The sequence below is a fragment of the Chiloscyllium plagiosum genome, unplaced genomic scaffold (assembly GCF_037043375.1).
Source record: "Chiloscyllium plagiosum isolate Xiang-an unplaced genomic scaffold, Cpla_swu_hap1 HiC_scaffold_8, whole genome shotgun sequence".
Taxonomy (NCBI): Eukaryota; Metazoa; Chordata; class Chondrichthyes; order Orectolobiformes; family Hemiscylliidae; genus Chiloscyllium; species Chiloscyllium plagiosum.
Genome location: NW_028270146.1, coordinates 1,023,823 through 1,168,001, shown reverse-complemented (window position 1 = coordinate 1,168,001; position 144,179 = coordinate 1,023,823). Strand labels below are relative to the sequence as shown.

General features: G+C 45.3%; 1 protein-coding gene and 1 pseudogene across 4 annotated transcripts; one reads left to right on the top strand and one right to left on the bottom strand.

Moving 5' to 3' along the window:
* Positions 1-27,214: 27,214 nt before the first annotated feature.
* On the top strand, positions 27,215-142,325 carry LOC122554866 (nesprin-3-like). Of its 4 annotated transcripts, XR_015757808.1 has the most exons (15): positions 27,215-27,361; positions 28,253-28,404; positions 40,230-40,402; positions 44,965-45,274; positions 45,778-45,942; positions 54,807-55,133; positions 61,588-61,724; positions 72,783-72,957; positions 73,159-73,341; positions 82,374-82,523; positions 88,251-88,406; positions 94,422-94,457; positions 116,943-117,080; positions 135,684-135,818; positions 142,174-142,325. XR_015757808.1 is itself a non-coding variant. In XM_087989520.1 (13 exons), exons 2-13 carry the CDS (start codon positions 28,267-28,269, stop codon positions 111,650-111,652), a joined length of 2,145 nt encoding a protein of 714 aa, XP_087845646.1. In that variant the 5' UTR covers positions 27,215-27,361; positions 28,253-28,266; the 3' UTR covers positions 111,653-116,893. The 4 variants fall into 4 exon arrangements, 2 of the variants coding, with proteins under 2 accessions (XP_087845646.1, XP_087845645.1); XR_015757809.1 differs by lacking the exons at positions 135,684-135,818; positions 142,174-142,325 and adding an exon at positions 139,267-139,454; XM_087989520.1 differs by lacking the exons at positions 116,943-117,080; positions 135,684-135,818; positions 142,174-142,325 and adding an exon at positions 111,458-116,893.
* LOC148149330 (small ribosomal subunit protein eS8-like) lies at positions 102,849-110,028 on the bottom strand (annotated as a pseudogene).
* Positions 142,326-144,179: the final 1,854 nt, after the last annotated feature.

Below are 144,179 nucleotides of genomic sequence, written 5' to 3'. Positions count from 1 at the left end.
GTAAGAGAGTGCATCATTACCCCCTGTAGGTAAGTGAGAGCATCATTACCCCCTGTAGGTAAGAGAGTGCATCATTACCCCCTGTAGGTAAGTGAGTGCATCATTACCCCCTGTAGGTAAGAGAGGGCATCATTACCCCCTGTAGGTAAGTGAGGGCATCATTACCCCCTGTAGGTAAGTGAGGGCATCATTACCCCCTGTAGGTAAGAGAGTGCATCATTACCCCCTGTAGGTAAGAGAGTGCATCATTACCCCCTGTAGGTAAGTGAGAGCATCATTACCCCCTGTAGGTAAGAGAGTGCATCATTACCCCCTGTAGGTAAGTGAGAGCATCATTACCCCCTGTAGGTAAGAGAGTGCACCATTACCCCCTGTAGGTAAGTGAGAGCATCATTACCCCCTGTAGGTAAGAGAGTGCATCATTACCCCCTGTAGGTAAGTGAGAGCATCATTACCCCCTGTAGGTAAGAGAGTGCACCATTACCCCCTGTAGGTAAGAGAGTGCATCATTACCCCCTGTAGGTAAGTGAGAGCATCATTACCCCCTGTAGGTAAGAGAGGGCATCATTACCCCCTGTAGGTAAGTGAGGGCATCATTACCCCCTGTAGGTAAGTGAGGGCATCATTACCCCCTGTAGGTAAGAGAGTGCATCATTACCCCCTGTAGGTAAGAGAGTGCATCATTACCCCCTGTAGGTAAGTGAGAGCATCATTACCCCCTGTAGGTAAGAGAGTGCATCATTACCCCCTGTAGGTAAGTGAGAGCATCATTACCCCCTGTAGGTAAGAGAGTGCATCATTACCCCCTGTAGGTAAGAGAGTGCATCATTACCCCCTGTAGGTAAGTGAAGGCATCATTACCCCCTGTAGGTAAGTGAGGGCATCATTACCCCCTGTAGGTAAGAGAGTGCATCATTACCCCCTGTAGGTAAGTGAAGGCATCATTACCCCCTGTAGGTAAGAGAGTGCATCATTACCCCCTGTTGGTAAGAGAGTGCATCATTACCCCCTGTAGGTAAGTGAAGGCATCATTACCCCCTGTAGGTAAGTGAGGGCATCATTACCCCCTGTAGGTAAGAGAGGGCATCATTACCCCCTGTAGGTAAGAGAGTGCATCATTACCCCCTGTAGGTAAGTGAGAGCATCATTACCCCCTGTAGGTAAGTGAGGGCATCATTACCCCCTGTAGGTAAGAGAGGGCATCATTACCCCCTGTAGGTAAGAGAGTGCATCATTACCCCCTGTAGGTAAGTGAGAGCATCATTACCCCCTGTAGGTAAGTGAGGGCATCATTACCCCCTGTAGGTAAGAGAGGGCATCATTACCCCCTGTAGGTAAGAGAGTGCATCATTACCCCCTGTAGGTAAGTGAGAGCATCATTACCCCCTGTAGGTAAGAGAGTGCATCATTACCCCCTGTAGGTAAGAGAGTGCATCATTACCCCCTGTAGGTAAGTGAAGGCATCATTACCCCCTGTAGGTAAGAGAGTGCATCATTACCCCCTGTAGGTAAGAGAGTGCATCATTACCCCCTGTAGGTAAGTGAAGGCATCATTACCCCCTGTAGGTAAGTGAGGGCATCATTACCCCCTGTAGGTAAGAGAGGGCATCATTACCCCCTGTAGGTAAGAGAGTGCATCATTACCCCCTGTAGGTAAGTGAAGGCATCATTACCCCCTGTAGGTAAGTGAGGGCATCATTACCCCCTGTAGGTAAGAGAGGGCATCATTACCCCCTGTAGGTAAGTGAAGGCATCATTACCCCCTGCAGGTAAGTGAGAGCATCATTACCCCCTGCAGGTAAGTGAGAGCATCATTACCCCCTGTAGGTAAGTGAGTGCATCATTACCCCCTGTAGGTAAGTGAGAGCATCATTACCCCGTGTAGGTAAGAGAGTGCATCATTACCCCCTGTAGGTAAGAGAGTGCATCATTACCCCCTGTAGGTAAGAGAGTACATCATTACCCCCTGTAGGTAAGAGAGTACATCATTACCCCCTGTAGGTAAGAGAGTGCATCATTACCCCCTGTAGGTAAGAAAGAGCATCATTACCCCCTGTAGGTAAGTGAGGGCATCATTACCCCCTGTAGGTAAGTGAGGGCATCATTACCCCCTGTAGGTAAGAGAGTGCATCATTACCCCCTGTAGGTAAGAGAGTGCATCATTACCCCCCGTAGGTAAGAGAGTACATCATTACCCCGTGTAGGTAAGAGAGTGCATCATTACCCCCTGTAGGTAAGTGAGGGCATCATTACCCCCTGTAGGTAAGAGAGGGCATCATTACCCCCTGTAGGTAAGTGAGGGCATCATTACCCCCTGTAGGTAAGTGAGGGCATCATTACCCCCTGTAGGTAAGAGAGGGCATCATTACCCCCTGTAGGTAAGAGAGAGCATCATTACCCCCTGTTGGTAAGTGAGGGCATCATTACCCCCTGTAGGTAAGTGAGGGCATCATTACCCCCTGTAGGTAAGAGAGGGCATCATTACCCCGTGTAGGTAAGTGAGGGCATCATTACCCCCTGTAGGTAAGAGAGGGCATCATTACCCCGTGTAGGTAAGTGAGGGCATCATTACCCCCTGTAGGTAAGTGAGGGCATCATTACCCCCTGTAGGTAAGTGAGGGCATCATTACCCCCTGTAGGTAAGAGTGTGCATCATTACCCCCTGTAGGTAAGTGAGAGCATCATTACCCCTGTAGGTAAGAGAGTGCATCATTACCCCGTGTAGGTAAGAGAGGGCATCATTACCCCCTGTAGGTAAGTGAGAGCATCATTACCCCCTGTAGGTAAGAGAGTGCATCATTACCCCCTGTAGGTAAGAGAGGGCATCATTACCCCCTGTAGGTAAGAGAGTGCATCATTACCCCCTGTAGGTAAGAGAGTGCATCATTACCCCCTGTAGGTAAGAGAGTGCATCATTACCCCCTGTAGGTAAGTGAGAGCATCATTACCCCCTGTAGGTAAGAGTGTGCATCATTACCCCCTGTAGGTAAGTGAGAGCATCATTACCCCCTGTAGGTAAGTGAGAGCATCATTACCCCCTGTAGGTAAGAGAGTGCATCATTACCCCCTGTAGGTAAGTGAGAGCATCATTACCCCCTGTAGGTAAGTGAGAGCATCATTACCCCCTGTAGGTAAGAGAGTGCATCATTACCCCCTGTAGGTAAGTGAGGGCATCATTACCCCCTGTAGGTAAGAGAGTGCATCATTACCCCCTGTAGGTAAGTGAGGGCATCATTACCCCCTGTAGGTAAGTGAGAGCATCATTACCCCCTGTAGGTAAGAGAGTGCATCATTACCCCCTGTAGGTAAGTGAGGGCATCATTACCCCCTGTAGGTAAGAGAGTGCATCATTACCCCCTGTAGGTAAGTGAGGGCATCATTACCCCCTGTAGGTAAGTGAGAGCATCATTACCCCCTGTAGGTAAGAGAGTGCATCATTACCCCTGTAGGTAAGTGAGAGCATCATTACCCCCTGTAGGTAAGAGAGGGCATCATTACCCCCTGTAGGTAAGTGAGAGCATCCTTACCCCCTGTAGGTAAGAGAGTGCACCATTACCCCCTGTAGGTAAGAGAGGGCATCATTACCCCCTGTAGGTAAGAGAGTGCATCATTACCCCCTTTAAGTAAGTGAGGGCATCATTACCCCCTGTAGGTAAGAGAGGGCATCATTACCCGCTGTAGGTAAGTGAGAGCATCCTTACCCCATGTAGGTAAGAGAGGGCATCATTACCCCCTGTAGGTAAGAGAGGGCATCATTACCCCGTGTAGGTAAGTGAGGGCATCATTACCCCCTGTAGGTAAGTGAGGGCATCATTACCCCCTGTAGGTAAGTGAGAGCATCATTACCCCCTGTAGGTAAGAGAGAGCATCATTACCCCCTGTAGGTAAGAGAGAGCATCATTACCCCCTGTAGGTAAGAGAGTGCATCATTACCCCCTGTAGGTAAGTGAGAGCATCATTACCCCCTGTAGGTAAGAGAGTGCATCATTACCCCGTGTAGGTAAGTGAGGGCATCATTACCCCCTGTAGGTAAGTGAGGGCATCATTACCCCTTGTAGGTAAGAGAGGGCATCATTACCCCGTGTAGGTAAGTGAGGGCATCATTACCCCCTGTAGGTAAGTGAGAGCATCATTACCCCCTGTAGGTTAGTGAGAGCATCATTACCCCCTGTAGGTAAGTGAGAGCATCATTACCCCCTGTAGGTAAGTGAGGGCATCATTACCCCCTGTAGGTAAGTGAGAGCATCATTACCCCCTTTAGGTAAGAGAGTGCATCATTACCCCCTGTAGGTAAGTGAGAGCATCATTACCCCCTGTAGGTAAGTGAGTGCATCATTACCCCCTGTAGGTAAGTGAGAGCATCATTACCTCTGTAGGTAAGTGAGGGCATCATTACCCCCTGTAGGTAAGTGAGGGCATCATTACCCCCTGTAGGTAAGAGAGTGCATCATTACCCCCTGTAGGTAAGTGAGAGCATCATTACCCCTGTAGGTAAGAGAGTGCATCATTACCCCGTGTAGGTAAGTGAGGGCATCATTACCCCCTGTAGGTAAGAGAGTGCATCATTACCGCCTGTAGGTAAGTGAGAGCATCATTACCCCCTGTAGGTAAGAGAGTGCATCATTACCCCCTGTAGGTAAGTGAGGGCATCATTACCCCCTGTAGGTAAGTGAGAGCATCATTACCCCCTGTAGGTAAGTGAGGGCATCATTACCCCCTGTAGGTAAGTGAGGGCATCATTACCCCCTGTAGGTAAGTGAGAGCATCATTACCCCCTGTAGGTAAGTGAGAGCATCATTACCCCCCGTAGGTAAGTGAGAGCATCATTACCCCCTGTACGTAAGTGAGGGCATCATTACCCCCTGTAGGTAAGTGAGAGCATCATTACCCCCTGTAGGTAAGTGAGAGCATCATTACCCCCTGTAGGTAAGAGAGGGCATCATTACCCCCTGTAGGTAAGTGAGAGCATCATTACCCCCTGTAGGTAAGAGAGTGCATCATTACCCCCTGTAGGTAAGTGAGAGCATCATTACCCCCTGTAGGTAAGAGAGGGCATCATTACCCCCTGTAGGTAAGTGAGGGCATCATTACCCCCTGTAGGTAAGAGAGGGCATCATTACCCCCTGTAGGTAAGAGAGAGCATCATTACCCCCTGTAGGTAAGTGAGGGCATCATTACCCCCTGTAGGTAAGTGAGGGCATCATTACCCCCTGTAGGTAAGAGTGTGCATCATTACCCCCTGTAGGTAAGTGAGTGCATCATTACCCCCTGTAGGTAAGAGAGTGCATCATTACCCCCTGTAGGTTAGTGAGAGCATCATTACCCCCTGTAGGTAAGTGAGAGCATCATTACCCCCTGTAGGTAAGTGAGTGCATCATTACCCTCTGTAGGTAAGTGAGATCATCATTACCCTCTGTAGGTAAGTGAGAGCATCATTACCCGCTGTAGGTAAGAGAGTGCATCATTACCCCCTGTAGGTAAGTGAGAGCATCATTACCCCCTGAAGGTAAGAGAGGGCATCATTACCCCCTGTAGGTAAGTAGAGCATCATTACCCCCTGTAGGTAAGTGAGTGCATCATTACCCCCTGTAGGTAAGTGAGGGCATCATTACCCCCTGTAGGTAAGTGAGGGCATCATTACCCCCTGTAGGTAAGTGAGTGCATCATTACCCCCTGTAGGTAAGTGAGGGCATCATTACCCCCTGTAGGTAAGAGAGTGCATCATTACCCCCTGTAGGTAAGTGAGTGCATCATTACCCCCTGTAGGTAAGTGAGGGCATCATTACCCCCTGTAGGTAAGAGAGTGCATCATTACCCCCTGTAGGTAAGTGAGGGCATCATTACCCCCTGTAGGTAAGAGAGTGCATCATTACCCCCTGTAGGTAAGTGAGGGCATCATTACCCCCTGTAGGTAAGAGAGGGCATCATTACCCGCTGTAGGTAAGTGAGAGCATCCTTACCCCCTGTAGGTAAGAGAGTGCATCATTACCCCCTGTAGGTAAGTGAGGGCATCATTACCCCCTGTAGGTAAGTGAGAGCATCATTACCCCCTGTAGGTAAGTGAGGGCATCATTACCCCCTGTAGGTAAGAGAGGGCATCATTACCCCCTGTAGGTAAGAGAGTGCATCATTACCCCCTGTAGGTAAGAGAGTGCATCATTACCCCCTGTAGGTAAGAGAGTGCATCATTACCCCCTGTAGGTAAGTGAGGGCATCATTACCCCCTGTAGGTAAGAGAGTGCATCATTACCCCCTGTAGGTAAGTGAGAGCATCATTACCCCCTGTAGGTAAGTGAGAGCGTCATTACCCCCTGTAGGTAAGAGAGTGCATCATTACCCCCTGTAGGTAAGTGAGAGCATCATTACCCCCTGTAGGTAAGAGAGGGCATCATTATCCCCTGTAGGTAAGTGAGAGCATCATTACCCCCTGTAGGTAAGAGAGTGCATCATTACCCCCTGTAGGTAAGTGAGAGCATCATTACCCCCTGTAGGTAAGAGAGTGCATCATTACCCCCTGTAGGTAAGTGAGAGCATCATTACCCCCTGTAGGTAAGAGAGTGCATCATTACCCCCTGTAGGTAAGTGAGAGCATCATTACCCCCTGTAGGTAAGAGAGGGCATCATTATCCCCTGTAGGTAAGTGAGAGCATCATTACCCCCTGTAGGTAAGAGAGTGCATCATTACCCCCTGTAGGTAAGTGAGGGTATCATTACCCCCTGTAGGTAAGTGAGGGCATCATTACCCCCTGTAGGTAAGAGAGTGCATCATTACCCCCTGTAGGTAAGTGAGAGCATCATTACCCCCTGTAGGTAAGAGAGGGCATCATTATCCCCTGTAGGTAAGTGAGAGCGTCATTACCCCCTGTAGGTAAGAGAGTGCATCATTACCCCCTGTAGGTAAGAGAGTGCATCATTACCCCCTGTAGGTAAGTGAGAGCATCATTACCCCATGTAGGTAAGAGAGGGCATCATTATCCCCTGTAGGTAAGTGAGAGCGTCATTACCCCCTGTAGGTAAGAGAGTGCATCATTACCCCATGTAGGTAAGAGAGGGCATCATTATCCCCTGTAGGTAAGTGAGAGCGTCATTACCCCCTGTAGGTAAGTGAGAGCATCATTACCCCCTGTAGGTAAGAGAGGGCATCATTACCCCCTGTAGGTAAGTGAGAGCATCATTACCCCCTGTAGGTAAGAGAGTGCATCATTACCCCCTGTAGGTAAGAGAGAGCATCATTACCCCCTGTAGGTAAGTGAGAGCATCATTACCCCCTGTAAGTAAGAGAGTGCAGCATTACCCCCTGTAGGTAACTGAGAGCATCATTATCTCCTGTAGGTAAGTGAGAGCATCATTACCCCCTGTAGGTTAGAGAGGGCATCATTACCCCCTGTAGGTAACTGAGAGCATCATTATCCCCTGTAGGTAAGTGAGGGCATCATTACCCCCTGTAGGTAACTGAGAGCATCATTACCCCCTGTAGGTAACTGAGAGCATCATTATCCCCTGTAGGTAAGTGAGGGCATCATTACCCCCTGTAGGTAAGAGAGGGCATCATTACCCCCTGTAGGTAACTGAGAGCATCATTATCCCCTGTAGGTAAGTGAGAGCATCATTACCCCCTGTAGGTAAGTGAGAGCATCATTACCCCCTGTAGGTAAGAGAGTGCATCATTACCCCCTGTAGGTAAGAGAGGGCATCATTACCCCCTGTAGGTAAGAGAGGGCATCATTACCCCCTGTAGGTAAGTGAGATCATCATTACCCTCTGTTGGTAAGTGAGAGCATCATTACCCCCTGTAGGTAAGTGAGAGCATCATTACCCCCTGTAGGTAAGAGAGGGCATCATTACCCCCTGTAGGTAAGTGAGTGCATCATTATCCCCTGTAGGTAAGAGAGTGCATCATTACCCCCTGTAGGTAAGAGAGTGCATCATTACCCCCTGTAGGTAAGTGAGAGCATCATTACCCGCTGTAGGTAAGTGACAGCATCATTACCCTCTGTAGGTAAGTGAGAGCATCATTACCCCCTGTAGGTAAGAGAGTGCATCATTACCCCCTGTAGGTAAGTGAGAGCATCATTACCCCCTGAAGGTAAGAGAGTGCATCATTACCACCTGTAGGTAAGAGAGGGCATCGTTACCCCCTGTAGGTAAGTGAGAGCATCATTACCCCCTGTAGGTAAGTGAGTGCATCATTACCCCCTGTAGGTAAGAGAGTGCATCATTACCCCCTGTAGATAAGTGAGTGCATCATTACCCCCTGTAGGTAAGTGAGTGCATCATTTCCCCCTGTAGGTAAGAGAGTGCATCATTACCCCCTGTAGGTAAGAGAGTGCATCATTACCCCCAGTAGGTAAGAGAGGGCATCGTTACCCCCTGTAGGTAAGTGAGAGCATCATTACCCCCTGTAGGTAAGTGAGGGCATCATTACCCCCTGTAGGTAAGTGAGGGCATCATTACCCTCTGTAGGTAAGTGAGGGCATCATTACCCCCTGTAGGTAAGTGAGTGCATCATTAACCCCTGTAGGTAAGAGAGTGCATCATTACCCCCTGTAGGTAAGAGAGGGCATCGTTACCCCCTGTAGGTAAGTGAGAGCATCATTACCCCCTGTAGGTAAGTGAGGGCATCATTACCCCCTGTAGGTAAGTGAGTGCATCATTAACCCCTGTAGGTAAGAGAGTGCATCATTACCCCCTGTAGGTAAGAGAGGGCATCGTTACCCCCTGTAGGTAAGTGAGAGCATCATTACCCCCTGTAGGTAAGTGAGTGCATCATTACCCCCTGTAGATAAGTGAGAGCATCATTACCCCCTGTAGGTAAGTGAGTGCATCATTACCCCCTGTAGGAAAGAGAGTGCATCATTACCCTCTGTAGGTAAGTGAGAGCATCATTACCCCCTGTAGGTAAGTGAGAGCATCATTACCCTCTGTAGGTAAGTGAGAGCAACATTGCCCGCTGTAGGTAAGAGAGTGCATCATTACCCCCTGTAGGTAAGTGAGAGCATCATTACCCCCTGAAGGTAAGAGAGGGCATCAGTACCCCCTGTAGGTAAGTGAGATCATCATTACCCTCTGTAGGTAAGTGAGAGCATCATTACCCTCTGAAGGTAAGAGAGGGCATCATTACCCCCTGTAGGTAAGTGAGAGCATCATTACCCTCTGTAGGTAAGTGAGAGCATCATTACCCCCTGTAGGTAAGAGAGTGCATCATTACCCCCTGTAGGTAAGTGAGTGCATCATTACCCGCTGGAGGTAAGTGAGAGCATCATTACCCCCTGAAGGTAAGTGAGTGCATCATTACCCCCTGTAGGTAAGTGAGAGCATCATTACCCCCTGAAGGTAAGAGAGGGCATCATTACCCTCTGTAGGTAAGAGAGTGCATCATTACCCCCTGTAGGTAAGTGAGAGCATCATTACCCCCTGAAGGTAAGTGAGTGCATCATTACCCTCTGTAGGTAAGAGAGGGCATCATTACCCCCTGTAGGTAAGAGAGTGCATCATTACCCCCTGTAGGTAAGAGAGGGCATCATTACCCCCTGTAGGTAAGTGAGTGCATCATTACCCCCTGTAGGTAAGTGAGAGCATCATTACCCCCTGAAGGTAAGAGAGGGCATCATTACCCTCTGTAGGTAAGAGAGTGCATCATTACCCCCTGTAGGTAAGTGAGTGCATCATTACCCCCTGTAGGTAAGTGAGAGCATCATTACCCCCTGTAGGTAAGTGAGGGCATCATTACCCCCTGTAGGTAAGTGAGAGCATCATTACCCCCTGAAGGTAAGTGAGTGCATCATTACCCCCTGTAGGTAAGTGAGAGCATCATTACCCCCTGTAGGTAAGTGAGTGCATCATTACCCCCTGTAGGTAAGAGAGGGCATCATTACCCCCTGTAGGTAAGTGAGAGCATCATTACCCCCTGTAGGTAAGAGAGGGCATCATTACCCCCTGTAGGTAAGAGAGTGCATCATTACCCCCTGTAGGTAAGTGAGAGCATCATTACCCCCTGTAGGTAAGAGAGGGCATCATTACCCCCTGTAGGTAAGAGAGGGCATCATTACCCCCTGTAGGTAAGTGAGTGCATCATTTCCCCCTGTAGATAAGTGAGAGCATCATTACCCCTGTAGGTAAGAGAGGGCATCATTACCCCCTGTAGGTAAGAGAGTGCATCATTACCCCCTGTAGGTAAGAGAGGGCATCATTACCCCCTGTAGGTAAGAGAGGGCATCATTACCCCCTGTAGGTAAGTGAGAGCATCATTACCCCCTGTAGGTAAGAGAGAGCATCATTACCCCCTGTAGGTAAGTGAGAGCATCATTACCCCCTGTAGGTAAGTGAGGGCATCATTACCCCCTGTAGGTAAGAGAGGGCATCATTACCCCCTGTAGGTAAGTGAGAGCATCATTACCCCCTGTAGGTAAGTGAGGGCATCGTTACCCCCTGTAGGTAAGAGAGTGCATCATTACCCCCTGTAGGTAAGTGAGGGCATCATTACCCCCTGTAGGTAAGAGAGTGCATCATTACCCCCTGTAGGTAAGTGAGAGCATCATTACCCCCTGAAGGTAAGTGAGAGCATCATTACCCCCTGTAGGTAAGAGAGGGCATCATTACCCCCTGTAGGTAAGTGAGAGCATCATTACCCTCTGTAGGTAAGTGAGAGCATCATTACCCCCTGTAGGTAAGTGAGTGCATCATTACCCCCTGTAGGTAAGAGAGTGCATCATTACCCCCTGTCGGTAAGTGAGAGCATCATTACCCTCTGTAGGTAAGAGAGGGCATCATTACCCCCTGTAGGTAAGTGAGTGCATCATTACTCCCTGCAGGTAAGTGAGGGCATCATTACCCCCTGTAGGTAAGTGAGGGCATCATTACCCCCTGTAGGTAAGTGAGAGCATCATTACCCCCTGTAGGTAAGAGAGTGCATCATTACCCCCTGTAGGTAAGAGAGGGCATCATTACCCCCTGTAGGTAAGTGAGTGCATCATTACCCCCTGTAGGTAAGTGAGGGCATCATTACCCCCTGTAGGTAAGAGAGTGCATCATTACCCCCTGTAGGTAAGTGAGAGCATCATTACCCCCTGTAGGTAAGAGAGTGCATCATTACCCCCTGTAGGTAAGTGAGAGCAACATTACCCCTGTAGGTAAGTGAGAGCATCATTACCCCCTGTATGTAAGAGAGGGCATCATTACCCCCTGTAGGTAAGAGAGTGCATCATTACCCCCTGTAGGTAAGTGAGAGCATCATTACCCCCTGTAGGTAAGAGAGTGCATCATTACCCCCTGTAGGTAAGTGAGAGCATCATTACCCCCTGTAGGTAAGTGAGGGCATCATTACCCCCTGTAGGTAAGAGAGTGCATCATTACCCCCTGTAGGTAAGTGAGAGCATCATTACCCCCTGTAGGTAAGTGAGGGCATCGTTACCCCCTGTAGGTAAGAGAGTGCATCATTACCCCCTGTAGGTAAGTGAGGGCATCATTACCCCCTGTAGGTAAGAGAGTGCATCATTACCCCCTGTAGGTAAGTGAGAGCATCATTACCCCCTGTAGGTAAGTGAGGGCATCATTACCCACTGTAGGTAAGTGAAGGCATCATTACCCCCTCTAGGTAAGTGAGGGCATCATTACGCACTGTAGGTAAGTGAGTGCATCATTTCCCCCTGTAGATAAGTGAGAGCATCATTACCCCCTGTAGGTAAGAGAGGGCATCATTACCCCCTGTAGGTAAGAGAGTGCATCATTACCCCCTGTAGGTAAGAGAGGGCATCATTACCCCCTGTAGGTAAGAGAGGGCACCATTACCCCCTGTAGGTAAGAGAGGGCATCATTACCCCCTGTAGGTAAGTGAGAGCATCATTACCCCCTGTAGGTAAGAGAGAGCATCATTACCCCCTGTAGGTAAGAGAGGGCATCATTACCCCCTGTAGGTAAGTGAGTGCATCATTTCCCCCTGTAGATAAGTGAGAGCATCATTACCCCCTGTAGGTAAGAGAGGGCATCATTACCCCCTGTAGGTAAGAGAGTGCATCATTACCCCCTGTAGGTAAGTGAGAGCATCATTACCCCCTGTAGGTAAGAGAGAGCATCATTACCCCCTGTAGGTAAGTGAGAGCATCATTACCCTCTGTAGGTAAGTGAGAGCATCATTACCCCCTGTAGGTAAGTGAGAGCATCATTACCCCCTGTAGGTAAGAGAGGGCATCATTACCCCCTGTAGGTAAGTGAGAGCATCATTACCCCCTGTAGGTAAGAGAGAGCATCATTACCCCCTGTAGGTAAGAGAGGGCATCATTACCCCCTGTAGGTAAGTGAGTGCATCATTTCCCCCTGTAGATAAGTGAGAGCATCATTACCCCCTGTAGGTAAGAGAGGGCATCATTACCCCCTGTAGGTAAGAGAGTGCATCATTACCCCCTGTAGGTAAGTGAGAGCATCATTACCCCCTGTAGGTAAGAGAGAGCATCATTACCCCCTGTAGGTAAGTGAGAGCATCATTACCCTCTGTAGGTAAGTGAGAGCATCATTACCCCCTGTAGGTAAGTGAGAGCATCATTACCCCCTGAAGGTAAGTGAGAGCATCATTACCCCCTGTAGGTAAGAGAGGGCATCATTACCCCCTGTAGGTAAGTGAGAGCATCATTACCCTCTGTAGGTAAGTGAGAGCATCATTACCCCCTGTAGGTCAGTGAGGGCATCATTACCCCCTGTAGGTAAGTGAGAGCATCATTATCCCCTGTAGGTAAGTGAGTGCATCATTACCCCCTGTTGGTAAGAGAGTGCATCATTACCCCCTGTAGGTAAGTGAGAGCATCATTACCCTCTGTTGGTAAGAGAGGGCATCATTACCCCCTGTAGGTAAGTGAGTGCATCATTACTCCCTGCAGGTAAGTGAGGGCATCATTACCCCCTGTAGGTAAGTGAGGGCATCATTACCCCCTGTAGGTAAGTGAGAGCATCATTACCCCCTGTAGGTAAGAGAGTGCATCATTACCCCCTGTAGGTAAGAGAGGGCATCATTACCCCCTGTAGGTAAGTGAGTGCATCATTACCCCCTGTAGGTAAGTGAGGGCATCATTACCCCCTGTAGGTAAGAGAGTGCATCATTACCCCCTGTAGGTAAGTGAGAGCATCATTACCCCCTGTAGGTAAGAGAGTGCATCATTACCCCCTGTAGGTAAGAGAGAGCATCATTACCCCCTGTAGGTAAGAGAGTGCATCATTACCCCCTGTAGGTAAGAGAGTGCATCATTACCCCCTGTAGGTAAGTGAGAGCATCATTACCCCCTGTAGGTAAGTGAGGGCATCGTTACCCCCTGTAGGTAAGAGAGTGCATCATTACCCCCTGTAGGTAAGTGAGGGCATCATTACCCCCTGTAGGTAAGTGAGAGCATCATTACCCCCTGTAGGTAAGAGAGTGCATCATTACCCCCTGTAGGTAAGAGAGAGCATCATTACCCCCTGTAGGTAAGTGAGAGCATCATTACCCCCTGTAGGTAAGTGAGGGCATCATTACCCACTGTAGGTAAGTGAGGGCATCATTACCCCCTGTAGGTAAGTGAGGGCATCATTACGCATTGTAGGTAAGTGAGGGCATCATTACCCCCTGTAGGTAAGTGAGGGCATCATTACCCACTGTAGGTAAGTGAGGGCATCATTACCCCCTGTAGGTAAGTGAGGGCATCATTACCCACTGTAGGTAAGTGAGGGCATCATTACCCCCTGTAGGTAAGTGAGGGCATCATTACCCACTGTTGGTAAGTGAGAGCATCCTTACCCCCTGTAGGTAAGTGAGGGCATCCTTACCCCCTGTAGGTAAGAGAGTGCATCATTACCCCCTGTAGGTAAGTGAGGGCATCATTACCCACTGTAGGTAAGTGAGGGCATCATTACCCACTGTAGGTAAGTGAGAGCATCATTACCCCCTGTAGGTAAGAGAGGGCATCATTACCCACTGTAGGTAAGTGAGAGCATCATTACCCACTGTAGGTAAGTGAGGGCATCATTACCCCCTGTAGGTAAGTGAGGGCATCATTACCCACTGTAGGTAAGTGAGGGCATCATTACCCACTGTAGGTAAGTGAGAGCATCATTACCCCCTGTAGGTAAGTGAGGGCATCATTACCCCCTGTTGGTAAGTGAGAGCATCCTTACCCCCTGTAGGTAAGAGAGTGCATCATTACCCCCTGTAGGTAAGAGAGGGCATCATTACCCCCTGTAGGTAAGTGAGAGCATCATTACCCCCTGTAGGTAAGAGAGTGCATCATTACCCCCTGTAGGTAAGAGAGGGCATCATTACCCCCTGTAGGTAAGTGAGAGCATCATTACCCCCTGTAGGTAAGTGAGAGCATCATTACCCCCTGTAGGTAAGAGAGTGCAGCATTACCCTCTGTAGGTAACTGAGAGCATCATTATCCCCTGTAGGTAAGTGAGAGCATCATTACCCCCTGTCGGTAAGAGAGGGCATCATTACCCCCTGTAGGTAACTGAGAGCATCATTATCCCCTGTAGGTAAGTGAGGGCATCATTACCCCCTGTAGGTAACTGAGAGCATCATTACCCCCTGTAGGTAAGTGAGAGCATCATTATCCCCTGTAGGTAAGTGAGGGCATCATTACCCCCTGTAGGTAAGAGAGGGCATCATTACCCCCTGTAGGTAACTGAGAGCATCATTATCCCCTGTAGGTTAGGGAGAGCATCATTACCCCCTGTAGGTAAGTGAGAGCATCATTACCCCCTGTAGGTAAGAGAGTGCATCATTACCCCCTGTAGGTAAGAGAGGGCATCATTACCCCCTGTAGGTAAGAGAGTGCAACATTACCCCCTGTAGGTAAGTGAGATCATCATTACCCCCTGTAGGTAAGTGAGGGCATCATTACCCCCTGTAGGTAAGTGAGAGCATCATTACCCCCTGTAGGTAAGTGAGAGCATCATTACCCCCTGTAGGTAAGAGAGGGCATCATTACCCCCTGTAGGTAAGTGAGTGCATCATTACCCCCTGTAGGTAAGAGAGTGCATCATTACCCCCTGTAGGTAAGTGAGAGCATCATTACCCCCTGTAGGTAAGTGAGAGCATCATTACCCCCTGTAGGTAAGAGAGGGCATCATTACCCCCTGTAGGTAAGTGAGTGCATCATTACCCCCTGTAGGTAAGTGAGAGCATCATTACCCCCTGTAGGTAAGTGAGAGCATCATTACCCCCTGTAGGTAAGAGAGGGCATCATTACCCCCTGTAGGTAAGTGAGTGCATCATTACCCCCTGTAGGTAAGAGAGTGCATCATTACCCCCTGTAGGTAAGTGAGTGCATCATTACCCCCTGTAGGTAAGAGAGTGCATCATTACCCCCTGTAGGTAAGTGAGAGCATCATTACCCCCTGTAGGTAAGTGAGAGCATCATTACCCCCTGTAGGTAAGAGAGTGCATCATTACCCCCTGTAGGTAAGAGAGTGCATCATTACCCCCTGTAGGTAAGTGAGAGCATCATTACCCCCTGTAGGTAAGTGAGGGCATCATTACCCCCTGTAGGTAAGTGAGGGCATCATTACCCCCTGTAGGTAAGAGTGTGCATCATTACCCCCTGTAGGTAAGTTGACGGCATCATTACCCCCTGTAGGTAAGAGAGGACATCGTTACCCCCTGTAGGTAAGTGAGAGCATCATTACCCCCTGTAGGTAAGTGAGAGCATCATTACCCCCTGTAGGTAAGTGAGTGCATCATTACCCCCTGTAGGTAAGAGAGTGCATCATTACCCCCTGTAGGTAAGAGAGGGCATCATTACCCCCTGTAGGTAAGTGAGGGCATCATTACCCCCTGAAGGTAAGTGAGGGCATCATTACCCCCTGTAGGTAAGAGAGTGCATCATTACCCCCTGTAGGTAAGTGAGAGCATCCTTACCCCCTGTAGGTAAGTGAGAGCATCATTACCCCCTGTAGGTAAGAGAGTGCATCATTACCCCCTGTAGGTAAGTGAGAGCATCCTTACCCCCTGTAGGTAAGAGAGTGCATCATTACCCCCTGTAGGTAAGAGAGTGCATCATTACCCCCTGTAGGTAAGTGAGGGCATCATTACCCCCTGTAGGTAAGAGAGTGCACCATTACCCCCTGTAGGTAAGTGAGGGCATCATTACCCCCTGTAGGTAAGAGAGTGCACCATTACCCCCTGTAGGTAAGTGAGAGCATCATTACCCCCTGTAGGTAAGTGAGGGCATCATTACCCCCTGTAGGTAAGTGAGGGCATCATTACCCCCTGTCGGTAAGAGAGTGCACCATTACCCCCTGTAGGTAAGTGAGGGCATCATTACCCCCTGTAGGTAACTGAGAGCATCATTATCCCCTGTAGGTTAGTGAGAGCATCATTACCCCCTGTAGGTAAGTGAGAGCATCATTACCCCCTGTAGGTAAGAGAGTGCATCATTACCCCCTGTAGGTAAGAGAGGGCATCATTACCCCCTGTAGGTAAGAGAGTGCAACATTACCCCCTGTAGGTAAGTGAGATCATCATTACCCCCTGTAGGTAAGTGAGGGCATCATTACCCCCTGTAGGTAAGTGAGAGCATCATTACCCCCTGTAGGTAAGTGAGAGCATCATTACCCCCTGTAGGTAAGAGAGGGCATCATTACCCCCTGTAGGTAAGTGAGTGCATCATTACCCCCTGTAGGTAAGAGAGTGCATCATTACCCCCTGTAGGTAAGTGAGAGCATCATTACCCCCTGTAGGTAAGTGAGAGCATCATTACCCCCTGTAGGTAAGTGAGAGCATCATTACCCCCTGTAGGTAAGAGAGGGCATCATTACCCCCTGTAGGTAAGTGAGTGCATCATTACCCCCTGTAGGTAAGTGAGAGCATCATTACCCCCTGTAGGTAAGTGAGAGCATCATTACCCCCTGTAGGTAAGAGAGGGCATCATTACCCCCTGTAGGTAAGTGAGTGCATCATTACCCCCTGTAGGTAAGTGAGTGCATCATTACCCCCTGTAGGTAAGAGAGGGCATCATTACCCCCTGTAGGTAAGAGAGTGCATCATTACCCCCTGTAGGTAAGAGAGTGCATCATTACCCCCTGTAGGTAAGTGAGGGCATCATTACCCCCTGTAGGTAAGTGAGTGCATCATTACCCCTGTAGATAAGAGAGGGCATCATTACCCCCTGTAGGTAAGAGAGTGCATCATTACCCCCTGTAGGTAAGTGAGAGCATCATTACCCCCTGTAGGTAAGTGAGAGCATCATTACCCCCTGTAGGTAAGAGAGTGCATCATTACCCCCTGTAGGTAAGAGAGTGCATCATTACCCCCTGTAGGTAAGTGAGAGCATCATTACCCCCTGTAGGTAAGTGAGGGCATCATTACCCCCTGTAGGTAAGTGAGGGCATCATTACCCCCTGTAGGTAAGAGAGTGCATCATTACCCCCTGTAGGTAAGAGAGTGCATCATTACCCCCTGTAGGTAAGTGAGAGCATCATTACCCCCTGTAGGTAAGAGAGTGCATCATTACCCCCTGTAGGTAAGAGAGTGCATCATTACCCCCTGTAGGTAAGTGAGAGCATCATTACCCCCTGTAGGTAAGTGAGGGCATCATTACCCCCTGTAGGTAAGTGAGGGCATCATTACCCCCTGTAGGTAAGTGAGTGCATCATTACCCCTGTAGATAAGAGAGGGCATCATTACCCCCTGTAGGTAAGAGAGTGCATCATTACCCCCTGTAGGTAAGAGAGTGCATCATTACCCCCTGTAGGTAAGTTGACGGCATCATTACCCCCTGTAGGTAAGAGAGGGCATCGTTACCCCCTGTAGGTAAGTGAGAGCATCATTACCCCCTGTAGGTAAGTGAGTGCATCATTACCCCCTGTAGGTAAGTGAGTGCATCATTACCCCCTGTAGGTAAGAGAGTGCATCATTACCCCCTGTAGGTAAGAGAGGGCATCATTACCCCCTGTAGGTAAGAGAGTGCATCATTACCCCCTGTAGGTAAGAGAGGGCATCATTACCCCCTGTAGGTAAGTGAGGGCATCATTACCCCCTGAAGGTAAGTGAGTGCATCATTACCCCCTGTAGGTAAGTGAGAGCATCATTACCCCCTGTAGGTAAGTGAGTGCATCATTACCCCCTGTAGGTAAGAGAGTGCATCATTACCCCCTGTAGGTAAGAGAGGGCATCATTACCCCCTGTAGGTAAGTGAGGGCATCATTACCCCCTGAAGGTAAGTGAGGGCATCATTACCCCCTGTAGGTAAGAGAGTGCATCATTACCCCCTGTAGGTAAGTGAGAGCATCCTTACCCCCTGTAGGTAAGTGAGAGCATCATTACCCCCTGTAGGTAAGAGAGTGCATCATTACCCCCTGTAGGTAAGTGAGAGCATCCTTACCCCCTGTAGGTAAGAGAGTGCATCATTACCCCCTGTAGGTAAGTGAGGGCATCATTACCCCCTGTAGGTAAGAGAGTGCACCATTACCCCCTGTAGGTAAGTGAGGGCATCATTACCCCCTGTAGGTAAGAGAGTGCACCATTACCCCCTGTAGGTAAGTGAGAGCATCATTACCCCCTGTAGGTAAGTGAGGGCATCATTACCCCCTGTAGGTAAGTGAGGGCATCATTACCCCCTGTCGGTAAGAGAGTGCACCATTACCCCCTGTAGGTAAGAGAGTGCACCATTACCCCCTGTAGGTAAGTGAGGGCATCATTACCCCCTGTCGGTAAGAGAGTGCACCATTACCTCCTGTAGATAAGTGAGGGCATCATTACCCCCTGTAGGTAAGAGAGTGCATCATTACCCCCTGTAGGTAAGTGAGAGCATCATTACCCCCTGTAGGTAAGTGAGAGCATCATTACCCCCTGTAGGTAAGAGAGAGCATCATTACCCCCTGTAGGTAAGTGAGGGCATCATTACCCCCTGTAGGTAAGTGAGGGCATCATTACCCACTGTAGGTAAGAGAGTGCATCATTACCCCCTGTAGGTAAGTGAGGGCATCATTACCCCCTGTAGGTAAGTGAGGGCATCATTACCCACTGTAGGTAAATGAGGGCATCATTACCCCCTGTAGGTAAGTGAGGGCATCATTACCCACTGTAGGTAAGAGAGTGCATCATTACCCCCTGTAGGTAAGTGAGTGCATCATTACCCCCTGTAGGTAAGTGAGGGCATCATTACCCACTGTAGGTAAGTGAGGGCATCATTACCCCCTGTAGGTAAGTGAGGGCATCATTACCCACTGTAGGTAAGAGAGGGCATCATTACCCACTGTAGGTAAGTGAGGGCATCATTACCCCCTGTAGGTAAGAGAGGGCATCATTACCCACTGTAGGTAAGTGAGGGCATCATTACCCCCTGTAGGTAAGTGAGGGCATCATTACCCACTGTAGGTAAGTGAGTGCATCATTACCCCCTGTAGGTAAGTGAGGGCATCATTACCCACTGTAGGTAAGTGAGAGCATCATTACCCCCTGTAGGTAAGTGAGGGCATCATTACCCCCTGTAGGTAAGTGAGAGCATCATTACCCCCTATAGGTAAGTGAGGGCATCATTACCCCCTATAGGTAAGTGAGGGCATCATTACCCCCTGTAGGTAAGTGAGAGCATCATTACCCCCTGTAGGTAAGTGAGGGCATCATTACCCCCTGTAGGTAAGTGAGAGCATCATTACCCCCTATAGGTAAGAGAGGGCATCATTACCCCCTGTAGGTAAGTGAGAGCATCATTACCCCCTATAGGTAAGTGAGGGCATCATTACCCCCTGTAGGTAAGTGAGAGCATCATTACCCACTGTAGGTAAGTGAGAGCATCATTACCCCCTATAGGTAAGAGAGGGCATCATTACCCCCTGTAGGTAAGTGAGAGCATCATTACCCCCTATAGGTAAGTGAGGGCATCATTACCCCCTGTAGGTAAGTGAGAGCATCATTACCCCCTGTAGGTAAGTGAGGGCATCATTACCCCCTGTAGGTAAGTGAGAGCATCATTACCCCCTGTAGGTAAGAGAGGGCATCATTACCCCCTGTAGGTAAGTGAGAGCATCATTACCCCCTATAGGTAAGTGAGGGCATCATTACCCCCTGTCGGTAAGTGAGAGCATCATTACCCCCTGTAGGTAAGAGAGTGCATCATTACCCCCTGTTGATAAGTGAGGGCATCATTACCCCCTGTAGGTAAGAGAGTGCATCATTACCCCCTGTAGGTAAGAGAGGGCATCGTTACCCCCTGTAGGTAAGAGAGTGCATCATTACCCCCTGTAGGTAAGTGAGGGTATCGTTACCCCCTGTAGGTAAGAGAGTGCATCATTACCCCCTGTAGGTAAGTGAGGGTATCGTTACCCCCTGTAGGTAAGAGAGTGCATCATTACCCCCTGTAGGTAAGTGAGGGCATCGTTACCCCCTGTAGGTAAGAGAGTGCATCATTACCCCCTGTAGGTAAGTGAGGGCATCATTACCCCCTGTAGGTAAGTGAGGGTATCGTTACCCCCTGTAGGTAAGAGAGTGCATCATTACCCCCTGTAGGTAAGAGAGTGCATCATTACCCCCTGTAGGTAAGTGAGAGCATCATTACCCCCTGTAGGTAAGTGAGTGCATCATTACCCCCTGTAGGTAAGTGAGAGCATCATTACCCCCTGTAGGTAAGTGAGTGCATCATTACCCCCTGTAGGTAAGTGAGAGCATCATTACCCCCTGTAGGTAAGTGAGTGCATCATTACCCCCTGTAGGTAAGTGAGGGCATCATTACCCCCTGTAGGTAAGAGAGTGCATCATTACCCCCTGTAGGTAAGTGAGGGCATCATTACCCCCTGTAGGTAAGAGAGTGCACCATTACCCCCTGTAGGTAAGTGAGTGCATCATTACCCCCTGTAGGTAAGTGAGTGCATCATTACCCCCTGTAGGTAAGTGAGTGCATCATTACCCCCTGTAGGTAAGTGAGGGCATCATTACCCCCTGTAGGTAAGAGAGTGCATCATTACCCTCTGTAGGTAAGAGAGTGCATCATTACCCCCTGTAGGTAAGTGAGGGCATCATTACCCCCTGTAGGTAAGTGAGGGCATCATTACCCCCTGTAGGTAAGAGAGTGCAACATTACCCCCTGTAGATAAGTGAGGGCATCATTACCCCCTGTAGGTAAGAGAGGGCATCATTACCCCCTGTAGGTAAGTGAGAGCATCATTACCCCCTGTAGGTAAGTGAGAGCATAATTACCCCCGTAGGTAAGTGAGAGCATCATTACCCCCTGTAGGTAAGAGAGTGCATCATTACCCCCAGTAGGTAAGTGAGAGCATCATTACCCCCTGTAGGTAAGTGAGAGCATCATTACCCCCTGTAGGTAACAGAGTGCATCATTACCCCCAGTAGGTAAGTGAGAGCATCATTACCCCCTGTAGGTAAGTGAGAGCATCATTACCCCCTGTAGGTAACAGAGTGCATCATTACCCCCAGTAGGTAAGTGAGAGCATCATTACCCCCTGTAGGTAAGTGAGAGCATCATTACCCCCTGTAGGTAAGTGAGAGCATCATTACCCCCTGTAGGTAAGAGAGTGCATCATTACCCCCTGTAGGTAAGAGAGGGCATCATTACCCCCTGTAGGTAAGTGAGAGCATCATTACCCCCTGCAGGTAAGAGAGTGCATCATTACCCCCTGTAGGTAAGTGAGGGCATCGTTACCCCCTGTAGGTAAGAGAGTGCATCATTACCCCCTGTAGGTAAGTGAGGGCATCGTTACCCCCTGTAGGTAAGAGAGTGCATCATTACCCCCTGTAGGTAAGAGAGTGCTTCATTACCCCCTGTAGGTAAGTGAGTGCATCATTACCCCCTGTAGGTAAGTGAGAGCATCATTACCCCCTGTAGGTAAGAGAGTGCATCATTACCCCCTGTAGGTAAGTGAGAGCATCATTACCCCCTGTAGGTAAGTGAGTGCATCATTACCCCCTGTAGGTAAGTGAGAGCATCATTACCCCCTGTAGGTAAGTGAGAGCATCATTACCCCCTGTAGGTAAGTGAGTGCATCATTACCCCCTGTAGGTAAGTGAGGGCATCATTACCCCCTGTAGGTAAGAGAGTGCATCATTACCCCCTGTAGGTAAGTGAGTGCATCATTACCCCCTGTAGGTAAGTGAGGGCATCATTACCCCCTGTAGGTAAGAGAGTGCATCATTACCCTTTGTAGGTAAGAGAGTGCAGCATTACCCCCTGTAGGTAAGTGAGAGCATCATTACCCCCTGTAGGTCAGTGAGAGCATCATTACCTCCTGTAGGTAAGAGAGTGCATCATTACCCCCTGTAGGTAAATGAGGGCATCATTACCCCCTGTCGGTAAGAGAGTGCACCATTACCCCCTTTAGGTAAGTGAGGGCATCATTACCCCCTGTAGGTAAGAGAGTGCACCATTACCCCCTGTAGGTAAGAGAGTGCATCATTACCCCTGTAGATAAGTGAGGGCATCATTACCCCCTGTAGGTAAGTGAGGGCATCATTACCCCCTGTAGGTAAGAGAGTGCATCATTACCCCCTGTAGGTAAGTGAGTGCATCATTACCCCCTGTAGGTAAGAGAGTGCACCATTACCCCCTGTAGGTAAGAGAGTGCATCATTACCCCTGTAGATAAGTGAGGGCATCATTACCCCCTGTAGGTAAGTGAGAGCATCATTACCCCCTGTAGGTAAGAGAGTGCATCATTACCCCTGTAGGTAAGTGAGAGCATCATTACCCCCTGTAGGTAAGAGAGTGCATCATTACCCCCTGTAGGTAAGAGAGAGCATCATTACCCCCTGTAGGTAAGTGAGGGCATCATTACCCCCTGTAGGTAAGAGAGTGCATCATTACCCCTGTAGGTAAGTGAGGGCATCATTACCCCCTGTAGGTAAGAGAGTGCATCATTACCCCCTGTAGGTAAGTGAGGGCATCATTACCCCCTGTAGGTAAGAGAGTGCATCATTACCCCCTGTAGGTAAGAGAGTGCATCATTACCCCTGTAGATAAGTGAGGGCATCATTACCCCCTGTAGGTAAGAGAGTGCATCATTACCCCCTGTAGGTAAGTGAGGGCATCATTACCCCCTGTAGGTAAGAGAGTGCATCATTACCCCCTGTAGGTAAGTGAGAGCATCATTACCCCCTGTAGGTAAGTGAGTGCATCATTACCCCCTGTAGGTAAGAGAGTGCACCATTACCCCCTGTAGGTAAGAGAGTGCATCATTACCCCTGTAGATAAGTGAGAGCATCATTACCCCCTGTAGGTAAGTGAGAGCATCATTACCCCCTGTAGGTAAGAGAGTGCATCATTACCCCTGTAGATAAGTGAGAGCATCATTACCCCCTGTAGGTAAGTGAGAGCATCATTACCCCCTGTAGGTAAGAGAGTGCATCATTACCCCCTGTAGGTAAGAGAGTGCATCATTACCCCTGTAGGTAAGTGAGTGCATCATTACCCCCTGTAGGTAAGTGAGAGCATCATTACCCCCTGTAGGTAAGTGAGGGCATCATTACCCCCTGTAGGTAAGAGAGGGCATCATTACTCCCTGTAGGTAAGAGAGGGCATCATTACCCCCTGTAGGTAAGAGAGTGCATCATTACCCCCTGTAGGTAAGAGAGGGCATCATTACCCCCTGTAGGTAAGTGAGAGCATCATTACCCCCTGTAGGTAAGAGAGTGCATCATTACCCCCTGTAGGTAAGAGAGTGCATCATTACCCCCTGTAGGTAAGAGTGTGCATCATTACCCCCTGTAGGTAAGTGAGAGCATCATTACCCCCTGTAGGTAAGTGAGAGCATCACTACCCCCTGTAGGTAAGTGAGAGCATCATTACCCCCTGTAGGTAAGAGTGTGCATCATTACCCCCTGTAGATAAGTGAGGGCATCATTACCCCCTGTAGGTAAGAGTGTGCATCATTACCCCCTGTAGATAAGTGAGGGCATCATTACCCCCTGTAGGTAAGAGAGTGCATCATTACCCCCTGTAGGTAAGAGAGGGCATCATTACCCCCTGTAGGTAAGTGAGAGCATCATTACCCCCTGTAGGTAAGAGAGTGCATCATTACCCCCTGTAGGTAAGAGAGTGCATCATTACCCCCTGTAGGTAAGAGTGTGCATCATTACCCCCTGTAGGTAAGTGAGAGCATCATTACCCCCTGTAGGTAAGTGAGAGCATCATTACCCCCTGTAGGTAAGAGTGTGCATCATTACCCCCTGTAGATAAGTGAGGGCATCATTACCCCCTGTAGGTAAGTGAGAGCATCATTACCCCCTGTAGGTAAGTGAGAGCATCATTACCCCCTGTAGGTAAGAGAGTGCATCATTACCCCTGTAGATAAGTGAGAGCATCATTACCCCCTGTAGGTAAGTGAGAGCATCATTACCCCCTGTAGGTAAGAGAGTGCATCATTACCCCTGTAGATAAGTGAGAGCATCATTACCCCCTGTAGGTAAGTGAGAGCATCATTACCCCCTGTAGGTAAGAGAGTGCATCATTACCCCCTGTAGGTAAGAGAGTGCATCATTACCCCTGTAGGTAAGTGAGTGCATCATTACCCCCTGTAGGTAAGTGAGAGCATCATTACCCCCTGTAGGTAAGTGAGGGCATCATTACCCCCTGTAGGTAAGAGAGGGCATCATTACCCCCTGTAGGTAAGAGAGGGCATCATTACTCCCTGTAGGTAAGAGAGGGCATCATTACCCCCTGTAGGTAAGAGAGTGCATCATTACCCCCTGTAGGTAAGAGAGGGCATCATTACCCCCTGTAGGTAAGTGAGAGCATCATTACCCCCTGTAGGTAAGAGAGTGCATCATTACCCCCTGTAGGTAAGAGAGTGCATCATTACCCCCTGTAGGTAAGAGTGTGCATCATTACCCCCTGTAGGTAAGTGAGAGCATCATTACCCCCTGTAGGTAAGTGAGAGCATCATTACCCCCTGTAGGTAAGTGAGAGCATCATTACCCCCTGTAGGTAAGAGTGTGCATCATTACCCCCTGTAGATAAGTGAGGGCATCATTACCCCCTGTAGGTAAGAGTGTGCATCATTACCCCCTGTAGATAAGTGAGGGCATCATTACCCCCTGTAGGTAAGAGAGTGCATCATTACCCCCTGTAGGTAAGAGAGGGCATCATTACCCCCTGTAGGTAAGTGAGAGCATCATTACCCCCTGTAGGTAAGAGAGTGCATCATTACCCCCTGTAGATAAGTGAGAGCATCATTACCCCCTGTAGGTAAGTGAGAGCATCATTACCCCCTGTAGGTAAGAGAGTGCATCATTACCCCCTGTAGGTAAGAGAGTGCATCATTACCCCCTGTAGGTAAGTGAGAGCATCATTACCCCCTGTAGGTAAGAGTGTGCATCATTACCCCCTGTAGGTAAGTGAGAGCATCATTACCCCCTGTAGGTAAGTGAGAGCATCATTACCCCCTGTAGGTAAGAGAGGGCATCATTACCCCCTGTAGGTAAGTGAGAGCATCATTACCCCCTGTAGGTAAGAGTGTGCATCATTACCCCCTGTAGGTAAGTGAGAGCATCATTACCCCCTGTAGGTAAGAGTGTGCATCATTACCCCCTGTAGGTAAGTGAGAGCATCATTACCCCCTGTAGGTAAGAGTGTGCATCATTACCCCCTGTAGGTAAGTGAGAGCATCATTACCCCCTGTAGGTAAGAGAGGGCATCATTACCCCCTGTAGGTAAGTGAGAGCATCATTACCCCCTGTAGGTAAGTGAGTGCATCATTACCCCCTGTAGGTAAGAGAGTGCATCATTACCCCCTGTAGGTAAGTGAGGGCATCATTACCCCCTTTAGGTAAGAGAGGGCATCATTACCCCCTGTAGGTAAGTGAGAGCATCATTACCCCCTGTAGGTAAGAGTGTGCATCATTACCCCCTGTAGGTAAGTGAGAGCATCATTACCCCCTGTAGGTAAGAGTGTGCATCATTACCCCCTGTAGGTAAGTGAGAGCATCATTACCCCCTGTAGGTAAGTGAGTGCATCATTACCCCCTGTAGGTAAGAGAGGGCATCATTACCCCCTGTAGGTAAGAGAGGGCATCATTACCCCCTGTAGGTAAGAGAGGGCATCATTACCCCCTGTAGGTAAGAGAGGGCATCATTACCCCCTGTAGGTAAGAGAGTGCATCATTACCCCCTGTAGATAAGTGAGGGCATCATTACCCCCTGTAGGTAAGAGAGTGCATCATTACCCCCTGTAGATAAGTGAGGGCATCATTACCCCCTGTAGGTAAGAGAGTGCATCATTACCCCCTGTAGATAAGTGAGGGCATCATTACCCTCGGGCAGACCCGGGCCCAGAAGCAGGACAGGGATGGTGCCTGGCGCGCTCTGCCTCTAACTTGAAAGCCTCATCCGAGCCCCGCCCCTCATCCGAGCCCCGCCCCTCATCCGAGCCCCGCCCCTCATCCGAGCCCCGCCTTTCCCATCAGCACCGCCCCTCACTTCTGCACCGCCACTCACCCGAGCCCCGCCCCTCACATCAGCTCCTCCCCTAGCCCGAGCCCCGCCCCTCCCATCAGCACCGCCCCTCACTTCTGCACCGCCACTCACCCGAGCCCCGCCCCTCACATCAGCTCCTCCCCCAGCCCGAGCCCCGCCCCTCGCCCGATCCCCGCCCCCACCTCCCCAAACCGAGCCCTCCACACGGAGCCTCACCTTCCTCCCCAACACCGCCCACCGACACCCCAAGCCCCGCCCCACCCACCGCAGACCTGCCCACCCCAAGCGTCGCCCCGCCCTCCCTGTGCCTCACACTTCCTAAGCCCCGCCCCCAGTTGCAGTTCCGCCCATCCGCTCTGTCCCGCCCCTCCACCTCCAAGCCCCACCCTTCGATCTGCAGGACCTGCCTTCCCTATGAGGTAAAAACAATGAGTACAGATGCTGGAAACCAGATTCTGGATCAGAGTGGTGCTGGAAGAGCACAGCAGGTCAGGCAGCATCCGAGGAGCAGGAGAACCGATGTTTCAGGCAAAAGCCCTTCTTCAGGATTAAATCTGGTGAAGGGCTTTTGCCCGAAACGTCGATTTCGAAGCTCCTCGGATGGTGCCTGACCTGCTGTGCTCTGCCTTCCCCGCAGCCCCGCCCCCCGCAGCCCCGCCCCTCCCCTCCCGCAGCCCCGCCCCTCCCGCAGCCCCGCCCCTCCCGCAGCCCCGCCCCTCCCGCAGCCCCGCCCCTCCCGCAGACCCGCAGCCCCGCCCCCCGCAGCCCCGCCCCTCCCCCAGCCCCGCCCCTCCCGCAGCCCCGCCCCCCGCAGCCCCGCCCCTCCCCCAGCCCCGCCCCTCCCGCAGCCCCGCCCCCTCGCGGCCCCGCCTCTCGGTCAGTGACGGTTCGGCCTGTGCTCTGGTTCTGGTTCTGGTTCTGGCTGTGGCTCGGGCCCGGGGCCTCCATTCGGCGGGAAGTGGCACTTTGTCGGATTGGGCGGTGAGCACACTCTCGAGTAGCCGACTCCCCAGACCCGGGCCGCGCCTGTCGGCGCTATCGCTGGATTTGTCGGGGATGGTGGTGGGGGCGGGCTTTCACCCGGGCTCCATCCCCCCCCCCCACACACCCCCCCCGCCCCCGGGCTCCATCCCCTCCCCCCACCCCCCCCCCACACGCCCACCCCCACCCCCACGGGCACCATCCCCACCCCCCCCCCCCGGGCCCCACCCCCACGGGCACCATCCCCACCCCCCCCCCCGGGCCCCACCCCCACGGGCTCCATCCCCACCCCCACCCCCACCGGCAACATCCCCCCACCCCCACCCCTACCCCCACGGACTCCATCCCCCCACCCCCACCCCCACCCCCACGGACTCCATCCCCCCACCCCCACCCCCACGGACTCCATCCCCCTCACCCCCACCCCCACGGACTCCATCCCCCTCACCCCCACCCCCACGGACTCCATCCCCCTCACCCCCACGGACTCCATCCCCCCACCCCCACCCCCACGGACTCCATCCCCCTCACCCCCACCCCCACGGACTCCATCCCCCTCACCCCCACCCCCACGGACTCCATCCCCCTCACCCCCACCCCCACGGACTCCATCCCCCTCACCCCCACGGGCTCCATCACCCCCAACCCCACCCCCACGGGCTCCATCCCCACTCCACCCATGGACTCCATTCCCATCTTACAGATGCCACGCCCAATGTGGGTCCCAGCCCCACATGCATCCCCAACCCCAGCCACTGGGCCCACTCCCTCCCATTGGATCCATCACAACCCCCACCCATCTACCCCACCTTGGACCCACTCACCCGCTCCGTCCCCTCAGACTCTGGCTCTGAGTGATGCTGTCTCAGTTCTGCAATATTCTTTTTGTAGGACCAGTTGCTGTGATGAGCCCCGAGGAAGAGTTTGGAAGCTGTCTGGAAAATGCAGAGAGCTGGATGCGAATGATCCAGGAGCGCTTAGAGGCCACTGACAATGTCCAAGGACCAAAAGCTGCTTTAGAAAACAGACTGAGAGAGACAGAGGTGAGGAAGGCGCTGGAGAAAAAGGACTGTGTTTATGTATGCACTACCCTGCCCCATCCGTCATTGTATAATAATATCGTATTTTGAGAATTGATGGCTGAAGTACAATGTTATTTTGTAATGCCATCACACTCTAAGCAAGTGCAGACTTAGGATCAGTATTCTTGTGTGGTTTGTGTCCCAGACTGTACCCAGTGTACTACCTCCACCACCAGATGTATCATGTACAAGCTGCAGTGCAGAAATTCATCAAAGATCCTTAAACAGCACCTTCCAGACCCATAATCGTTCCCATCGAGATCAATAAGGGCAGCAGTTACATGGGAACACCATCCCTGCATTTTCTCTCCAAGCCACTCACCATCCAGGCTTCAGTGTCACTGGGTCAAAATCCTGGAATTTTCTCCCTAAAGGCATTGTGAGTCTACCTACAGCACATGGGCTGCAGTAGTTCAAGAAGGCAACTCGTCTCTACTTGCTCAAGGGCAACGAGGGATAGGCAATAAACACTGAACAGCCAGTTCGGCCCAATGTCCCATGAATGATTTTTTTTTTGAAAAATGGAAAAATAAATGACAGTCAGAAACATTGGACAGGTATTTTTTGTCTCTCTTTGTAAAAGCAGGGTGAAGGTGAAGAGAGGGAAGTCAGTAAAGATGAATTCAGGCCCCGTAGAGACGGAGGCAAGGAATTTATCATGGGGACATTGATAAATGGTAGATTAGTTAAATACATGTTTTAGCCTGACTTCACAAAGGAAGACATAAATAACATCCTAAAAATATGGGTGAACAGAGGACCTAATGGAAAGAAGGAATTGAAAGACATTAATAGAAGTAGGGAACTGTTTGATTCTCTTCACAGATGCTTTACCTGCTTTACTCAGAGTAGTAAGGGTCAGGAATGCTTTGCCTACATCGGTAGTAGATTCGCCAACTTTAAGTGCATTTAAGTCGTCATTGGACAGGCATATGGACGTACATGGAATAGTGTAGGTGGGATGGACTTCAGATTAGTAGGACAGGGTGGCGCAACATCAAGGGCTGAAGAGCCTGTACTGCGCTGTAATGTTCTATGTTCTGTGCTCCAGACTGCTGAGCTTTTCCAGCACATTGTTTAGTTTCTGATTTCCAGCATCTGCAGTTCTTTTGGCTTTATAAGGTATAAAGGGATTTCGGCCAAAGGCTGGTGTATGGAGTTAGACAACAGGTCAGCTATGATTTCATTGAAAGATGGAACAGGCTCAAGAGGCTGAATGGCTCACCTAATTCTTACGTTCCTATGCATGGGATTGGAGGCAGTGAATTTAGAGTATTACAACACAGGGTTTACTGTTCTGCTAATTTGAACCAGACCCACAGAAAAGCTCACCTCAACTTATAGTCTGTTAGAGTATGAGTGACAAATAACTATAAAAATCCCTCTATATAAGAAGAAAATTTAACAATTTATTCTTTCACTCTAAGAAACACAAGAGTATTAAACACCAATTGTCTACACTGTAATCCTCCTTTGTCTGATCAATTTATCTACCTCCCACTCTACAACACTACTGATCCAATAAAATCCCCAGTTAAGTTTAACAAAAAATTCAGATTTCAAAACCAGTCAGTTGTCGCTTTTACCTTGGTATCCTTGTCTGTACTTTCTTGTGTCTTTTCTTCAGTCTTCTGCTTCACAAACTTTGAGAAGGTACCTTTCACAGAGCAATTTTGCAGGCTGACTGTGTTTGTTGGTGCTCTTTGTTGCTCTGGTTAACTGTTCAAAATGCTCAATTTTACATACCCCAAAACATCGGACTGTCTTATTGGTTTGATGTCGTCCAAAATAGTAAAATTCAAATTCAGTTGCCTTTTGGTAATTTGGGCATAATTTAAACTGATTGGCTGAATTCAAAATTGTTGTGTACCATGGCAGTGCAGCTCCGGCTATTGTTTCACAGCCAAATGTTAGCACATTCTGTGCTTTCAGTCAGTCCTTGCTAGCTTCCTCCCTCTCTCAAAGATACAGTACACACCTACACCTTCATAACAAGAGAGATATAAAACTGGTTGGAAGGCAGGAAGTGAGGAGTAGGAATAAACAGATAATTTCCCATGTGCAAGCAGTGATTATTGGGGTTCCGCTGCAACCAGTGATAGGACTCCAGCTCTACACAATCTACGTTAATGATTTAGATGAGAGAACTACTTGTCATATCACATGTTTGCAGATGATGAAAAAGTTGGGTGGCAGGATAAACTGTGAATAAGGTGCAGAGAAGTTTTGTGATATGGTCAGGTTAAGTAAGCAAGCAAATGCAATTTAATGTGGATAAATGTGAGGTTATTGACTTTCGTAGCAAACATGGCAGGTGATTTATTGTCTGAATGGTGATAGATTGGGAAAAGGGGAGGTGCAATGAGATCTGGGTGTCCTTGGACACCAGTCCTTGAGAGTAAGCATGAAGGTGCAGCAGAAGATGAAAAAGGGAAATGTTTTGTTGGTCATCAGAGCAAGAGGATTTGAATACAGGAGCAGGAATGTCTTGCTGCAAATATACTTTGCTTTCCCAAAATGCAGCACCTCACATTTATCTAAATTAAACTCCATCTGCCACTTCTCAGCCCATTGGCCCATCTGGTCAAGATCCTGTTGTAATCTGAGGTAACCCTCTTCGCTGTCCACTACACCTCCAATTTTGGTGTAATCGACAAACTTACTAACTGTACCTCTTATGCTCGCACCCAAATCATTTATATAAATGACAAAAAGTAGAGGACCCAGCCCCGATCCTCGTGGCACTCCACTGGTCACAGGCCTCCAGTCTGAAAAACAACCCTCCACCACCACCCTCTGTCTACTACCTTTGAGCCAGTTCTGTATCCAAATGGCTAGTTCTCCCTGTATTCCGTGAGATCTAATCTTGCTAATCAGTCTCCCATGGGGAACCTTGTCGAATGCCTTACTGAAGTCCACATAGATCACATCTACTGCTCTGCCCTCATCAATCCTCTTTGCTTCTTCAAAAAACTCTATCAAGTTTGTTAAATATGATTTCCCACGCACAAAGCCATGTTGACTATCCCAAATCAGTCCTGGCCTTTCCAAATACATGTACATCCTTCCCTCAGGATTCCCTCCAACAACTGGCCCACCACTGAGGTCAGGCTCACTGTCTATATGCAAAAGTGAGGACTGCAGATGCTGGAAACCAGAGTTTAGATCAGAGTGGTGCTGGAAAAGCACAGCAGGTCAGGCAGCACCTGAGGAGCAGGAAAATCGACGTTTCGGGCAAAAGCCCTTCATCAGGAATGGAGGCAAGAAGCCTCTCGGGTAGAGAGATAAATGGGGGGGGGGGGTAGAGGTGATTGGTCAGAGGGGAAGGTGCAGCGGATAGGTGGGAAGGGAGATTGGCACGTAGGACAGGCCATGGGGACAGTGCTGAGCTGAAAGGTTGGAGATGCCCTCCAACGCATCTCATCCACGTACCGTACCTCCGCCCTCAAACCCCACCCCTCCAACCGTTACAAGGACAGAGCTCCTCTGGTCCTCACTTTCCACCCTACCAACCTTCGCAATAACCATACCATCCGCCAACATTTCCGCCACAGCCAAACGGACCCCACCACCAGGGATATATTTCCCTCCCCACCCCTTACCACCTTCTGCAAAGACCGTTCCCTCTGTGACTACCTGGTCAGGTCCACGCCCCCCTACAACCCACCCTCCCATCCTGGCACCCTCCCCTGCCACCACAGAAATTGCAAAACCTGCGCCCACACCTCCTCCCTCACCTCCATCCAAGGCCCCAAAGGAGCTTTCCACATCCATCAAAGTTTTACTTGCACGTCCACCAATGTCATTTATTGTATCCGTTGCTCATGATGCGGTCTCATCTACATTGGGGAGACTGGACGCCTCCTCGCAGAGTGCTTTAGGGAACATCTCCGGGACATCCACACCAATCAACCACACCGCCCCGTGGCCCAACATTTCAACTCCCCCTCCCACTCTGCCGAGGACATGGAGGTCCAGGGCCTCCTTCACCGCCGCTCCCTCACCACCAGACGCCTGGAGGAAGAACGCCTCATCTTCCGCCTCGGAACATTTCAACCCCAGGGCATCAATGTGGACTTCACCAGTTTCCTCATTTCCCCTTCCCCCACCTCACCCTAGTTCCAACCTTCCAGCTCAGCACTGTCCCCATGACTTGTCCTACCTGCCAATCTCCCTTCCCACCTATCCACTCCACCCTCCTCTCCGACCTATCATCCCTATCCCCACCCCCATTCACCTTTGTACTCTTTGCTGCCTTCACCCCAGGCCCCCCCACCCATTTATCTTTCCACCCTGGAGGCTTCCTGCCTCTATTCCTGATGAAGGGCTTTTGCCCGAAACGTTGATTTTCCTGCTCCTCGGATGCTGCCTGACCTGCTGTGCATGTCCAGCACCACTCTGATCTAAATGTCACCAGTCTACAGTTCCCTGGCTTGTCCTTACCGCCCTTCTTCAAAAGTGGCACCACGTTTGCCAACCTCCAATCTTCTGGCACCTCACCTATGACTATCGATGATACAAATATCTCAGCAAGAGGCCCAGCTATCACTTCACTAGCTTCCCAGAGAGTTCTAGGCCTGATTAGGGCCTGGGGTTTTTTCCACTGTTATGCATTTCAAGACATCCAGCACTTCCTCCTCTGTAATCTGGACATTTTGTAAGATGTCACCATCTATTTCCCTACAGTTTATATCCTTCATATCCTTTTCCACAGTAAATACTGATGCAAAATACTCGTTTAGTGTCTCACCCATTTTCTGCGGATCCACACAAAGGCCATCTTGCTGATCTTTGAGGGGCCCTATTCTCTCCATAGTTACCCTTTTGTCCTTAAATTATTTATAAATCTCCTGCTCTTCAGTTGTTGCCTGACTTGCTGTGCTTTTTCAGCACCACGCTGTCAGCACATTATATCTCTGCTTATATATTCTGTGTTTTGGATTGGTGGTGCTGGAAGAGCACAGCAGTCAAGGTAGCATCCGAGGAGCTGCCTGAACTGCTGTGCTCTTCCAGCACCACCAATCCAAAATCTGGTTTCCAGCATCTGTGGTCATTGTTTTTACCTTATATATTCTGTGCCTGTGCACCTCCCTCCACTTTACCTGATGAAGGAACAGCACTCCAAAAGCTTGTGATTTGGGCTATAACCTGGCATTGTGTGACTTCTGACTAATGTTTCAGAAGCAGTATAGAGAAATGTGCTGAACTCATTCCTTGGATGAAGAGTTAGATTGAAGAAAGGTTGGATTTATACCCATTTGTGTTTGGAGGAACGAAATTTGTTAGTATTGAAACATAACGGTACTTGATGAGATGGATACCAGGTAGGTATTTCTTGTGGGGGAAACCAGAACTCGGGACCCAGTTTAGAAGCAAGATGAGGAGATGAGGTTGTTTGACTGTTGAATTCGTTCCCTAAAAAAGCAAGACATGTTTGGTCATTTAATTTATTCAGGGCTATCAGAGTACCTCGATAGACAGGAGACTTGAGGGTGTTTAGGGGTATACAGGAAATGGAGTTGAGACCACAGCTGAATCAGTCATGATCCTATATGAATGGTGAAGTAGGCTTGAAGGTCTGAATGGCCCAAGAACATTGGCAATTGAGGCAGGCAAGCCATTGAGTCCACTGGGTCTGCACTGCTATTCATTCAGGTCATGACGGATTATCTACCTCTGTACCATTTTTCCCCACTGCCTCCACATTTAAACTAGTAAGGTGGTGGGGGGGGGTGGGACCCAAGGAGATGGTAAGGAAAGAGATCGATCTGAGATAGGTACAGCTGAGAACAGAAGTGAGTCAAACAGTCAGGGCAGGCAGGGACAAGGTCGGACTAATAAATTAAACTGCATTTATTTCAATGCAAGGGGCCTAACAGGGAAGGCAGACGAACTCAGGGCATGGTTAGGAACATGGGACTGGGATATCATAGCAATTACAGAAACGTGACTCAGGGATGGGCAGGACTGGCAGCTTAATGTTCCAGGATACAAATACTACAGGAAGGATAGAAAGGGAGGCAAGAGAGGAGGGGGAGTGACATTTTTGACAAGGGATAGTATTACAGCTGTACTGAGGGAGGATATTCCCAGAAATACATCCAGGGAACTGAGAAATGAGAAAGGGATGATCACCTTATTGGGATTGTATTATAGACCCCCCCAATAGTCAGAGGGAAGTTGAGAAACAAACTTGTAAGGAGATCCCAGCTATCTGTAAGAATAATAGGGTTTTTGCAAGGTTTGTGAAGGTTTGTAGCTCAGGTTGAGGTTTAGGGTGTAGGTTTGCTCGCTGAGCTGTAGGTTTGATATCCAGACGTTTCATTACCTGGCTGGGTAACATCATCAGTGGCGACCTCCAAGTGAAGCGAAGCTGTTGTCTCCTGCTTTCGATTTATATCTTTCACCTGGATGGAGTTCCTGGGGTTTGTGGTGATGTCATTTCCTGTTCGTTTTCGGAGGGGTTTATAGATGTTATCTAGATCTATGTGTTTGTTTATGGCGTTGTGGTTGGAGTGCCAGGCTTCTAGGAAATCTCTGGCATGTCTTTGCTTAGCCTCTCCCAGGACACGTGTTGTCCCAGTCGAAATGGTGTTTTGTTTCATCCGTGTGTAGGGCTACGAGGGAGAGAGAGTTGTCTTTTTGTGGCTAGCTGGTGTTCGTGTATCCTGGTGGCTAACTTTCTTCCTGTTTGTCCTATGCAGTGTTTCTGGCAGTCCTTGCATGGAATTTTATAGATGACGTTGGTTTTGTCCATGGGTTGTGCTGGGTCTTTTAAGTTTGTTAGTTTTTGTTTGAGAATGTTGGTGGGTTTGTGTGCTACTAGGATTCCGAAGGGTCTTAGTAGTCTGGCTGTCATTTCTGAGACTTCTTTGATGTATGGTAAGGTGGTTAGGGTTTCTGGCTGTGTTTGGTCTGCTTGTTGTGGTTTGTTCTTGAGGAATCTGCGCACTGTATTTTTTGAGTATCCGTTCTTCATGAATACATAGTATAGGTGGTTCTCCTCTGTTTTCCAAAGATCGTCTGTGCTGCAGTGTGTGGTGGCTCATTGGAATAGTGTTCTGATACAGCTTTGTTTGTGTGTTGGGCTGGTTGCTGGTGTAGTTAAGTATTTGGTCAGTGTTTGTCGGTTTTCTGTATACGCAGGTTTGTAGTTCTCCGTTGTCCGTTCTTTCGACTGTGACATCCAGGAATGCGAGTTTGTTGTCAGTTTCTTCCCCCTCGGTGAACTTTATGCCTGTGAGGGTGTTGTTGATGATGTTAAATGTCTCTTCTATCTTGTTTCGTTTTGTGATGACAAAGGTGTCATCTACGTAGCGGACCCAGATTTTTGGTCTTGATGGTTGGTCGGGCTGTTTGTTCTAGTCTTTGCATTACCGCTTCTGCTATGAATCCTGACAGCGGAGATCCCATGGGTGTGCCGTTGGTTTGTTTGTAGATTATGTTGTTGAAGGTGAAGTGGGTGGTGAGGCACAGGTCCACTAGCTTCATGATGTTTTCGTTGTTAATGTGATTGATGGTGGTTGGGTTGTGTGTGATGGTCTCTTGTAAAAGTCTGGTAAGTGTTTCCTTTGCCAGGTCAATGTTGATGGAGGTGAACAGTGCTGTTACATCGAATGAGATCATTGTTTCGTCTTCCTCTATTTTGGTGTTTTTGATGATTTTTAAGAATTCCAGAAATGACAGCCAGACTACTGAGACCCCTGGGAATCCTAGTAGCACACAAACCCACCAACACTCTCAAACAAAAACTAACAAACTTAAAAGACCCAGTACAACCCATGGACAAAACCAACGTCATCTACAAAATTCCATGCAAGAACTGCCACAAACACTATGTAGGACAAACAGGAAGAAAGTTAGCCACCAGGATACATGAACACCAGCTAGCCACAAAAAGATACGACCCTCTCCCCCTCGTACCCCTACACACGGAGGAAAACCACCATTTCGACTGGGACAACACATCCATCCTGGGACAGGCTAAGCAAAGACTTGCCAGAGAATTCCTAGAGGCCTGGCATTCCAACCACAACGCCATAAACAAACACACAGATCTAGATACCATCTATCAACCCTTCCGAAAATGAACAGGAAATGACATCACCACAAACCCCAGGAACCCAATCCAGGACAAGCATATAAATAGAAAGCAGGAGACAACAGCTTCGCTTCACTTGAGGGGCCCTATTCTCTCCTTAGTTACCCTTTTGTCCTTAATATATTTGTTAAAAACCCTTTGGATTCTCCTTAATTCTATTTGCCAAAGCTACCTCATGTCCCCTTTTTGCCACTGATGATGTTACCTAGCCAGTTTATGAAACGTCTGGATATCAAACCTACAGCTCAGCGAGCAAACCTACACCCTAATTAATAGGTTAGTTATGGTCGGGGATTTTAGCTTTCCTAACATTGACTGGGACTGCCATAGTGCTAAAGGTTTAGATGGAGTGGAATTTCTTAAGTGTGTACAAGACAATTTTCTGATTCAGTATGTGGATGTACCTACTAGAGAAGGTGCAAAACGTGACCTACTCTGGGAAATAAGGCAGGGCAGGTGACTGAGGTGTCAGTGGGGGAGCACTTTGGGGCCAGCGACCATAATTCTATTCGTTTTAAAATAGTGATGGAAAAGGATAGCCCAGATCTAAAAGTTGAAGTTCTAAATTGGAGAAAGGCCAATTTTGAGGGTATTAGGCAAGAACTTTCGAAAGCTGATTGGTGGCAGATGTTCGAAGGTAAAGGGACGGCTGGAAAATGGGAAGCCTTCAGAAATGAGATAACAAGAATCCAGAGAAAGTATATTCCTGTCAGGGTGAAAGGGAAGGCTGGTAGGTATAGGGAATGCTGGATGACTAAAGAAATTGAGGGCTGAAAATGTGTTGCTGAAAAAGCGCAGCAGGTCAGGCAGCATCCAGGGAACAGGAGAATCGACGTTTCGGGCATAAGCCCTTCTTCAGGGACAGGATGTACATGTATTTGGAAAGGCATTTCTGAAGAAGGGCTTATGTCCGAAACGTCGATTCTCCTGTTCCCTGGATGCATCTACGTCGCGGACCCAGATTTTTGGTCTTGATGGTTGGTCAGGCTGTTTGTTCTAGTCTTTGCATTACCGCTTCTGCTATGAATCCTGATAGCGGAGATCCCATGGGTGTGCCGTTGGTTTGTTTGTAGATTGTGTTGTTGAAGGTGAAGTGGGTGGTGAGGCACAGGTCCACTAGCTTCATGATGTTTTCGTTGTTAATGTGATTGATGGTGGTTGGGTTGTGTGTGATGGTCTCTTGTAAAAGTCTGGTAAGTGTTTCCTTTGCCAGGTCAATGTTGATGGAGGTGAACAGTGCTGTTACATCGAATGAGATCATTGTTTCGTCTTCCTCTATTTTGGTGTTTTTGATGATTTTTAAGAAGTCTCAGAAATGACTGCCGACTACTAAGACCCCTCGGAATCCTAGTAGCACACAAACCCACCAACACTCTCAAACAAAAACTAACAAACTTAAAAGACCCAGTACAACCCATGGACAAAACCAACGTCATCTACAAAATTCCATGCAAGAACTGCCACAAACACTATGTAGGACAAACAGGAAGAAAGTTAGCCACCAGGATACATGAACACCAGCTAGCCCTGGATGCTGCCTGACCTGCTGCGCTTTTCCAGCAACACATTTTCAGCTCTGATCTCCAGCATCTGCAGACCTCACTTTCTCCTTAAAGAAATTGAGGGTTTGGTTAAGAAAAAGAAGGAAACATATGTCAGGTATAGACAGGATAGATTGAGTGAATCCTTAGAAGAGTATAAAGAAAGTAGGAGTATACTTAAGAGGGAAATCAGGAGGACAAAACGAGGACATGAGATAGCTTTGGCAAATAGGATTAAGGAGAATCCAAAGGGTTTTTAACAAATATATTAAGGACAAAAGGGTAACTAAGGAGAGAATAGGGCCCCTCAAAGATCACCGTGGCCTTTGTGTGGAGCCACGGAAAATGGGGGAGATACTAAATGAATATTTACTGTGGAAAAGGATATGGAAGATATAGACTGTAGGGAAATAGATGGTGACATCTTGCAAAATGTCCAGATTACAGAGGAGGAAGTACTGGATGTCTTGGAATGGTTAAAAGTGGATAAATCCCCAGGACCTGAGGGAAGTTAGAGAAGTGACTGCTGGGCCTCTTGCTGAGATATTTGTATCATCGATAGTCACGGGTGAGGTGCCGGAAGACTGGAGGTTGGCAAACGTGGTGCCACTGTTTAAGAAGGGCGGTAAAGACAAGCTAGGGAACTATAGTCCGGTGAGCCTGACCTCAGTAGTGGGCAAGTTGTTGGAGTGAATCCTGAGGGACAGGGTGTACATGTATTTGGAAAGGCAAGGACTGATTAGGGATAGTCAACATGGCTTTGTGCGTGGGAAATCATGTCTCACAAACTTGATTGAGCTTTTTGAAGAAGCAACAAAGAAGATTGATGAGGGCAGAGCAGTGGATGTGATCTATATGGACTCCAGTAAGGCGTTTGACAAGGTTCCCCATGGGAGACTGATTAGCAAGGTTAGATTTCACGGAATACAGGGAGAACTAGCCATTTGGCTACAGAACTGGCTCAAAGGTAGTAGACAGAGGGTGGTAGTGGAGGGTTGTTTTTCAGACTGGAGGCCTGTGACCAGTGGAGTGCCACAAGGATCAGTGCTGGGCCTCTACTTTTTGTCATTTATATAAATGATTTGGATGTGAGCATAAGAGTACAGTTAGTAAGTTTGCAAATGACACCAAAATTGGAGGTGTAGTGGACAGTGAAGAGGGTTACCTCAGATTCCAACAGGACCTGGAGGATGGAGTTTAATTCAGATAAATGCGAGGTGCTGCATTTTGGGAAAGCAAATCTTAGCAGGACTTATACACTTAATGGTAAGGTCCGAGGGAGTGTTGCTGAACAAAGAGACCTTGAACTGCAGGTTCATAACTCCTTGAAAGTGGAGTCGCAGGTAGATAGGATAGTGAAGAAGGCGTTTGGTATGCTTTCCTTTATTGGTCAGAGTATTGAGTACAGGAGTTGGGAGGTCGTGTTGCGGCTGTACAGGATTTTGGTTAGGCTACTATTGGAATATTGCATGCAATTCTGGCCTCCTTCCTATCGGAAAGATGTTGTGAAACTTGAAAGGGTTCAGAAATGATTTACAAGGATGTTGCCAAGGTTGGAGGATTTGAGCTATAGGGAGAGGCTGAACAGGCTGGGGCTGTTTTCCCTGGAGCATCGGAGGCTGAGGGGTGACGTTATAGAGGTTTATAAAATTATGAGGGGCATGGATAGGATAAATAGACAGTCTTTTCCCTGGGGTCGGGGAGTCCAGAACTAGAGGGCATAGGTTTAGGCTGAGAGGGGAAAGATATAAAAGAGACCTCAGGGGCAACTGTTTCACGCAGTGGGTGGTACGTGTATGGAATGAGCTGCCAGAGGAAGTGGTGGAGGCTGGTAAAATTGCAACATTTAAGAGACATTTGGATGGGTGTATGAGTAGGAAGGGTTTGGAGGAATATGGGCCGGGTGCTGGCAGGTGGGACTAGATTTGGTTGGGATATCTGGTCAACATGGACGGGTAGGACCGAAGGGTTTGTTTCCATGCTGTACATCTCTATGACTCTATGCCTTGATGAAAGGTTTACTTTATGAACAGGTTTAATCTTCAACCATTGGAGTTTAAAAAAGTGATTTTTATTAAAGTATATACACCTGATCAGTCTTTTATTCAGTTGAGCAATGTGTTTAATCATTGGTTCTTGGACAGGTTATCTTAGCAGAGGAGCCTGAAGGGCATCTCCGACTGGACAGGGTGCTGGTGAAGGCAGAATCTCTTCTACGAGACAAAAATGACGATGAGAAACATGAAATTCATGCAGCAGTGAAACATATTAAAACCCTGTGGGAGGATACACAAATCAATATGGTCCATTGTCACAGGTAGTATCTCCTTCAAATCTAAAGGAAATAGTATAAGATTGTATAATTGTCATGTTACTGAACGAGACCATTTGGCTGTTTGTACCTACACCAGCTTTGTGAACATTTGTGCCATACTCCCCTAATTTCAGATGGTGATTGCAGATTTGTTCCTCTACACTCTTCCAATGAGTTGGTGGTCATAGAGTCCCACAGCATGGTGACAGGCCTTTTGGCCGAAACTGGACCATGCCGACCAAAATTCCATCCACGCTAAGCCCATGTCCCTGTACTTGACCCAAATCCTTCTGTTGTTGTGTTGTCGTAGTCTTCTCAGACCATAGGAGTTGCCCTCATCAGAGAGAAGTGACTGGTGATGATTTAACGTGTGGGCCACCAGACCTCAGGAGAGGGAAGAGGTTGAGAGGTTGACTACCCTGGCTGACCTATCGTCTCAGCCTGCTCCTGCCCCCACCAAACTCATCTCCACCTACATCGATACTGTCCTATCACCCTGGTCCAGAAACTCCCCACATACGTTCAGGACAACATCCACACCCTCCACCTCCTCCAAGACTTTCATTTCCCCGGCCTCCGACACCTCATCTTCACCATGGACATCCAGTCCCTGTACACCTCCATCCGCCATGACCAGGACCTCCAAGCTCTCTGTTTCTTCCTCTCCCAACGTCCTCACCAGTACCCTTCCTCTGACACTCTTGTTCGTTTGGCTGAACTGGTCCTCACTCTCAACAATTTCCCCTTCCAATCCTCCCACTTCCTCCAGACGAAAGGGGTAGCAATGGGCACCCTTTGGGCCCCAGCTATGCCTGTCGCTTTGTCAGCTACGTAGAACAGTCCATCTTCCGGAGTTACACCGACACCACTCCCACCTCTTCCTCTGCTACATTGATGACTGCATCGGCGCTACCTCGTGCTCCCGCGAGGAGGTCGAATGGTTCATCAACTTCACCAACACATTCCACCCTGACCTTAAATTTACCTGGACCATCTCTGACACCTCCCTCCCCTCCCTGGACCTCTCCATCTCCATCAATGACGACCGACTTGACACTGACATTTTTTACAAACTCACCGACTCCCACAGCTACCTGGTTATACCTCTTCCCACCCTATCTCCTGCAAAAATGCCATCCCGTATTCCCAGTTCCTCCGCCTCCACCGCGTCTGCTCCCAGGAGGACCAGCTCCACCCCAGAACACACCAGATGGCCTCCTTCCTTAAAGATGAAATTTCCCCTCCCAGGTGGTTGAAGATGCCCTCCAACGTGTTTCATCCACGTCCAGCCCCTCCGCCCTCGAATCCCACCCCTCCAACCGCAACAAGGACAGAACGCCCCAGTCCTCACCTTCCACCCCACCAACCTCCGCATAAATCGCATCATCCACCGACATTTCCGCCACCTACAAACGGACCCCACCACCAGGGATATATTTCTCTCCCCACCTATTTCCGCCTTCCGCAAAGAACGTTCCCTCAGTGACCACCTGGTCAGGTCCACGGCCCTCAACATCCCAACCTCCTGTCCTGGCACCTTCCCCTGCCACCGCAGGAATTGCAAATCCTGTGCCCAACCCCCCCCCAATCTCCATTTAAGGCCCCAAAGGAGGCTTCCACATCCATCAATGTTTCACCTGCACTTCCACACATGTCATTTATTGTTTCAGTTGCTCCCGATGCGGTCTCCTCTACATTGGGGAAACCGCACGCCTTCTTGCAGAGCACTTTTGGGAACATCTCCGGGACATCCGCATCAATCAACCCCACTGCCCCGTGGCCGAACATTTCAACTCCCCCTCCCACTCTGCCTTCATCGCCACTCCCTCAGCATCCGACGCCTGGAGAAAGAATGCTCATCTTTCGCCTCGGGACCCTTCAATCCCAGGGCACCAATGTGGACTTGGCCAGTTTCCTCATTTCCCTCCTCTCCCCCCCCCACCTTACCCCAGTTCCAACCTTCCAGCTCAGCACCTCCCTCATAACCTGTCCCACCTGTCAATCTTTGTTCCCACCTATCCGCTCCACTCCATTGCACTCTCAACTACCTTCCCCCCCAGCCCGAGCCCCACCTCCCTCCCAATTATCCCTCTACCCCCAGGCTGCCAGCCTAATTTCTGATGAAGAGTCAGGCCCGAATCATCGATTTTCCTTCACTTCCTGCTGTGCTTTTTCAGCAACACACTCAACTCTGGTCTCCAGCTTCTGCAGACTTCACTGACTCAGGTTGAGAAGGAAAATCCTTCATGGTCACCTCAAACTGGTGATGGGAATTGAACCCACAGTGTTGGCATCACACTGCTCTATAAATCAACAATCCAGCCAACCAGCTTCTAAACCTTTCCTTTCAGTGTATTTGTCCAAATGCCTTTTAAATGTTGTTAATGTATCCTCCTCAACCACTGCTGGGGCTGGCAGCTCATTCTATATATGTACCACCTTCTATGTTGGGAAACAAAAAGTTTCCTCTCCAGTTCCCTTTTATTCTTTCCCCCCTAACCTTAAACTGATGCCCTCTAGTTCTTGATTCTCCAGCTCTGGGAAAAAGACTGAGTGCATTCACCCTATCAATGTCTTTCACGATCTTGTACACTTCTATAAGATTTCCCCTTAGTCTCCTACGCTCTAAAGAAAAAAGCTTGTCCAACCTCTCCCTGTAACCTAGACCATTGAGTCCTGGCAACATCTGTAAATTTCTTGTGCATTCTTTCCAGTTTAATAATATCCTTCCTACAGCAAGCTGACCAGAACACAATACTCCCAAATACAGCCCTACCAACGTCCTGTAGAACTGCAACATAACGTCCCAACTTCGAAACACAATGCCCTGACTGATGAAGGCCAGTGTGCCATAAGCCTTCTTCACTGCCCTGTCTACCTGGGACTCCACTTTCAGAGAACCATGCACCTGAACTCAAACACCCCTGTCTTCCAGGAGATTTATCCACCATCATACAGTGTAATACATCCAACACCACCTCTACTGGGAAATCTGAAGGTGAATCAATTACATGAACTATCCCCCAGGATTCAAAAGGGGGTAACGGAGAAGATTGCAAAGGCATTGGTAGTGATCTTTAAGCATCACTGGACTGAGGGTTGGTTCCAGAAAACTGAAAAATTGCTAATGTAATCCCTATGTGTAAGAAGGGAAGGAAATTACAGGCTGATTACCTTGACCTCAGTCGTTAGTAAGACTTCAGAGTTCATGATTAAAGATGACATTGTCTTACAGATTCGACCATGCAATTTAATGATATAGCCAAATTGATTTTGTCCTTGGACCCTCTGAAATATCCTCTTTCTCTAGTATTCCCCTTTACCAAAAATACCACTTCTCCTCCTCTTGCTTTCCTAGAATTTCTGAACGCCTTGTAACCAGTAATATTTAACACCCAAATCTGCCGGTTCTTGAGGCAGATCTCTGTTATTGTCACAATGTTGTAATCCCACATACCAATCTGTGCTTTTATTTCCCCAATCTTATTGAATTTACTCCAAGCATTCACATACGTAACTTCAGTTAAGCGTAACTTCAGTTAAACTTTATTATTTTTCTGCCTTACTCCAAAGTTGTATATTTGCCATGCAGAATTGTCCATAGTGTCCAGGGATATGCAGGTGAGGTGGGCTAGGAGTGGGAAATGCAGGGTTACAGGCAGAGTGTGGGGGTCTGAGTAGGATGCTCTTTGGAGGGTTGGTTTAGGTGCAGTGGGATGAATGGCCTGTTTTCACACTGTTAGGATCCTGTGATTCTTTGATTCTTTGGTATTTATTAACAATCCTCCATTGCACTACTATCTACTCCTCCTAGTATTCTTTCTCTCCTGGTTCCCACACTGCTGCTGAGTTAGTTTGAAGCCTTCCCAATAGAACTAGCAAAACACCCAGAGGGAATAGAGTCTTGGCTGTATTCAGATGCAACCTGGTACCACCTTGGCTGGAAGCAGTTCCAATGTCCCAGGAATGAAGGCCTCTGTCGTGAACCATCATTTCAGCCACACTTTCATCTGAGTTACTGTCCTATTTCTACACTCATTTACACATGGCACTTGGAGTAATCCAATGGTTACTATTTTTGAGGTCCTGCTTGCTAATGTTTTTTTACTTTGCTCTCTATTTTGAATTGCAGGTTTGCGTCCTTCTTCATTAATCTCAATGTGAACTATGACCTCTGGCTGTTCACCCTCTCTTGGTAAAATTCCTGCACAAGTTCTGTGATATCCTTGCACTGTACAGCTGACTGAGGTGTCACAGGCTTGGCTCTTACTGCATTCGTCCAAAGAACCATCATTGTCGCCAATCTCCAAAATGGGAAATTGAGAGGGTTACCTCGGGGGACTCCTGCACTACCTCCCTCTTGGCTTGGTTTGCCTAGCAGTCATTACTATTGCCTCTTGCTCAGGTTCAGAATGTTAAGGTTGTGTTTAGGGTCTCCCTGCTCTCATTGCATAATCGTTTCTTCATTGACAAGTTAGTCATACATTAGTCAAATAGGGTGTTTTTTATGCAAACAGGAATAATGTGAGAGATGGGGATTAATGTGATTTTCTTGTTTTTTACAGTCGGATTGAATGGATTCTGCTGCATTGGTCTGAATATTTGAAGGCGAGGGAAGATTATTTTCTTTGGTTGATGACTATGAAACAAAGGCTGGAGTCAGATCTTGAATTGCAGCTTGGTCTTAAGGAGAAGAAATTGCAATTAAGCCATCACACAATCCTACTCAGTAACATTTTGAACCAGGCTGCCCTGCTTGAGCGACTCATACAGGAATCTGGGTCCTTATTTGCAAAGACTGAAGATGAGACAGTCAATGAGGCAGCGCAGCAGATATTAAAAGCTAATCATGAAGCACTTGAGATCAAAGCAAAGGTTGAACATGCTACTTTTATGTAGTTATCTCTCTCTCTTTCTCTCGCCACGTGTTTGCATCTCTCCAGGTTACGTTGGATGTTCTGACTGATACTTTGCATAAGTGTGTATGAAAAGATTAGCCTAGGAGACTCAAAATTATTAACGTCAATTAGACCCCAATTGGAATATTATGTTTAGTTTGAGCAGAATTGGATGTTGGATGGTTGCCTTTGAGAAACAATCAGTGTTGGCTGGGCACATGATGCCACATTTCATTAGCATTCCATGAGCACTGTGGCAAAAGGTCAGTAACCAGAATATAGATTAAAGGAAATTTGCGAAAGCATAAGAGGCCTTGTGTGATTTTTTTTTTTGTCCGGAGTTGTGAAAAGTCTGGCAGAGGGTAGGAAAGTATTTGCCTCTCTGGAATTGGTGGGGTTGCTTGCATAACCAAGAGGAAATGGATAAAGAATAAACTGATGGCGAGAACAATGACTTGAATACTGATTTTCCTGTTTTAGGAAAAGGTGAAGATCTTGGAAGCAATTGTACAAGAGCATCAAGAATATGCAGACAGGCGGGAGGAATTCCAGAACTGGCTGCATTGCATGAAGGAAAAAATTAATAAATGCAACACATGCACAGACAAAAAGAATCCGATGGAGAGATCATTTAGAGAGCTGAAGGTAAATGATCTGAGAATGTACAATTAGACACACTTCATAATTAAGGTGCCATGGGAATTCTGATTATAACATGATGGGTTTCCTCCGGGTGCTCTGGTTTCTTCCCACAGTCCAAAGATGTGCAGGTCAGGTGAATTGGCCATGCTAAATTGCCCGTAGTGTTAGGTAAGGGGCAAATGTAGGGGTATGGGTGTGTTGCGCTTCAGCGGGGCGGTGTGGACTTGTTGGGCCGAAGGGCCTGTTTCCACACTGTAAGTAATCTAATCTAATCTAATGATGGAATTTTGGATTTACTTTGAGGGAGAAAATTTACTTCATTTTTATTCATGGGGGAATTGAGTATCACTGGCTGGATCACCATTTATTGCCCATTCCTAATTGCCCAAAGGGTAATTAAGAGTCAACCACATGGTGGGATGGGCACTGAATGCTGGCCTATGCTGCATTGTCAATGAATTTACAAAGAAAACATTGCTGTTGATCTGGAGTCACATTTGGCCACATGGCAGATTTCATTCTCTAAAGGGCATTAGAACCAGATGGGATTTTCCTGACAATTGGCAATGGTTTCATGGTTGTCATTAAACTCTTAATTCCAGTATATTACTATTCAAATTCCACCATCTGTCTTGGTGGCATTCAGTGTCAGATCCCCATAACATGACTTGGGTATCTGGATTAATCGTCTAGCAAGAATACCATTGGCCATCATCCACTCCTTGTGTTTCACATTCAAATAAGAGCAATTATAAAGGAGTGCTGGCTAAAGTGAGCTGGGAAGCTCGGTGAAGGGATAGATCGATTATAGATACCATTAGTGATATTTTAATGAGATACTTCACAATACTCCGAGGGAAGGGGGATGCTGAAAAAAAAACACTTTGATTGCAAGTTTATATTTGGCACAACTTTGCCAGTTTTGTGGTCAGTAAGAACACTTCAGGAGATGTCACAATCTCGCAATTAAAATGTTTTTTCCCAGCATTCCTGTTCCCTCTGAGTATTGTGAAGTATCTCATTAAAATGTCAGTGATGATATAGATATTGCCAATTCTGTGGTCAGCAAAAACACTTCAGCAGGACATGTCATACAGATGCCAACTTGTGTTCAGGATTTGGAGTAGGGCTTAAAACCACAACCTTGTAATTTGGAGGTGAGAGTGCAACCCATTTGCAGAGTTCATCTTGTATGTCATGAATGCAGGAAGCTCAGAGGAGCAGAGAGATCTTGGGGTGCTTGTCCACAGATTCCTGAAGGTGGCAGCAGAGGTTAATAGGATGTTTAAAAAGGCATACAGTATACTTGCCTTTATCAGCTGTGGCATTGAGTGTAAGAGCAGGGAGGTTAAGTGCAACTGTGTCGAACTTCGGTCAGGCCACAGCTGGAGTACTGTGTGTCGACCTGGTCACCACACCATAGGACTTGCACAGGCAGGGGCGCAAAAGAGATTCACCAGGACGTTGCCTGTGATGAAGCATTTCTGAGCTGGAAATGTGTTGCTGGAAAAGCGCAGCAGGTCAGGCAGCATCCAGGGAACAGGAGAATCGACGTTTCGGGCATAAGCCCTTCTTCAGGAAGGCTTATGCCCGAAACGTCGATTCTCCTGTTCCCTGGATGCTGCCTGACCTGCTGCGCTTTTCCAGTAACACATTTCCAGCTCTGATCTCCAGCATCTGCAGACCTCACTTTCTCCATGAAGCATTTCTGCTATGAAGCCAAGTTTGATAAACTCTGCTTTAAAAAAATTGAATAGAGTAGAATCCCTACAATGTGCAAGTAGGCCATTTGGCCCATAGAGTCCACACCGACCCTCTGAAGAGCATTCCAGATAACCCCCCCCCCCCAATCTATTCCTGTAACCCTGCATTTCTCATGGCTAATTCACTTCACCTGCGCAACCGTGGAAAGTATGGACAATTAAACATAGCCAATCCAGCTAACTGCACATCTTTGGATTGTGGGAGGAAATCTGAGCACCTGTAGGAAACCCACACAGACACAGGAAAAATGTGCAAACTCCACACAGACAATCGCCCAAGTGTGGAATGAGTTTTTTTTTCTTGCAGCAGAGAAGATTGAGAGGGGACTTAATAAAGGTATACAAGATTATGAAGGATGTGGACATGGGGTGAATGAAAGAAGCTGTTCCCTTCAGTTGAAGAGTCGGTAACAAGGGGGCATAATTTTCAAGGTGAAAGGTGGTGGTCTTGAGGGGATTTGAAGAAAAATCATTTTACCCAAAGGATGGTAGGAATCTGGAAAGCACTGCCTGGGAGGTGGTTGAGGTGGAAAATCTTGCTAACCTTTAAACAGTGTTTGATTGAGCATATGAAATGTCATAACATTCAAGGCTATGGGCCTAGTGCAGGAAAATGGGACTAGTATAGGTAGTGGTATTGTCTGGTGGTGTCGACTGGATTGGCCAAAACAGAAAACGAGAGCAGGAGTAGACATTCCACCCTTTGAGTTTGTTCTGCCATTGATTGCGTTCATAGCTGATCATGCATCCAGAAGGGAGGGAGGGATTCCGGTATTTGGATAACTGGGGTTCTTTCTGGGGAAGGTGGGACCTCTATAAACAGGATGGTCTACACCTGAACCTGAGGGGCACCAGTATCCTTGGTGGGAGGTTTGCTAGTGCTCTTGGGGGGGGGGGGGTTTAAACTAACTGCAGGGGCATGGGAACCCAGACTGTAGCTTTAGGGTGCAGGACCTGGAGTGTAGGGAGGTTAGGAACATGGCATCAATTTCAAAGGAGGGTGCCTGTAAACAGGAAAGTGGTTTGAAGTGTGTATACTTCAATGCAAGAAGTATACGAAATAAGGTAGGTGAACTTGCAGCGTGGGTTGGTACCTGGGACTTCGATGTTGTGGCTATTACGGAGACATGGGTAGAACAGGGACAGGATTGGCTGTTGCAGGTTCCAGGGTTTAAATGTTTTAGTAGGGTCAGAGGTGGGGGTAAAAGAGGGGGAGGTGTGGCATTGCTTGTCAAAGATAGTATTACAGCTGTGGAAAGGACGATGGATGAAGACTCGCCATCTGAGGTGGTTTGGGCTGAGGTTAGGAATAGGAAAGGTGAGCTCACCCTGTTAGGAGTTTTTTACAGGCCTCCTAATAGTCCTAGAAACGTAGAAGAAAGGATTGCAAGGATGATTCAAGAGAAGAGTGAAAGTAATAGGGTGGTTGTTATGGGGGACTTTAACTTTCCTGATATTAATTGGGAAAGCTATAGCTCAAGTTCGTTAGATGGGTCAGTGTTTGTTCAATGTGTGCAGGAGGGTTTCCTGACACAATATGTAGATAGGCCAACAAGAGGTGAGGCCATACTGGATTTGGTTCTGGGTAATGAACCAGGCCAGGTGTTAGAATTAGAGGTAGGTGAGCACTTTGGGGACAGTGACCACAATTCGGTGACCTTTACTCTCGTGATGGAGAGGGATAAGTGTGCACGACAGGGCAAGAGTTATAGATGGGGGCAGGGAAATTATGATGCTGTGAGGCATGACCTAGGATGTGTGGCCTGGAAAAGTAAGCTTCAAGGCAAGGGTGTAATTGATATGTGGAGCTTGTTCAAGGAGCAACTATTGAGTGTCCTTGATAAGTATGTGCCCGTCAGGCAGGGAGGAAAGGGTCGTGTGAGGGAGCCGTGGTTTAATAAGGAATTGGAATCCCTTGTTAAATGGAAGAGGGCGGCCTATGTAAAGATGAGGCGTGAAGGTTCAATTGGGGCGATTGAGAGTTATAAGGTAGCCAGGAAGGACCTGAAGAGAGAGCTAAGAGCAGCAAGGAGGGGACATGAAAGGTCCTTAGTTGGTAGGATTAGGGAAAACCCTAAGGCTTTCTATAGGTATGTCAGGAATAAAAGAATGACTAGGGTAGGAATAGGTCCAGTCAAGGATAGTAGTGGGAAGTTGCGTGTGGAGGCTGAAGAGATTGGGGAGACACTGAATGAATACTTTTCGTCAGTATTCAATCAGGAACAGGACATTGTTGTCAATGTGAGTACTGAGTCACAATTAAGTAGAATGGATAGCTTTGAGGTATGTAGAGAAGAGGTGTTGGAAATTCTGGAAAGGGTGAAAATAGATACGTCCCCTGGGCCTGATGGCATTTATCCTAGGATTCTCTGGGAAGCAAGGGAAGAGATTGCAGAGCCATTGGCCTTGATTTTTATGTCCTCGTTGTCTACAGGAGTAGTGCCAGAAGATTGGAGGCTAGCAAATGTGGTTCCCTTGTTCAAAAAGGGGAGTAGGGATAACCCTAGTAACTATAGGCCGGTGAGTCTCACTTCTGTTGTGGGTAAAATCTTAGAGAGAATTGTAAGGGATAGGATTTATGCACATCTGGATAGGAATAATGTGATCAAGGATAGTCAGCATGGTTTTGTGAAGGGCAGGTTGTGCCTCACAAACCTTATTGAATTCTTTGAGAAGGTGACTAAGGAGGTGGACGAGGGGAAAGCAGTAGATGTGGTGTATATGGATTTTAGTAAGGCGTTTGATAAGGTTCCCCATGGTAGACTACTGCAAAAAATATGGAGGTATGGCATTGAGGGTGAGTTGGAGGTTTGGATTAGGAGTTGGCTGGCTGGAAGAAGACAGAGGGTAGTAGTTGATGGCAAATGTTCATCTTGGAGTGCCGTCACTAGCGGTGTTCCGCAAGGATCTGTTTTGGGACCATTGCTGTTTGTCATTTTTATAAATGACCTGGAAGAGGGGTTAGAAGGTTGGGTGAGTAAGTTTGCGGATGATACGAAAGTCGGAGAAGTTGTAGACAGTGAGGAAGGATGTGGCAGGTTACAGCGGGATATAGATAAGCTGCAGAGCTGGGCAGAAAGGTGGCAAATGGAGTTCAATGTAGCTAAGTGTGAGGTGATTCACTTTGGTAAGAGTAATAAAAAGATGGGGTACTGGGCTAACGGTCGGATACTTGGTAGTGTGGATGAGCAGAGGGATCTTGGTGTCCATGTACACAAATCTTTGAAAGTTGCCACCCAGGTAAATAGTGCGGTGAAGAAGGCATATGGCGTACTGGCTTTTATTGGTAGAGGAATTGAGTTCCGGAGTACTGAGGTCATGTTGCAGTTGTATAAGACTCTGGTGCGGCCACATCTGGAATATTGTGTGCAGTTTTGGTCGCCATACTATAGGAAGGATGTGGAGGCACTGGAACGGGTGCAGAGGAGGTTTACCAGGATGTTGCCTGGTATGGTAGAAAGATCGTATGAGGAAAGGCTGAGGCACTTGGGGTTGTTTTCATTGGAGAAAAGAAGGTTTAGGGGTGACTTGATAGAGGTGTATAAGATGATTAGGGGTTTAGATAGGGTCGACAGTGAGAATCTTTTTCCACGTATGGAGTCACCAATACAAGGGGGCATAGCTTTAAATTAAGGGGGGGTAGGTATAGGACAGATGTTAGGGGTAGGTTCTTTAATCAGCGAGTCGTGAGTTCATGGAATGCCCTGCCAGTAGCAGTGGTGGAATCTCCCTCATTATGGGCATTTAAGCGGGCATTGGATAGGCATATGGAGGATAGTGGGCTAGTGTAGGTTAGGTGGGCTTGGATCGGCGCAACATCGAGGGCCGAAGGGCCTGTACTGCGCTGTATTCTTCTATGTTCTATGTTCTAACACTGTTCCTGCTTTCTCCCTGTACCCTTCATCCTATTAGCGTGAAGAGCTACATCTACCTCCACTTTGTCAACATTCAATGCTTTGGCTTCAGCCACTTCCTGTGGGTTAAAATTCCTCAGGCTCAGCACTGTTTGTGTGAAGATATTTTTCTATATCCTTAGACTGTCATACGTTCTCGAGTCCTACAGCAGAGAGACAGGCCCAAACTGGTCCTTGCCATTCATGCCAATTGTGGACTCCCTGCTCATTGAGAACGTCCTTCCTGTATCTGTTGAGTCCTTTTGAATTTAATAGTTTTGGTGAAATTTCCCTCATTCTTCGAGTGAATATACTCTATTATCTCTTTATTCATAGAATCGTACAGTACAGAAACAGACCCTTCGGTCAAACTCATCCATGCTAACCAGGTATCCCAAATTAATCTAGTCCCGTTTGCCAGCATTTGGCCCATATCTCTGTAAACCCTCCCAATTCATAATCCCATCCAGATGCCTGTTAAATGTTGTAATTTACCAGTCTTTACCACCACATGTGGCAGCTCATTCCATAAGGGCACCACTCTCTGGATGAAAATGTTGCCCCTTATGTCCCTTTCCAATCTTTCACATCTCACTTTAAACCTATGCCCTCTAGTTTTGGACTACTCTACCCAGGGGAGAAAACCTTGGCTATTCGCCCTTTCAATGTCCCTCGTGATTTTGTAAACTTCTGTAAGGTCATCCCTCAGCCCCTGATGCTCCAGGTAAAATAGCTCCAGCCTATTCCCTCCAACTCAACAACATCTTTCCAAGATCATCGAGACCAGAATTGAGTGCAGTATTATAAAAGTGTCCTGTACAGCTGCAACATGACCTCCCTACTCCGATACTCAGTGCACTGACCAATAAAGGCAAGCGTACCAAATGCCGTCTTCATTCTTCTGTCTGCAACATAGAACATAGAAAAATACAGCACAGTACAGGCCCTTCGGCCCACTATGTTGTGCTGAGGATTAATCCTTAGCTAAAATATAATAACCTAACCTACGCACCCCTCAATTCCCTGCTATCCATGTGCATGTCCAGCAGTCATTTAAATGTCCCTAATGACTCTGCTTCCACCACCACAGCTGGCCATGCATTCCATGCGCTCACAACTCTCTGCATGAAGAACCTACTTCTGACATCTCCTCTATACCTTCCTCCAAACACCTTAAACCTATGACTCCTCATGGCAGTCAGTCCTGCCCTGGGGAAAAGTCTCTGGTTATCGACTCTATCCATGCCTCTCATTATCAGGTCACCTCTCTTCCTCCTTCTGTCCAGGCTCAGGCTATTTTCACTGGAGCATTGGAGGCTGTGGAGTAACGTTATAGAGGTTTATAAAATCATGAGGGGCTGGGATAGGGTGAACAGACAAGGTCCTTTTCCCCTTAGGGGAATTCAAAATTAGTGGACATAGGTTTATGGTGAGAGGGGAAAGAATTGAAAGGGACCTCAGGGGCAGCTTGTTCACACACACAATGTTGCGTTTATGGAATGAGCTGCCAGAGCAAGTGGTGGAGGACTGGAATAATTCCAACATTTAAAAGACATCTGGATGGATATATGAATGGGAAGGGTTTAGAGGGACATGGGTCAAATGCTGGCAAATGGGACTAGATTATTTTAGGATATTTGGTCAGCATGGATGAGTTGGACTGCAGGATCTATTTCCATGCTGTACATCTGTGTGACTCTTGCTTAATACTGTCAAAATTGGCCTTACTCCAATTTAGAACTTTAATTTTTTTGGTCAATTCTGTCCTTTTCCATTAACTACTTTAAATATATATATATATATATTTTAATATATCTATGATCACTGGCTCCAAAGTGCTCCTCCAGTGACACTTCAGGCACTTGCCCTGCCTTATCTCCCAAGAGAAGGTTGAGTTTTGCTCTTCTCTGGCAGTTATATCCACCGACTGAATAAGAAAGCTTTTTTGTTTCCACTTATCGAGTCATAGACATCTAATGTGACAGTTCCAGTATATGTTTGGAGTGCCATCCCACTGATAAGTCTGGTAAACCTTTGCTACACTCCCTCCGCAGCTTGAACAATTCTCCTTCAGATAAGGAGACCAAAACTGCACTAATACTTCAGGTGTGATCTCACCAATCTCTTTTCCAATTAACACAAGAATTCCGTCTTCCTGTACTTGAATCCTCTCGCTATGAAGGCAAACATACCACTTGCCGCCTTCACCAACTGCTGCACCTTCAGTTGATGTACAAGGACACCCAGGTCTCATTTCACTTCCTCCTTTCTCAATCTGTGTCCATTCAGACAATCTGCCTGTCTGTTTTGCAGCCAAAGTGGATAACCTCTCCTTCATCCACATGGTACTCCCCATGTAAAGGTGCCTCTCATACTCCATAGAATTGAATTAGTTAGGAAATTGGCTTAGTGATGGGAGCAATAATGAGCTAACTAGTGTACTGGACAAGGTTGAGATTTGTGGTATTCGGAAAGGTGAAAATGCTGTTTTCTTTATATCTGAATGACTTCATCTATTCAACATCCTGGTCGTATCACCCCTGGAGTTCTACTTGCATTTCTGGGAACCACATCTCTGGAATGATATTTTAACCTCAAATGGAGTGAAGCATACATTCTCCAGAATAAGACCTGAACATCATATATACTTAATGTACAAAGAATTTTTTTAACAAATGTGTACCTGTGTTAACTAAAATGAATACTGTAGATCAAATTCTGAAGATGGGTCACCAGACCTGAAATATTAATTCTGCTTTTTCTCCACAAATGGAGCCAGACCTATGGAGTTTTATCCAGCAATTTATGTTTTTGTTTCTGTAGATAAAGACTATTTCTGTTGGTTGGCTACTTTGGGACAGTGGATATGTAGTCACAGATTGGAACTAGGTTTACAACAGTGACATGAAAAAGTGCTTGTACATAAAAAGTGCAGTAGAAGTTTATATAGCCTTTTCTGAAAAATGAAGTTAACGCAAGATTCGTTATTACTCTGAACTTTCAGATGATAGACTGTTGTTTTCCAAAGAGATTAAAGGATATGTACCAGAAGTATATGCAGTTAAATTGCAATCAGAAGTTAATTGGATGGTAGAACATGGTCTAAGAGCTGGTTGACATCCTTCTGTGGGAATGCAGCCTCCATATTCTGAGACTTGGTGCTTTAGATGCTTTGATTAACCTGGATTTAATTCCATTGCTCCATTCACAGGAACTGAGTGATGAGGTCAGCAGGAAAAAGGGAGAGCTGGACAATCTGCAGGTTCAGGCCACGACTGTAATCCTCAGTACATCTCCTCTAGGTGCTGAGCACATCACCAAAGACCTGGAGACGCTGAGAGCAAACTGGAATAATCTGAGGCTGAGCTGCCAGCAAGATCAGGTGCCACTGGAGATTGGATTTCATTCTATGCTGGAATCCAAGTCAAGGGCTGAGCAGCTGGAGAGAGAAGTTGCCGAGTTAGTGGACTGGCTGCAGAGCTTAGATTTGCAGCCTCCAGATGATGACGCGATGGAAACTGTGTGGTGCAAATGTCTTGTAAGTTAGAAATTAAATTGTAGAAAGTATAAAATATGACCAGGAGGAAGCCATTCAGTTTACAGCTAAGCTAATCTAACTCACATACTCTCCCATAAAGTAATTTTATCTTCTCTTCAGGTATTTATCCAATTCATTTTGAAAGCCATATTTGAGTTTGCTTCCACCGTAGTGAATTCCAGACCTTAAGTATGTGCTGTGCCTCCTCATTGCCTTTCTCCTGAAATAGGATCTTTACCTCCAGACTCCTGCATTTGAAATATGAGTTCAGTCTCTCTCGTCACCATTGCTGCCAGAGCTGTTCATATTTTGGATGTTAAAGATTTGCAGTACTTGGTTCTGTATTAATTTCCAAGATCTTTTCTCCAATGCTGTTTTCATTGGAGAAAAGAAGGTTTCGGGGTGACTTGATAGAGGTGTACAAGATGATTAGGGGTTTAGATAGGGTTGACCATGAGAACCTTTTTCCACGTATGGAGTCAGCTATTACGAGGGGGCATAGCTTTAAATTAAGGGGTGGTAGGTATAGGACAGATGTTAGGGGTAGATTCTTTACTCAGCGAGTCGTGAGTTCATGGAATGCCCTGCCAGTAGCAGTGGTGGACTCTCCCTCATTATGGGCATTTAAGCGGGCATTGGATAGGCATATGGAGGATAGTGGGCTAGTGTAGGTTAGGTGGGCTTGGATCGGCGCAACATCGAGGGCCAAAGGGCCTGTACAGCGCTGTATTTTTTTATGTTCTATGTTCTATCTTGCTCCAGCTAGTGCACTAGTTTGAAATAGGATCACTTGCTAACTCCTTATGTTGCACCTGAAGCTTAAACAAAAAATTACATGTATCTGTACATGTAAGGTACACAGCACAAAAACTAAATGTCTTATTTACAAAGAACAAAGAAAATGTACAGCCCAGGAACAGGCCCTTCGGCCCTCCAAGCCTGAGCTGTTCCAAATGTACTGTCTAAACCTGTCGCCCAATTCCTAAGCATTTGGAGTTGGTGCTTTTAAAAAAAAAGGTGCTGACAACTCAGCACTGCAGGGTATAAATGGATAGGAATGCATGAAGAGTGGGTGGGATTGCTGTACCAATTAATATAGAAACATAGAAAATAGCTGCAGGAATAGGCCATTCGGCCCTTCGAGCCTGCACCACCATTCAATATGATCATGGCTGATCATGCAATCTCAATATTCCATTCCTGCCCCCTATCCATACCCCTTGATCCCTTTAGCTGCAAGGGCCATGTTCAGCTCCCTCTTAATATATTTAATGAACTGGCTCCAACAGCTACCAGCGGAAGGGAATTCCACAGGTTCGCAACTCTGAGTGAAGAAATTCTTCCTCGTCTCGGTCCTGAATGGCTTATTCCTTATTCTTAGACTGTGACCCCTTGTTCTTAGACATCCCCAACATCGGGAACATGCTCCCTGCATCTAGCCTGTCCAATCTAATCAGGTTTTTATATGTTTCTATAACCCCCCCCCCCCATTCTTCTAAATGCCAGTGAGTACAAGTCCAGCCCAGTCAATCCAGTCTTTCCCCATCTGTCAGTCCTGCCATCCCGGGAATCAGTCTGGTGAACCTTCGCTGGACTCCTTCAGTAGCAAGGATGTCCTTCCTCAGACTCGGAGACCGAACCTACACACAATCCTCAAGGTGTGGCCTCACCAAGGCCCTGTATAACTGCAGCAAGACATCCTTACTCCGATACTCTCATCCTCTTGCTGTGAAGGAGAACATGCCATTAGCTGTCCTCACTGCCTGCAGCACCTTCGGGCCGTCCTTCATCAACTGTTCCACCATGACACCCAGGTCTCACTGCAACTCACCTTTTCCTAAACTGCCATCATTCATATAATAATCTGCCCTCCTGTTTTTGTGATCAAAGTGGATAATCATACATATGCCAGTCTGTGTCAGTCATCCTGCAGCCTCTTAGCATTCTCTTAATAGCATGGCACAGCAAGAACAAAATGAAAATTAGGGTCAAAACAGAGTGAATGTAGATTGAGGCAGAAGGTAAGGGGATAAAACATGAATCTGTGGACAGCCTGAAGTGGAAGAAAAGTGTAGCAAGAAAGAAGCAGCCAGCTATATACAATGAATGAAGACTAGATATAGAATAATGATCATGGGAGCTATCAGCTGCTGACAAACATGCAGAAAGAGTAAGTGAACATTTTCCTGAACTTGCTTAACCGGCTTCTTATTCAATTCATAAGAAGCCAAGAAGGGAAAAAACACTCTTGGATCAAAGAATGGAAAATGGTCAGGGAAGTGAAAAAGCAGACAGCTTTGAGGAGTATCCATTCAGGAATGATTATATCATACAGTTTTAAGATAATGGGTGGCAGCAAAATGGTGATGTTAATCAACTAGAAATCCCAGAGCCTGGTCAAATGCTCCCATGCAATGATCCCACTTCAATAATTGTTTGTGTAAATTAATAGATTTGGAATGAAATGTTCACTCTGATGAATAATGATGAAATCAGATTATGATAAATTTCCATGTGATTCATTAATGTCCTATAGAATTTCCATATTTGTGTTCACGGAGTGTGGTGTCCGAGCTAGACAAGCATTTATTTTCCAATCATAATTCCCCTGTGAAGGAGTGGGCAATTGGCTACTACAGCAGTCAATGAGTGTATGGATACCCATAGTGCTGTTCAGGAGACAATTTCAGGATTTTGACCAAGTGTAGGAATGGTGATATAGTTCCAAACGGGATGGTTTGTGGTGTAGAGGTCAACTTACAGGGGATGCTGTTCCCATGCAGTTGCTGCCCTTGTTCTTGGAGGTGTTAGAAGTTGTAGGTTTAGAAGGTGCTGTTGAAAGAACCTGGCTAAGTTACTTGCATGCATCTAGTAGATGGTGCACATCACTGTGTTGTTATGAAGGGAATGAATGTTCAAGGTTAACATGGCCGATGGGATACTAGTCAAGCAGGCGTTTTTGTCCTGGATGATATCATGACTTTTGAGTCACTCAGGTAATTGCAAAGTGTTCTATCACGCTCCTGACTTGTACATTGTAGATGGTGGACAGGTTTTGGGAAGTCAGGATGTGAGTAATGTGCTGCAGCATTCCCAACCTCTGATCTGCTCTTGTAACCACCGTATTTATGTGGCTGGTCCAGTTCAGTTTTTATTTAGTGTTAAGTGCTAGTATAGTGGGGGACTCGGCGATGGCAATGCCATTGAATATAAAGGAAGGATGATTGGATTCTTTCTTGTTAGAAATGATTGTAGCCTGGAATTTGTGTGGTGTGCATGTTACTTGCTACTTGGACATTGTTCAGGTCTTGCTGCATTTCAGCGTCGACTGCTTCAGGATCTGTTGAATTACAAATGGTGCTGAACATTGTGCAGTCATCAGAAAAGATCTGTCAGATTTTGGACCGTGAGACATAAGTGCAGAAGTAGACTGTTCAGCGCATTAAATCATCTCTGCCTTCAATGACATTGTAGCTGATCTGAGAAACCTCAACTCCACTTTGCTACCTTCTGATATTATGGCTTCTGGTCCCAGACTCTCCCACAAGGAGAAAGAACCTTTTGTATTTACCCTCTCAAATCACCTATGAATCTTGTCAATAAGGTCACCTCATTATTCTAAGTTCCACCAGTTCAGTCAACTTTACCTCTACTGGTAAAGACAGTCTCTCCATCTCTGGGATCAGCCTAATGACTCTCTTGGACTGCTTCCAAAGTCAATATGTCATTTCATAAATAAGGGTTCTAAGTTTTTGAGCTACAAATCTTCTCACAAGTGGCATAGATAAGGGACCCCAAATCTGTTCACACTATTTCAGCTGTGGTCTGACTAGTGCCTTGTACAGTTTTAGCAAAACTTCCCTACTCCATTCTCTTTGAAATAAGGTCAACATTCCATTTGCCTTCTCTATTAACTGTTAAACTTGGATGGTAGCATTTTGTAATTTGTGGGTGAAAGCTTCCATATCTCTGTGTTCTATCTTTCTGCAGTCTTTCTCCATGTAACTTAGATTCAATTGCTCTATTCAACAAGCCAAAATGTATAACCTCTCATTGTCTCACCTTATAGTCCATCTGCCAAGTTTTTTTTGCCAACTTTTGATCTTAACCTATCCATATTCCTCTGCAGACTCTTTGTGTCACCCTCATCACTTGCCTTTCCATCTATTTTGGTTGCATCTGCAAACTGAGCAAAATACACTCTTTTTCCTCATTCATGTCATTAATAGATATTGTCAATAATGGTGGCCCCAGCACTGATGCCTGTGGCACAATATTAGTTACAGGTTGCCATCCTGAAAATACCCCCCCCTCGCTTTACGCTCACACACGCACGCACCACCTTCCCAACTTTGCCTTCCATTTGTTAGCTAATCTCTATCCATGCAAATGCTATCTTTAACAGCTTGGGCTCATATCACAATCGATATCCTTGACCAGCTAAATAGATACAGTGGCTACAAGATTAGGTCAGAGACTAGGAATTTTAGGGCAAGTAATTAGAATCCTGACTCCCCAAAGCCTGTCCTCCATCTACAAAGCACAAGCCAGGAGTGTGATGGAATAGTCCAAACCTGTCCAGATGAATGCAGCTCTCACATTACTCACGAAGCTTGGCACCATCCACGATAAAGCAGCCCACTTGATTTGTACCATATCCATCACTTTCAACATTCACTCCCTTCACCACCCCCACACAGTAGCTACAATGTGGTACCATTTACAAGCTGCACTATAGTACCTCACCGAGGCTTCTTAGTCAGCACCTTCCAAATTCACAAACTCTACCACCTAGAAAGAGAAAGGCATCAAATGCCATGGTTATACCATAACCTGCAAGATGTCCCAAGTCTCACACCATCTTGATTTTAAACTGTATCACCATTCCATCACTGCCACTGGGCCAGTTCCTAGAGCTCCCTTCCGAATGGTATTGTAAGTGTACTCAAAGGACTGCAAGTCCTCACCACCACCTCCAGGAGAAGTAGCAATATGTAATAACCGTGATGACAACCCTGGCTACACTTTTGAACAAATTTTAAGCACTGCCTTGATGTAGCAGAATCCTCCAGAAGGCCATGTTGAGACAAATGCTTTCTTGGTTTTCTTATAAAAATAGTCTAAATGACTTGAACTTGGGTGGAGAGCACAATTTAGCCACTTATAGTTGAGACAAACCTTTTTCAACTTAAAGGTTTTCTCAGTTAAAAATTATTGCAGCCAAGGACTGAATTGAGACCAGCTTTACAATCAATCTTTTCAAACAAAATGCAAGAAAGGGCAGAAAGATGAGAGTAAAATACTGTACTGATCATCAGATTAGAGTCTTGACACTATTAAGGTTTAAGGTGTAATTGTTATTGGAATTTGCAGCCAAGTGAAATAATGATTTGAACAGCACCAATCTTCAAAAGGCAAAAGAACTAGAGGAGAATGATATCGCCTGAAGGAATTTGTTCTTAAGATTCAGAACAATTTGCTAGAGACCATCAGAACTTTTTAAAGACAATTGAACATGAAGGCTAATTTGCAGGATTATGGGCCAAAAGCTTAAACATGCTGCACCCTCCTGAAGTCTGCTTGCCAAACCTTCATCTCTCACTGATTTTGCAGATTTGTTTCCTGTTAGTGAGTTTTGAGAAACTTTGTAGCTCAGGTTGAGGCTCTGGATGTAAGTTTGCTTGCTGAGCGGGAAGGTTCATTTTCAGATGTTTCATCAGCACACTAGATAACATCAGTGAACCTCCAGTGAAGCACAGGTGTTAGTGACCTGCTTTCTATTTATGTGTTTATGTTTCCTTGTGTTGGTGACATCATTTCCTGTGGTGATGTCATTTCCTGTTCTTTCTCTCAGACCGTAGTAAATGGGGTCTAAGTTGATGTATTTGTTGATAGAGTTCCAGTTGGAATGCCATGCTTTTAAGAATTCTTGTGCATGTCTCTGTTTGGTTTGTCCTAGGATGGATGTGTTGTCCCAGTCGAAGTGGTGTCCTTCCTCATCCGTATGTAGGGATATTAGTGAGAGAGAGTCATGTCTTTTTGTGGCTAGTTGATGTTCATTTATCCTGGTGGCTATGGAAGACATGTTGGAACTCTACCAACAAACACATCGACTTTGACCCCCATTTACCACCCTCTGAGAAAAAGAACAAGAAATGATATCACCACAGCGACTGACATTACCAACACAAGGAAACCTAAACACATAAATAGAAAGTCGGTCATGAACATCAGTGCTTCACCGGAGGCTCACTGAAGATGTTACCTAGTGTGGTGATGAAACGCTGTAAACGAATCTTCCAGCTCAGTGAGCAAACCTACATCCAGATTTGTTCCCTGTGCTGAAGTCCACATCAGTAAAATGTCACTGAAGCTTGGTCTGCACCATCTCATATTTTGTGCAATCTCAGCAAGATTTTCTTTCACCTTGCTCTTTGTTTTCTTTATGTCCCAGCTCACCAGGTCTTCAATTTTAGCAGAAGAGCCAAGAATGGAAGAGCTTCAGCTTAAATTGAAAGAATTTTGCAGATCCTCTCAGAGTGAAGAAGAACTTTCTAACAAAGTCCTGAGTGTAATTCGAGAGTATAAAAGGTAACAGCACATTTTTATTCCAAATGAAAGGTTGATGTGCAGAACATTTGGAAGCACTGGCAGGATCAGACAAAGTCAGCATGGATTTACAAATTTACTGGAATTTTTCAAGGATGTAATGAGTAGAGTTGATGGGGCAAGCCAGTGGATGTGGTTTACTTGGACTTCCACAAGGCTTCCAGTAGAGTCATAGAGATGTACAGCATGAAAACAGACCCTTCGGTCCAACCCGTCCATGCCGTCCAGATATCCTAACCAAATCTAGTCCCACCTGCCAGCATCCGGCTCATATCCCTCCAAATCCTTCCTATTCATATACCCATCCAAATGCCTCTTAAATGTTGCAATTGTACCAGCCTTCACCACATCCTTCGGCTGCTCATTCCATACATGTACCACCCTCTGCCCATTAGGTCTCTTTAATATCTTTCCCCTCTCACCCTAAACCTATGCCCTCTAGTTCTTTACTCCACAGGGAAAAGACTTTGTCTATTTATCCTATCCATGCCCCTCATAATTTTATAAACTTCTATGAGGTCACCCCTTAGCCTCCGGCGCTCCAGGGAAAACAGCCCCAGCCTGTTCAGCCTCTCCCTCTAGCTCAAATCGTCCAACCTTGGCAACATCCTTGTAAATCATTTCTGAACCCTTTCACAACATCTTTCCGATAGGAAGGAGACCAGAATTTCACGCGATATTCTAACAGTGGCCTAACCAATGTCCTGTACAGCCGCAACATGACCTCCCAACTCCTGTACTCAATACTCTGACCAATAAAGGAAAGCATACCAAACGCCTTCTTCACTATCCTATCTACCTGCGACTCCACTTTCAAGTAAGGTCCCACATAAGTGATTGTGTAAAATTAAAGTGCATGAGATTGGGGGTGGTGGATAGAGAACTGGTTGGCATGCAGGAAAAGAAAGAAAAGGATTAAGTGAGCTTTTTTAACCAAGTGGCAGACAGTAACTAGTTGGGTATAGCAGGGATCAGTGCTTGGACCCCAGCTATTTACAAGATGAACTGGGTAGGAGGGCAAGCTGTGCGGAGGATACAGAGATGTTTCAGTGTGATTTGGACAGGCTGACTGAGGGACCAAATGCATGGATAAATATGAGATTATTTACTTGGGGAGCAAAAATAGGAAGACAGATTATTATCTGAAATGTATTAGAATCATTGAATCCCTAAGTTCAGAAACAGGCCATTTGGCCTTTCGAGTCTGCACCAACCCTCCGAAGCGCCTTTGACTCTATTCCTGTAACCCTGCGTTTTCAGTGGCTAACCCAACTAGCCTGCACAGCCCTCAACACTATGGGCAATTTAGCATGGCCAGTTCATCAAACCTGCATATTTTTGGAGTGTGGGAGGAACTGGAGCACCTGGAGGAAACCTGCGCAGATATTTGGCGAAAGTGCAAACTCCACATAGACAGTTGCCTGAGGCAATTGGCACTGCCTCAAACCCTAGTGCTTGGCACTGTGAGGCAGCAATGCTAACCACTGAGTAACTCTGCCACCTTGGAGAAGGGGAAGGTACAAAGAGACCTGAGTGTCCATGTCCACCGGTCGTGAAGGTGATGGTGAGATCAAATGGTATATCAGCCTTAATAGTGAGAGGATTCCAGTACAGGAGCAGGGATGACTTGCTTCAATTGTTCAGAAGAGCATGAAAGATAAGGTAATATTAAGGGATCCAATTGTTAAAGGATGCAGGAGCAGAGGAACCTATGTACAAAGGTGCACAGGCCATTGAAGATGGTGAGACAGATGAATCGAGCAGTTTATAAGCATACAGTATTGTGTACTATATTATTAGGGTCATAGATTACAAGTGTAGATGCAAAAAGATTTGTTCCCCCAAGTGAGAGTGTACCAGACCAGAGGGTATGGATATCATAGGTTTAAGATAGAGGTGAGCAGGAAATATTTCTATGGGGGCAGTGAATCTGTAGAATTTGTTACCATAGAGGTTAGGTCATGGAGGACATTCAAAACGGAGACAGATATTTTTAATGCTGTATGGCGCTCTCTCAGTCTCTCTTCTCTGACTGTAATCAGGAGAGGAATCAATGGTTATGGGGAAAAGTAGAGTTGAGGATGATCAGATCAGCTGTGATACATTGGTGGTACAGACTTGATGGGCTGAATGGCTACCTGCTCCAATGTCTTATGGTCGTCTTTTTCAATAAAGGATGTTGATAAAGGATTAAGGGAAGCGGGCAAGAAAACAGAATTTAAGGCCATGATGAGGTCAGCCATGATTGCGTTAAATGGCAGAGCAGACTTGGACTGAATCCTCTGTAGAAGAAAAAAAGATTACATGCCAGAGGTATGCTGGTAGAAGGTGGCATTATTGGAACAGATACAGTGATGGGCACAAAGAAACTGGGGCAATGGATTAAATCCTTGCAGATGTGAGGAAGTGCAGTCAAGATGGGAGTTGGTGGGTTTGAAATGGGTAATGGTCGACAACCTATCCTCAGAAATGGAAACAATGAAGTTGAGGAAGAGTTAGAGATGGACCAGGTGAAATTAAGGATGGAAAGTGGAGACAAAACTGATCATTTTTTCCAATTCCGGACAAGAGCAGGCAGTGGCATCTAAGACTTTGGAAAAAGTGTTATTTGCATACCCATAGCCATACCTTTGACTTGATAAAGTGAAATAAGTTAATGGAACATAGAAACAGGAGTAAATATGTAGAAATGTTTCCTAACAACTCTCCCGAGTGGTCTGGCCTAAATTTAAACAATGTACCCAGTTTAGAATCCTCAACCAGTGGAAGTAATTTATCTTTATTAATCATGTTTTTTTCTATTATCTTGAACACTTCAACCAACGTAGCCCTTAATCTCCTAAATTCTAGTGAAAAACAGGGATAACCTAACCTAACCTAACTCCTGAAGTCTGGGTATCATTCTTGTACACCGACCTTGCATTCCATCCAAGGCCAATTTCTCTTGCCTAAGGTGTTATCCTGATCTATTCACAGTACTCCCAAGTGAGTTCTAACCAGGATTTTATATAATTGTAGCCTAACTTCTGTGCCCTTACGCCCAAATTGTTCAAAGTAGTAATGAGTTCAGCCAAGGACAGGAGAACAGTGGTGGGTAGGGACTAATCAGGCCTCTTTTCAAGGAAGAAGCAGAGAGTCTTCTGACCATCTTGATGGAGGATAGTGGTATGGAGGGGTGACATATCTATGGTGAAGAGGTGGTGACTACTCCCAGAAAATTGGAAATAGTGGAACCAATAGAAGGCATCAGATGATACTTGATAGTTTTCAACTTGCGACACAGGACAGTCAACTGAATTCACAACTAATAGTATGTCACTGAAGTTCCTTGACATTACTACAGTTCCTTAAGCCTCCCAATCTTGTGTGACACTTAAGGTGTCACTTAAAGAATCCTACTGTTTCATTTCATGTTCATTATCAGATTTTGAATCACGTCTGAGGAATCTTTTAGCTATCCCTCGGACATTTTTTGGAAATCTTTCATCTACAGTTGCTGTCCAATCTTGTTTTCTGTGACATATAGATCTATTAAAAGCACATTCATCCTCACCCTTGCTTTCTGTAACTCTTCTACTGTATTAGAGCCTGTATCCAGTATCTGGCTGGTCACAGAGTTATACAGCACGGAAACAGACCCTTCGGTCCAACTTGTCAATGCCAACCAGATATCCTAAACTAGTCTAGTCCCATTTGCCAGCATTTGGCCTAAAACCCTCTAAACTTTTCCTAATCTTGTATCCATCTAGGTGCCTTTTAAATGTACCAGGCTCCATCACTTCCCAGGTAACTCATTCCTCTGCATGAAAAAGTTGACCCTTGGGTCCTTGTTAAATCTTTTCCCCTCTCACCTTAAACCTATGCTCTCTAGTTTTCGACTCCCCTAACCTGGGGCAAAAGGCCTTTTTTATATACCTTACCCATGCCCCTCATGATTTTATAAATCTCTATAAGGTCATCCCTCAGCCTCCGAAACTCCAGGGGAAAGTAGCCCCAGCCTATTCAAACTCTCCTTTTAGCCCAAGTCCAGATAACATCCTCATAAATCTTTTCTGAACCCTCTCCACTTTAATAATATCCCTCCTCTAATAGGGAGACCAGAACTGTGCAGAGTATTCCAGATGTGACCTTACCAAAGTCGTAGAGCCATAGAGATGTACGGCATGGAATCTTCATGCCGACCAGATATCCTAAATTAATCTAGTCCCATTTTTTTAGCACTTGGCCCATATCCCTCTAAACTCTTCCTATTCATACACCCATCCAGGTGTGTTTTAAATATTGTAATTGTACCAGCCTCCTCCACTTCCTCTGGCAACTCATTCCATGCACGCATCACTCTTGTGTGAAACAGTTACCCCCTTAAGTCCCTTTTCGATCTTTTCCCCTCACCTTAAACCCATGCTCTCTAGTTCTGAACTCCTCCACCCCAAGGAAAAAATCTTGGCCATTTACTTTATCTGTGCTCCTCATGATTTTATAAACTTCTATAAGGTTACCCCTCAGTATCCAATACCCCAGGGAAAACAGCCTCAACCTATTCGGCCTCTCCCTTTAGCTCAAATCCTCCCTCCCCGGCAATATCCTTGCAAAGCTTTTCTGAACCCTTTGAAGTTTCACAATATCCTTCCTATAGGAGGAAGACCAGAATTGCACACACTGTCCTGTACTGTAGCAATATCACATCTCAGGACCTACGCTCAAAGGTATGATCAATGAAGGCAAGTGCTCCAAACGCCATCGTAACCACCCTGTCTACCTGTGGTGCAATTTTCAAAGAACTATGTACCTAAACCCCGAGGTGTCTCTGTTTGTCAGTACGACCCAGGACCCTGCCGTTAACTGTACAATTTCTGCCCTTATTTGTTTTACCAACATGTAATATCTCATTCATCCAAATTAAACTCCGTCTGCCACTCCTTGGCCCATTGATCCAATTGCTCAAACTCCCTTTGTAATAAAGAGCAATGCAGCACAGGAACAGGCCCTTCGGCCCTCCAAGCTTGTGCAATCTTAGAACATAGAACAATACAGCACAGAACAGGTCCTTCGGTCCTCGATGTTGTGCTGACCTGTGAACTAATCTAAGTCCGTCACCGTACACTATCCCATCATTATCCATATGCTTATCCAAGGACTGTTTATATGCCCCTAATGTGGCTGCATTAACTACCACTCTGAGTAAAGAACCTGCTTTTGACATCTGTCTTAAATCTATCACTTCTCAATTTGCAGCTATGACTTTCATATAAGCAGACATGATCATCCAAGGAAAAAGACTCTCTCAGTCCTCCCTATCTAATCCTCTGATCATCTTGTATGTCTATCAAGTATTCTGTTATTCTTCCCAAAGTGAATCACCTCACATTTATCTGCAATGAACTCAATTTGCCACATTTCAGCCCAATTCTGCAGTTTAACAAGTCTCCCTGCAACATTCTCCTCTGCAATATTTTCCTTTTCCTGAGTGAAAACAGATGAGAGATATTCATTTAGCACCCTTCCGATCTCCACAGGGTCCACACACAACTTCCCAATTCTGTTTTTGACAGGCCCTATTCCTACACGAGTCATCTTTTTATTCCTCAAGTACCTAATGAAAGCTTTAGACTTCTCCTTTATTCTACCTGCGAAAGACTGCTCATGTCCGCTCCTTGCTCTTCTTAACTCTCTCTTTAAATCCTTCCTAGCTACTCTGTAACTCCATCACCGCATCTGAACCAACTTGCCTCAACGTCACATAAGTCTCCCTCTTTCCCTTAACAAGAGGTGCAATTTTTTTAGTAAACCACAGTTTCCCTACCATATCATTTCCTCCCTGCCTGACAGAGACATACCTATGAAGGACACACAATATCTGTTCCTTAAACCAGCTCCACATTTCGATTGTCCCCATCCCCTGCATTTTGCTGCCCCATTCTATGCTTTCTAAGTCTTGCATTGCATTATAATTGCTCTGTGGCCTGTACCTATTCCTTTCCATCGCTAAACTAAATGTAGCTGAATTATGGTCACTCTCTCCAAGGTGCTCACCTATCACTAAATCAAACACCTGGTCTGGTTTGTTACCAAGCACGAGATCCAGTGCAACCTCCCCTCTTGTCAGCCCTTCAACATACTGTGTCAAACCCTCCTGCACACATTGGACAAAAACTGATCAATTCGACGTACTAGAGTTAGTGTTTCCAGTCAATGTTGGGGAAGTTAAAGTCTCCCATAATCACTACCCTGTTCCTTTCACCCTGCCCAGAAGCGACTTGCTAATCCTCTCCTCCATATCCCTGGAACTTTGCGGAGGACTATAAAAACTCTCAGCATTGTGACCTCCTATCCTATTTCTAACCTCAGCCCACACTGCCTCAGTAGACGAGTCCTCGTCAAAAGTTCTTTCCTCCATTGTTATACTGTCCTTGACTAACAAGGCCACACCTCCCCCTCTTTTACCGCCTTCCCTGTTCTTAATGAAAGATCTAAACCCTGTAACCTGCAGCATCCATTCCTCACCTTGCTCTATCCATGTCTCCGAAATGGCCACAACATGGAAGTCCTAGGTACCTATCCATGCTGCAAGCTCACCTACCTTACTTTGGATACTTCTGGCGTTGAAGTAGACGCACTTCAAGCCAGCTTGCTGTCTGCCAGCACATTCCTGTGACCCTGAAATCCTGTCCCTGTCCTCACCACCCTCATCCTCCTGTGGACTGGAACTACAACATAGGTTTCCATCCTCCGCTGAGCTCGTTTAAACCCACCGAATAGCACCAACAAATTTCCCACCCAGGATATCAGTACCCATCTAGTTCAAGTGAAGACAGCCCTGTTTGTAGAGGTCCTACCTTCCCCAGAATGAGCCCCAATTATCCAAGAACCTGAAACCCACCATCCTTGCAGCCACGTGTTCAGCTGATATCTTTCCCTGTTCTTTGCCTCGCTATTACATGACACAGGTAACAATCCAGAGATAACAACTCTGTTTGTTCTTCCTCTCAGCTTCCACCCTAACTCCCTGAAATCCTGCCTTCCATCCCTATCCCTCTTTCTACCTATGTCATTGGTATATGGGTGGACCACGACTTGGGGCTGGTCACCCTCTCCCTTCAGGACCCCAATGACACAATCTGAGACTTCACGGACCCTGGCACCTGGGAGGCAACACACCAACCGTGAGTCTCTTTCGTTCCCTGCAAACCTTCTATCTAAGCCTCTAACTATTGAGTCCCCAATGATTAATACTCCTCCTTTCTCCCTTCCCTTCTGTAGCCTAAGGTAGCCTTCTTCACTGATGACTCTACCATTAATTTTAGTGTCATCTTCAAATTCGTAACTATGCTTCCTAAATTCCCATTCAAATCATTTCTCTAAATAACAAATGACAAATAAAGCAGCTTACCTGTGGAACGGCTTTGGTCACAGGCCTCCAGTCTGGAAAACAAAGCCTCCACCATTATCCCCTGTTGCCTACTTCAAGCCAATGTTATATCCAGTTGACAAGCAATCCCTGATTCCCATGTGATCTAACATTATTCACCAGACTACTGTGCAAAGTCTACAATGCCAGTCTACTTGACAGAGGCTTTACTAGAGTCCATGTTGACAAAGTCTGCTGCTCTTCCCTCATTACCTTCTTGTTCGCGACTTCAAAAAAATAATTCAATCACATTTGTGAGACACTATTTCCTGTGCACAAAGCCATGATCAATCCTTGCCTCTCCAAATAAATGTAAATCCTATCTCTCAAAATCCCTTAAAAAAAACTTGCCCTCTACTGATGTCAGACTCACTAGAGCCTGTTGTTCCCAAGCTTCTTGCAGCCTTTATTAAATAAAGGCAGAACATTAGGCAGACTCCAGTCCTCTGGCACCTCACCTGTGGCTGCAGATGATAGAACTATCTCTGCTTTGGCAACCATATGTTCCCATAATGTCTTGGAATCATAGAATCCCCAAAGTGTGGAAGCAGGCCATTTGGCCCATTGAATCCACAACGAACATTCCCACCCTGTAACTCTGCGTTTTCAGTGGCTAATCTATCTAGCCTGCACATCCCTGGACACTATGGGCAATTTTGCATGGCCAACCCACCCTCACCTGCACATCTTTGGACTGTGACAGAAATACGGAGCACCCGGAGGAAATCCACGCAGACACGGGCAGGATGTGCAAACTCCACACAGTTGCTCAAAGGAGGAATTGAACCCAGGTCCCTGGCACTGTGAAGCAGTAGAGCTAACCACTGAGCCCTGTGCTGTCCTAGGATACACCTGATCCAGTCCCGGAGATTTATCTACCTTTAAGCATTTAAGACTGCCAGTACCTCATCTCCTATACCATGGATTATTTTCAAGATATCACTGATCGTTTCCCTGAGTTCCCTACCCTCCATAATTTTTTTCCACAGTGAATATTGACGTAACCCTATCATATCTCTCCCATCTCCTGTGGTTCCACATATAGATGACCTCATTGATCTTTAAGGAGCCCTGTTCTCGCCCTAGTTGTTTTGAATGCTTGCAGAATCTCTTGAGACTATCTTTGGCCTTGGAAGGTAAGATTATCTCATATCTCCTTTTTGCTCTCCTAATTTCCTTCTTAAGAATGCCCCTACACCCCTTAGATTCTTCAAGGGATTCACTTGATCCCACTGTATATACCTGACACCTGCCTCCTCCTTATTCTTGCTCAGAGCCTCAATATCTTTACTCATTCATTGTTCCTCAACTCTACTGGCCTTACCCATCACTAACAAGAACATACTGCCTCTGAACTCTCGTTATCTCACTTTTGGAAGCCTTGGTGCAATTGAATTCAATAAATCTGATACAAAGACAGAATTCTGGAGAAACTCAGATCTGGTAGCGTCTGTGGAGAGAGAAAGTTAATATTTCGAGTCTGAAATATTCAGAATCTGATCTGCTCCATTGCAACAATGTTGAGGTAGCCGTGGCCTCCATATACACATAAAGTGTCTTTATAGAACACAGTTGGTCCATATGACCCTCTGGATTGATTTCCAACTCCTTGCTTGCATTGTCTACCAATGTGAGATTCTTGTTAACTAGCTTCACTGATTGTGTTAGCCGTGTTCTGAGGAAAGGGGAGAAGTGACATTAGTCTCTCAAGTTTGCCTGTTGTCGATGCATTTTTGCAGAGGCTGTTCTGTTGTCGGGAAGAAAAAGGAAGTAGAACTGACCACTGCACTGCACTTTGAAATTGCTACCTTGTTTCTGAGCACACTTTCCAAAATGTTATACATTACCACAGCTGCGCTAAGTGGCATTGCTCAAGAACAGAATTTAATGATGTCTTCACAGCTGATTGCAGCCACTGGATGGTGCTATGTGGCAAGTCTAACACAAGCCAACATAATCCACTCATAGAACATAGAACAATACAGCACAGAACAGGCCCTTCGGCCCACGATGCTGTGCCGACCATTTGTCCGAGCTTAAGCACCCATCAATGTACCTATCCAATTGTCGCTTAAATGTCACCAATGATTCTGACTCTACCACTCCCACAGGCAGCGCATTCCATGCCCCCACCACTCTCTGGGTAAAGAACCCATCCCTGACATCTCCCCTATACCTTCCACCCTTCACCTTAAATTTATGTCCTCTTGTAACACTCTGTTGTACCCGGGGAAAAGGTTTCTGACTGTCTACTCTATCTATTCCTCTGATCATCTTATAAACCTCTATCAAGTCACCCCTCATCCTTCGCCGTTCCAATGAGAAAAGGCCTAGCACTCTCAACCTATCCTCGTACGACCTATTCTCCATTCCAGGCAACATCCTGGTAAATCTTCTCTGCACCCTCTCCAAAGCTTCCACATCTTTCCTAAAGTGAGGCGACCAGAACTGCACACAGTACTCCAAATGTGGCCTAACCAAAGTCCTGTAACATCACTTCACGACTCTTGAATTCAATCCCTCTGCTAATGAACGCTAATACACCATAGGCCTTCTTACAAGCTCTATCCACCTGAGTGGCAACTTTCAAAGAGCTATGAACATAGACCCCAAGATCCCTCTGTTCCTCCACCTCACTAAGAACCCTACCGTTAACCCTGTATTCCGCATTCTTATTTGTCTTTCCAAAATGGACAACCTCACACTTGGCAGGGTTGAACTCCATCTGCCACTCCTCAGCCCAGCTCTGCATCATATCCAAGTCCCTTTGCAGCCGACAAGAGCCCTCCTCACTATCCACAACTCCACCAATCTTCGTATCATCTGCAAATTTACTGACCCACCCTTCGACTCCCTCATCCAAGTCATTAATAAAAATTATGAACAGCAGAGGACCCAGAACTGATCCCTGTGGAACTCCACTTGTAACTGGGCTCCAGGCTGAATATTTACCATCTACCACCACTCTCTGACTTTGATCGGTTAGCCAGTTTTCTATCCAATTGGCCAAATTTCCCTCTATCCTCAGAGGCTGCCAGTGACTAAGATTCTCGTTGGTCATTTCCATCAGGATTGGAAGGAATGAATCACCAAATGTTGCAGTGCCTGATAAGGTGGTGTATGTGGGGTTGACAGAATGTTGAGAAATTTAGCCCAGGCAAGGATGCATTTGTGTTAATATTAAATGCATTGGATTCTTCTCACTACATTGAGAATTGTTAACTATCCAGGGTTCGATTAATGTGTCTGACAGTTGTAATATCTTGTCAATGTACACTCACTGGTTCAGCTAAGCACTTTCTACCCAACATCCGATCAGCATTTTATTGTATTGCATGGTCAATGACCTGTGACAGTGCAACTGAACGATCACATTCCCTAAAATAAAAGTAAAAAAACGGGATGCTGGAAATCTGAAACCAAAACAAAATGCTGGAGAAATTCAACCAGCCTTGGCTGCATCTGTAGGAGAAAAACAGAGTTACGTGTCCAGTCACCCTTTGTCAGAACTGATATTCCCTGGTCAGATAGTTGCATTTCTACATAGTGGCTATCATTTAAAAACAAACATTCCTACAGTTTAATTCCACCAGTTTGTAATGGTGCTCAGTACGTGAGTTTCTGTGTTTTAGGGTAAAAGGGCAGATTGTGAAGAGATGCAGCCAGCTCGGAGCGAGACTGCGATGTGACTTTCAGGAATTCCTGCGAGAGTTTCAGCAATGGAGGAACGGTATTATCAACCTGCTACATTTGCCTCTGGACACTGAGGATGGGGCTTTGACCAGGACTTATCTGCAGAACATTGAGGTGAGTGGTGCTGATTAAGGAGTGAAAGAGTTAGATGTTCTAAACTGAACTGATGTAGGGACTGGAGTAGGCTGGTTTATAAACGAGGCCTCCTCCCTTGAGCTCTTGATTTTGTGTGTGTGTTAAATAGGCTGAAGATAATTACAGCGTTTCACTTTGTGTAATTTGATACGATTGTTAAACTTTGATTAATTCTCTCAGGATCATCTGGCTCATAGCAACCAATTGAAAATCCAACTTGACAGATTTCAGGGACTGGAGGGAATGTTGGGCAGTGTCTACAGTGAAGAGCAGACTGCAATGTTTGAGTCTGAACTCCAAGAGGCAGTACAGCAACGAATATTCCTTACTGATGGCCTTTTACAGAGAAGGAGAGAATTGCAGGTATTTACACAATTGATGTCATTATTGATTGAGAAGGAATTTTCTGTAAATAGCTGGAAATTTTAAAAATAGACTTTCAGAAAGTTCTCAGCAACTTCCAGTTAAGAAACGCCAAAGGGAAGTAAAATTTAAGGCAAACTATATTATAGTTTAAAAACATGAAGGAACTGTGGTTGCTGTAAATCAGAAACAAAAACAGAAATTGCTGGAAAAGCTCAGCAGGTCTGGCCGCATCTGTGGAGAGAAATCAGACTTTGCTTTGGGTCAGTTGACCCTCTTTAAAATCTCAGACCTGAAAAGTTAACTCTGATTTCTGGATCGTCATCTTTCTTTTTACTGCGAGTATGTTTCATATGTAATGGTATCTTTTTTAGAGAGTGTTTCCTAATTTCTTGGATCTATCTCGATGGCAGTTGCTCTTTGATCAATTTTCAAAATGCCCTAATTTTTATACCCGTCAACGTCAAATTGTCTCATTGGTTCAATGTTGGCAAAACAATAAATTCAAACTTTATTGGGTTTTACTATCCTGGGACATTATTTATACTGGTTAAATTCAAATTGTTGTCAAAACAGCAACCAAAACTCAGGTATATATTTCACAGCCAAATGTTACATATTTTCCATTTTCCACTCTGGGACTCCCATCTAGTCATATACACAGGTACTTGTAATCTCTCAGTTCAGAACAGTATTCACTCTTTCTTAAAGGTATAGTACACGTCTTCAACTTCATAACACCAGGGATGTGCAGGCAAGGTGGGTTAGCTATGGGAAATGCAGGGTTGCAGGGATAGGGGGGTGGGTTTGGGTGGTATGCTCTTCAGAGGGTTAGTGTGGACTTGATGGGCCGAATGATCTGCATCCACACGTCAGGATTCTATGATTTGTAATACATTCTCATAAGTGAGGGTGTTCAGACAGAGGTCATGATCTACATTGACAGTACTGAAATAGGTATAAATGGGGATCCTGAAAAGCAGATTTTGGGATAAAGATATTAAAAAGTGATTTTAGCATAAAAAGGTGAAAAAGTGGGACCTCAAAAAGTGATTTTAGCATAAAAAGATTAAAAAGCAGGACCTCAAAATTGCAATCAGAGCATTACTGTCAGGGCTGTGAGAGTGAGCATTGGAATAGGAAGATTGATCGATGCAACATGTGACTGGTGAGGGCAATGGAATCATTTCTGGAACAGGAGATCTATACAACATGAAACAACTGCAATGGAGAGGAAATGACCTAGTGGTATTATTTCTATATTGTTAGTCAAAAAAGCTCATCTGATGTTCTGGGGATGGGGGTTCGAATCCCACCACAACAGGTGGTGAAATTTGAATTCCGTAAAAAAAAAAAATCTGGACAAGGTTTGTGTAAAGGTTTGTCGCTCGGGTGTTGGTTGTTATGCTTGTGGGTATGTTCGCTGAGCTGGGAAGTTGATTTGCAGATCTTTTGCCCCCTGTCGAGGTGACATCTTCAGTGTTCTGGAGCCTCCTGTGAAGTGTTGCTGTACTGTGTTTTCTGGAAGTTATTTGGTTCCGGTCCTGCTGCTTCCAGTTGCTGGTTCCAGTAGTTTGTTGTAGTGGCCATTATATTGGGCCGAGGTCTGTCTGTTTGTTGGTGGAGTCCGTGAATGAGTGCCGTGCTTCTAAAAGTTCTCTGGCTGTCCTGTGTTTAGCTTGTCCTAGGATAATTGTGTTGTCCCAGTCAAACTTGTTGTCCTTGTCATCTGTGTGTATGGCTACTGGGGCCAGCTGATCGTGGCATTTACTGTCTCGCAGGTGTTGATGGATGTGGATTGGTAGTCGTCTGCCTGTTTGTCCTACAGAGTGTTTTGTGCAGTCTTTGCGTGGAATCCTGTAAATTATGTTAGTCTTGTGTGGTGGGTATAGGGTCTTTTGTTCTGGTGAGTTGTCTGAGCGTGGCTGTCGGTCTATGGGTGGTCACGAATCCGTATGGTCAGAGAAGTCTGGTTGTCAATTGTGAGACTTTTTTAATGTAGAGTGGCGAGTGTATTGTGTCGTGGCATGTCCTTGTCGCGTTGTTTGTGTGACAGGTATCTGCAGCTGAAGTTGCAGCGGTATCGTTTTTGGTGAAGACACTGTGGAAGTGTTGTTCTTCTAACCCTAACCCTCAGAGCAGAAGAACACCTCTACAGAGTCTTCACCAAAAACAGATATCCCCACAACGTCATCTGCAGATGCCTCACAGACAAACAATGTGACATTTCACCAAATAAATTGAATTGAATTGAATTTATTGTCACGTGTACCCAAGGCACAGTGAAAAGCTTGTCTTGTGAGCAATACAGGCAGGTCACAGAGTTAAGTAGCATAGATAGTAAATAATAGGTAAACAGCGGAAAAAACAAAATCAAAGGTACTGGCGAATGTTAAGAGTTTGAGAGTCCATTTGGTATTCCAACAATAGTAGCGTAGAGACTGTTATGAAACCAGCTGGTGTGTGTGTTCAGGCTTCTGTACCTCCTCCCTGATGATAGAGATTGTAGAAAAACATTGCCTGGGTGGGATGGATCTTTGAGAATGTTGGCGGCCTTGCCTTGACAGCGGGCTGAAAATTTTCTAATTTTAAAGCCAAATGTGAAATGGATATTCCAGGTATGATGCAGCTGGTCAAACCACTTTAATTTATTTAAACACTACAGTTGAAACACTAACAAAAAAAGTGGAATTTAGAATAATTTAACTATTGGTAAACTTAACCAACCCGATACAGTGACTATTACTAAATAACTGTTCCAATGTTGCATTAAAGAGCACCAGCTAAATTGGAATCACTGGGTATTACGGAGCAAACTCTCCTCTGGTTGGAATCATACCTGGCACACAGAAGACTGCTTGCATTTGATTTATTGTTATTAGATGTACCAAGATACAGTGAAGAGTGTTGTTCTGGGTGCTCTACATGCAGATCATAGCACACAAAGTGCATTGGGGAGCAGAACATGGTGTAGAACAAAGTGTTGCAACCACAGAAGATGCAGAGAGATCAAAATTAATATTTGAGACATCCTTTCAAGAGTCTGAATACAGCAGGGACGAAGGTGTTCTTGAATCTAATTGTACATGTATTCAAACTTGTATATCTTCTGCCTGATAGAAGAGGGGAGAAGACAGTATACCCAAAATGGGATGGGTCTATGGTGTGGTAATTGGAGGTCAGTCATCTCAGTTCCAGGACATCTCTGCAAGAGTTCCTCATGATAGTGTCCTTGGCCCAACCATCTTCAGTTGCTTCATCAAAACCTTCCTCCATCATAAGGTCAGAAGTGGGGATGTTCGCCAATGATAGCACAATATTTAGCACTATTTCTGACGACTCAGATATTGAAGCAATCAGTGTTCGAATGCAACAAGATCTGGGCAATATCAGGCTTAGGGCTGACAAGTGGCAAATAACATTTGCAGCACACAAATGCTAGGCTATGATGATCTTCTGTAAGAGATAATCTAAGCAGCACCCTTTAACATTCAATGGTATTACCATCACTGAATCCCCCACTCTCAACATCATGGGGATTACCATTGAGCTGAAACTCAGCTGGACTCCACCATATAAATACAGTGGCTACAAAAGCAGAGTAGACATTAGGAATGCCGAGCAAGTAACTCACCACCTGACTTCCCAAAGCCTGTCCACCATCTTCGAGGCACAAGCCAGGAGTGTGATGGAATACACCCCACTTACCTGACACCATCCAGGGCAACGCAGCCCTGTTGACTGCCTCTACATCCCACAAGCATCCATTCCCTCCACCATCAGTAGCAGTAATGCATACTCTCGACAAGTTGCATCTTGTAGAAAGAAATCCATTGAAGATCCTTAGCTCCTTACAAACCCATGACAATTTCCATCTCGAAGGACAAGGTCAGCAGATACATGGTATTATGGACCAGGCATGACCACCTCAAAATATTTTAAGAAGGTAAACTAGACTTTAACGTTTTCTAATTTTAAAGCCAAATATGAAGTAGATATTCCAGGTGTGATGGAGCTGGCCAAACCACTTTCAGCAGAACAGAATTTGCTTAAACACTGCAGTTGAAACACTGACAAAAGAAAGCAGAATTTAGATTAACTTAACTAATGGTAAACTTAACTAACCCAATGCAGTGGCTATTACTAAATAACTGTTCCAATACAGTAACACCCCAGAAACACTCCTCTTAGCAAAAAGGTAAATTCAAACACTGGTTCTTACAGGCAGGAGGGAACAGCTTCCATAGAGAGATTTCAGAAGAAAGTCAGAGGAGTTCTTCACTGAAGCTTGAAGCTCCCTTAGGCTCCTCACATTTGTGACTGCTGCAGCTAAAACAAACTATAAAAACTGAACTGGGAGAATTGGCCACTCCCTTGCCAGTGTTAAACTAGCCTTTTCCTTGACTCCAGATTTTGGTACCTCTGCCTTTAGGACTGCTCTTGAAGATAACCTCTTTAAGTGACAGCATTGTCACAATAGGAACGCCACCACCTGCAAATTCCCCACCAGGCAACTTGTCATCCAGATTTGGAAATGTATCGCCATTACAGAGGAACCTCGATTATCTGGCATTCGATTGTCCAAATATTGGATTATCCGGCAAGATTGCTAGGTCCCGATGCTTGGCTAAACAATGTTATCCAGCACTCAATTATCCAAAATTCGATTAACTGAACGAAATACGCCTGCCTGTGTCCTTCGGATAATCGAGGTTCCTCTGTATTTCACTGTTACATAGAACATTACAGCACAGTACAGGGCCTTGACGTTGCACTGACCTGTGAAGTTAATCTGATGCCCATCTAAACTAAACCATTCCATTGCTATCCATACATGTGTCCAATACCCATTTTTTAAATGCTCTTCTAATTGAACAGCCTTTTGCTTCTATGCAGTTTATATCCCTCTATTCCCTGCCTCTTCATGTCTTTGTCAAGATACCTCTTAAATGTTGCTATTACATCTGCTTCTACCTCAGGCTGCAGATTCGTGACTTATCACCCTCTGTGTAAAATAAAAAGATCTGCCTCTCACATCTCCTGTAATCTTTCCCTCTATCATTTTAAGCCTATGTCCCTGAGTAATTGACATTTCTAGCCTTGGAGAAAGACTCTGACTAGCCATTTTATCTTTGCCTCTCATGATTTTGTAAACTTCTATCAGGTCACCCTCAGTTTCTGACATTCAAGTGAAAACAAACCAAGTTTGTCCAATCTCTCATTGCTAATATCCTCCAAACCAGGCAACATCTGGTGAACCTTTCCTGTACCCTATCCAAAGCCTCCACATCCTTCATATATCACAAACAACAGAGGTCTCAGTATGGATCCCTGTGGCACACCACTAGTCACTGACCTCCAGCCTGACAAACACCCTTCCACCACTAGACTCTGCCTTCTATGGGCAAGCCCCACCTGAATCCATGTGTCCAAATCAATGTGGGTCTCATATATCTAAGATTTCTGGATGGGCTTAACATGAGGGTCTTTTTCAAAGCCTTACTAAAACTGATGTAAATGACGTCCACTGCTCTACCCTCACCAATCACCTCTGTCACCATCTTGAAAAGGTAATCAAGTTAGTAATACACAATCTGCCCTGCACAAAGCCTTGCTGACTGTCCCTAATTTTCCAAATGCATATAAATCCTATCCCCAAGAATTCTCTCCAATAGCTTCCCAAACACCGACATGAGACTCATCAGTCTAGTTTCCTGGATTGTCCCTATTTCCCTTCTTGAACAGAGGAGCAACATGAGTTCCTTGCCAGTTCTCCAGGCATCTCCAGTGGCTAATGAGGACACACAGATCTTGGTCAAGGCTCCAGAAATCTCTTCTCCTGCCCCTCTCAAGAACCTGGGATAGATATCATCGGGCCCAGGGGACTTATCCACCTTAATGCTCTTGAAGAGACCCAACACCACTTTCTTGATCTCAGAATGTCCACACAAATATCACTATCCTCCATATCCTTCCCCGGGTGAATACTAACATAAAGTACTCACTTAGGATCTTGCCCATCCTCTCTGCCTCCAAGCACAAGCTTCCTCCTTTATCCTTAAGTGGTCCTAGCTTCTCCATAGTTATCCTCTTGTTTTAATGTATGTATAGAATACTTTGTGATTGTCTTTAACCCGACTTGCCAGGGTCATTTCATGGCCTGTTGTTGCATTCCTAATTCCATGCTTGAGTTCCTTCCTCTTCTCCTTATATTCCACATGGGCCCTGTCGGATTTTACCTTCCCAAGCCTTACATATGTTTCTTTTTTCCTTTTACTAAATTCACAAACGTCCCTCCTAATCCAAGGGTCGCTTACCATACCGTCCTTGTCCTCCCCCTTCACTGGAACATGCCGGTCCTGAACTCCAGCAGACCCTTAAAAAATTCCCACATGTCAAATGTGGACTTGCTTGATACCGCTGCTCCCAATTAACATTCCCACAAGGTCCTGACTTATCCTTATTTATAGTTATCTTCAAACTTCAGGAGTTGTGATCACTGTTTGCAAAATGCTGTCCCACTGAAAGGTCAATCACCTTGCCAGGCTCATTAGCCAATACAAGGTCCAGTATTGCCCCTCCTCTAGTTGGATCATCCACATACTGTTTCAAGAAACTCTAATGGATGCATTTCACAAATTCTTCCTTGTCTTAATCCTGTTGCTGTAAGGGAGTCTCAGTCAATATTGGGGAAGTTAAAGTTATCCACTATGGCAACCCTTTTTATTGCATGTTTCCATAATCTTCCTATTTATTTGTTCCTCAAGGACTCTGCGGTTGTTGGGGGTCTGTAGTATAATGCTATCAATGTTATTATAGCCATCTTATTGTTAACCTTGTCTCATTTTCCAGCATTTGGCTCATATCCCTGTAAACCTTTCCTATTCATACAGCCATCCAGATGCCTTTTAAATGTCGTAATTACCTGCTCTTGATTAATCATTGTCTGTCTCAGGTGCTTGAGGTACATTTCATTCTGCCCTAGAGATTTATCTACTCGACATCACTGCCAAATGTGGCTGACTCCTTACTGCCCTCTGGTCTTTGAGGAACGTTCAGGTTCCATGTGCAGCAAATAGGATGCAATGCAGTGTGAAAAAGGTGCAGCACTTTCGTCAAGGTAGATGATCTTAAGACACAAATAGAGATAAATGAATATGGTTTAGTGCCATTCTAATGGTTTGATTACAGGGTGATCAAGACTGAAAACTGAATATTCAAGGATATTCATTACTTGGTTTGTGTAGACAAAAAGATGATGGTGGAGTGCGCTTAATAAGGGATGGAATCAATACGTTAATGAGAGAAAATCTAAGGTGGAAGGATGAAGATGTAGAATCAGTTTGGTTGGAGCTAACAAACAGCAAGAAGCAGTCGCCATTCATGAGAGTTGTTTATAATCCATTAAATAGCCATGTTAATATTGAGTATGGAATAAGTCAATGAATTTAAGAAGCAAATTATATTGTTGATGCAGCACTAATGAGCAACTTTAATTTTTATACAGCCTGGATAACTCAACTAGGAGCCAGCTATTTTAGATTTAGTATGATTTATTGAGAAAGGGCTGATCAGTAACCTTACTGTGAAAGTAACTTTTGAAAATAGTTTTACAGCACAGAAAGAGGCCCTTCAGCCCATCATGTTTACACCAGCGACCGTGACATGGTGTAATTTTAAATTAAGTTTGAAAATTACGTCATTCATTCGGAAACTGGGGTCATAAATCTGATTAAAATAAATGATGAAAATGAGGGATAAATTGGAAACATATGACTAGATTTAATGGTAAACCGACAATGGCTAGTATTTAAAGATGTATTACAGCGATTTGCATTAATATACATTCCTCTAAAACACAGCACCAAAAGGAGAGGGAACTGAAACATGGGTCACGGTTTAAAAATGACCTTACATCAATGGACATAGCTCATAAGGATATCAGAAAAATTAGTACCTGACGCCTGGGAGCAATTTAGAACCCAGCAAAAGATGACCAAGAACTAATAATGGAAAGGAGAATTTGAATGCAAGTTAGTGAGAAACGTAGAGTGTAAAAGCTCCTTTAGGCATATGGAAAGGAAAGGTTTAGCTAAGACAAATGTGGCCCCATTAAATGCAGAGACAGAAGAATGTATAATGGAGGATAAGGAAATAAAAAAAACCATAGACATAGAACATAGGAGCAGGAGTAGGCCATTCAGCCATTCCGTTTGACCATGGCTGATCAACCAGCTTGGTCCCTGTTCCCACTTTGTCTCCATACATTTGACCCGTTCAGCCCAAGGAATTGTATCATCACCACCTTGAAAACCTTTAGTGTTTTGCCTCAACCACTTTGTGTAGTAGAGAATTCCACGGGTTCAGTGCTCTCAGTGAAGACATTTTTCCTCATTAATGTAGAAAAACTGAATAATTACAAAAACGGGAATTGTTGAAGAAACTCAATGTCTGGCAGTATCTGTGAAGAAGAGTGAATGCTATGAGTCCAAGGTCCTTCTTGGGTAGACTGGACTCAAAACGTTAATTTTATTTCAGTTTTCACAGATGCTGCCAGACCTGAATTTCTCCAGCACTTTATCTGAAGGGAATTGGGTACGTATCACAGGTACTTGACTATATTCCATTAATAAATACGTAAACAGCATACTTGGTGCAGAATGCAGAAAAGTATGCCAGTATATTCAGATCAAAACCCATACATGCATGTCACAATGGAATGAATTTGCCATTTACTTCTCTTGAGTAATCTCACTGTTTAGTTTCAACAGATTAAAACAATGTCAGCATTGCACAATTCATAGTCCAATCAAAACCAAGAATGTTGGAAATCTTCAGCATGGAGGAAGAAGAATTAATGTTTCAGTTTGATGATCTTTCATCTGAACTGAGCAATGTTTGGAATGTTATAACGTGATACCTATTACTGATTATTTACAGTAATTTATCATTTCAGATTTTCACCATTTTCAGTAGTTTGCTTTTGTCCGATACAAATCATACTTGTTAAAGTCCATTTGACTGTTTAACAGATGAATGGTCGAGATCCCAGTGCTTGCAAGCTGTTATTGAAGAAGTTTGAAGAGTGGCTCAAAACTGAAGATCGGAGATTGTTGAGCATTCTAGCTGCCAAACGTCCTAGGAGTAGCAGAGAGAGAAAAAACAGAAAACAAGGCCTGAAGGTCAGCGAGATTAGAGATCATTAAGATTCAATGTAATAAGAATATGGGAGCAGCTGGAGGCCATTCAGTTCTTCAAACCTGCTGCACAATTCAGTAACATCATGTATTTATGGTCAGAATTCTAGTTTTCTGTCTGTTCCACCTCTGCCTCATTATGTTTGACTTATTTGTCCATCAAAAATTAATCTAACTTAGACTTGAATAAATACAAAGACCCAGCCCTCACCGGAAGATATAGGAGCAGAAATTAGGCCATTCAGCCCATTGAGTCTGCTCCGCTATTCATTCATGGCTGATAAGTTTCCCAACCCCCTTCTCCTGCTTTCTCCCCATAACCATTGATCCCCTTGACAATGAAGAAACCATCTATTTCTGTCTTAAATATACTCAATGACCTGACCTCCCCAGCCTTCTGTGGCAATGAATTCTATAGATTCACCACTGTCTGGCTGAAGAAGTCTCTCTTCATCTCTGTTCTAAAGGGTCTTCCCTTTACTGCAAGGCTGTGCCCTCTGGTCCTGATCTCTCCCTCTAATGGAAACATCTTCCCAATGTCCACTCTTTCCAGGCTGTTCAGTATTCCAGGTAGTAATAGCCCCAGAGAAGATATTCCTTGTCCTTTAGTAAAACAAATCTGTGGATGCCAGCAAGCTGAAATCAAAACACAAGAGGCCCTTCAACCCATCAATCCGCACTGACAAAAACTGCTCTAAATCTACACTAGTCCTACTTTCCAGCACTTGCTCTATGGCCTTCAATGTTTTCGGTGCTCATCTGAGTACTCTTTAAAGGTGCCCTCAACTACCCTCAAGGTGAAACTGTATTCCCTCCTATCCCCTCTAAACCTCCTACCTTTCACCTTAAAGGTGCACCCACTCATTATTGACCTTTCAACAAAGGAGAGCTGCTGCATTTTGTCCACCCTGTACATATGCCTCATAGTCTTACCCATATTAATCAGGGCCACTGTCAGCCTTCCCTGCTTCAAATTTTTCCTGAAGGAGGGCTTATGCCTGAAATGTCGATTCTCCTGCTCCTTGGATGCTGCCTGATCTGCTGCGCTTCTCTGCTTCAAAGAAAACCTGCGCTAATCCAGTCTCTCTTTGTAGCGAAAGTGCTCCATCCCAGGCAACATTCTGGTGAAGTGGCTCTGCACCCATTCCAGTGCAGTCACATCCTCAATCACGATGACCAGGATTGCAAATAATACTCCAGCCGTGGCTCATCCTAAGTTTTATTTTGCTCCAACACGACCTCCCTTCTCTTATAATCTATGCCACAACTGTTAGGCAAGTCCCATATGCTGCCTTAACAACCCTACAAACCTGTCCTGCTGCTTGCAGGGATCTTTGGACCATTACCCCAGAGTTGTGTTGTGTTCCTCTGAGCTTCCTAGTGTTTTGCCCTTCATGAAGTGTTGCCTTGTCTTGTTTCTTCTTCCGAAGTGCATCACCTAACACTTATCAGGGTTAAAATCCTTCTGCCACTGAACTGCCCATCTGTAAAATCCTCCTGTAACCTAAGACCACCTTCCTCCCTGTTAGCCAATCTGTGTCCTATGTAAACTCATTTATCATAACCCCATGTTTTCTTGTATATCCTTTGGAGCTATCATTTAGAGCTATCATGAATAATAAGTGACCCAGCACTGTCCATGCAACTTGATGCTGGCCTCCAGTCACATAAACAGCTTTGACAAAGGGTCAGTTAGACTCGAACTGTCGGCTCTTTTCTCTCCTTATAGATGCTGCCAGACCTGAGATTTTCCAGCATTTTTTCTTTTGGTTACATAAGCAGCTTTCTCCCACCACTTCTGTCCTCTCCCATTGAGACAATTTTGAATTCAGCTCACCAAGGTATTCTGTTGCCTTTATCAGTCTTCCATGCAGGATGTTGTTAAAGGCTTTGTTACAATCCAGAAAAAAACTATATCAATTACAGTGACTATATCAATCACACTTGATCACTACCTCAAATAATTTTGAGAGTTTGTTAGGTATGACCCCCCTCTGATAAAGCCAGGTTGACTATCCCTGAACAAACCTTGCCTTCCAAGTGGAGATTAATTGTCTCCTTCTAAATTTTCTCCAATAATTTCCTGACCACTGATGTGAGACTTAATGTCTGCAATTCCTTGGTTTATCCCCACCACCTTTCTTAAAATGTGGAACTGAAATGGCTGTCATCTGGAATCACCTCTGTGGTCAGAGAGGAAATAACAATGTGAGTCAAAGCCCTTGTATTTTCCTGCCTTAGCTTCTTTTGCAGCCAGAGATACAACTCTGCAGCCAGACTGGGGAATTTGTCCACTTTTAAGCCTGCTAACACCTCTAATACCACCTCATTCCCTATGTTAAGACCCGTCAGTCTCCCCAGATTATGTACCTACGTCCTCCTCCAAAGTGAGGATAGATGTGTAGTACTTATTTAACAGCTGGCTCCATGCACAGATTGCCCCACTGGTCACTAATGGACCCTAGTCATTCCCTGATTATCCTTTTACACTTGATATGTTTACATCATGGATTCTCCCTAATCCTATCTGTCAGTGTTTTTTCGTTCCCCCATTTGCTCTCCTAATGGTTTTTTAAGTTCCCCCTCATTTTCTGCATTCCACTACAGCCTCTGTTGATTTGCCTCATTTGCACATGTTAAATAGCCATTCTTCTTCCCTAGTCCTAAATGTACCTCAACATTCAGAGTTTTCTGTCTTATTGCTCGAATATTTCACTTTGCATTGCAAATCAATTGTCCAGCAGGCTGAGCTAACTGACACCAAAGGTTGCTATAGTCCCGGAGGACATAGGGCTGCTCTCTTAGGAGAATGATGACTGATAGAGTTTAATCTGTCACCACCTCTGGACCAGGGAGAGTTTGTGAAGGAGGCATCTTCATGGTAACCTCAGTTGGTGTAGACAATGAACCCATACTCTTGACATCCCTGTGCATTTAAAACCAGCCATCCAACCAACTGAGCTAACTGATCACCTCCTCAACCACACCACAGATTTGGTCAAAATTTAGTTAACATGCTGAACCCCCAAGGTAAGAGTGACCTTGACATCCCTTTGCAAAAGTAGAGTTGCTGGAAATTAGGGGAATATTCTCTCCTGGTTAGAGTGATGCCTTTCGAAAAGGAAGATGGTTGTGGTTGAAGGAGGTTTTCAATCTTGGTCCTAGGTCATCTCTACTGGAGATCCTCAGGGCAATGTCCTAAGCCTGATCATCTTCAACTGCTTCATTTGTAGTGATAAAGTGCCAGACAATGACTGCCTCTAACAAGAGAGAATCCAGCCATTAAATTTCAATGTTCAATGACATTACCACCATTAGCATCCTGGGGCTGTCATTAAAGGTGATGGTGGGTACAGCTCGAAGAGCATGCATGAAGCTTGACCCTATTCAAGGCAAACTCAAACCTCTTTAGATTGGCACCCCATCCACTATTTTCAACATGTACTCCCTTCAGCACTCTGGTACAGTGGAAATAGTGTGTACCATCTCCAAGACATTTTTCTATATGTCTTTAGAAAGCACTTGCCAAACCTGCAAACACCACTACCAAGGGGCACAGGGCAACAGATTCATGGGAACACCATTACTTCCACACCACACCCTGACTTGGAACTGTGTTGCATTTTCTTCACCATTGCTGAAATCTTGGAACTATCTTCTTGATAACACTGTAGATGACTCTATGCCATGTGAATTGCAGCAGTTCAAGAAGGCAGGTCATCAGCACCACCACCTCAAAGACAATTAGCAATGGATTTTAAATACTGGTCAAACCAGCAATGTACATCGTCCTTATGATTGAATAATAAAAGCAGGGCCAGGGATAAGCAGGGATATTTCTGCCAAGATTCTTTTTGTCCAATATGTCTTGGTTCTTGAAAGCAAAATAGATAAGCATAGAGATGTTCAGATGGCTGACATTCATGTGCATAAAGCTGGATGTCACCAAACACAATCAGTCTTTGCCAACACAGGTTACTCAAGCAAAATTTTGAATTTCTTCTAGGTGCTCTTCAGAGGGCAGTCCGGGTTCAGATTGGACCAGGGCTCTGGTTTTCCAGAGACAGGAAAGCTGAGCTGGGAAGCTCTTTTCCTTCTCCAACTGTAAAGTTCAAACACAATCCAGAAGTTGTAAACAAACAATCATAAACACATGCAGAGTCTCTGCAATAAACACACAACTTTAAAGAAATGCCTTGTGAAAAACATGTTGCGCTTTTATGCTGCCTCTTTTGTTTTTTAAAGGGTACCTGGTTATCCACAACTATCTTACTCCAATCCCGGAAAATAGTAAAACATGAAGCCCCTGAAATGGGACAAGAATATAAATTCTTAACATTTCCCACTGGACAGATTTATTTGTGGTTGTGCTTTTTAATTTATCCCTAAATCCCATGTCATTATTGCCAACATGGACTCTTAGAACTAGGTCCAACCCCTCCCACTCCAAATTCCTCTCCAGCCCAGAATAGATGTTCTGAACCTTGACACTGGGTAGGAAACACAGATTTTGGGACACTCTGCTTTTGCTGCAGAGAACACAATCTATTCCCTGAAGTATCTATGACAACCCTCATGATTATTACATTTCTCTTTCTTTCCCTCACTTGAATTGCACTCTGGACTATTATACTGTGCTCAGTACATTCATCCTGCATGCAGTCTGTGCCCACGTCCATACTGGGAGCAAGAACCCTGTACTTATTGGATAAGGGCACTGGCTGCGGATCCTCCAAAGTTGTATTCGAGAATCCAGTACCTGTCTTGCTTGCAGATGTAAACCTCTTGCCCCTGACCATGTACCAAATTTGATGTAATTAATCTAAGGGAAGTTACTGTTGTCTATAACTGTGTCCAAATATCTCTCCCTCTCTGATATCACAGTCTCTGCAACTTGAACTCCAGCTCATCAACTTTGAGTTGATGTTTCTCAAGCAGCCAACACTTGCTGCAGATGTGGCCATGGTGGATTAGTGTGGTGCTGGAAAAGCACAGCAGGTCAGGCAGCATCTGAGGAGTAGGAGAGTCAGTATTTCAGGCATAACCCCTTCATCACATTTTCCTGATGAAGGGCTAATGCCCGAAATGTCAACTGTCTTGTTCCTCGGATGCTGCCTGACCTGCTGTGCTTTTTCAGCACCACACATTTCGACTCAGATCTCCAGCATTTGCAGTTCTCACTTTCTCCTAGTCACAGTGGATCATCCTGACCTCTACCAACTCTCACATCCTACAGCTGCTACACAGTGCCTACCCAGCCATATCTCCAATTAGTTAATTTTAATACTCAACATTTTTGAAGTGAACTTCTTAACTGCATTAGCATCTTCTGATTTAAACCACTTTGCCGATCAAAAGAAATACCCGCTGACTGCTGCCATTGCTCTTCCCACAAAAGTTCAATCCTCTCTTTATGAAGCTGCTGTCTTTGCTATTTCTTGGAATTCCACATTGCTACCCTGCTGATCTAGTCACTACACAGTTGCCGTCCCATATCAAGTTGCTATTTAAAACTACCTCAACTGCATTTGATATGAAGTTTGAGAATTTGATGGACATGAAATCAAACATGACATCTTGACATGGTGTACTGATTAGTGCAAGATGAAAAGCTTCTACTTCTTGTCATTTTATAAACAACGTTCTCCAGTTATGTGCACACAGCAGCAATGTTTTTAGCTTTTCTAAAAAGATTAACTAATGATTTTTCAGGTGCTGCAATCTCGTGTCCCTCAGGGCCAGAAAATTTTTGAAGAGCTCTTCAGTGCTGAGTTTCCTGGTGCGAATGAAGAAGAGAAACAGCTGGAAGATTTGCGATACCGATGGATGTTGTATAAATCAAAATTGAAGGAGGCTCAAGAACTTTCGGTATGTTTTGTGATCTGGGTTTACAGAAGCTATGAAATCCAATTTCTGTTGTGCTAGCTTTTCATTTTGCAGCAGCCTTCAGTAAATAATAAGATTCATTTTGCAAAAGATCACAGAGATCTTGAGTGCTATTTAATCCAAGTGCTTTATTCAAAGGTGAAAGTCTCAGCCTGCAGGTCCCAGGAGAAGAGGTGGTATGAATCAGCTGTGAATAATCTGTTATGATTTATTCCAGAGGATCCAGATGCAGATATATGCTGACAACTGCACTGTATATCTCTCTCCCTCAAAAGGGGGGGGATAGAAAACAGGGGAGATGTTTGTCCTGATGTGAGTCACTTAGAACATGTTCTTATTCACAATCAAGGAAAGTTTAGCTTAAAGAATCCTAATGTAATCAGGCAGAGTCAGTAAGTTTTATAAAAAAGAAATTGTTTGCCAAATTTTTTTTTAATTGATGGAACAGCTGCCTTTGATAACAAAGAGCCAATAAATGTTAACACAAGTGGACTTTCAAAAGGTGGAGTGATAGGAAGCAGAGTAATAAGTCTCAGTTACCATAATGGTTAATGGATGGCTTTTGGGTGGCGGAAGGTACGTAGTGGAGTTCTCCAGGAATCAGTGCAGGGACCCCTGCTTTTTTTGATCTATATAAACGATTTGGACATTGGTGTTGTGGGCAAAAAATCTCTAAATTTGCAGATGATGCTAAGCTGGGGAGAGTAGTGACTTGTGAGGAATTCAGAGGGGCATTGATAAGTTGGCCAAATGGGCAGACACCTGGCAGATGAATTCCAATGCAAAGAAATGTGAGGTTATGCATTTTCATAGAAGAAGCATGTGCAGACATTACAGGCTCAATGATACAAGTTTGATGGATGGAAGTGAGCAGAGGGAACTCTCAGTTCAAGTGAATATATATTTGAAAGTGATGTATTTATAGTGTACAGAGATAAATCTGGAGAATGGGCAGCACTTGGCCCATAGCCTTGAATGTTAAGATGTGCTAAGTGCTCATCCAGGTACTTGTTAAAGGATTTAAAGCACTTACCTCTGGAGTCGGGCCTGCATTTTGACAGGGCGGCGAGGAGTGAAGCGAGGGCTGCCGGGAAGGCAAGGGCTTAATTTATATTTGGGCAGGGAGCGGATGAGCGCAAAAAACCGGTGGCCTGAAATGTATCTAATGCAAGGAGTATAGTGTGTAAGGCAGATGAACTTAGGGCTTGGATTGGTTATTGCAATCAATGACGTTATTGCAATCACACAGACTTGGTTGAAGGAAGGGCATGATGGAACGTAGAACATAGAAAAGTACAGCACAGAACAAGCCCTTTGGCCCACGATGTTGTGCCGAGATTTCATCCTAATGTAAAATATAGTAACTTAACCTACGCACCCCTCAACTCACTGCTATCCATGTGCATGTCCAGCAGGGACTTAAATGTCCCCAATGACACCACCACCGCTGGCAACGCATTCCATGCATTCGCAACTCTCTGTGTAAAGAACCTACCTCTGACGTCTCCTTTATACTTTTCCTCTAATATCTTAAAACTATGACTTCTCAGACCAGTCAATCCTGCCCTGGGGAAAAGTCTCTGGCTATTAACTCTATCTATTCCTCTCATTATTTTGTACACCTCGATCAGGTCTCCTCTCTTCCTCCTCTACAGAGAGAAAAGTCTGGGCTTATTCAAACTTTGTTCGTAAGGCAAGCCCTCCAGTCCAGGCAGCATCCTGGTAAACCTTCTTTGCACCCTCTCCAAAGTCTCTGTATTTTTTCTATAGTAGGGCGACCAGAACTGGACACAATATTCCAAATGTGGTCGCTTGGCAACTAAATGTTCCAGGATATAGACGCTTCAGACAGGACAGGGAGGGAAGTAAAAGGGGGGGGGGAGTTGTATTGCTGGTCAGGGACGATATCACGGCTGTGCTAAAGGAGGACACTATGGAGGTCTTGGGTAGTGAGGCATTATGGGTGGAGCTGAGAAATAAGAAGGGTGCAGTTACATTGTTGGGGCTGTATTACAGGCCTCCCAACAGTGAGCATGAGGTGGAAGAACAAATAGGTAAACAGATTATGGAACGATGTAGAGGCAATAGGGTAGTGGTGATGGGAGATTTTAATTTTCCCAACATTGACTGGGATACACTGAGCGTCAGAAGCATCCAGGAGAGTTTTCTAGAGCAGTATGTCAATAGTCCGACGAGGGAAGGGGCCATATTGGACCTGGTACTGGGGAACAAGCCAGGACAGATGGTAGAAGTTGCGGTGGGGGATTTCCTTGGGAACAGTGACCACAATTCTGTAAGTTTTAGTATACTCGTACATAAAGAGGAGAGTGTTCCTCAGGGAAGAGTACTAAACGGGGCCAAGGCCAATTTTATCAAAATTAGGCAGGAGCTGGGAAATGTGGATTGGACACAACTATTTGAAGGGAAGTCGACACTTGAGATGTGGGAGACTTTCAAAGATAGGTTAAAGATGGTGCAGGATAGGCATGTCCTGTTGAAGGTAAAGGATAGGAAGGGCAAGATTAGTGAACCGTGGATGACAGGAGAAATTGTATGACCAAGAGGAAAAGGGAAGTGTGCATAAGGTCCAGGCAGCTAAGAACAAAACAGGCCCTGGAGGAATATCGGAAAAGTAGGACATGTCTTAAACAAGGAATCAAGCGGGCTAAAAGGGGTCATGAACTAGCTTTAGCAAGCAGAATTAAGGAGAATCCCAAAGCATTTTATTCTTATATAAAAAGCAAGCGGGTAACTAGAGAAAGGATTGGTCCACTAAAAGATAACGAAGGAAGGCTATGTGTCGAATCTGAGAGAATGGGTGAGATTCTGAATGATTACTTTGCATCAGTGTTCACTGAGGAGAGGGACATGATGAATGTTGAGATTAGAGATAGAAGTTTGATTAGTCTGGATCACGTTGGCATAAGTAGGGAAGATGTGTTGGGTAGGCTAGAGGTTATTAAGGTGGACAAAGCCCCAGGACTGGATGGGATCGAGCCCAGGTTGCTGAGGGAGGCGAGAGGGGAAATAGCTGGGGCCCTGACAGATATCTTTGTGGCGTCCTTAAACACAGGTGAGGTGTTGGAGGACTGGAGGGTTGCTCATGTTGTCCCCCTGTACAAGAAGGGTAGTAGGGATATTCCGGGTAACTACAGACCAGTGAGCCTGACGTCGGTGGTGGGAAAGTTGCTGGAGAGGTTACTAAGAGAAAGGATCTATTTATATTTGGAAAAGAATGAGCTTCTCAGTGATAGGCAACATGGTTTTGTGCGGGGGAGATTGTGCCTTACCAACTTAATAGAGTTCTTTGAGAAAGTGACTGAGTTGATTGATGAAGGAAGGACTGTTGATGTCATATACATGGAGTTTGGTAAGGCATTTGATAAGGTTCCCAATGGTAAACTAATAGAGAAAGTGAAGTCACATGGTGTGCAGGGTGTTCTAGCTAGGTGGATAAAGAACTGGTTGAGCAACAGGAGACAGAGAGTAGTAGTTGAAGGGAGTATCTAGAAATGGAGAAAATGAACAGTGGTGTTCCACAGGGGTCAGTGTTGGGGCCACTGTTGTTTGTGATATACATAAATGATCTGGAAGAGGGCACTGTTGGTATGAACAGCAAGTTTGCAGATGACACGAAGATTGGTGGAGTAGCAGAAATCATAAGGGACTGTCAGAGAATACAGGAGAATATAGATAGACTGGAGAGTTGGACGGCGAAGTGGCAGATGCAGTTCAATCCAGGCAAATGTGAGGAGAAGCATTTTGGCAAGTCTAATTCAACAGCCAACTATATTGCAAATGGAAGAGCCTTGGGAAAAGTTGATGAGCAGAGAGATCTGGGAGTTCAGGTCCATTGTACCCTGAAAGTGGCTGTACAGATGGATAGAGTGGTCAGGAAGGCATATGGTATGCTTGCCTTCATTGGACGTGGTATTGAATATAACAGCTGGCAAATCATGTTAAAATTGTACAAGACTTTGGTTCGGCCGCATTTGGAATACTGTGTACAGTTCTGGTCGCCACATTACCAAAAGGATGTGGACACTTTGGAGAGGGCGCAGAGGAGGTTTACGAGGGTGTTGCCTGGTATGGAAGGTGCTAGCTGTGAAGAGAGGTTGATTGTTTTCATTAGAAAAAATGAGATTGAAGAAGGACTGATTGAGGTCTACAAAATCATGAAGGGTATAGACAGGGTAGATAGAGATAAGCTTTTCCCAGGGTGAAGGATTCAATAATGAAAGGTCACGCTTTCAAGGTGAGAGATGGAAAATTTAAGGGGGACACACGCAGCAATTATTTTATACAGAGGGTGGTGGGTGTTTGGAACACGTAGCCAGCAGAGGTAGTAGAGGCAGTCATGGTAGATTCATTTAAGATGCGTCTGGACAGATACATGGATAGGTGGGGAGCAGGGGGGTAGGGATGCTTTGGATTTGAGCGACAGGTTTAGACAGTGGATTTGGATCAGCTCAGGCTTGGAGGGCCGAAGGGCCTGTTCCTGGGCTGGAAAATTTCTTTGTTCTCTTTGTTCTATATGAGGCAACTTGCCCTCTCACCTTTATCCACCTAGCTAGAACACCCTGCATACCATGTGACTTCACTTTCTCCATTAGTCTACCATGGGGAACCTTATCAAACACCTTACTAAAGTACATGTATATGACATCTACAGCCCTTCCTTCATCTATCAACTTGGTCACTTCCTAAAAGAACTCTATTAAGTTTGTTAGGTACAATCTCCACCGCACAAAACCATGGTGCCCATCACTGGTAAGCCCGTTTTTCCCCAAATATAATTAGATTTTATCCCTCCGTACTTTCTCCAGCAACTTTCCCACCACTGACGTCAGACTCGCTGGTCTGGAGTTACCCGGAATATCCCTACAACCCTTCTTGTACAGGGCGACAACATGAGCAAACCTCCAGTCCTCCGGCACCTCACCAGTGTTTAAGGATGCTATAAAGATATCTGTCAGGACTCCAGCTATTTCCTCTCTCGTCTCCCTCAGCAACCCGGAATAAATCCCATCCGGTCCTGGGGATTTGTCCACCTTAATAACCTCTAGCCTACCCAACATATCTTCCCTACTTATGCCAACATGATCCAGACTAATCAAACTTCTATCTCTAATCTCAACATTCATCATGTGCCTTTCCTCAGTGAACACTGATGCAAAGTAATTATTCAGAATCTCATCCATTCTCTCAGGTTTGACACACAGCCTTCCTTCCTTATCCTTTAGTGCACTAATTCTTTCTCTGCGTACCCACTTGCTTCTTATATAAGAATAAAAGGCTTTGGGATTCTCCTTAATTCTGCTCGCTAAAGCTAGTTCATGCTTTAGCCCGCTTGATTCCTCATTTAATACTGGTCCTACTCTCCTGATATTCCTCCAGGGCCTGTTCTGTTCTTAGCTGCCTGGACCTTATGTATGCTACAGATGTATTACACCTGTTTTCTATGTTTCCATGTCTCTACAAAATACTTACTTCAGCCAAACATTTAATTGTATCCCTTAGTAACGCCTTCTGTAATGCATTGTAGCATACAAAAGCTATCCTGGAAACGTGATGGTGTTTTATCACTTTGAACGATGTTTCTTTAAGTGCTGAGTTATGCAAATGAGCCAAGTACCTGGATGTTATAATGTGGCATCACCTCTTTATATTGTAGAGCTCCATGCACAAGCTGTGTCTGGAGATTACACATATATATTAATTTAACTAAAATAAATTTACCAGAGAGCTTCATATAAATGGAATTCATCTGTCTTTCATGTGTTGTATTTAGAGACCAAATATTTTTGCAATCCTTGACCATAATGCCCAGTGTCTATATAGTAGTGGCTGGTACCTCTCCATCAACCTAGTCGTTTGTTGTTTTCTCATAAGAGGAGCAGTGCAGCTCAGGAACAGGCCCTTCAGCCCACATTGACTGTGCTGACATATGATGCCTTTTGAAACTAAAAGTTGTACTTTATTTAATGTTTGTTTCAGGTTCAAGGCTCAGATGAGGTTGTTGAATTCAGAAAGGTAATTACATTTACTCAAATCTTTTGGATGTGCTTTATTTGGCTTGTTCTCGTCCTGAAAATGTGTTGCTGGAAAAGCGCAGCAGGTCAGTCAGCATCCAAGGAGCATGAGCCCTTCTTCAGGGTGTTCTCGTCCTACCAATTTTGCCATCACTTGTTACTGATCTCTCACTGAGAAGCAATGTGAAGGGCAGTCTTTCTGCTCTGTGCTGCTGCCATGTAGTAATTGGTGAGCATTTGAACAGTACCTCCAAGATTTATAAGACTCATTTTGGGAATTCTTTGCAGACCCCATATCCAATTGCCTCTGAGTCCAGTTTCACAGATGTGAATTATTTGTACTTTGATGGTAACATGGAAAAGAGTTCCCAAAAGCATCATTAAAAATCTTGGAACACTCTACTTAACAAACAAAATTTATCATGTGTTCAGTATGTAACCTCTCTGGGAGAATATCAATTCTTCCTCCAGTAAAAGGGATTGTGTTATTTGTTAGTATTGTTAGATGTTTAGCTACTTTACCTGAAGAGGAGTCACTTTCCCTTTCGCTAAAAATCCAGCTTACCTCTCATCTACCTTACATGTTTCTTTGCAAACAACAGAATTCACCTCTGGCCTGTTTCGTTCTGGCCAGAATTTCAGCCTACTCCTGGATATTATCTTTTTGTATTTCCTCTCAGACTAATCTTTATGAGCTCCAATGGGTCCCATGGGTTTACCTCACAACCTCCAATGATCAGAGCAATTATGAACTTATGATAGAAACATTTAAATAGTTTGCGAAGATTTGTAGTTCAGGTTGGTGATAAGTATGTAAGTTAACTCGCTGAGCTTGAAGGTTTGTTTTCAGATGTTTCATCACCACACTATAACATCAGTGAGTCTCTGGTGAAGGGCTGGTGGTATGTCCTGTCTCTCTATTGAAAGGTCTTAGTTTCTTAAGGTGGGTGATGTCACTTCCAGTTTTCCTTAAGGGAAGGTAGATAGGATCTAAATTGATATGTTTATTGATGGAGTTCTGGCTAGAATGCCATGCCTCTAAGAATTCTCGTACGTATCTTTGTTTCGCCTGTCCTAGGATCTATTTTAAAAAGGCAAATGCTCTACATGCAGATACCAACACCAGCAGGTGGTTATAGACCCGACCCCACAGTTATTAAACAGAATCTCATCCTTTTTAACAGCACTTGTAAAATCGGGAGAATTGAACAGGACAGATTTCCAAAACATGAAACCAGATGAATCCAACACTTCACACTTGTATGGATTACTAAAAATACACAAACCAAGGGGGCTCCCTCTGATCCATAGTCTCCCTACCTGGTACACCAACATACAGACTAGCCAAAGAACTTCACCAAAAATGAAAACACCTAATTGAAGATTCACGTCGCTCCAATCCTTCCACCCAAGAATTCCTGAACACCATCAAAGACACCAAGATCGAAGAGGACGAAATAATGGTCTCCATTGACGTTACAGCAAAGCCGACATCCTCAAGCTAGTGGACCTGTGCCTCATCACCCACTTCACATTCAGTAACCAAACCTACAAACAAGTCAACAGAACACCTATGGGATCATCAATATCAGGGCTCACAATGGAAACAGTAATGCAGAGACTTGAACAAGCTGCCTTCCCATCTATCCAGCCCAAACTCTGGGTCCACTGTGTGGATGACAGCTTTGTCATCACAAAACAGAACAAATGAGAGGAAACGTACAACACCATCAACAATATCCTGACAGGCATCAAATTCACAAGAGGAGGAGAACGACAACAGACTCCCATTCCTAGACGTGACAGTTGAACGTACAGTAAACGGAGAGCTTCAAACCAGCGACTGCAGAAAAACAACACACACAGACCACTGCTTACCTTCAGAAGCAATCATCGGAAGTGACATCAAGACACTATTTCAACGAGCTACGTCACACTGCAGCATCCAAGAACTACAAACAGCAGAAGAAAAATATCTATACAACATTTAAGAAAAATGGGTACTCAATAAATACAATCTGCCGATTCCTCAGAAACAAACCCAAACAAGCAGACACAACGCAATCAAAAACTATAGCCACATTACCTTACATCAAAGACAGATCAGAAATGACTTCCAAACCACTCAGACCCCTTGGCATCATGGTAACCTAGAAAACCATCAACACACTTAAACAGCAACAAATGAATCTAAAGTATCCATTAGATACCACCAGCAAAACTAACTTGTCATTTACAAGATACCATGCAAGGACTGTAAAACAAAATCACTACATCGTACAAAGTAGCAGGAAACTTGCCACCAGGATACAATGAACACTAACTGGCCACTAAAAGAGACCACCCACTATCACTGGTTTCTATACATGCAGAGAAGGACACCACTTTGACTGGGGCAACATACACATCCTAGGACAGGTGAAACAAAGACACTCACGAGAATGCTTAGATGGCATAGCAGTCTAACTAGAACTCCATCACTAAACACATCGATTTCGATCCCAACTGCTTTCCCTTGACAAAAACAGAACCAGAAATGACATCGCCCACCTTAAAAAACCAAGGCCTTTCAACAGAGAGGCAGGACATACCATCAGCGCTTTGTCAGAGACTCACTGATGATGTTGCCTAGTATGGTGACGAAGCAAATCTTGAAGCTCCTCTGAAAACAAACCTCCAAGCTCAGTGAGTTAACTTTACAGACTTGGAAACATTTAAACTTTTGCACTTCACCTCCACTCAGCAACTTTCTTCTTATTCTGAGGATTTCTTGTGGCATTCCCTTCTGTCCATTCTCTACCCTGCCTAATTGCCTTCCTTCCTGATGAAGGGCTTTTGCCCGAAACGTTGGATTTTCCTGCTCCTCGGATGCTGCCTGAATTGCTGTGCTTTTCCAGCACCACTCTAATCCAGAATCTGGTTTGCAGCATCTGCTGTCGTTTTTACCTTCCTTTCACTATCCCACCTTTTATTCCTCTCAAACTTCTGAGGTGACAGAAAAATGTTTATGGATCAGTACATAATTGTCAGCCATGATAGATGCCTGTCTTGCAGTTGCTACCATTTGATTTTTTTACATGAGTTCTGATTATAGAAAGTAAGGAAGTTTTAAATGTTTTGAAAGGAATGATTTCTGTAAAAGCATTGTAAATATTATCAGTCTTTAAAATCTCTTATCCTCCTCAAAATTATTCTGTTTGACTGTCAAACTCTGTATAAGTTTGTTTCCTTAAGTTCCAAAATCTCCGCCTCTACTCTTCTGAGACCAATGCATACATGCTTAGAATAGCCCTGGTATTGGAGATAACACTGGTTAACCCTAACACTGGCAATGTTATTGCGTTATTAGACCATGATGGATATAAACTTATTCATTCTTCTGATGCTATGCTAAATGACTGCTCTATACAGTGGACAAGGACAGAGGGACCTGGGAGTTCATGTACTTAGATTACTGCAAGCAGCAAAGCTGGTTTTGAGAGGGTAGTTTGCAAAGCATGTGTGATATTTGACTTCATAAAAAGGTATTGAGTACAAAGCAGTGAATTTATTCTGTAGCTTTAGAAGTTTCCGGCTCCGGCTAGACCATGAACTTAAGCATTGGACCCAGTTTTGGTCACTACATTTTAGGAAGGATGTGAGGAAATTTCAGGGGTTGCTTCCTGGAATGGTTCCAATCCCGAGGGACTTCAGGTTTGATAAGTGAATTCAAATCTAATGGCCACATTTGAATGTGATTTGCTCAGAAGCAAGGTTATCACCCATGTGTGCAAGGAGATAAATATGAGGTAATGCATTTCGGTAGATGAAACACAGAGGGACAATATTGGCTTAATGGTACAACTTTGAAGGGATTACAGAAGCAAAGGGACCTTGGTGTTGATGTACATGATTCTGTGAAGGTGACCAGGCAAATTGGAGCAGTTGTTAAGAAGACTTATAGGGTCCTTGAACATATAAACCTCTGCAAGTAATTGGTCAGACCAATTTGGAATATAGCGTTCAGTCTGGGCAACTTACTTAAGAAAGGATTTTAAAGCCCTGAACCAGAAGATATAGACACAGAATTAAGACATTCAGCCCATTGAGGCTGTTCTGCCATTTAATTATGGCTGACATGTTTTTCAGCCCCATTCTCCTGCCTTCTCCCCATAAACCTTTGATCCCCTTACTAATCCAGAACCTAACTCTGTCTTAGATACACTCAATGACTTGACCTCTACAGCCTTCTGTAGCAATGAGTTCCACAGATTAAGCATTTTATGTCAGAAGAAAAGCCTCCTCAACTCAGTTCTAAAGGGTCATGACTTCGCTCTAAGACTGTGACCTCTCTCCTACAAGTGGAAACAGATTACCCAAGTCTGGTCCATCCAGGCCCTTCAGTATTCTATAAGTTTGAATCAGATTCCCCCTCTTCTCCCCCTGCGCCCACTTTCCTTCTAAACTCCATCCAGTACAGACCCAGGGACCTCAACCACTCCATATGATGGTCCCTTCATCTTCAGAATCATTCTTGTACACCTCCTTTCAACTCCCACCACATCGTTCTTTAGATGTGGGTCTCAAAGCCACTCTCAATTTTCAAAATATTGTCTGACCAGAGCCTTGTACAACCTCAGCAGTACATCTCTACGCTCGTGTTCTAGCATTAATGAAATGAATGCTAATATTGCATTTACCTCCCTAACTACCAATAAAGCTTGCTTGTTAACCTTAAGAGAATCCTGAACTAGGCCTCACTTGGCCCTTTGTGCTTCAGATTTCCAAAGCCTTTTCCCATTTAGAAAGTGCTCTGTCCCTGGATGTAGGTTTTCTTGCTGAGCTGGAAGGTTTGTTTTCTGACGTTTCGTCACCATATTAGGTAAATCTTCAGTGAGCCTCTAGATGAAGCACTGGTGTCATCCGCTTTCTAATTTTGTGTTTGGAGTTCCTTATGTTAGTGATGTCATTTCCTGTTATTTTTCTCAGGGGGTGGTAAATGGGATCCAAGTCAATCTGTTTGTTGATAGAGTTCCGGTTGAAATGCCATGCTTCTAGGAATTCTCGTGCGTGTGTTTGTTTGGCTTGTCCTAGGATGGATGTGTTGTCCCAGTCGAAGTGGTGTCCTTCCACACCTCTGGAGCTATTCGGAGGCCTATAGAAAAGTCCCAACAGGGTGACCTCTCCTTTCCTGTTTCTAACTTCAGCCCATACTACCTCAGCTGACGAGTCCCCAACTGTAATACTGTCCTTGACCAACAATGCCACACCCCCTCCTCTTATAATTTTATAAACCTCTATAAGGTCACCCCTCAGCCTCCGACGCTCCAGGGAAAACAGCCCCAGCCTATTCAGCCTCTCCCTATAGCCCAAACCATCCAAGGATGCTAGTGAGAATGGGTCATCCGTGAAGCATGGCATTCCCACTGGAACTCTATCAACAAACACATTGACTTGGATCCCATTTATTACCCCTGAGAAAAAAACACAGGAAATGATGTCGCCACAGGAAATGACATCACAGGAAACGCAAAGACAGAAATAGAAAGCAGTCTACACGACCAGTGGTTCATCTGGAGGCTCACTGAAGATGTTATTTAGTACGGTGACGAAACATCTGAAAATGAACCTTTCAGGTCAGCGACCAAACTTACATCTGGAATGTCAGCCTGAGTTACAAATCTTCTGAACATTCGGTGCTCTAAACCTTTATTCTTCCTACCTAAGTGCATAACCTTACACCTTCCAGCATTGAATGTTTTCAAGAAGTTAGATATAGTTCATAGGGCTAAAAGGATCAAAGGGTATGAGGAGAAAGCAAGTACAGACTACTGGGTTGGATGAGCAACCATGATCATATTGAATGGTATAGCAAGCTCAACAGGCTTCCTGCTTTGTGTTTCTATGTAATGTCATTCATGCATATGCAGTATTACAGATTTGCTGATTGTTGTGGTTCCGTTCGCCGAGCTGGGAATTTGTGTTGCAGACATTTTGTCCCCTGTCTAGGTGACATCCTCAGTGCTTGGGAGCCTCCTGTGAAGCGCTTCTGTGATCTTTCCTCCGGCATTTATAGTGGTTTGTTTCTGCCGCTTCCGGTTGTCAGTTCCAGCTGTCCGCTGCAGTGGCCGGTATATTGGGTCCAGGTCGATGTGCTTATTGATTGAATCTGAGAAATGATCCAGGTGATGATTACAGACGCACACAACAGACTACACAAATACAGACAAGAAATTGCGCGCCAAAAATCGTTAATTTCAAAAACCACCAATCAGGAATGGACCATAGAACAGGCCATCACCATAGGACAGAACAGGACCACACACTGCAAAAAAAAGGCACTAAAAGAAAAAAATGGCCAAACTAACACACAACAGAGAGGACACCACAACACAAAACTGGGTTAGAAACTTCTCCCACAGACAGCTCACAGACACGGAAAGAACAATACTGGCCAAGGGACTCAACTATAACCACAGGGACGCCAAGACAGCAGACTTCCTAGCAGCACTAGAATGCACACTCAGGAACAATGGACTGACAGAAGAGACACAACAAACAGTGAGACAAAGTATCGTACCTCTGATAACAAGGAAAAGACAAAACACACAACCTCAACACCAAGGAGAGGGAAGCACTAAAAGCACTAAGAAACGATAAGAACATAATCATACTACCAGCAGACAAAGGCAGAATGACGGTCATCCTGGACAAAGCAGAGTACACCCAAAAAGCACAACAACTACTTGCAGATACCAACACCTACCAAAAGAGGGAGTTTTACCCCATCCCACAGCTCACCAATAGGATAAACAACACACTGAGGAACCTACAAAAAAATGGACAGATAACCAGGTCGGACCTACAAAGAATGAAACCGGAAAGCAACAACACCCCCAGATTCTATGGACTACCTAAAGTACACAAACCAGACATCCCACTCAGACCCATAGTATCACTACCAGGGACACCATCACACAAACTGGCTAAAGAACTACAGAAACTGAAACACCTGATCAGCGGATCCAGACACTCTATACAGTCAACACAGGAATACTTGGACATCATCAGAAATATACACATAGACAAGGAAGAAACTATGGTTTCATTCGATGTAACAGCACTGTTCACCTCTATTGACAAAGCCCTAGCCAGAGAAACAATAGCCAACCTGCTGGACATACAGAACAGACAACAAGACCAGGAACCTATCAACAAAGACGGCATACTCAAACTACTGGACCTGTGCTTCACAACACACTTCACAATTCAACCTCCGAATATATGAACAAATCAATGGCACACCCATGGGCTCACCCATCTCTGGACTCATAGCAGAAGCAGTAATGCGAAGGTTAGAACAAACAGTCTTACCGCAAATCCAACCCAAACCCTCGGTCAGATATGTAGATGACACCTTTGTAATCATTAAAAACACAGAAATAGAAAACACACACCGGATCATCAACGCCACACTCACAGGAATCCGATTCCCTAGAGAGGAAGAAAAGGACAACCAACTCCCATTCCTGGACGTGAGGGTACAGAGAACACCAAACGGAGAATTAACCACAAAGGTATACAGAAAAGCCACACACACAGACCAAGTCCTGAACTATGAAAGCAACCACCCCAACACACACAAACGAAGTTGCATCAAGACACTGTTCAAAAGGCCACAACACACTGCAGCACACCAGAACTGCAAAAAGAGGAAGAAGACCTATACAATGTATTCGCCAAAAACGGATATCCTGCAATTTCATCAACAGATGCCTAAAGGAAAAACAACCGAATAAGGACATGCCACAACCCAAAGGACTAGCCACACTACCATACATCAAAAACATTTCTGAACTGACAGCCAGACTACTGTGACCACTAGGACTCATAACAGCACACAAACCAACAGCCACTCTCAGACAACAACTCACCAGGACGAAGGACCCAATACCCAGCATGAGCAAAACTAATGTAGTATACATAATCCCATGCAAGGACTGCACAAAACACTATATAGGACAAACAGGAAGACAGCTAACGATCCGCATCCATGAACACCAACTAGCCACGAAACAACACGACCAGCTGTCCTTAGTAGCCACACACGCAGATGACAAGCAATATGAATTCGACTGGGACAACACTATTATTATAGGACAAGCCAAACAGAGAACAGCCAGGGAATTCCTAGAGGCATGGCACTCATCCACAGATTCAATCAATGAGCACATCGACCTGGACCCAATATACCGACCACTGCAGCGGACAGCTGGAACTGATAACCGGAAGCGGCAGATATAAATCACTATAAATGCCGGAGGAAACATCACAGAAGCGCTTCACAGGAGGCTCCCAAGCACTGAGGATGTCACCTAGACAGGGGACGAAACGTCTGCAACACAAATTCCCAGCTCGGCGAACAGAACCACAACAACGAGCACCCGAGCTACAAATCTTCTCACAAACTTTGAGATTTGCTCATCCCAGAGTTGTTGCTTTGCTCTTAAATGTTCAAAGGCAATCAATTACATCATCTCTTGTTCACACATAACCAGATCATTTCTTTTTTGGTAAAAGTAGTTTGTTAATCACATTTTCCTAAGCGTGTGTTTAATTGCCCTTCTTAGCAGTGATCTTCCTCAGGTAGAATTCCAACTCCTTTCCTTCAAGGATGTAGTCATCAGCTCTGCCGCACTGGCCAGGTTGTGAAGTTATACAGTGGAGCAGTTTTCTTTGCTGGAACTGTTCTTCAAGTAGTGGGCTGATTTTTGTATTCTTTCTGCGAACAGCATATTTAGTTTGAATTTTCTTGTACAGAATTTTTTGGAATATTGAGTTCAATTCTGGTCTCCCTGCTGTAGGAAAGCTGTTGTGAAACTTGAAAGAGTTCAGTAAAGATTTGCAAGGATGTTGCCAGGGTTGGATGGTTTGAGCTATAGGGAGAGGCTGAATAGGCTGGGGCTGTTTTCCCTAGAGCATCGGAGGCTGAGGGGTGACCTTATAGAGGTTTATAAAAGGGGGGGAGGTGTGGCATTGTTGGTCAAGGACAGTATTACAGTTGCAGAAAGGATGTTTGGGGACTCGTCAGCTGAGGTAGTATGGGCTGAAGTTAGAAACAGGAAAGGAGAGGTCACCCTGTAGGGAGTTTTCTATAGGCCTCTGAATAGTTCCAGAGATGTAGAGGAAAGGATAGTAAAGATGATTTTCGATAGGAGTGAGAGAGGCTGGGTAGTTGTCACGGGGGATTTCAACTTTCCAAATATTGACTGGGATCACTACAGTACGAGTACTATAGATGGGTCAGTTTTTGTCCAGTGTGTGCAGGAGGGCTTCCTGACACAGTATGTAGACAGGCCAACAAGGGGCGAAGCCACATTAGATTTGGTACAGGGTAAAGAGCCCGTCCAGGTGTTAGACTTGGAAGTAGGTGAGCACTTTGGTGGTAGCAATCACAATTCTGTTATGTTTACTTTAGTGATAGAAAGGGATAGGTGTATACCACTGGGCAAGAGTTACAGCTGGGGGAAAGGCAATTACGATGTGATTAGGCAAGATTTAGGAAGCACAGGATGGGGAAGGAAACTGCAGGGGATGGGCACATTAGAAATGTGGAGCTTATTCAAGGAAAAGCTCCTGTGTGTCCTAGATAAGTATGTACCTGTCAGGCAGGGAGGAAGCTGTAGAGTGCGGGAGCCGTGGTTTATGAAGGAAGTGGAATCTCTGGTCAAGAGGAAGAAGAAAGCTTATGTTAGGATGAGATGTGAAGGCTCAGCTAAGGCGCTTGAGGGTTACAAGGTAGCCAGGAAAGACCGAAAGAGAGAGCTCAGAAGAGCCAGGAGGAGACATGAGAAGTTGTTGGCGGATAGAATCAGGGCAAACCCTAAGGCTTTCTATGGATATTTAAGGAATAAAAGAATGACGAGAGTAAGATTCGGGCCAATCAAGGATAGTAGTGGGAAGTTGTGTGTGGAGTCAGAGGAGATAGAGAAAGCACTAAATGAATATTTTTCGACAGTATTCACTCTAGAAAACGACAATGTTGTCGAAGAGAATACTGAGATAAAGGCTACTAGACTAGGTGGGATTGAGGAAGAGGTATTAGAAATCTTGCAGAGTGTGAAAATAGATAAGTCCCCTGGGCTGGATGGGATTTATCCTAGGATGCTCTGGGAAGCCAGGGAGGAGATTGCCAAGCCTTTGGCATTGATCTTTAAATTATCAATGTCTACAGGAATAGTGCCAGAAGACTGGAGGATAGCAAATGTGGTTCCCCTGTTCAAGAAGGGGAGTAGAGATAACCCTGGTAATTATAGACCAGTGAGCCTTACTTCAGTTGTTGGTAAAGTGTTGGAAAAGGTTATAAGAGATAGGATTTATAATCATCTAGAAAAGAATAATTTGATTTGGGATAGTCAGCACAGTTTTGTGAAGGGTAGGTCGTGCCTCACAAACCTTACTGAGTTCTTTGAGAAGGTGACCAAACAGGTAGATGAGAGTAAACCGGTTGATGTGGTGTATATGGATTTCAGCAAGGTGTTCGATAAGGTTCCCCACAGTAGGCTATTGCACAAAATGCGGAAGAATGGAATTATGGGAGATATAGCAGTTTGGATCAGTAATTGGCTTGCTGAAAGAAGACAGAGGGTGGTGGTTCATAGGAAATGTTCATCCTGGAGTCCAGTTACCAATGGTGTACCGCAAGGGTCGGTGTTGGGTCCACTGCAGTTTGTCATTTTTATAAACACCTGGATGAGGGCGTAGAAGGGTGAGTTAGTAAATTTGCACATGACACTAAGGTCGGTGGAGTTGTGGATAGGGACGAAGGATGTTATTACAGGATAGTATTACAGTGGTGGAAAGGACGATGGATGAGGACTTGCCATCTGAGGTAGTTTGGGCTGAGGTTAGGAATAGGAAAGGTGAGGTCACCCTGTTAGGAGTCTTTTACAGGCCTCCTAATAGTCCTAGAATCATTGAAGAAAGGATAGGGAAGGTGATTCAGGAGATGAGTGACAGTAATAGGGTGGTTGTTATGGGGGACTTTAACTTTCCTGATATTGATTGGGAAAGCTATAGCTCAAGTTCGTTAGATGGGTCAGTGTTTGTTCAATGTGTGCAGGAGAGTTTCCTGACACAATATGTAGACAGGCCAACAAGAGGTGAGGCCATACTGGATTTGGTTCTGGGTAACGAACCAGGCCAGGTGTTAGAATTAGAGGTAGGTGAGCACTTTGGGGATAGTGACCATAATTCGGTGATTTTTACTCTCGTGATGGAGAGGGATAAGTGTGTACAACAGGGCAAGAGTTATAGCTGGGGTCAGGGAAATTATGATGCGGTGAGGCATGACTTAGGATGTGTGGCTTGGAAAAGTAGACTCCAAGGCAAGAGTGTAAATGATATGTGGAGCTTGTTCAAGGAGCAACTATTGAGTGTCCTTGATAATTATGTACCTGTCAGGCAGGGAGGAAAGGGTCGTGCGAGGGAGCCGTGGTTTAATAAGGAATTGGAATCCCTTGTTAAATGGAAGAGGGCGGCCTATCTCAAGATGAGACGTGAAGGTTCAATTGGGGCGATTGAGAGTTATAGGGTAGCCAGGAAGGACCTGAAGAGAGAGCTAAGAGCAGCAAGGAGGGGACATGAAAGGTCCTTAGTTGGTAGGATTAGGGAAAACCCTAAGGCTTTCTATAGGTATGTTAGGAATAAAAGAATGACTAGGGTAGGAGTAGGTCCAGTCAAGGATAGTAGTGGGAAGTTGCGTGTGGAGGCGGAAGAGATTGGGGAGACACTGAATGAATACTTTTCTTCAGTATTTACTCAGGAACAGGGCATTGTCGTCGATGTGAATACTGAGTCACAAATAAGTAGAATGGATGGCTTTGAGGTATGTAGAGAAGAGGTGTTGGAAATCCTGGAAAAGGTGAAAATAGATAAGTCCCCTGGGCCTGATGGCATTTATCCTAGGATTCTCTGGGAAGCAAGGGAGGAGATTGCAGAGCCATTGGCCTTGATTTTTATGTCCTCTTTGTCTACAGGAGTAGTGCCAGAAGACTGGAGGATAGCAAATGTGGTTCCCTTGTTCAAAAAGGAGAGTAGGGATAACCCTAGTAACTATAGGCCGGTGAGTCTCACTTCTGTTGTGGGCAAAGTCTTAGAGAGAATTGTAAGGGATAGGATTTATGCACATCTGGATAGGAATAATGTGATCAAGGATAGTCAGCATGGTTTTGTGAAGGGCAGGTCGTGCCTCACAAACCTTATTGAATTCTTTGAAAAGGTGACGAAGGAGGTTGATGAGGGGAAAGCGGTAGATGTGGTATACATGGATTTTAGTAAGGCGTTTGATAAGGTTCCCCATGGTAGGCTACTGCAGAAAATACGGAGATATGGCATTGAGGGTGAGTTGGAGGTTTGGATTAGGAATTGGCTGGATGGAAGAAGACAGAGGGTAGTAGTTGATGGCAAAGTTTCTTCATGGAGTGCCGTCACTAGCGGTGTTCCGCAAGGATCTGTTTTGGGACCATTGCTGTTTGTCATTTTTATAAATGACCTGGAAGAGGGGTTAGAAGGTTGGGTGAGCAAGTTTGCGGATGATACGAAAGTCGGAGGAGTTGTTGACAGTGAGGAAGGATGTGGCAGGTTACAGCGGGATATAGAGAAGCTGCAGAGCTGGGCAGAAAGGTGGCAAATGGAATTCAATGTAGCTAAGTGTGAGGTGATTCACTTTGGGAAGAATAACAAAAAGATGGGGTACTGGGCTAATGGTCGGATACTTGGTAGTGTGGATGAGCAGAGGGATCTTGGTGTCCATGTACACAGATCTCTGAAAGTTGCCACCCAGGTAAATAGTGCGGTGAGGAAGGCATATGGCGTACTGGCTTTTATTGGTAGAGGAATTGAGTTCCGGAGTCCTGAGGTCATGATGCAGTTGTATAAGACTCTGGTGCGGCCGCATCTGGAATATTGTGTGCAGTTTTGGTCGCCATACTATAGGAAGGATGTGGAGGCACTGGAAAGGGTGCAGAGGAGGTTTACCATGATGTTGCCTGGTATGGAAGGAAGATCGTATGAGGAAAGACTGAGACACTTGGGGCTGTTTTCATTAGAGAAAAGAAGGTTTAGGGGTGACTTGATTGAGGTGTACAAGATGATTAGGGGGTTAGATAGGGTAGACAGTATGAACCTTTTCCCGCGTATGGAGTCGGGTATTACAAGGGGGCATAGCTTTAAATTAAGGGGGGGTAGATATAGGACTGAAGTTTGGGGTAGGTTCTTCACTCAGCGAGTCGTAAGTTCATGGAATGCCCTGCTAGTAGCAGTGGTGGACTCTCCCTCTTTATGGGCATTTAAGCGGGCATTGGATAGGTATATGGAGGATAGTGGGTTAGTATAGGTTAGGTGGGCTTGGATCGGCGCAACATCGAGGGCCAAAGGGCCTGTACTGCGCTGTATTCTTCTATGTCTATGTCTATGTCTATGTCTATGATGTTATAGGTTACAGAGGACATAGATAAGCTGCAGAGCTGGGCTGAGAGGTGGCAAATGGAGTTTAATGTGGACAAGTGTGAGGTGATTCACTTTGGATGGAGTAACCGGAATGCAAAGTACTGGGCTAATGGTAAGATTCTTGGTAGTGTAGAGGAGCAGAGAGATCTCGGTGTCCATGTACACAGATCCTTGAAAGTTGCCACCTAGGTTGACAGGGTTGTTAAGAAGGTGTGCAGTGTTTTAGCTTTTATTAATGGAGGGATTGAGTTCCGGAACTATGAGGTTATGCTGCAGCTGTATGAAACTCTGGTGCAGCCGCACATGGAGTATTATGTACAGTTCTGGTCACCGCATTATTAAGGATGTGGAAGCTTTGGAAAGGGTGCAGAGGAGATTTACTAGGATGTTGTCTGATATGGAAGGAATGTCTTAGGAGGAAAGGCTGAGGGACTTGAGGTTGTTTCGTTGGAGAGAAGAAGGTTGAGAAGTGACTTTAAATATAGACATATAAGATAATCAGAGGGTTAGATAGGGTGGACAGGGAGAGCCTTTTTCCAAGTATGGTGACGGTGAGCATGAGGGGACACAACTTTAAAAAGTGATGGGAGATAGGTATAAGACAGATGTCAGAGGTAGTTTCTTTACTCAGAGAGTAGTAAGGGTATGGAATGCTTTGCCTGCAATGGTAGTAGATTCGCCAACTTTAAGTACATTTAAGTCGTCATTGGACAAGCATATGGACGTACATGGAATAGTGTAGGTTAGATGGGCTTCAGATCGGTATGACAGGTCGGCGCAACATCGAGGGCCGAAGGGCCTGTACTGTGCTGTAATGTTCTATGTTGTAAGAGACATGGATAGGGTGAATAGCCAAGCTATTTTTCCCAGGGTAAAGGAGTCCAGAACTAGGGGGCATAGGTTTAGGGTGAGAGGAGAAAGATTTAAACGGGATCAAAAAGGCAACATTTTCACGTAGAGGGTGGTGCATGTGTGGAACCAGCTGCCAGAGGAACTGGTGGAGGCTGATACAGTTACAGCATTTAAAAGGCATCTGGCTGAGTATATGAATAAGAAGGGTTTAGAGGGATATGGGCCAAGTGCTGGCAAATGGAACTAGAATAATTTAGGATATCTGGTCGGCATGAACTTGTTGGTCCGAAGGGTGGGTTTCCATGCTGTGCAACTCTGTGTCTATGACTTAAATATTTAGGGGTCAGCTTGACACCTTCCAGCTGAGGGGGAATTGCAAGTTGACTCATACTCCTGAAGGGAGTACTGTCGATGAGAACTATACAGTTTTTAACTCTTGTTCTTGTCCCAACCAATTTGTTGTTAGAGGCATTGTACACCAGATCAATGATCCTTGTTTTCTGTGTACAACGTTCAGAACCCCGGGAAAGTTTTGAGCATTCAAAATTAGTGTCTGGTGTTTTTTATTACTGCCATGGGCCCTGACTGTGTGAATATGGCAGGGGCCAATCTTGGTATTTCCAGAGAGGTGAGCAAGTTCACACTAAGTTCATACTTCCCTTTCCTATGATATGGCACCCTTTTGCCTCCAGTCTTGTAACGCATATGCCAGTTGCTCTGGGAAATGCCCATTTCCAGGCTCTGAGAGGAAATTATCAACAGGTTTGGAGATCATAGGCTTGTTCTCTTTGAAACAAAGTAGATCAAGGGAAGGTTTGGTAGAGGTAACCAAGACAAATTATATAGATATTAAGTAAAGCTGTGATGGTACAAAGATGAGGGGGGGGGCAGAATTAAGGCTTTGGGCAAGTAATTCAGGAAGGATATGAGGAAGTTCTTGTTTTAAAATTTTGTGAAAGGAAATGATCTGAAACTTGCCTGAGTGTGTGGTGGAAGCAGAGGTGATGAATGTTTTCAGTAGAAAATTGGGTGAACCTTCCAAGATTAGCGAGCTTTGAGAAGATTTGTTGCTCAGGTTGACATTCTGGATGTGGGTTTGCTCACTGAGCTGGAAGGTTCACTGAAGATGTTACCTAGTCGGGTGACAAAACGTCTAAAAATGAACCTTCCAGCTCAGCGAGCAAACCTACATCTAAAACGCTATAGGATATTTTTGTTTTCCAAAATTGGGTATTTGTATTTATTTTGTTTCTATTTGAGGCAGACAAGCTTGCAGTCGAAAATGGGGCTGTTTGGATTGCTCAACAGAGCGCTAGCATGAACTTGATGGGCAGAACTGCCTCTTCCTTTCCTGTTAGTATTCAGTAATGAGCTTAAATCAATTCTGTTTAATTTACAACACATTAGCCACATATCCACCAAGCCAGGACATCCCTCGAAACTATATGCAATTTAGCATGGCCAATCCATCTCACCTGCACTGTGTGAGGAAACCAGAATACCCAGAGGATATCCTTGCAGACACTGGGAGAACATGCAAACTCCACACAGGCTGGAATTGAACCCAGGGCCCTGGTGCAGTGATGCAGCAGTGCTAACCACCAAGTTACTGGAATGTCATTTCTCTTTTCCTGTGTAATAATCTCATGATTCTCCTTGCCCAGGTTGCATTTGAAACATTGGGATTTTAATATATTTGAAAGCATTAGCCTCTGTCCGCTGGATTTTTTTTTCAGAATTTGTTTTGGACATTATCTTCATGTGCCTTTCCTCATCTCAAAAAAAGTTCCTTTTTTATTGCATGTTTTTGTCCCACTCAAGCACCATTGGAACTGCTTCCCATCCCTTTCTTAACATTTTAAGTGTAACCAGAAAACAATCCCAACATAGCAGTGAATTTGAGGAAGGGTGAATCATTTTTAAATTTTTTAAAGATGTGCTGAACTTTTCCAGAAAGACTTGCATTTATGTGGCATCCAAAACAGTGTCAGGATATTTCAAAGCACTTTACTCTCTTTTTAAAAAATTCATTCAGAGGATATGGGAACTTCTGGCTAAGTGAGCATTTATTGCCCATCCCTAATTGTCCAGAGGGCAGTTTAAGAGTCAATCACATTGCTGTGGTGTGAAAAATGTGACAGTTAAATCTTAAACGGCTCAGTAGTGTAGATGCAGGAAGGATATTTCTCTTGTTTGTGGAGCCTTGAACCAGGTGACGCAGTCTCAAATAAAAGGCAAGCCATTCAAGACTGAGATAAAGAGGAATTTCTTCCCTCAGAGGGTGGTGACATATTGGAATTTTTTATCCCAGAAGACTGTGGAAGCTCAGTCATTCACAGGTTCAGGACAGAGATTGGTAGGTTTTGAGCTATGAGTGATGTCAAAGGATGCTACTGCAGTAGATAGTCTGCCATGATCTCGCATAGCAGATTGGCTGAATGATCAGTAGGCTTCTAAGTGCACAGCAAGTTCCCATAAACATGAATTAAATTATTAAGCTGGCAAATCTTATTTCACTGGAAAAGTAATTTCTTTAATGGTTTATGCTGCATTACAATATTAAAATATAGTTAATGATAAATTCCAGTGTTTTTGTGCTTGACATTACCTCTGAGCTCTAGCCCAGTACCTTCTAACTAGTTTCACTTTGTTTTTCAGCAGACATCAGGAGGGATCTGCCACTACCTGTCCCGTGCCTGTTGTGCAGCACTCCCTCTCCAGCTGCTCCTGCTCCTCTTGCTGCTCCTCGCCTTTTTACTGCCACTGATTGAGGAGCAGGACAGCTGCAGTGTGGTGAACAACTTTGCCCGCTCTTTCTACCTGGCACTGAGATATCAGGGACCCCCTCCGACATAACCCCTGAGCTTACTTTGCATACAGTTTTCTTTTAAGCTGTGATGCAGGACAGCACAGTTCATTTCCTTGTCCTATTATCTGTAATGACGACAGTATTTACACTCTCTTAGTTTGCTTTTGACAGACTCTGGCAAAAGTTGCTTGATTATTTTACAAGTATTGGTCTGGAAGCTGATTGCTTTTGACTCTGTAATGCTATCAGAATCCTGCTTAAGGGGAAGACTGCATAAAGAGTGTTTTGTCAGTATTTCCCTGGGAAATATTAAGCCATTTCAAAAAGAACTTATTTTATCTACAATATAAAAATAATTTATTTCAAAGGAGCTTTTAACAATTTCCAGTTCAATTCTGTCTGAAGTCCAAGGTTCCAGCCCTCACCTTACATGTCTGGACTGATCACTTTTAAATCTAATTCTTGGTTGGTGGAATTACGAGGGGTGTAACTTTTGTGAATGGCCAAGATGTGATTTGCTTTATATTTTTCACCATAAATTTATCTTATGGCTGACAGAAATTACCAGGAATTCATCAGTCTAAACTGTGCATGATGTAGTGTATAAATCTGTAATTCAGTCTTTTTAAAATATCGTTGATGTTATACAACAGGAGTTCCATCAGAAATCTCAGTCCAAATTACCACATTGAAGTTTGATCTTGAAAATTACCTGGGACTCTGGTTGAATCATGTCATAGAGGGGTGTGGTGGCATTCAAAACATTTTGCCTGTGGCATATTTGAAAGAATTCCACAGGTTGTTCTAGCGTTGCTCTTTCCTTCAAATTAGTATTGTCCCTTCTCAAATATTTATCCAATTCACTCCTTACTGTTACAGCTCCTTCCACTATTTTTTCAGGCAGTGCATTCTAAATCATCGTAACTTAAAATATAAAACGATCATCTATCCATAGCAACACCCTACCATTCTTCTGACAGCTGTCTTAAATCTGTGTCCTTTAATTATTAATACTTCAACCCCAAAGATGTTTCTTGATTAACATGACCAGAACCACTTTATGATTTTGAGCATCTCCATTAAATCTTCCCTTTTGCCTTCTGTGCACTAAGGAGAACATTCCTAGCTTCTTCAATCCCTCCTCATGATCAAAGTTCCTCAGTGCTGGGTGCTGTTCCAAGAAATGTCTTTGTCCCCTCCAAGGTTTTCATATTCGCTTTGAAGCCCAGAATTGGACTCCTGCTCAGACCGAAGCAGTAATTTGTAAAGGTTGAATGTAGCTTGTGTGCTTTTGACTTTATTTTTCTAAGAATAAACCCAAGGATTGAATCTTTTCCTGAGTTTCTCCAGCAATTTCTTATTTTAGATCTCCAGCATCTGCACTTCTTGTTTGATTTTAGTGTTTGACTTGACCTAATCCTGTTTACCAATTGCTCCTGTGCTCGTTGAACTGAATGGACTCCCAGTCTACTCACTCCTTGTCTTCAATATTCTTATCCTGGTTTTCAGATTGCAAAGGTGTTACTCCTCCTGAGCTCAAGTCTCCTGCAGTCCTACCCTGCATTAGACTCTCGGTAACCTTCCACTTTCAGTTTCCTGCATATACCTAATTTTCATCACTTCCCCACTGGCGGTCATTCAGTTATTTTTAAACTGATTCATTTTGTGGGATGTCGGTGTTGCTGGCTGGGCCCAGCATTTATTGCCTGTCCCTCATAACCCTTGAGAAGGTGGGGGTGAGCTGCCTTCTTTAATCTCACAGTCCACCTGCTGTGGATTGACGCACAATGCCATTAGGGAGGGAACTGTCTGGGTGCAGAGCTGTGCAATTCCCTCCCTAAATGTCCTTGCCTTTGTACTTCTCCCACTTCCTTTAAGACAGTCCATAGAATTCAGTTAAACCTTGAATTTTTGCCTCTCCAGTAAAACTGTATTTGCAGCACTTTTGTGTTTTACTACATTAAATGAAAATACAAGTTCTTATCATGCTTATGATTTGTGTATATGTATCCAGTCTCTAGAATTGTACCATTCCATTTGTGTTACATCTCCTCATTTTCCTTTCATAATGCTTCACTGAATGCTTCCTTGCATTTTAAACTGTATCTGCCATGCGACTGCCCACTTTCACCAATCTATCCCCTTTTGGAATCTGTTACTGTCTTTGATGTTGCATAATACATTTCCCAGTTTTGTCATTTGCATTGAAATTCTCCCCCACATACCCAGTTCCATGTTATTAATATACTGCAAAAAGGCCATTCATATCTATGGCAACGCTGCCCTTTTAGCACAGGAGTTTAACAGTCTGATTCCGGGACCAACACAGCACAAATGCAGATTTTATTTTGAGACTTCATCTGAAATTCCTTGCTGGCTTCAGGCCTTGAAGACTAACCGTACTTTGCAAGCTTCTGATGAGTTTGGTTTGAAGCCTCTCATCTCAAAAAGAAAAAGAAATGGCAAATTTGATTCTGCATTTTTATTTTCAAGTAATAACAAATAATATTTGATTATCTAGCTATTAGTAATATAAAGTGTTCTTACAAAGTTTAAATCAAGCAATCTTAAAGAAACCTCTTACACCGTACTGTAATATAAACAGTGTGTATAAACATGTATTTATCTCTTGCTTAAAACCTCTGTTTGGTGTTTGAATTAACATTTTAAGCCTGAAAATCCATGTAACAATAGTTAGAATGGAAATCCACACAAATTTCTAATGAAATATATAAGTCAACATTTCTGATGAAAACTCACATGAATATTTACAATGAGAAGGGAAGGCAATGGTGGCACAGTGGTTAGCACTGCTGCCTCTCAGCACCAGAGACCCCGGTTCAATTCCCGCTCCAGGCGACTCTCTGTGTAGAGTTTGCACATTCTTCCCGTGTCTGCGTGGGTTTCCTCCAGGTGCTCCGGTTTCCTCCCACAGTCCAAAAATGTGCAGGTCAGGTGAATTGGCCATGCTAAGTTGCTCATAGTGTTGGGGGAATGGGTCTGGGTGGGTTGCAGGTCGGTGTGGACTTGTTGGGCTGAAGGGCCTGTTTCCACACTGTAAGTAATCTAATCTAATCTAATTACCTATCACGTTACCAGACTAATAATTCAGAGGCCCAGGCGGATGTGGAAATGTGGGCATTGATTCAAATCTCACTATGATGGAAGGTAAAAGGAATTCTGCTGTCCTCTCCAGGCCAATATATAATTCCAGACCCACAACAATGTGAGATTGACTTTTAATCACTCTCTGAAATTCCTGAGAAAGCTACACATAGAACATTACAGCGCAGTACAGGCCCTTCGGCCCTCGATGTTGTGCCACCCTGTCATACTAATCTGAAGCCCATCCCACCTACACTATTCCATGTACGTCCATATGCCTGTCCAATGACGAATTAAATGTACTTAAACTTGGCGAATCTACTACCGTTGCAGGCAAAGCATTCCATACCTTTACTACTGAGTAAAAAAACTACCTCTGACATCTGTCTTATACCTATCTCCCCTCACTTTAAAGTTGTGTCCCCTCGTGTTTGCCGTCCCCATACTTGGAAAAAGGCTCTCCCTGTTCACATTATCTAACCCTCTGATTATCTTGTATGTCTCTATTAAATCATCTCTCGACCTTCTTCTTTCTAACAAGAACAGCCTCAAGGCCCTCAGCCTTTCCTCCTAAGACATTCCTTCCATACTAGGCAACATCCTAGTAAATATTCTCTGTACCCTTTCCAAAGCTTCCACATCCTTCTTATAATATGGTGACCAGAACTGTACACGATACTCCAAGTGTGGCCATACCAGAGCTTTGTACAGCTGCAGCATAACCACCTGGTTCCAGAAATCAATCCCTCTATTAATAAAGGCCAAAACACTGTATGCCTTCTTAACAACCCTGTCAACCTAGGTGGCAACTTTCAGGCATCTGTGCACATGGATAACGAGATCTCTCTGCTCATCTGCACTCCCAAGAATCTTACCATTAGCCCAGTACTTTGCATTCCGATTACTCCGTCCAAAGTGCATCACCTCACACTTGTCTACATTAAACTCCATTTGCCGCCTCTCAGCCCAGCTCTGCACCATATCTATGTCTCTCTGCAACCTACTACATCCTTCGTCACTATCCACAACTCCACTGACCTTAGTGTCGTCCGCAAATTTACTAACCCACCCTTCTAAGCCCTCATCCAGGTCATTTATGAAAATGACGAACAGGAGTGGACCCAACACCGACCCTTGCGGTACGCGGCTAGTAACTGGACACCAAGATGAACATGTTCCATCATCTACAACCCTCTGTTTTCTTTCAGCAAGCCAATTACTGATCCAAACTGCTATGTATCCTACAATCCCATTCCTCCACATTTTGTATTATAATAGCCTACTGTGGGGAACCTTATCAAACGCTTTGCTGAAATCCATATACACCACATCAACCGGTTTAGTCTCATCTACCTGTTTGGTCACTTTGTCAAAAAACTCAATATGATTTGTTAGGCACGACCTATCCTTCACAAAACCGTGCTGACTGTCCCTGATCAGATTATTCTTTTCTAGATGGTTGTAAATGCTGTCTCCTATAACCTTTTCCAATACTTTACCAACAATTGAAGTGAGACTCACTGGTCTGCAGTTACCAGGGTTGTCTCTACTACCCTTTTTGAACAAGGGAACCACATTTGCTATCCTCCAGTCCTCAGGCACTATTCCTGTAGACAATGATGATTTGAAGATCAATGCCAAAGGCTCGGCAATCTCTTCCCTTGCTTCCCAGAGGATCCTAGGATCGATCCCATCTGGCCCAGGGGACTTGTCTATTTTCACACTCTGCAGTATTTCTAATACCTCTTCCTTGTGAACCTCAATCTCTTCTAGTCTAGATGCAAGAATCTCTGTATCTTCCTCGCCAACATTTTCATTTTCTATAGTGAACACTGTCGAAAAATATTTAGTGCTTCCCCTATCTCCTCTGACTCCATACACAACTATGCAGTTCAACGGTAATTAGGGATGGGCACCAAATGCAAGTCTTGCCAGCAACACCCACATCCCACGAAATAATGAAAAGGATCCATATGTGATATTTGCTTTGGTTTGTTGAGTACCAAATAATTCACTCATAATGATTTTTAAAGGAGTTGCTGTTTGTTCTGTTTTGAAAATCCAAAATAAAGTATTAATGAATTTTATTAAGTTAATTATTAGACTTTATATTAACCTGTTTCAATGTATTATTGCACTTTCTTGTGTTTTAATCTTTTAATAAAGTTATTACTTGAAGGGTTTGTCCTTTCCAAAAGTCTTGACTTAATGTTATCAATGAATTGGTAACAGAACAGAAAGACATATTACCAAGGTTGCTGGCAGTGGGAATTGAAGTGACACAGTTAATCGTGCTCATGGCAACGGACAGTTCCAAAATGACTGAGTGAGTCAGCAAAATGAGCAGGTGGTGTTTGCTGTTGGAAAGTGGTAAGTTGTCTTTTTTTTAGACCCTATAAACCATTATTAAGTTAAAATAAATGATCACTTTTTAAATAATGAAAAGGTAGGGATTGTACAGAAGCAGAGGGATTTAGGAGACCAATTGTCAAAATCACAAAATGGTGAACTTGTGTGAAAGGTATTTTAAAAGTTTAATATGTTTGTCTTTATTTCACAAAAATTGGAAGTTATGAGACAATTGTATATCTGGAGAATTCCATCTGGAGTAACTGCATTGAGCTGTGGCTTCTGCACCTCAGGAATGGTTGTGGAGGGGTTAAAGTGCTTATTCACCAAAATGGTACGAGAGTTAAAAGGGTTAAGCTACACTCCCATTTCCTTGCATATTGAAGATGAAGAGATAATCTGAGTTGTTTGTCCTATAAGATTTGACAGGGTAGTGAGTTGGGAACAATCCATAACCTTGAAATTAAAGTAAGGAACTCAGGAGTAATATGGGGCACTTCTTCTCACAGTAGCAGGAATCTGGAATTCTCTCACTCCTCGAGAGCTAGTGGGTCAAGTGAAAATGCCAAAACAGATTTGTTTCGTAAAAGGTTATAAATAAATGAAAATAATTAGGTGAGAAAATGAAATTCAGATACGCATCAGTTATAAACTAATTGACTAGCAAGAAAGAATTAAGAGACTATTCCTGAGCATTTGACCTGGAACAAGAGTTGTCAGATGTGGGAGTTTAGGGAGAGTTTGTGTGACTGAGGATTATAACTGCAATACATGCTGTCTTATGTCAGGTACAGACAGGATAGATTGAGTGAATCCTTAGAAGAGTATAAAAGCAGTCTGAGTATACTTATGAGAGAAATGAGGAGGGCAAAAAGGGGACATGAAATAGCTTTGGCAAATAGAGCTAAGGAGAATCCAAAGGGTTTTTACAAATACATTCAGAATAAAGGGGTAACGAGGGAGAGAATAGGGCCCCTCAAAGATCAGCAAGGTGGCCTTTGTGTGGAGACGCAGGAGATGGGGGAGATACTAAACGAGTTTTTTGCATTAGTATACATTGTGGAAAAGGACATGGAAGATATAGAATGTAGGGAAATAGATGGCGACATCTTGAAAAATGTCCATGTACAGAGGAGGAAGTGCTGGATGTTTTGAAACGCTTAAAGGTGGATAAATCCCCAAAACCTGATCAGGTGTACCCTAGAACTCAGTGGGAAGCTAGGGAAGTGATTGCTAGGCCTCGTTGTGAAATTGTGAAATAGTTGTATCATCAATAGTCACAGGTGAGATGCCAGAAGACTGGCAAATGTGGTGCCACTATTTAAGAAAGGTGGTAAGGACAAGCCAGGGAACTGTAGACCAGTGAGCCTGATGTCAGTGGTGGGCAAGTTTTAGATTTTTAGATTAGATTAGATTCCCTACAGTGTTGAAACAGGCCCTTCAGCCCAACAAGTCCACACCAACCCTCCGAAGAGTAACCCACCCAGACCCATTTCCCTCTGACTAATGCACCTAACACTAACTTGACCTGCACAACATTGGATTGTGGGAGGAAACCGGAGTACCTGGAGGAAACCCACGCAGACACGGGGAGAATGTGCAAACTCCACACAGCCAGTCGCCCGAGGCTGGAATCGAACCTGGGACCCTGGTGCTGTGAGGCAGCATTACTAACCACTGTGCCGCCCCATTTGTTGGAGGGAGTCCCGAGGGACAGGATTTACATGTATTTGGAAAGGAAAGGACTGATTATGGTTAGTCAAAATGGCTTTGTGCGTGGGAAATCATGTCTCACAAACTTGATTGAGTTTTTTGAAGAAGTAACAAAGAGGATTGATGAGGGCAGAGCGGTAAATGTGATCTATATAGACTTCAGTAAGGCATTCGACAAGGTTCCCCATGGGAGACTGATTAGCAAGGTTAGATCTCATGGAATATAGGGAGAACTAGCCATTTGGATACAAAACTGGCTCAAAAGTAGAAGACAGAGGGTGGTGGTGGAGAGTTGTTTTTTAGACCTATAACCAGTGGAGTGCCACAAGGATCAGTGCTGGGTCCACTACTTTTCATCATTTATGTAAATGATTTGGATGTGAGCATAAAAGTTAGTAAGTTGCAAAATTGGAGGTGTACTGGACAGTGAAGAAGGTTACCTCAGATTACAACAGGATCTTGATCAGATGGGCCTATGGGCTGAGGAGTGGCAGATGGAGTTTAATTTAGATAAATGTGAGGTGTTGCATTTTGGGAAAACAAATCTTAGCAGGACTTCTACACTTAATGGTAAGGTCCTAGGGAGTGTCGCTGAACAAAGAGACCTTGGGAGTGCAGATTCTCAGCTCCTTGAAAGTTCAAAGTTTGTGAGAAGATTTGTAGCTCGGGTGCTCGTTGTTGTGGTTCTGTTCGCCGAGCTGGGAATTTGTGTTGCAGATGTTTCGCCCCCTGTCTAGGTGACACCCTCAGTGCTTGGGAGCCTCCTGTGAAGCGCTTCTATGATGTTACCGCCGGTACTTATAGTGATTTGTACCTGCCGCTTCCGGTTGTCAGTTCCAGGTGTCCGCTGCAGTGGCCGGTATATTGGGTCCAGGTCGATGTGCTTATTGATTGAATCTGTGGATGAGTGCCATGCCTCTAGGAATTCCCTGGCTGTTCTCTGTTTGGCTTGTCCTATAATAATAGTGTTGTCACAGTCGAACTCATGTTGCTTGTCATCTGCGTGTGTGGCTACTAAGGATAGCTGGTCGTGTCATTTCGTGGCTAGTTGGTGTTCATGGATGCGGATCGTTAGCTGTCTTCCTGTTTGTCCTATGTAGTGTTTTGTGCAGTCCTTGCATGGGATTTTGTACACTACGTTGGTTTTGCTCATGAATATTGAACCAAGAGAAACCTGAAAGTGAGCCTGGGGATTCTGATCCTGACCAGAAATGCAGAGGAGCTGAAGTTGAGAATTGGATGGGGGGAGTTGATGGAATGAACGGAAGAATTGCATGATTGCAATTCAACCCCTTGAGTCTGCTCTGACATTTGATGCAAACATCGCTGATCTTCGCTTTCCTGCCTGCTCTCCATAACCATTCAATGTATAGACTAATTATGAATTAATAGTAATCTCCTTAAATTTACCAAATAGACCAGCAACCACCGCACTCTGGATAGTGAATTCCACATTGACAACCCTTTGCAACAGATCATTTCTCTGTTTTAGACCTGCTACCCCATATCCTCAGACCTCGATCTAGAGTGTCCCACATGAGGAAACATCCTGTCTCGGTATACGTTGTCAGTCCCCTTTAGCATCTTATATATCTGATTTAGATCTCTCATTCTTCTAAACTCCAGAGTGCATTGGCCTAAACTGCTCAATCTCAATCTGCTTCATGAATCAAGCCCCTCATCTCTGGAATCAATCTCGTGAACCTTCTCAGCTCAAGTAAGGGACCAAGATTGTACACAATAGTTTAGATGCAGTCTCACTCATGTATGGTTGCAGCAACACATCCCTCCTTTAATATCCTATCCCTTCTGCAATAACTGCCAAAACTCTATTTGCCTTCCTTATTATCTGCTTGTTTCCATTGTGTAGGCAGTGTTTCAGGAGAGAAAAAACTTCTCATCAAGCTTTTTTACAGCAGGAGTCAGTCCAATGAGCTACTGCCTTGGAGCCCGCCTCTGGCGCTGGGTAACCCACCCAGCATGGCATGAAGGAATCTGGGCAGTAGCGGAGACCATGGGAATTGGGAAAACTTTCTGCTGATTGGAGTCATACTGGTCACAGAGGTAGTTGGTTGTTGGAGGTCAGTCATCCCAGCTGCAGTACATCTCTGCAGGGGTTTCTCAGGGTCGTGTCATAGAGACCTACGGCACAGAGACAGACCCTTCGGCCAAAACTGGTCATTACCGATCAAAATGTCCATCCGCAGTCACCCCGTTTCCCTGCACTTGGCCCATATCCTTCTAATCCTTTCCCATCCATGTATTTGTCCAGATGCCTTTTAAATGTTGTTAATGTACCTGTCGCAACCACTTCCGCTGGCAGCTCATTCCATATGTGTACCACCCTCTGGGTAAAAAATGAGAGTTGCCCCTTGGGTTCCCATTTATTCTTTTTCCCTCTAACCTTAAACTGATGCCCTCTAGTCCTTGATTCCCCAACCTTGGGAAAGGACTGAGTGCATTCACCCTATCCATGCCTCTCATGATCATATACACTCCTATAAGATCCTCCCCCTCAGTCTCTTACACTCTATAAAGAAAAATGTCCAAGCTTGTCCAACCTCTCTCTCTAACGGCATGATGGCGCAGTGGTTAGCACTGCTGCCTCACAATGCCAGAGACCCAGGTTCAATTCCCGCCATGCTAAATTGTCCGTAGTGTTAGGTGAAGGGGTAAATATAGGGAAATGGGTCTGGGTGGGTTGCTCTTCAGAGGGTTGGTGTGGACTTGTTGGGCCGAAGGCCTGTTTCCACACTGTACGTAATTTAATCTAAAAAAAAACTCAAGACTGTTGAGCCCTGGCAACATCCTTGTAAATTTCTTCTGCACTCTTTCCAGTTTAATAACATTTTTCCTATAACAAGGTGACCAAAACTAAACACAATACTGCAAGTGCAGTCTCACCAGCGTCCTGCAACATAATTTCCCAACTTCTATAAGCAATGCCGTGACTGATTAAAGGCTAGTGTGCCAAAAGCTTTCTTCACTCCCCTGTCTACCTGACTCCACTTTCAGAAAACTGTGGTATCTGAACCCCAAGAGCCTTCTGTTCCACTTCACTCTTTAAGGCCCTTTCACTTTTCCGTACCGTTCACTATGAAACTCCTTCCTTGATTTGACTTTGCAAAATGCAACACTGCACATTTATCTATATTAAACTCCATTTGCCATTTCTTGGCCCACTTCCCCAGCTGATAATTTCTGATAACCATACGACCTTAAGACATCGGAGCAGAAGTTAGACCATTTGGCCCAACGAGTCTGCTCTGCCATTCAATCATGGGAGACTGGTAGGTTTTACAACATTTTTCAGCTTTCTCCCTGTAATCTTTGATTCCTTTGGCCATCAATAACTTATATACTTCTGTTTTAAATATAATCAGTGACTTGCCCTCCTCAGCCTTCTGTGGCAATGAATTCCACAGATTCACCACTGTCTGGCCTTCTCTTTACTCTAAGGCTGTCCCCTCAGGCCCTCGTCTCTCAGGTAGAAGATTTGTTGGGAACGAACGCGACTAGCAGTTGGTGTGTTGCCTCCCAGGTGCCTGGGTCCGTGATGTCTCGGATCGTATCTTTGGGGTCCTGAAGGGAGAGGGTGACCAGCCTCAAGTCATTGTCCACATAGGTACAAACGACATAGGTAGAAAGAGGATAGGGATGTAAGGCAGGATTTCAGGGAGCTAGGGTGGAAGCTGAGAGCAAGAACAGAGTTGTTATCTCTGGTTTGTTACCCGTGCCATGTGATAGTGAGGCAAGGAATAGGGAGAGACATCAGCTGAACATGTGGCTGCAAGGATAGTGCCGGAGGGAGGGTTTCAGGTTCTTGGATAATTGGGGCTCATTCTGGGGAAGGTGGGACCTCTACAAACAGGACGGTCTTCACTTGAACCAGAGGGGTATCCTGGGTGGGGAATTTGCTGGTGCTATTCGAGTGGGTTTAAACTAGCTCAGCAGGGGGATGGGAACCGGAGGTGTAGTTGCAGTGCACAGGAGGATGAGAGTAGGAAGGACAGGGACAGGATTTCAGGGTCACAGGAATGTGATAGCAGACGACGAAGTGGTTTGAAGTGTGTATACTTCAAGGCCAGAAGTATCCGAAATAAGGTAGATGAGCTTACAGCAAGGATAGGTACCTGGGACTTCGATGTTGTGGCCATTTCGGAGACATGGATAAGGTAGGGTGAGGAATGGATGTTGCAGTTTCCAGGGTTTAGATATTTCATTACGAACTGGCAAAGCGGTAAAAGAGGGGGAGGTGTGGCCCTGTTAGTCAAGGATAGTATAACGGTGGCTGAAAGAACTTTTGATGAGGATTCGTCTACTGAGGTAAAGTGGGCTGAGGGTGGAAACAGGAGAGGAGAGGCCACACTGCTTGGAGTTTTTTACAGGCCTCCGCAGAGTTCCAGGGAGGTGGAAGAGAGGATTAGCAGAATTATTCTGGGTTGGAGTGAAAGGAACAGGATGGTCATTATGGAGGACTTTATCTTCCCCAACATTGACTGGAAATGCTATATCTCCAATACGTCGGATGGATCTGTTTTTGTCCAATGTGTACAGGAGGGTTTCCTGACACAGTATGTCAAAGGGCCAACAAGTGGAGAGGTCACATTGGATCTGGTGCTTGGTAATGAACCAGGCCACGTGTTTGATTTAGTTGTAGGTGAGCACTTTGGAGACAGTAACTATAATTCTGTTACGTTTAGTTTCACGATGGAAAGGGATAGGTACATGCCACAGGTCAAGAGTTATCGATGGGGCAAGGGCAATTATAATGCGAATAGGCAAGAATTAGGATGCATAGAATGGGGTAGCAAAATGCAGGGGGTGCAGACAATGGAAATGTGGAGCTGGTTTAAGGAACAGATATTGCATGTCCTTGATAGGTATGTCCCTGTCAGGCAGGGAGGGCAGGTTTAGTACCAGAGGACCGGAGGATTGCACATGTGCCCTTGTTCAAGAAAGGCAATGAGCCTTACTTCTGTTGTAGGAAAGGTTTTGGAAAGGATTATAAGAGATAGGATTCATAATCATCTAGCAAGCAACAATTTGATTTCACATAGTCAACACGGTTTCATCAAGGGCAGGTCATGTCTCAGAAACCTCATTGAGTTTTTTGAGAAGGTGACCAAGCATGTCGATGAGAGTAGGGCAGGTCTCGTGGTATACCTGGACTTCAGTAAAGCCTTTGATAAGGTTCCACGTGGTAGGCTGTTGGAGAAAATGCAGAGGCATGGAACTGAGGGTGATTTAGCAGTTTGGATTAGAAACTGGCTTTCTGTAAGAAGGCAGCGCGTGGTGGTTGATGGAAAATATTCAGCCTGGAGTCCGGTTACTAGTGGTGTGCCACAAGGGTCTGTTTTGGGACCACTGCTGTTTGTCGCTTTTATAAATGACTTAGACGCAGGCATAGTTCGATGGATTAGTAAATTTGCAGATGACACTAAAGTCGGTGGAGTAGTGGACAGTGAGTAAGAATGTTACAGGTTGCAGGGGGACTTGGATAAACTGCAGAATTGGGCTGAGAGGTGGCAAATGGAGTTCAATGCAGCTAAATGTGGGGTGATGCACTTTGGGAAGAATAACAGGAAGGCAGAATACTGGGTCGATGGAAAGATTCTTGGTAGTGTGGATGTGCAGAGGGATCTTGGAGTCCTTGATTAGATTAGATTAGATTACTTACAGTGTGGAAACAGGCCCTTTGGCCCAACAAGTCCACACCGCCCCGCTGAAGCGCAACCCACCCATACCCCTACATTTACCCCTTACCTAACACTACGGGCAATTTAGCATGGCCAATTCACCTGACCTGCACATCATTTGGACTGTGGGAGGAAACCGGAGCACCCGAAGGAAACCCACACAGACACGGGGAGTCCATGTGCATAGATCCATGAAAGGTGCCTCCCAAGTGGATAGTGCTGTTAAGAAGGCATACGGTGTGTTAGGTTTCATTGGTAGAGGGATTGAGTTCTGGAGCTGCAATATCATGCTGCAACTGTACAAAACGCTGGTGCGGCCACACTTGGAATATTGTGTACAGTTCTGGTCCCCATATGTTGGGAAGGATGTGGAAGCATTGGAAAAGGTGCAGAGGAAATTTACCAGGATGTTGCCTAGTCTGGAGGGAAGGTCTTATGAGGAAAGGGTGAGAGACTTGAACCTGTTCTCATTGGCAAGAAGAAGGCTAAGAGGGGATTTGATAGAGACATACATGATGATCAGAGGATTAGATAGGGTAGACAGTGAAAGTCTTTTTCCTAGGATGATGACGCCAGCGTGTACGAGGGGGAATAACTACAAATTGAAGGGTGGTAGATTTAAGACAGATGTCAGAGACAGGTTCTTTACTCAGAGACTGCTAAGAGCGTGGGATGCCCTTCTTGCTAATGTAGTCAACACAGCCACATTAGGGAGATTTAAACAATCCTTAGACAAGCACATGGATGATTTTGGGATAGTGTAGGGGGATGAGCTGAGAATAGTTCACAGGTCAGCGCAACATCGATGGCCGAAGGGCCTGTTCTGCGCTGTATTGTTCTATGTTCTCCTTCCAATGGAAACACTTTCCTGCCGCCCATTCTTTCCAGGCCATTCAGTATTCAGTCAGATCCCTCTCATCCTTCTAAACTCCATTGTGTTGCAGTGCCGGCTCCTCAAACGTTCCTCATATGTTAAACTTTTCATTCCTGGGATCATTCTCGGAGACCCTCCTCCAGACCCTCCTCACATTCTCCCTGTGTCTGTGTGGGTTTCCTCCAAAGATGTGCAGGTCAGGTGAATTGTCGATGCTAAATTGCTCCATAGTGTTAGGTCAATTAGTCTGGGTGGGTTACTCTTTGGAGGGTTGGTGTGGACTGGTTGGGCCGAAGGGCCTATTTCCTCACTGTAGGGAATCTAAACTTTACAGTGTGATGTAATTGAAATTATACATTGAAATATACCTTGATTGTTTGTTAAGTCTCTCATCTGTTAGAATGACCATGTTAGTTTCACCTCTTTCATATATAAATCACAAAACTTTTTTAAAAATTTACATTCTCAGGTTAACTGTAACAATTGATGTCAGCCCAGATAATGTGTTGAAGGTATTAGCCCCCTGTGTGGTGTTGTCTGTGCCATAATGTTCAGACGGATTCTAATCTAAAAAATGAGTTAACAGAGTCTTACATGGATTCATGCAGATTTTGAGCAAAGTACAATGTAACTCTGCAAGTACAAATTCACCCCACAAACGTATATGTGTATGTGTGCATGTGTTTGTCTAGGTTTGGGGTGTGTTTGAGAGAGAGAGTGTAAGGGGGTCTAAGTCTGTGATAGACTGCATGTGGGTTTGTGTGTATGTGTGGGGTGGGGGGTTGTGAGTATCTGAGAGTGTGTATGTGTGTGTGTAGTCTGCCAGTACCTACAAGACAGACCACAACAGGAAGACACATCACGTCCAGACACACTGACCACACTGCCCTGCATCATTCCTGAAGAAGGGCTTATGCCCGAAACGTCGATTCTCCTTCTCCTTTGATTTTGCCTGACCTGCTGCGCTTTTCCAGCAACACATTTTTAAGCTCTGGTCCCAAGCATCTGCAGTCCTCACTTTTTCCACTTTGCCCTACATCAAGGTCATATCAGAAATCCAGACTATCCAAACCCTGGGTATCCTGGTAGCCCACAAACCTTCTACCACACTACAACTACTAACGGGTATAAAGGATCCTATACCCACAGCCAACAGGACCAATGTTACATACAAAATACCATGTAAAGACTGCCAAAAAACACTGTTTAGGGCAAACAGGAAGGAAATTAGCCAGCAGTGTACATGAACACCAACAAGCCACTGAGACACATGACCAGCTGTCACTTGTATAATTTCACACAGACAGTGAAGGACAGCAGTTCGACTGGGACAATGTATCCATCCTAGAACAAGCCAAACAGAGACAGGGAATTCCTGGAAGCCTGGCACTCAACACGGACTTGTGGGCGGCACAGTGGCTCAGTGGTTAGCACTACCGCATCTCAGCACCAGGGTCCCAGGTTCGATTCCAGCCTCGGGTGACTGTCTGTGTGGAGTTTGCACATTCTCCCCTTGTATCCAAAGATGTGCAGGTTAGATGAATTGGCCATGCTAAATTGCCCGTAGTGTGAGTTGTATTAGTCAGAGGGAAATGGGTCTGGGTGGGCTACTCTTCGGAGGGTCAGTGTGGACTTGTTGGGCCGAAGGGCCTGTTTCCACACTTTAGGGAATCTAATCTAATAAAACTCCATTAACAAACATAGAGTTGGACCCTATATACCAACCATGAAGAAACAGGACCAGCAACAAAATTGGAAATGACATCACCAACCCGAGCAGACCCAGACACACACATAGCAAGCGGGACAGAACACCAGTGCTTCACCAGAGGCTCACTGATGATGTTACCTAGCATGGTGATGAGGCATCTGCCAACAAACTTACCAGCTCAATGAGCAAGTCAACAACCTTTAGCAATCTTTGCTAATATTACTGGCTAGCTTACTTGCATATTTAATCTTCCCCCTCCTTATTTCTTTCTTTGTCCTCAGTTGGTTTTTGTCGGCATCACCACTGCCCTTCACCATGTTATATGCTTTCTCTTTGCAGGTGTTCAACTCTACCCACACAGATTCTACATAATCTAACCTTACTTTGTTTATTGTTTTTGATTTAATTTCACTTTTAACTAACAAGGCATCCCCACCTCCTCTGCCCACCTGCCTGTCTTTTTGATAGGATGTATACCCTTGGATATTCAGCTCCCAGTCCTGATCCCTTTGCTGCCATGTGTCCGTGATGCCCACCATATCATATCTGCCAATTTCAATCTGTACCACAAGCCCATCTATCTTATTTCAGATACTGTGCACATTCAAACACAATACCTTCAGTCTTATATTGACCATCCCTCTTCTCATTGTTAATCGTTTATCCAGTGTGTATGAGGTTTGATTCCTAATCCATTCCAAACACTCCTGATGAAGGGCTTATGCCTGAAATGTTGATTCTCCTGCTCCTCAGAAACGGCCTGACCTGTTGTGTTTTTTCAGCACCACACACTTGAGTATGATCTCCCACACACAAAGCCTTGCTGATTACTCCTAATTAAACCCTGTCTTTCCAAATGCTTGTGTATCTTATCCCTCCAAATATTCTCAAGGAACTTACCCACCACAGATGTTAAGTTCACTGATTTATTGTTCCCAGGTTTTTCTTTGCAGCCCTTCCTGAATAAGGGCACTACATTTGCTACCCTCCAATTTTCCAGAACCTCACCCATGGCTAATGATGATGCAAAAATATCATCCAGGGCCCCTACAATCTCTTCTCTAGCCTCTTGCAGGGTTCTTGGATATATCTGGGCAGGACCAGGAGATTTATCTACCTTCACTCATTTTAGCATGTCCAACACCACCTCTACTGTGGTATGAACTGTTCCCAAGATATTATCACTAACTTTGCCAAGTTCCCAAGTCTTTCATGTCATTCTCCACAGTAAACACAGAGGAGAAATATTCATTCAGGACCTTGCCCATTTCCTGCGGTTCCACACATGCTTGTCCATTTTGGTCCTTGAGGGGTCCCATTCATTCTCTCATTATTCTATTTCCTTTAATATACTTAAAGAAGCTCTTTGGATTCACCCTAACCCTCCCAGCCAAAGTTCCCTCATGCCCCCTTTTCACCCTCTTGATTTCCTTCTTCAGTAAACTCCTATATGCCTAGTGTATCTCCAGGGATTCCCTTGATCCCAGCTGCCTGTACCTGAGTCTTGCCCCCTCCCCCCCTCCTTTTTTTTGGTCAAAGCCTCAATATCTCATCATTCAGGGTTCCCTTCACCCTCACAGGAACAGATAGACCTTGAACTCTAGCTATCTCACTTTTAAAGTCCTCCCACTTGCCAGAGGTTTCTTTACCTGCAGACAAACTACTCCAATCAACACCAGCAAGCTCCTGTTTAATTCTATCAACTTCACCTTGCCCCAAATGAGAACTTGAACCTGTGGACCAGTTTTGTCCCCCTCCATAACTGTTTTAAAATTAATAGAACTATGGTCACTGGTCCCAAAGTGCTCCCCCACTGTCACCTCAGTCACCTGTCCTGCCCTATTTCCCAAGAATAGGTTGAGTTTTGCCCCATCCCAAGTAGGACCCTCTATATACTGCTTGAGGAAACATTCCTGAACGCACTTAACAAATTCCACCACATCTAAGCCTTAATGCTCTGGCAGTCCCAATCTATGTTAGGAGAATTGAAATCCTCTAATGTGACAACCCTATTGCTCCTGCAAGTCTCCCCAGTCACCTTGCAAATTTGTTCTTCTAATTCCTGTTGACTGTTTGGGGACCGAGAGTACAACGCCAATAACGTCACCATCCCCTTCTTATTTCTTAGCAAAGCCTCACTGGATGATCCTTCATTTGTTTGATCTCTTACTGCTGTGATTCCCACCTTAATCAACATTGCAATCCACCCACCCCTTTCCACCACATCTGTCCCATTTAAAGCACCTGTACTCTGGCACATTAAGCTGCCAGTCCCTTAGCCATGTTTCTGTAATGGCCATAATATCCCAGTCCCACATACCTATCCATGTTCCTGAGTTCATCAGCCTTACCTGTCAGCTCTCTTGCATTGAAATAACATGCAATAAAATCCAACAGGCATTCCACACTCCCTGTCCTGTTCCAGCCTGGCCTGTGTCTTCACTTTACCATTTCTTATTACTGTATCTCCTTCCAGTCTCACACTGGCTTCCCTGCTGTTGAGGATCCCAACCCCCACCCCCTTGCCAATCTTATTTTATACCTTCCCTGGCAGCACTAGCAAATGTGCCCGGCAGGATATTGGTCCCCCTACAATTTAGGTGCAACTTGTCCCTCTTGAACAGGTCATCTCTGCCTTAGAAAGGATCCCAATGATCTCAGAATCTGAATTCCTTTCCCCTGCGCTAATTCTTTAGCCAGACATTCATCTGCTATATCCTCCTGTTCTTATCCTCGCTAACACGTGGCACAGAAAGTAATCCGAAGATTACCACCATTGAGGTCCTGGTTTTTAAGTTTTTTCCTAGCTCTCTATAATCACTGCACAGGACCTCATCCCTATTTTTACTTATATCACTTGTGCCGCCATGTACAATGACTTATGGTTACTCACTCTCCCCCCCCCCCCCCTTGAGAAGGTTCTGCACCGTCAGCTGCTTCATCAATGACCTGTAAGATATGGAGGAGAATTGGGGCTCATCAGGATATTCCTGTTCTTGTAGCCCTCCCAAAATGAATACAAACATTGCATTTGCGTTCCTGACTGCCAACAGAATCTGCATATTAGCCTGAAGAGAGTCTTGAACTAAGACTCCCAAACCCCTTTGTGCTTCGGATTTCCATAGCCTTTCTCTAGTTAGGAAATAGTCTACATCTCTATTATTTCCACCAAAATGCATAACCTCACATTTTCCTGAATTATATTGGACAATTAGACAATTGGACTGCATTATGTGGAAGGTGGGACCTGTACAAGCAGGATGGGTTGCACCTGAACCAGAAGGGCACCAATATCCTGGGAGGTAGGTTTGCTAGCACTCTTCGGGGGGGGTTAAACTAATTTGGCAGGGGGATGGGATCCGGACTTGTAGTCCAGCAAGTAGGCTAGCTGTTTGTCAGGATGTCCAAGAATGTAGGAAGGCTGTGGAGAAGGTAGCACTGACGGGGAGTACTTGCAGACACAGAGATGGGCTCAAGTGTGTATACTTCAATGCAAGGAGTATCAGAAATAAGGTGGGTGAACTTAAGGCGTGGATCAGTACCTGGGACTACGATGTTGTGGCCATCACAGAAAAGTGGATAGAAGAGGGACAGGAATGGTTGTTGGAGGTTGCTGGTTACAGATATTTCAGTAAGATTAGGGAGGGTGGTAAAAAAGGAGGGGGGGATGGCGTTGCTAATTAGAAATGGTATAACGACTGCAGAAAGGCAGTTCGAGGGGGATCTGCCTTTGGAGGTAGTATGGGCTGAAGTCAGAAATAGGAAAGGTGCAGTCACCTTGTTGGGTGTTTACTATAGGCCCCCCAATAGCAGCAGAGATGTGGGGGGTTTGTGAAAGGTAGGTCTTGCCTTACAAGTCTTATGAATTCTTTGAAGAGGTGACCAAGCATGTGGATGAGGGTAGAGCAGTGGATGTAGTGTACATGAATTTTAGTAAGGCATTTGATAAGGTTCCCCATGGTAGGCTTATGCGGAAAGTCAGGAGGCATGGGATAGAGGGAAATCTGGCCAGTTGGATAGAAAACTGGCTAACCGATCGAAGTCAGAGAGTGGTGGCTGTTTGTAATTTTTATTAATGACTTGGAAGAGGGAGTCGAAGGGTGGGTCAGTAAATTTGCAGACGATACGAAGATTGGTGAAGTTGTGGATAGTGAGGAGGGCTGTTGTCGGCTGCAAAGGGACTTAGATATGATGCAGAGCTGGGCTGAGGAGTGGCAGATGGAGTTCAACCCTGTCAAGTGTGAGGTTGTCCATTTTGGAAGGACAAATAAGAATGCGGAATACAGGGTTAACGGTAGGGTTCTTAGTAAGGTGGAGGAGCAGAGGGATCTTGGGGTCTATGTTCATAGATCTTTGAAAGTTGCCACTCAGGTGGATAGAGCTTGTAAGAAAGCCTATGGTGTATTAGCGTTCATTAGCAGAGGGATTGAATTCAAGAGTCGTGAAGTGATGTTGCAGCTGTACAGGACCTTGGTAAGGCCACATTTGGAGTACTGTGTGCAGTTCTGGTCGCCTCACTTGAGGAAAGATGTGGAAACTTTGGAGAGGGTGCAGAGAAGATTTACCAGGATGTTGCTTGGAATGGAGAGTAGGTTGAGGATAGGTTGAGAGTGCTTGGCCTTTTCTCATTGGAATGGCGAAGGATGAGGGGTGACTTGATAGAGGTTTATAAGATGATCAGAGGAATAGATAGAGTAGACAGTCAGAAACTTTTTCCCCGGGTACAACAGAGTGTTACAAGGGGATATAAATTTAAGGTGAAGGGTGGAAGGTATAGGGGAGATGTCAGGGGTGGGTTCTTTACCCAGAGAGTGGTGGGGGCATGGAATGCGCTGCCTGTGGGAGTGGCAGAGTCAGAATCATTGGTGACCTTTAAGCGGCAGTTGGATAGGTACATGGATGGGTGCTTAAGCTAGGACAAATGTTCGGCACAACATCGTGGGCCGAAGGGCCTGTTCTGTGCTGCCTTGTTCTGTGTTCTATGTTCTATATGCCATTTACCAGTTCTTTATCCACTCCTAGCCTGTCTAAACCCTCTGCAGCCTCTCCCTTTCCTCAACACTACCCCGTCTCCCCACCTATCCTTGTGTCATCTTGAGGACCGATCTGACTCAAGTGGACTGTTGGAAGACTAAAAGCTAGGACAGCTGACGAGCAGGGGCAGATGTTTAAGGAGACACTGAGTTGCTCCCAAACAATATCTATTCCAGAATCTCAGAATCCCTACAGTGCCGAGATGATGGCAGAGTAGCATGCTCCAGTCAGAGCTCCTCTGCTTCGCCAGTTCCTTTTCCTTTTTCTCTCTCATGTTTTCTTCTCTTTTCTGCTGGTCTTCACCACTCCCTGCCCCTGCCAACCAACTCTAACTGCTTAAATGTAGGGAATGAAGGTGAGTTCGAATCCAGCCCAGCATTGGGCAAGAGTCGTGGGTTGGAGCTTGGAGTGGGCCGCAGTCTGTACCCAGGGAGATGAGACCCAGAGGCGAATGCTGAAGCAAATCCCAGGCTGGAAGCCAGCACATGGAGGCAGCGAGGCCTTGTGTCCTGAAGCTCAGCTGGCACCAACTCAGTGAAAAAGACTATGACTTGAGTACTTTTTGAAGATAGACTTTGAGAAATTAGAGTACTTTTTAAAACTTTGTATTCCTATGCTAGATTTCTTTCAATTTTTCAATTCTGTAACAAACCTGTACCTAAGGTAGCGCCAAAGCAGCGACATGACAAACTTCTTGCTACACTCATTCGAGGGCACGTGACAATAAAGACTTTCTATTCTACTCTAGATTTTCTGATTTTTCATGCAAATGACCTGAAGCCCCCACTGTTCTGTCTAAAGCCTGGCTACAGCCTTAGTTGTGCAATTAGCCGGGATTCTGGGCCCAGTGCGATTCAGATGGAGTTCATCCCTTTGGAAGAGCTTTCTCCTTCCCTAGTACTGGGGCCAATATCCCATGAATTGGACCCCATGTCTCCTACACCAATCTTTAATCTTGTTAATCCTGTGTCAAATAGTTAGTGGCTCAGTTAGTAATCCACAGATTATTAGCTTTTTGATTCTGCTTTTTAATTTAGCCCCACGTTGCAATGTCCCATTCAGTAGATCCATTTCGCTCATTCAGCTTACCTTGTCGTTACATACTTGGAGAAAATGAGGACTGCACATGCTGGAGATGAGAGTCAAGAGTGTGGTGCTGGAAAAGCACAGCAGGTCAGGCAGCATCCGAGGAGCAGGAAAATCAACGTTCCCGGGCATAAGCGTTCATCAGGAAGCTCCGTGTTACCTACATGGGACATGGCAACTGGAGTCCTTCAGGACTGTTGATCCCTGACCACAGAGAACAGTATCTATTCCCCTGACTATATTATCGCAGTGTCCTGCAGTCACCATCGCTGTGACACAGCCTGGAAACAGCGTCCTGCACTCAATATCGCTATGAATCTGTCTGGGAAAAGTGCCCTGAATTCTGCATATTATGGCAGTGCTGCTGTTGGACTGGGTGTATGAAGACAGAAATCAAACAACATCAGGTTATAGTCCAACATGTTTATTTGAAATTGCAAGATGTCGCAGCTCAGCTCCTTCATCAGGTGCTGTATGATGGAGAGGTATAAGATACTATAGTTAATATTTTGCTTAGAAATACTTTAAAATTAGCTGTCCTTGTTGAGTCCTTTAATCAGTTAGGAGTTAACTTGCTGAGTAAAATGCAAATCCAGCTCAATGTTCCAGGTTACAGAGGCTATAGGAAGGATAAAAGGGAAGGCAAGAGAGGAGAGGGAATTCTGTTTTTGAATAGGGAGAACACGGCAGTACAAGTGAGGGGGCTTTCTTGAGTGTTCGTCCACTGAGTCCACATGGGTAAGACTGAGAAATAAAAAGGGGGACATCACTTTGCTAGTATTGTAACACAGGAAACATAAATAAAATAGGTGCCGGAGTTGGCCATTCACCCCTTGAGCCTGTGTCACCATTCAATATGATCATGATCGTGCAGTCTCTGTTCCCGTTCCCACCAGGTGGCTTGTTAGGGGACGTGGACCTGACCAGGTAGTCTGCAAAGACCATTCTCTCCATGACTACCTGGTCAGGTCCACACCCCCTACCAAGTCACCTTCCCCTGCCACCGCAGGAATTGCAAAACCTGCACCCTCACCTCCATCCAAGGCCCCACAGGAGCCTTCCACATCCATCAAAGTTTCACCTGCACTTCACACGTCATTTATTGTATCCATTGCTCCCGATGCGGTCTCCTCTACATTGGGGAGGCTGGACACTTCCCACAGAGCACTTTAGGGAACATCTCCGGGACACCCGCACCAATCAACCTCACCGCCCATGGCTGAACTTTTGAATTCCCCCTCCTACTCTGCTGAGGACATGCAGGTCCTGGGCCTCCTCCATTGCCACTCCCTCACTACCCGACGCCTGGAGGAAGAAAGCCTCATCTTCCACCTCAGAACACTTCAACCCCAGGGCATCGATGTGGGACATCACCAGTTTCCTTATTTCCCCTCCACCCACTTTATCCCAGTTCGAACCTTCCAGCTCAGCACCATCCTCATGACCTGTGCTACCTGCCAATCTTCTTTCCTACCTATCCACTCCACCCACCTCTCTGACCTATCACCTTTACCCTCACCTCCAAGCACCTGTTGTACTCTTAGCTACCTTCTTCCCAGCCCCACCCCCTCTCCCATTTATCTCTCCACCCCAGAGGCTCCCTGCCTCATTCCCGATGAAGGGCTTTTGTCCGAAACGTCGATTTTCCTGCTCCTCGGATGCTGCCTGGCCTGCTGTGTTTTTCCAGCACCACATTTTTCAACTCTGACATTCATATAGGCCTACTTTGGTGGCAAAAACAGGCAGGCAGATTATTATCTGAATGATGGCAGTTTAGGAAAAGGTGAGGTGCAATCAGACCTGGGTGTCATGGTGGAGCAGTCACTGAAGGTTGGCATGCAGGTGCAGCAGGCAGTGAGGAAAGTTGATGACATGCTGATTTTTATAGCGAGAGGATTGGAGTATTGGTGCAAAGTTGTCTTGCTGCAGTTATACAGGGCCTTGGTGAGGTCACTACATTAATATTATATGCACCTTTGGTCTCCTAGTCTGAGGAAGGATATTCTTAACATTGAGGGAGTCCAGACTGACTCCTGGGATGGCAGGACTGGCATCTGAGGGAAGACTAGATCAACTGGGCTTATATTCACTGGAATTAAGAAGAATGAGTGGGGTTCTCATAAAAACATATAAAATCCTGATGGGACTGGATAGACTAGATGTGGGAAAAAGTTTGGGGAAATTCAGAACTAGGGATTACAGTCTAAAAATAATGGGTAAGTTATTCAGGACTGAGATAAGGAAGAATTTCTTCACCCAGAAAGTTGCGAACTTGTGAAATTCTCTCCCGCAGGAAGCTGTCGGGTCCAGTTCATTAGATATATTCAAGATGGAACTGGATGTGACCCTTGCAGCTAAAGGGATCAGGGGTACAGAGAGAAATTGGGGATGGGATACTGAGATTGCATGTCCAGCCACGATCATATTGAATGGTGGTGCAGGTTCGAAGGGCCGAATGGCCTATTCTATCACTGATTTTCTATGTTTCTTTGTTTCTATATTAAAAGGGAAGAAGTTATCTTTGGCAGATAAGGTAAAGGAGAATCCGAAGGGATTTAAAAAGTACATGAGCGTCTAAAGAATAACTGAGAATAGGGCCTCTTAAAGATCAACAAGGTCATATACGTGCAGAACCACAAGAGGTGAGTGAGATCCTAAATGAATATTTCTTTTCAGTATTTACCATCAAGAGAGGCCTGGATGCTTGGGAACTTGGGGAAATAAATCATGATGTTTTGAAGAGTGTCCCCATTACAGAATTAAAAATCACACAACACTCGGTTATAGTCCAACAGGTTTATTTGGAAGCGCTGCTCCTTTATCACGTGGCACAACCAACAGCTCTCTGAAAGCTAGTGCCTCCAGATAAACCAGTTGGACTTTAACCTGGTGTTGTGTGATTTTAACTTTGACCACCCCAGGTAAACATTGGCCCCTCCAACTCACATTACAGAAGAGGAGGTAATGGAAGACTTAAAATGCATCAAGGTAGATAAAACCCCAGTACCTGATGAAATGTATCCCCTGATTTAGTGAAAAGCTACGAAACTGCAAGGCCTTTGTGGAGATATTTGTATCATCGACAGCACAGGTGAAGTGCCTAAAGGTTAGAGGGTGGCTAATGTTGTGTCATTAATTCAGAAAGGCTGCAGGGAAATGCCTGGGAACTACAGACCGGTAAGCCGAGAGTACTTGAGTATGTTGGTAGAGGGGATTCTGATAGACTGAATCTACAGGCATTTGGAGAGACAAGGATTCATTTGGGATTAGTGGTGCTGGAAGAGCACAGCAGTTCAGGCAGCATCCAAGGAGCAGCAAAAGCCCTTCATCAGGAATAAAGGCAGTGAGCCTGGAGCGTGGAGTGATAAGCTAGAGGAGGGTGGGGGTGGGGAGAAAGTAGCATAGAGTATAATAGGTGAGTGGGGGAGGAGATGAAGGTGATAGGTCAGGGAGGAGCGGGTGGAGTGGATAGGTGGAAAAGGAGATAGGCAAGTAGGACAAGTCCAGACAAGTCATGGGGGCAGTGCTGAGCTGGAAGTTTAGAACTAGGGTGAGGTGGAGGAAGGGGAAATGAGGAAGTCCACATTAATGCCCTGGGGTTGAAGTGTTCCGAGGCGGAAGATGAGGCGTTCTTCCTCCAGGCATCTGGTGGTGAAGGAGCGGCGGTGAAGGAGGCCCAGGACCTCCATGTCCTCGGCAGAGTGGGAAGGGGAGTTGAAATGTTGGGCCACAGGGTGGTGTGGTTGATTGGTGCGGGTGTCCCGGAGATGTTCCCTAAAGCGCTCTGCTAGGAGGCGTCCAGTCTCCCCAGGGATAATCAACATGGCTTGTGTGTGGGAAATCCATGTCTGGTTTTTTTGTAAGGTTGACCAGGAAGGTAGATGAAGGCAGTGCAGTAGACATTGTCTGCATAGACTGTAGCCAGGCCTTTAACAAGGTGAGTTGTTGAGTAAGATTAAATCTTATGGGGAGAAAGAGATAACTGCAGATACTGGAGGTCAGAATTGAAAAGTGTGGCGCTGGAAAAGCATAGCAGGTTGGGCAGCATTTGAGGAGCAGGAGAATTGACGTTTCAGGCATAAGGCCTTCAGGAATGTGGGGGAGGGAAGGGAGCTGAGAGATATTTAGAAGGGTGGGGGTGGGGCTGGGGCTGTGGAGAAGGTAGCTGGGAAGGCAATAGGTAGATGCAGGTGAGGGGTGATGGTGATAGGTCAGAGCGGAGGCTGGAGTGGATAGGTGGGAAGGAAGATAGACAGGTAGGACAGTTCAAGAGGGCGGTGCCAAGTTGGAGGGTTGGATTTGGGATGAGGTGGGGGAAGGGGAGGTGAGGAAGCTGGTGAAACAACGCTGATGCCGTGTGGTTGGAGGGTCCCAAGGTGGAAGATGAGGCATTCTTCCGCCAGGCATCGGGTGGCTTGAATTTGGTGATGGAGGTGACCCTGGACTTGCATCTCCTTGGGATCCAGGGAAAGTTAGCCAATTGGATACAAAATTGGCTTGAAGGTAGAAGACAGAGTGTTGTTTTTTGAACTGGAGGCTTGTGACTAGCAGTGTGCCACAGAAATTGGTGCTGGGTTTACTGTTATTTGCTATTTATGTAAATAGATGAGAATTTAGAAGGTATGGTTAGTAAGTTTGTGAATGCTACCAAGATTGGTGGTATAGTGGGCAGTGAAGAAGATTATCTGGGAATGTAGTGAGATCTTAATCAACTGGGCCAGTGGGCTGAGGAATGACAGACGGAGTTGTTGTCTTGTTGCAGCTGTACAAGACATTGGTGACACCACATTTGGCGTGCTGCTTGCCCTACTAGAGAAAGGATATTATTAAACGAGAACAAGTGTAGAAAAAAATTACTAGCATGCCACCTGGACTGGAAGTTTTGAGTTATAAGGAGAGGTTAGGACGTTTTTCCCTGGAACATAGGAGACTCAGGGGTGACCTTACAGAGGTCTATAAAATCATGACAGATAAGGTAGCTAGGCAACTGCTTTTCTCCATGGTAGAGGAGGCTAAAAATGGGAGCATAGGTTTAAGGTGAAAGATACAAAAGAATTCAGAAGGGTAATGTTTCATGCATAGGGTGTTGAGTGTCAGGAACGGGCTGCCAGAGGTAGTGGTGAAGAGAGTGCAATTTTGTCATTCAACAAATATTTACGCAGGTACATGAACAGGATAGGTATGGAGGGATATGGACCACACACAGGCAAATGGGTCTCAATTAATTGTGAAAACTGGGCTGCATGGATAAGTTGTGTTGAAGGGTCTGTTTCCATAGAACATAGAAAAGTACAGCACAGAACAGGCCCTTCGGCCCACAGTGTTGTGCCAAGGGTTAATCCTAATGTAAAATATAATAACTTAACCTCTGTACCCCTCGATTCATGCATGTCCAGCAGTCGCCTAAATGTCCCTAATGACTCTGCTTCCACCACCACAGCTGGCAACGCATTCCATGCACTCACAACTCTCTGCGTAAAGAACCTACCTCTGACGTCTCCTTTATTCCTTCTTCCTAAGGGGCAGCACGGTGGCACAGTGGTTAACACTGCTGCCTCACAGTGCCAGAGACCCGGGTTCAATTCACGCATTGGGCAAATGTCAGTGTGGAGTTTGCACATTCTCCCCGTGTCTGCGTGGGTTTCCTCTGGGTGCTCCGGTTTCCTCCCACAGTACAAAGATGTGCAGATTAGGTGAATTAGCCATGCTAAATTGCCCGTAGTGTTAGGTGAAGGGGTAAATGTAGGGGAATGGGTCTGGGTGGGTTGCTCTTTGGAGGGTCGGTGTGGACTTGTTGGGCCGAAGGGCCTGTTTCCACACTGTAAGTAATCTAATCTAATATCTTAAAACTATGACCCCTCATGCCAGTCAATCCTGCCCTGAAGAAAAATCTCTGGCTATTGACTCTCTTCATGCCTTTCATTACCTTGTACACCTCAATCAGGTCTCCTCTCTTCCTCCTCCTCTCCATAGAGAAAAGTCCGAGCTTAGTCAAACCTCTCTTCATAAAGCAAGCCCTCCAGTCCAGGCAGCATCCTGGTAAATCTTCTTTGCACCCTCTCCAAAGCCTCTGTATCTTTCCTATTGTAGGGCGACCAGAACTGGGCACAATATTCCAAGTGTGGTCTCACCAGGGACTTGTAGAGCTGCAGCAAAATCTCATCGCTCTTAAACTCAATCCTTCTGTTAATGAAAGCAAAAACACCATATACTTTCCTAACAACCTTATCCATTTGGGTGGCAACTTTGAGGGATCGATGTACTTGCATACCCAGATCCCTTTGTTCCTCCACACTGCCAAGAATCTTGTCTTTAATCCTTAAATTAGAGATAGAATTAAATTCAAAAAAGACACAGACAAATTATTAACAGAAAAACAAAAGACCTGAGGATTGGGAGCAGTCTAGAAATCAGCAAGGAAGACCAAGAAATTGATTAAGAAGATGTGTTTTCAAGAAGGAGATGGCTGTAGCTCTGGGAGTAAAGGCATCAAGGGATATAGGGGCAGACAGGATTATAGTATTGAGCCCGATGATCATATTGAACAGCAGAGGTTAGCGCTTATATCCAGAGATACAGGCCAAAGTGGAAGTGAAAACCCACAGTGAGTTGTGTAATTGTCCTAATTGGCACATAGTCCTGTGTTGTAGCTTCACCAGATTGACACCTCTTCGCTAAACCGCGGTTGGTCCCTTGGCTACCACAGACTGGGCGAATGTTTTGTAGAATACGTACGTTCTGTCTGCAAAAATGACCCTGAGCTTCCAGTTGCCTGCCACTTTAACACCCCACCCTGTTCCCTGGCCAACATCTCTACCTCAGGCTGGCTGCAGTGTTCCAGAAATGGTCAGTGCAAGCTGGGAGAACAGCAGGTCATTTTCCTCTTGGAGACCCTGCAACCTCTGGAAATCAATATCGAGTTCAATAACTTTAGAGCCTGAGCACATTCTCCCCTCTCATCCCAAGCCCCACACACCAGGCCTTGTCATTACTTTGGCTGCTATCACAGACCAACCCATTATAAGCCATTAATGGTTCCATTAACAGCTATTCAATCTCCCAGGGAGACCATGACAGAATCCTTTATCTGCCAAATTGCTATTCTTTCTCGCTGGGCTCCATTTCCATTTATCGTTTACCCTTCCCCCACCCCATCTTCATCAGTAACTTTTCACAGTTACCATCAGTTCTGAAGAAGCGTCACTGAACCTGAAACATTAGCTCTGCTTTCTCTTCACGGATGCTGCCAGACCTGCTGAGTTTTCCCAATAAAATCTACTTTTCTCTCTGATCCCTTAGCTTGACAGTAATGGCAGATTGGGAGATAGACCATGCCATGAGGTTACAGGTTGTGTTGGAGTAAGATTCTGCTGCTGTTGATAACCACAGTGCCTCATAGATGCCTAGTCTTCAGTTATTTCAGCTGTCTGAAGCCTGCCCCATTCAGCACGGTAATGGTTGCACACATGGAGGGTATCCTCAATGTGCACAGTTGAGACTGAACTCTGGAAGCTGTATCGAGAATGCCAGAGAGTGTTGGCACTTTGAGCATTTTGTCATGGCTGAGCACAAGACAATGTGATGGCAGCACCGTGGAGGCATGATTCAAAGCTAATGAGGGTAAACAGCAGAGAATTATAGGAGATAAATCATTGACTAGATAAGAAACGCCTCATAAAATTCCCAGAATGGGACACAGAGCCAATCCTTGGTGGAATTCAGCTCAATGTTTCCATATTTATCAACATGGATTGGTAGTAATTCAATGATTCCTAAAAAGTTAAACATTTTTTCCATTTTAGACAATCTTGGACAGATGTGCGAATCCTTCAGAAGCGGGAGGTTAACCAGAGGATTTCAGTGGTGAAGGCTTTTATGGTGATTGTAATGAGGTCAGCCGGGTGGACCACACAGAATATGAGATCCCTGATTGGGGCTGTTAATCTGGTCCAGTCAGGGAGCTCTGGCTGACATATAAACAGGGACTCTACTCTCTCTCGGAGCTGGCTCTGAGCTAGCTCAGTCAGTGTCACATACTCTACGCCTGAAAATAAAGGGTGACTTGGAGACCAGTTCCTGGCATTGATGGAGTTATTTCAGTTTTTAGCTGTAACACTGGAGAGCTGGGCTTGTTCTCTTTAGACCAATGGGATTGAAGGAGATCTGATTGTGGTGTGCAAGGTAATGACAGGCTTAGGTCGACAAGTTGTTGATGGTATGTGGACTGCGGGACAAAGTTTAAAGGTTGGGGCAAGAGAGGTGAGGGGATGTGAAGAAGAACCCCTTTCTACAGTGAGTGGCAATGACCAACAACTCACTGCCCAGGGGAGAGATGGTCAAGGATTCCAAAAAAAAACATGGAGAGCCAGTTGGGAGAAATCTGCTGGGAGTGAGTAGGGGAATCAAACTGACAGTATGGCTTCCCGACAAACAGTATGGACATGAGAGCCAAATTACCTTTACCTGTGCCCAAAATGACTCAATGACTTAGATTGCAATCTGAGCTGTAACAGCTTTGTTGCTATAGAAATATCCTGTGACCAAACAAGTACCAGTGAGTTCCATGTCTCTAAGTTTACTTGCTTCATTTGAAAACTCGTCACTTCTGTATTCCATTTCAGTTCAATTAACTTGCCTAATTAGCAATGTAATTAGCAGTCGGAATGTCCTGTTTGATTATGAAATTAGAATTCAGAGCATGTTGTTCCTTCATAATAAATACAATACAAAACAAAACCACACCCAATGATATTATTCTAATGCATTTAATTGATTATGGTATGGTTTCGTAAGAAATTAGGATGTTGAATAGCAGTGCTGGATGTTCCCAGTAACGAGGGGTTGGGGAAGGAAATGGGGGTTTAGGGGAGTGGAATAAACTGCGTCTCTGAGAAAAGTCACGGGAAAGGCTGAAGAGAAAGTCAGTGTTAGGAGGAACCAAAGCTCCAGTTAAATCAACAAAGGTCCAAGACTAATTGAAATTAATTTGCCTTTCAGTGAATCTCAACCGGACTTTTCAATTTCTCCTTACCCTGAAAGTACAGACTCCTCAATGGTCCCTCTTCATGATGTCCGAAACCAAAACATCAACAGGTGGATTGTTCACATGTTCTCCCTCCTACCTGTACAAAAATAAAATCTTCTTTTTCCTGATGAAACCTTGTGCCTCTTGTTCTGAACCTCGTCATTCGGGAGGAAGCAGTGGTGTGGTCATACTATCTCTGGTCTGAGACCCAGGTGAATGTTTGGGGGATATGCATTTGTATCCCATCGCAGTAGATGGTGAAATTTGTATTCAATTCATCTGTCTAGAGTTAAAATCTCGTGTTGGTGACCACAAAACCATTGTCCATCATTGATTTTTATCAAGAAAAGCCAGTCTGGTTCACTAATATCTTTCAGGGCATGGAATCTGCCATCCTACCCAGTCTGTCCAACAATTTAACTCTGAAAATGAACTTTGGAAGAAATAGCAAGGCAAGGGAGAGCCCAATGAATGGTAGGATGCTAAGAAGCTCAAATGAACAAAGAAAGCTGAGGGGGTCCTGATTGAGGTGTTTAAGACTATGAGGGGCATGGACAGGGTGAACAGAAACCAGCTCTTCCCCTTAACTGAAGGAGCAATAACAAGGGGACATAATTTTAAGGTGAAAGGCAGGAGGCTCAGAGGGGATTTTTCACACTAAGGATGCTGGGAATCTGGAATGCACTTCCTGGGAGAGTAGTTATGGTGGAAAACCTCATTACGTTTTAAAAATACTTGGATGAGCACTTAATGTTGTAACATTTAAGCCTGTGGGCCTAGTATGGGAAAGTGGGACCAGTGTAGATTCAATTCAGACTTGATGGGCCAAAAGGCATCTTCTGTATTCCATAATTCTGTGTGTGTCAGAGCAATGGCCCGTTGCAAAGTCTGACCAAGGAAATGGAACAGGGTCGATGACGTAGCATCAATCAAGACACTCAAGCACAACAAGAAACTCACCCCACATTTCTTACTGTGTAAACTAGACCTGTGTTCTCAATCGCAGAGGCAAAAACAATGACTGCAGGTGCTGGAAACCAGATTCTGGATCAGTGGTGCTGGAAGAGCACAGCAATTCAGGCAGCATCCAAGGACAGGCAAAATCCGAGGACAGGCAAAATCGACGTTTCGGGCAAAAGCCCTTCATCAGGAATAAAGGCAGAGAGCCTGAAGCGTGGAGAGATAAGCTGGTGGGGGTGGGGAGAGAGTAGCATAGAGTACAATAGGTGAGTGGGGGAGGAGATGAAGGTGATAGGTCAGGGAGGAGAGGGTGGAGTGGATAGGTGGAAAAGGAGCTAGGCAGGTCGGACAAGTCCGGACAGGTCAAGGAGACAGTGTTGAGCTGGAGGTTAGAAACTAGGATGAGGTGGGGGAAGGGGAAATGAGGAAGCTGTTGAAGTCCACATTGATGCCCTGGGGTTGAAGTGCTCCGAGGCAGAAGATGAGGCGTTCTTCCTCCAGGCGTCTGGTGGTGAGGGAGCGGCGGTGAAGGAGGCCCAGGACCTCCATGTCCTCGTCAGAGTGGGAGGGGGAGTTGAAATGTTGGGCCACGGGGCGGTTTGGTTGATTGGTGCGGGTGTCTCGGAGATGTTCCCTAAAGCGCTCTGCTAGGAGGCGCCCAGTCTCCCCAATGTAGAGGAGACCGCATCGGGAGCAACGGATACAATAAATGATATTAGTGGATGTGCAGGTAAAACTTTGATGGATGTGGAAGGCTCCTTTAGGGCCTTGGATGGAGGTGAGGGAGGTGGTGTGGGCACAGGTTTTACAGTTCCTGCGGTGGCAGGGGAAAGTGCCAGGATGGGAGGGTGGGTCGTAGGGGGGGGGCGTGGACCTGACCAGGTAGTCACGGAGGGACTTTGTGGAAGGTGGAGAGGGGTGGGGAGGGAAATATATCCCTGGTGGTGGGGTCTGTTTGGAGGTGGTGGAAATGTCGGCGGATGATTTGGTTTATGCGAAGGTTGATAGGGTGGAAGGT

Bases quoted from the DNA above. Each gene is read 5' to 3' on its own strand.
- LOC122554866 (XM_087989519.1), top strand. From the start codon at position 28,267: ATGAGCCCCGAGGAAGAGTTTGGAAGCTGTCTGGAAAATGCAGAGAGC. The intron at 45,275-45,777 runs GTTGAACATGCT...TTCCTGTTTTAG, and splicing joins CACTTGAGATCAAAGCAAAG to GAAAAGGTGAAGATCTTGGA. The intron at 94,458-111,454 runs GTAATTACATTT...TTTGTTTTTCAG, and splicing joins AGGTTGTTGAATTCAGAAAG to CAGACATCAGGAGGGATCTG.